At 35.9% G+C, this 106167-nt stretch overlaps 1 protein-coding gene across 1 annotated transcript; it reads left to right on the top strand.

Annotated features, from left to right (window-relative positions):
- Positions 1–2698: 2698 nt before the first annotated feature.
- Positions 2699–83981, top strand: Spase25 (Signal peptidase complex subunit Spase25). The gene is made up of 5 exons (XM_090411220.1): positions 2699–2833; positions 32907–32990; positions 38586–38746; positions 60351–60485; positions 83673–83981. Exons 1-5 carry the CDS (start codon positions 2789–2791, stop codon positions 83857–83859), a joined length of 612 nt encoding a protein of 203 aa, XP_090267346.1. The 5' UTR covers positions 2699–2788; the 3' UTR covers positions 83860–83981.
- The last annotated feature ends 22186 nt before the right edge of the window (positions 83982–106167 follow it).

Here is a 106167-nt window from a genome sequence, read left to right as displayed (position 1 = left end):
CCGAACATAGAAAATGCACGCTTCTCTGGCAGTTCCTGCATGTTATGTGGTTTTCTTCCCCCGTTAGGTCTTCATGGCATTTGTTGCAATTCATATTTCTTGTTTGACGATCTTGCTGTAATTTCTAATATGGCGATTTCCTTTGTTCTCTTCTCACGTAGTTGACCAACGTATACTTCGAACTTTGAATACTTATAATTTACTTATTACTTAACTAATACTTACAGTTATTACGTCAATATGTTAAGCTTGAAAAATATAATTCATTGATACATTGATTTTCTGGTGAATTTTAATTCACCAGAAAAAAATCTACTTTGCAACTTAAAATATGGGAGCATGGAAATAGTGTGCCTGCTACCGCTTGCTGCTAAAGCGCCCTAATAATAATAATAATAATAATAATAATAATAATAATAATAATAATAATAATAATAATAATAATAATAATAATAATAATAATAATAATAATAATAATAATAATAATAATAATAATTATTATTATTATTATTATTATTATATATTATATTATATTATATTATATATTATATAATAATAAGGGAGCCTGTGTAGCTCAGTGGATGTGGCGTTTGCACACCACCGCGCTAGGCCGCACGAAGGAAGTCTTGGTTTCGAGTCTAGTCGGCGACTAGAGGAAATTTTTCTAAGCCTTTTTTCGACCGGTTCCCGAGTTAGTCGATCTCTGGCACGGGCAAGCAGGTTTTTCCTCCCGGAAACTCGGGTTTTTCGTCCTGTAAACTGAAGAAAATCGACCGTAGAACCCACATTATTTCAGACATTAAATATATTGTGTTAGGTTAGAGACCACGAGATGGCGGCACATTTGAGCCGTCTCTCTTCACTGCGTACCGCTTAATTAGTGATAGCCTTGGGCCATCTGTCTCTGATTGGTACCAGTGGAGATTGAACTGCCCACTCAGTCTCCAAAAAGTTAGATAGGGCTAAATGGCCTCGCCTACTCCCGTATATACGGGAATAAAAAGGCGTTAGCTGATTTTTTTTTTTTTTTTTAATAATAATAATAATAATAATAATAAATCAGCTAACGCCTTTTTATTCCCGTATGCGGGAATAATAATAATAATAATAATAATAATAATAATAATAATAATAATACTTATTATTATTATGATTATTTATTTTTCTCTTGAATGAGATGTAATTTCTCAGCTTTCATCCTCGAAACTTATTTAATTTAATTTCCATTTAATGCTAAATATCCTGGTATCCTTCATTTTCCTTTAATTGTTAAGATCTTTCTATTGTCCTTCTTACAGGACATGATGTATGACAAACCTCTGTCATAAAGGATATTCTCGCCTGCAATGAGTTTGTTCAATTTCATTGTAAATGATATTGAACAAAAATTCAGTATCATTGTATACTTTTCTACCATCATATTTCTGTATCTCAACTACCATTCCAGCAGGACAAGTCACCCGGTATTCCATTATCTGATTCTTGACCAGCTCACATCATCTCCTTCAATCCCTTGAACTATCCTCTGTCCTGAGAGTAACCTCTTATGTCCTTGATATTCCAATCCATTCTCATATTAAAATTCTCCATAATATCATTTAAAATATTGAAAATAAATCGTATTAAGTTCTGGAAGAATGTATAAATGATTTTGAAGGCAATTTACGGAATGATATTCAGATATTTACTGATTATGCTAATTTGGGAATAGCTGTTGTAAATAAAGCTGATGTATCTATCCTGCTGGGTGATTTGAATGGGCTATCAATCTGATCAATGGATAGTGTTTTTATCTTTTAATGTGGAAAAATATAAAGTTATTCACTTTATTGAAAAGGTTTCAGTGTATACTTTGTATTGATGGGGTTACATGCTAAAAATTGATGAATCCAGAGATCTCGGTGTTGTTGTTAATAGGGAACTGAAGCATAGAGATAATATTGCAAAAATTGGCAAAAAAGTTCAGAAGATTACCTGGATGCTTAAAAAAAAAAGACTTCAATATGTCTCTGATACGGCTCTATCTTGACTATTGTTCTGATTTGGTCGGCTGATTTCTTGATGATAATGTGGAGGTGATTGAGAGAATTCAGAGCAGGGTAATTAAGATATTTTCTGGCCTGTGGAATGTACTGTATGAAAAGGGATTACACATATTTGGAAAATTGGAAGATAGAAGGAAGAGAGGCGACATCATAATAACATTCAAGTTATAAAAAGGTTTTATGGAAGAGAAATGGAAAAAAGTATTCATTATATGACAGGCGGGAAGGAATAGAATAAGAGGTCAGCATTGGAAGTTGAATAAACATTTAGTTAGAAACAATGTGAGGTCTAGATTTTTTTTTTTTTTTTTTTTGCAAGGATAGTGAATGAGTTGTATGAGGTGGTTGTCAGTGAATCAGTTGAATGAGAGGTATGCCAGAAACTGTGTTAATAATAGTTAGTTTATTACTTCCATGGTAAAAATTTTGGTATATATTCCTCCTTTTAATATAGTATTGAACGACTGGCGTTCATATTAAACTCGTTGCTTATATATGATAAATGAACTTCGATAGCGCACCATGGAATACTATCTGAGCTTTATTGAAACATAATAATCGTAATAATATAATAAACCCTTTATATTCAGACCTTTCATAAGGTCTGAATATAAAGGAAAGTTAGGCACCTCTGCAAAACTAAAGTGATTTAATTGGCTTGCGGAGATGCATGCATTGTGCGAGAGTATAGGTGACGTGTCTAGGGTAGAATTGAGCCAAGTTTTATTTTGTATGGTACCAATATGTCTGCGAAACGTGTTGATACCGGTGATGGTTCCTCTTCCAAGGTAATTTATTTCATTATTTTTTAAAATCTTTTCAAGAAAATTAAATGGAAATGTAAATTTTTTGAGGGGCGAGGAGAGCCTTCTCCGTAATAAATTGCTTGTGGTTCGCAGAATCGTGAGATATGTTATGAACTGAAACACTTCAAGACCATGACAGGTGAAGTCCGCTTAGATGCATAATGGTACAAACAATCTTTTAACAATTTACATTTTGTACTCTTTATTGTACTTAGTGTCTGAAAATTGTTTCTGAAAACTAATAAATGATTCTGCGCTAATAGCTTGAATAAAATTCAAATACCCCATATAGAAGCAACTTGCTACATCCAGTGCTTTAATGACAATGTCAATGACTATGTTTATAACATGATTACTTACATTTTAGTTTTTAATCAGAAACTAATGCTCTGAGTATCTTAGAATGTGATTTTCATCAAGACGTCACTGTAAGTAACGTTCCCCTTCCACTGTTGTGTAAGCGAATTATCTTAGAATGTGATTTTCATCAAGACGTCACTGTAAGTAACGTTCCCCTTCCACTGTTGTGTAAGCGAATTATCTTAGAATGTGATTTTCATCAAGACGTCACTGTAAGTAACGTTCCCCTTCCACTGTTGTGTAAGCGAATTATCTTAGAATGTGATTTTCATCAAGACGTCACTGTAAGTAACGTTCCCCTTCCACTGTTGTGTAAGCGAAACCTGTGAATAAGTACCAATACTATAGCAATTGGTACTGCTTCACACTCATTCTTTCCATTTCTTTTTAGTACATGTATTACAAATGATTATATTATGTTCTATGCAGTAATCTGTTCAGAATTTTTTTTTAAGTTATGTATCATGGGATTCCTGCACACATTTGCTGTAATAATGAATGCCATTACAGAAGGTGTACCATCTTGCATTTTGGATTAATGAGCTCATGGATTTATTAATCAGTTCATAGGATAAATGTGCTATATCAATTTGGAACAGTTGTAACAGGTTATGAGAAGACAGATCTGTATTTCATTTGTTTCCTTTGAAATCTGTGATACAAGGTAAAATGTTTTCCCATTGATTTATACTCATGTGAATAACATATAATGTGTGTATTGACCATCAGTCATATGTATTAAAAAAAAAGCCATTGTGAAATTTCAGCTCTTTATGAAGTAAAAAGTAATCCCTAGAATAACTTCTAGGAAGATAGTATATAGTAAAAGTAGACTTGCTATGAGATCGTGCTGTCAAAGGGGTGTCCATGTTATTGTTTTCAGTCATGACTACAGCAACTAAGGCTGAAAGGGCAGTGTACTATGTCCCTTAATTACATGTCTCTTCTGTCTGGTTTGCCTGTTTTAGAGCGTGAAAGAGATTATAAACATAAATGATTGGGCAAATTACACTTTAAAAAATATTTGAGATAATTTTTATACTTAAATGATATATGCCTTTCAGTTTATCCTTCGATAAATTCTCATGATCATGACTGAAGAGATGTTTTTAATAACAATATTACTATTATTTTACATCATATCCATGGAGTCTGGAGACTCATCTCAGGAGACCTAAATTAACCATTATATACACAAATCCTATTATATCATCTCCTTGAATCCATTCACCGTCAGAGAACTTGCAGCCAAATCTGCCAATCCATTCCACTCGCTCACCACTCTCCATGCAAAAAATCAGATCCGCATGCTCCTACTAATTACACTCTTAGACAACTTCCATGGATGGTCCCGTGTTCTCTATTTGTCATATATTGAAACATTTGACTTGCATAAATTTTATAAACCCCCTATCATGGCCCCTCTTTTCTGCCTATCATCCAAACTTTGTAACCCACTTTCAACCTATCCTCATGGGGAGTATTCCACAGACCTGTCACCATCTTGGTCACTTGTCTCTGAATCCTCTCTATCACCTCCTGGTTCCCAGGTAACCTGTCCCCAAGAACAAATCATAGCCTTATAAAGAGGGGTAATAACTTCCTTATCTTTACTTGTTAGTGTTTTTCCACATCCGTGTAATCCCTTGAGCTATTTTACCAACTTTTGTAATATGTCCTCTGTACTTCAACTTTATATCCACCATTATCTCCAAATCCCTAGCCTTATGAATTTCTTGTAATCCAACACCATATGCATGCAGACTTTTCAACTCAAAGTGCATAACCTTATATTTTGCAACATTAAATTGACAATTGTTATCCTTTTCTCATAATGTCAATTTATTTAAATCATCTTGGGATATCTACATCACCTTTATCAACTGCTCTCCTCCCCAGTTTTGCATCATCAGCAAACAACTGAGTATTCCCTCTCAAATCTTTCTCTATGCCATTGATATATAAATTAAAGAGTGGTGGTCATAGTATTGATCCTTGAGGTATTCCATTAGTCACCATCATTCTCCCAAATTCCACTCTATATATTCTGGTGTCTGTCAGCCACTCTTATTCATGCTGCTAGCCTCATACCCATTCCCATTTGTTCCAGCTTTTGTAATAGTTTTCTGTGTGGTAATCTGCCAAATGCCTTGGCAAAGTTGAGCAGTATCATGGTGTAGCCATTGCTTTTATCTAATTCTGTTCGCACATTATAAAATGTGAATAAGTTACTAAGACAAGACTGACCCTTTAAACATTCTGCCAGCTATAGGGTATTGCATACCTGTCAATCCACTGTTGTATTTTATTTTTCACCAACTTTTCCAATATTTTAAAAACTACTCCTGATATATTAATTGGTCTGCAGTTTGCTACCTCTGTCCTGGAGCCACCTCTAGAGCTGAGACTTAGATCGAACAACTTTGTCAGAAGCAATGCCAACTCTCTTGCACATTCATGTAGTACATGGATGATATGCCATCCAGTCCCACTCCTGTGTTCACATTCATATTTTTTTATATGCTGAACCCCTCTTGTTTATCTACCTCAATTTTGTATGTGTGTCTGTAACATTAGCAACTGTAAAATCTCCACCTGGATGATACACCTTTGCAAAATGATCACTCAGCAACTCAACTATTTCTTTTAACTCAGTCACCTTCCTACCGTGAGCATTGTTTAAGGCAGCATTTCTCAAACTTTTCCTACGATGGAACACTTCACAAATCCTGAAATTTTAACGGAACACCTTGCTTAGAGTCGAGTATCATCAGTCTCATATTCATTGTAAAGCTAAGCGCACGCTATCGCTGCAGCAGACTGTATCACATCACAAAAATGTGACAGCGCACACTACAGGCCTGCCCAACCGCATCGCATTGACCTTGCTTGTGACTGCTCGTTTCCTAGAATAGATACCTCCCTACTTCACTTGCGCATGGAGGTGTGAACAACTGCAGGCGGCTGTCAGCCAACGGCTGAGTCAAGGCCAGCTGCTCAATCCACACACAAATTGAGGAGTGCCTGATTTTCAAACATGTTTGAACTTGTCGCAGCATTTAAAACCATTGCAGGCTCGTATTAATTTTGATAATTTTTCACGGAACACTTATTCACTTTCTGCAGAACATAGTTTGGGAAACTCTGGTTAAAGGTAATCCTACCATTGTCATTTTCCCTACATAATGAAAAAACACTTTTGGGTTTACTTTATCCTGTTTAGCTAATTCTCTTCTGATTTGGCCATTCTTACCATATTAGTCACCCTTCTTGCTTGAACTTTGACTGCTCATGAGTATGGTTATCATTTTTTTCTTTATATTCTTTCCACAATGTTTTTTTTTTTTTTGTAGCTCTTGCTTTATATCCCCACTCATCGATTTAATTCCAACTTGGTTTGGCCTTCTGACCTTGGGTATGCAGTCTGTTACTCTCAATCAATCTCTGACCACTTGCCATGCATTACTGATATTCTTTCCTTGTAATTTCTCAAGCTATGGTACTGTTCTAAGATGACTCCTGAGTCTCATAATCACCAGCCTTATAGTTGAACATAAACACCCTTCTTGACAGAGAATTCTATGTTTGACACCCAGAAGAAGACTGCATGGTCACTCTCCCCAATTAGAGGCAGAGTGTCTACCTTGGTAATGGATATGTCTTCTGATGCTATTATCAGATCCAGAATTCTCAAATTCCTTGTTCTCTCTATAACATTGTTTCATGTAATTATCCCTTAACTGTATAAATCCCACTTCCATCTTGCCATGTCCCTTTTCTTCCCTCTAATCAATAATTCCAATCATAATTTTCTTGGTCGGAGTATACCAATTAGTCCTGTAGCTGATACATAAAATAAATTATTGAAATTCTAGTAGCAAGGCTTATACGTTGGTCATACATAACTGGTAATTAGTTTACGGAATTAACAACTCATATAAAGTATATTAATTAAAGATAACTTTAATAAATAACTTCTATATTTCGACAACGTCATGTTGCCATCTTCAAAGATGGCAACATGACGTTGTCGAAATATAGAAGTTATTTATTAAAGTTATCTTTAATTAATATACTTTATATGCGTTGTTAATTCCGTAAACTAATTACCAGTTATAAATTATTGAAAAAATATGAGAATTTAATTTAGACTCATATGGCCTTCACTGATTACGAGAAAGCTTTTATAAAATACACAGAAAAACTATGGAATACAGGTATCCCTTGCTTAACGTGGATTTGATTATCGCAGCGAAATTAATTGCAGCAATCCCTTGATACACACGGCAAGAGTTTTGATTAACGTGCCTTTAAATTTACCACACAAAATCATGCTCATGCCACGAGGCTGCTAGCCTCGTGGTCATCCAAATTTTCTTAATGATCTGTGTGAGAATGTGAAAGTTTTATTTTTCCCACCAAATACAACATCATTGCTACAACCCATGGACATGTGTGTCATTGCAACTTTTTTCTTAAAAAGACATTCTCAAAGGCAGTAGAAACAACAGGAGAAAATGCGATTATGCTCCACGAATTTTGGAAAAAATTTAACATTAAACATACAATTGAGAACATTCGTGACTCGTGGGAGAAAGTCTTCTAGTTGCATGAAAGCTGTTTGGAAAAACCTTCTTCCAGAATGCACTAATGACTTAGGTTGTTTTCAAAATCCCATGAACAACGTGGTCAAAGAAATCGTTGCAATTGGCGAAAACCTTGGTTTGATGGTGTTGATGCAGAAGATGTTAAAGAATTATTGGATTCAAATTCAAAAGAGTTCAGTGACAAGAATCTTCTTGAAATTGAACAACTCGCATATGAAGACAACGAACAAATGGAATGTGAAGATGAGGTTCCGTAGGAAATAACAGTCAAAGAACTGGATGGAATATTTTGCAGTTTAGAATCGCTTAAGCAGAAAGTGATGGATATGGATCCAGATGTTAATCAAAGAATGCTTGTTTGCCGAGGTCTGGAGAGTCATTTTGCTTGTCATCGTAGAATTTATGCTGATAAGAAAAAAATCTAAAATTGTTCAAACGACTCTTTATAACTTCTTTTGATTAAAAAAAATTGCAATAACTAATGTAGCTACAAGTATTTATTAAACATTGCATTCATTTTTTATCTCTCCTGAAAGAGTACCATATTAATCGAACTATTAGTATAGTAATTGATCAGGGACGAATTGTACTTTTTACCATTGATTATTAGATTTGATTAACGCGATTTTGATATATGCCGTGACATCGAGGGATTACTTAACCCTCGTACATTTGGTTCAAGCTATATAAAGTTTATATAAAGATACAGTTACACTAAAGCAGTAAATTAACAGAATAAATTGAAATAAATCAAGATAAATCAAGACAGGGATGTACCTTTTCTCCATCTCTATTCAATATATATATATACACACAGTCGGGTCACTTTTTATGCAGTAGATATGCTTTACAGAAAACAGCATATAAAAAAATCACACAAAAAAAAAAACCTAACTTACGTTGAAAAATTAGGGATACGTTCCATACTTTTCTAAAACCGCATAAAACCAAAGCAATGAATTAAAACAAACCTAAAATCGCATAAAAAAGTTTATAAAAATTCAGGGAAATAAGAATGCCTAAGTTTGTTTTAAAGCTTTATTCATTTAATTTTATTGAAAAGTAACAATTTTTTTTTTTTTTTTTTACATTTGTCATCAGAATTATCGTTGCTATTAGACTATATTCGGCAACGTTTACGAACTGGTGCGAAATCACTTTCATCACCAGAAGAGATAGTCAGTGCATCAGATCTGTATGGTAAAGGCAATGGTTCTTCACAAACAGAATTAGCTTCATTCTGTGCTGATTTTTTTTTCTTCTGACAATGCAATCAGTGATTAAACTTTGTGATGATGATTTTATTAATTTTTTATACAGCTCGCGATATCCAGACACAGTTCTTCAGCTCACAGTTCAAGACCTTCTCAAATTATATTTGCAGTAAGGGAGGCCAGGTTTTTCTTCCGCTTCACTATCTTTTTATGGATCTTCGATATCTAAAATTAATTGATATCCAATAATATTGTCACTTAAGGCATTATCCACCAGCAATTCGTGTACATCATTCCAACTAAATGTATCAAAATCTTCTCCACCAATTTCCTGTGCTAAAGTAATGATTTCAGCTGATAACGTCGATGTTTGCATGGTTGCACTATTTGCAACACATCCAGGCCAAGCTGCTTTCCAGCAGGCATTTAAAGTTTGTGGTCTTATTTCAGCGATAGCAGATGCAACTTGATTTAAGCAGTCCAAAATAGAAAATTTTTTCCAAATGTCAGTTACTGTTAATGATTCATTTTCTAGTTTATCCAATATAAATTGAAAAGTGTGCTTAAAGTAATATTTTTTAAAAGTAGCAATTATGCCCTGATCTTTGGGTGGAAAAAACACTATGTGCACATTTGGATGTTCTAAATGTGGATGACTTGGTGCATTGTCAACAATTAAAACTTTAAAATCGAGAGCTTTTTGCTTCATATATGTTTCCACTTCTGGTACAAAGCAATTATTGAACCATTCAGTAAATACAGCAAGAGCTGTTTTAGATCTTTACCTTTTAGAGCATGTGGTCTTAGAGATCGATTTACTAAGTGGGCTTTCAACATTTGATTTCCTGATGCATTTCTACAAAGTAACAACGTTACTCGATCTTTGCTTGCTTTAAACCCACTTGCTTTTTTGATTCTCAGACTTTTCGACGTAAGTTCGACTAGGCATTTTCTTTCAAAACAATCTTGTTTTGAAAGAAATTCAAAATTTTGTCAGCATTAAAACACTAGATCGGGACAATATCCACCATCTTCAATAATTTTGGCTAACTTCTCTTGAAAATTTTTGGCTGCTTCATCTGCTGCTGCAACCTCACCTGTAATCTTCACGTTATGAAGTGCATTCCTTTTTAAAAACCTGGTTAACCATCCTTTGCTAGGCGAAAATTCTTTATCAGCTTGGGAAGCGGAAGTAGATGGCTCCAATTGCTTCATCTGTTCATAAAATCGTAGAGCTTTTTGTTTAATTAAATAACCACTTATAGGAATTCTTCTTTGAGTTAATTCTTCAATCCAAATTATGAGCGCTCGTTCTGTTTTTTTCAAATAAAGCATCTCTTGAGTATGATGATAATTTGGCACTTAGTTTTCTGCCAAAAATGACAGATTTTCTTATTGCGACTTCATTCTTTTTAATTGCTCTTATAGTAGATTAGCCTAAATTAAAATATTTACCAATCACTGTAGATTAATTGTAAAAATTGCAATTTTCATTTCCAACAAAATTGCTTTTCTTTGGTGCTTTTTTCCTCCATTGGGCCAAATTAAATCTTTAAAATAAAATTAGCAAAATTGAGACTTTTGATAATGAAAAGACAAACAATTACTCGCATGCAAAATTAAACTTCACAGACACTGGCTGCTTACACGTTACTCACGTCACACCAGAATGTGTTGCAATACTCTGTTCATTATGTACAATGATACATAAGTTTTTAAGTTATGCACCGCATAACTTCAAATCCTTATAAAAAGAGACCCGAGTGTATATATATATTTATCAGATTATTAAAATATGGAAAACAACAATAAAACAAGTATCCAGTTAACTAGAACTGTTATCAATACAATGCCGTATGCAGATGATCAGATTATATTACAAGACAATGAAGATGACCTTCAAAAATCAGTTTACGAATTAAACAAAATAAGCCAACATTTCAACTTAAAAATATCACAAAAGAAAACAAAGTCAAAAGTCATGGCATTTAAAGGTCAGAATCATGTTAGATCAAAAACAGTTATAGAAAATAAAATAATAGAACAGATGACACAATTTAATTATTTAGGCTGCATAATAACATATCTAAAAGATATAGATATAGATAGAAAAAAACAAGGAAATTTCAGAAAATCTGTAACAATTAAAAGGACACTGAATAAAAAAATACGTGAAACTCGACTAAAATTTTATAAAGTAATGGCCACTCCCACACAGTTAAAAAGAAAGATGAAAGTAAAATACAAGTTAGAGAGATGAGATTTTTAAGAAAAATTAAAGGTTGCACAAAATTGGACCATGTAAGAAATGAAGACATCAGAAAAGAACTAGATATTTATAACATTAATGAGAAGATCAAGAAATATAGAGAGAAATGGAAAGAATATCTAGTTAGGATGGAAAGATATCAGCTACCAAAAGAGGTGGATAGATATAGACCAGAGGGAAGGAAGGGGAGAGGAGAGAGAGGGAGATCAGTAAAGGCAAAACAGGCAAAAGCCTATTCCTTAAAGAGAAGGTGATAGATGATTTTAACAAAGTGAAATACTACTCCTTGCTTACTGAAGGCTTGAAGTATCTGTTTCCATGTTTGGTCTTCAGAGCAAGCTGCACAGTTCTGTCTTGCATGCAGTGTGGTTGATGCTCTTCAGATACATGCCAGATAAACTATAGTGATCCCAAACCCTCGATCACACATGAGGGTATAGCATTAATTTGGTTCTGCAGGCTGGTTAGTAGATTTTACATGTGATTGGATCTGATATTTTCCAACCAGCTAGTGAATGATCTTGCTGCCACCTACTCGTCCAGATCATGTATAGAAGAAGGCAAAGTATGGTGATGTGAAGGGTCACTGTCTGGGTCATGAATGAACAGGACACTGTGTTCAACAACCATGTGTGGGCAGTATGTTTGTGATTCTTTTCCTTTCCTTTATTCTATTCTGCATTTAACTCCACTTTTATCAGCAGTGAAGAACAAATTACTAAAATATACTTCATCATCAAATTCCTGCCATGTACCCTCAAGGGGTGTACAGAATATGATAGTACTATATGAAAAATTTACATCATTACTAACTTCCTATCAGCAATTTTCCTCCAAATCAGTCTGTTACTTGTCAAGACCCCAACATTATCAGATCTTATATTTCTATCGTCTAAGGAACTAAGTACCGTATCAATCCAACTATATCTTGGTCTTCCTCTGGGTTGTATTCCTTCCAACCTGGCAGAGAACACTTGTTTTGCTAATCTTTCCTCGCCCATTCTGTTTAAGTGACCATATCACCTGGGATTAGCTCTGCTAATGCATTCCTGGATGCTGACAATATCAAGTTCTTTCCTAATATCCTCGTTTTTAATATGATATTGCCATTGATGCCATCTGTTCATACCTCTAATCTTTCTCAGGACTCTCATAACTGCGGTCTCTAGGCTTTGGTCAAGTGTTTTACTTCTGACCCAGCTCTCAGATCCATAAGTTAAAATTGGTTTGAACATTGTCTTCTATACAGCTGATTTAGTGTTCCGACTAATTTCTCTCTTATTCCATATGAATTTATTCAGTTGATTTCCTATCATACCAGCTTTATTGTTTCTGTTGTCTGTTACCATATTTAATTTATTGTCTTCACTAAAAATTGTGCCTAAGTAGCTGAAATGTTTTACTTGTTGCACAGGTTCTCCGTTCACAATTCAGTTGACATTTTCAACGATTCTGCCTATTTTCATTGTCTTTATCTTTTTATTGCTGACCTTCATACCATATCTATTACAACAATTATTCAATTTAGTCAGGGAATCTTGTAGCAGATTTATTTAGAAGTATAACATCGTCCACATAAAGCAAAAAAAAGAACAAAAAACTTTAGTTCCTGTTCTCAAACTCTTTCATATTTTCTTCAATAATCTTTGTGTATTTTAGTCTACAGTTCACATCTGAGAGCTGTTCAACTTTTATTTGCTTTAAAACTTTCTTACATGTTATTCTTTTCAGTATGAAATTCAATTTCATCCTGCTCATTACTAAATGGCGATCACTTCCAATTTCAAATCCTCTGTACACTTTGTTGTCCCTCACCAGGGAGAAAACATCACTTCAACAATAACATAGTCAACGAGACTTTTCTTAAGAGATCCTCTTCTCTCCATGTGAATTTGTGCACATTTTTATGTTGGAACATGGTGTTAGTAATAACCATTCCATGTATTGAGCAGAAATCCAACAGATATTTGCCATTATTATTAGCTTTGCTCTTTTCTCCAAATTTTTCCAAAATATTTTTGTATGTCTGACAATCATTTTCTACTCTGCTATTTAGATACCCAAGAAGGACCAACTTTTTCTCTTTCATTTTGTCAGTTGCTTTTTCTAAAGCCTCAGAAAATTTCTCCACTTGTACCTTAATAAAACCTTCTGTGGGACCATAGGCACAAATAAGTCTCATTGTCCAGTTCCTCATTCTCATATTTGCCCACATTACTCTGCTTGAGACTGCCTGCCATTCAAGAAGATTAGGCTCATATTTTGTTTTGAATACTATGACTACTCCTTCTTTTCCTTGTTTGTCATTGCCTGAATATAACATTTTGTATTTATTGCTCAGAAAAATCTCACTAGTTTTTGTCTTTTTTTGTTTCAGTCACCCCTATTATGTCGATATAGTACTTATCTAATTCCTCAGCTATCTTCATTTCTTTGCAATTTAGGCTTCTTATGTTGATAGTACCGATCTGTAACTCTGGTGATGTTGAGTTGGGGTGTGTTTTCAGATTTGTTCCAGTAGCTGACTTTTCAAGGATGGGCTGGCAATTTGGGATTTAGCCGAACACATTGTATTCTTAATGGCTTAAACCTAAATACAAAATGATATATAAAAAATACAACATGACAAAATTTCATGCTGGCTGAAGCATCGCTCGGTTAAACAAGGCTCCCATTGTTTTCTCCAGGGCGAACAGCGAAAAGTCAAGTTTTCAGATAAAACAAATCTGAAAACACACCCCAATTCAACATCACCAGAGTTAAAGAACGGTACTATCAACATAAGAAGCCTGAATAGCAAAGAAATGGAGCTAGCCGAGGAATTAGATAAGTACCAGATCGACATAATAGGGGTGACTGAAACAAAACAGACAAAAACTGGTGATATCTTTTTGAGCAATAAATACAAAATGTTATCTTCAGGCAATGACAATTGAGGAAAAGGAATAGCCATAGTATTCAACACTACATAAGAAGCTAATCTTCTTGAATGGCAGGCAGTCTCGAGTAGAGTGATGTGGACAATTATGAGAATGGGGAACTGGACAATGAGACTTATTTGTGCCTATGGTCCCACATGAGGTTTCTACTAAGGTAGAAGTGGAGGAATTTTTTGAGTCTTTAGAGAAAGCAACTGACACAACGAAAAAGGAAACGTTGGTCCTTGTTGGGGATCTAAATAGCATAGTAGAAAATTATTTTCAGACATACAAAAATATTTTGGGAAAATTTGGAGAAAAGAGCAAAGCTAATAATAATGGCAAATACCTGTTGGATTTCTGCTCAGGACATGGACTGGTTATTACTAACGCCATATTCCAGCATAAAAACGTGCACAAATTCACATGGAGAGAAGAAGCAAGGAATAAGAAAATTCTCATTGATTATGTTATTGTTGATAGTGATGTTTTTTCCATGGTGCAGGACAGCAGAGTGTACAGAGGATTTGAAATCGGAAGTGATCACTATTTAGTCTTGAGCAGGATAAAATTGAATTTCATATTCAAAAGAATAACACGTAAGAAAGGTTTAAAGCAAACATAAGTTGAGCAGCTCTCAGATCTGAACTGTAGACTAAAATACACAAAAATTATCGAAGAAAAAATGAAAGAGTTTGAGAACAGGAACCAACCCTTGGAGATTCAGTGGCAATCTTGAAGAGAACCCTGATGGATTCAGCTAGAGAGGCATGTGGTGAAATTGTCTGCAAGGATAGAAAAATTAGAACTCCATGGTGGACACAGGAAGTTAGAGGCAGTGAAGGAGAAGAAAAAAGCATATCAAAAGTTTCTGGCAAATAAGTCATCTTGTGCTCTTAGAGAATACAGAGACAAATGTAAGAAATCTAAACACTGTAAAACTAGCTAAACAAAAGTCATGGGAGAACTTTGGCAAGAACATGGAAAATAAATATCAAGAAGGTGGCAAAATATTCTGGAGTTTGAAGAAGCTTAGGAATGGAGGAATGAGTGCTGTAAAAGGAATTAGAGATGATAAAGGTGACATGAAAACTGGAGAGAAAGAGATATCCTTGCAGTATGGAGTAATTACTTTGAAAAACTGCTAAATGAATCAAGCAGTGAGGACAGCACAGTGGTAAAAAACACTGACCAGGCATGCAGTCAGGAATACATATCCGTACTTGAAGTAGAAAAGCCATTAAATTCTTGAAATGTGGAAAGGCAGCAGGAGTAGATGATATTCGACCAGAAATGCTGAAGTACAGCAGTATAAAAGTCTTACAGTGGCTGCACTGCATAGTTCAGAATGCTGGAGAAAGGGACAAATTCCCGATGATTGGAGGTAGAGCTCTCATAGTACCCATGTATAAAAAATGAAATAAAACTGAATGTTAGAATTACAGAGGTATTTCCCTACTGAGTGTTCCTGGTAAGATATATGCAAGTATACATGAGAATCGGTTGAGAAGAATTGTGGAAGAAAAGCTTGGTGAAGAACAAGCTGGATTCAGGTCAAATAAAGGCTGTCAGGATCAGATCTTCACTTTACAACAAATAGAGGAGAAATCATGGGAATATAACAAAGATCTGTATTTAAGTTTTGTCGATTTGCAAAAGACTAATGACAAGATGCCAGAGAGAAGCTATTCAATACGCTACAGTTATATAGTGTCATTGGGGCATTATATCAAGCAATACTTAGTCTTTATTTATGTTGTAAGTCAGCAGTTAGAATTGAAGGAAGTGCAAGAAGATGGTTTAATGTTAAATCTAGTGTCAGACAAGGATGTACATTATACCCTCTGTTATTCATTATCTATATGGATGACATTATGAAGGAAAGTGCTATTCAACCTGATATCAAAATTGGAGATGTTAATGTCAACTCTTTGCTTTATGTGGATGATGTTATACTTCTAAATAAATCTGCTACTAGTCTTCAAGATTCACTGATTAAATTGAATTACTGTTGTAATAGATATGGTATGAGGGTCAGCAATAAAAAGACAAAGACTATGAAAATAGGCAGAATCATTGAAAGTGTCAACTGTGTTGTGAATGGAGAACCTGTGGAACAAGTAAAACATTTCAGCTTAGGCACGGTTTTTAGTGAAGATGGTAAATTAAATATAGAAATAGATAAACAGAATCAACAAAGCTGGTATGGTAGGAAGTCAATTGAATAAATTTGTATGGAATAAGAGAAAAATTAGTCGGAACAATAAATTAGCTGTATAGAAGACAGTGTTCAAATCAGTTTTAACTTATGGATCTGAGAGCTGGGTCAGAAGTAAAACACCTGACCAAAGCCTAGAGACCGCAGATATGAGAGTCCTGAGAAAGATCAGAGGCGTGAACAGATGGCATCAATGGCAATATCATATTAAAAACGAGGATATTAAGAAAGAACTTGATATTGTCAGCATCCAGCAATGCGTTAGGAGAGCTAATCTCAGTTGGTATGATCACTTAAACAGAATGGGCGAGGAAAGTTTAGTAAAGCAAGTGTTCTCTTCCAGGTTGGCAGGAAAACGACCCAGAGGAAGACTAAGAAACAGGTGGATTGATACTGTAGAAAGTGCCTTAGACGATAGAAATGTAAGATCTAATAATGTTGGAGTCTTGACAAGTAACAGACTGATTTGGCGGAAAATTGCAGATAGGAAGTTAGTAATGATGTAAATTTTTCATGTAGTACTATCATATCCACCCCTTGAGGGTACTTGGCAGGAATTTGATGATGTTTCTTCAGTTTGTCAAATGAAGAAAAGTTTAGTATGCAGTCATCATTGAAGCTAGAAATTGGATTTCATGTTAATGAGAGATGATCAATATGTCATTATGTACAGATAGATAATAGGTAGATGAAAGTACAAAACACTGGGCTATTCAACATCAGTGGAAATCTGAAGTGAGAAAGCCATCTACCAGGAGAAATAGTTAATGACTATACAGGAAGCTGGAGTTTAAACTGTAAAAACTAAAAGGAAATTAAGATGGTAGTCTACCGAGCATGCCCCCTGAGCTGGACCTGATTAAATATCCTGGAAATGTCATGAATGGAAGTTTCAACAAATTTTTTCATGGCTTGTGTCAAAGGTGGGCAGTGAGGGCTAGGAGATTGACTGTGAATCAAAAATGGTCAAATCCTCATCACCGTCGCCAATTAGTTGGTGAGCTTTCACGTTATGAAGTTAACCGTTGACCTTCTTCTTAGTTTTTGAGAATACTGAAATTATAGAGGATTCTCCATGAGAAATACTATAGGCACTGTAAATCTTACATGTAACACATTTCTTCAAGGGAGGATTGGGTTGGTGCAGGTGAAAGTAAGGCTGTAGAAACTTTGTTTAGCTTAGGGCAGTGTTTCTCAACCTGTGGTCTGCGACGATGGGACAGTTGGTCCGCAGGCAGACTTAAATTAATTAAATAAATATATATTTTTGAATTATTCCAAAAAAAAAATAATTAAAATTTAATAAGTAAAAATTATTGATATCAAATGGAGACCTTAAAAAACCAACAAATAGCGTCAGAATGTTCACAGGCAGAAGCAATAAATCTATGTTGTTGTTCACTTCATTCTTTTATTATTCATCATTCTGCCACTAAATTTGTAGCAGCAGAATGACGAATTATAAAAGAGGAGTGAAGTGAACAACAATATAGTTTTATTGCTTCCACCTTCCCTTGCTGTTTTCTCAGATTTGAAGTGAACATGTGTTATTCTCATTTCAACCAATTGTTGTTTATTGATTTTTATTATTGAAAGTTTCCCTCCTTCAACCAAGACTCAGTATATCTTTAGAAGTGCTAAGTGATACTTGAACAAATTGTATCGTGAGTTAACCCCAGTATTTATGTATTTTTCGGAAACGTTTTTTAATTATGGAAAAGTGGCTTAGAACTAAGACTTTGAAAAGAAGAACAAACGAAACAGGTGAAGCTAACCCTAATTGTGATATACGTGTTGTAACGGCGAGTAAATCTGATACTATTAAAGTAGAAGAAACAAGCAGTTCAAAGAAAAAATACAGTAGGAAATATAACAGTTCATATTTGGAATTCTTGTTTACTTGTGTGGAGATGAAAGTGAACAGAAACCTCAATGTGTTTTGTGCTATGAAGTGTTGTCGAACGAGTGCACGAAGCCTGCAAAACTCCGACATTTAGAAACTAAATATTGTGATGTGAAAAATAAGCGAATTGAATTTTTTTCAGCGACGCTTAGGGACATTAAATCATGGGAAAGATATAGTTTCGGCCATGGGTTCCATTAATAGCAATGCACTGGAAGCATCCTATCTCTTAAGTTTGCGCGTACTGAAAACAGGGAAACCTCATTCTATTGCCGAAAATTTGCTACTTCCAGCTATAAAACATGGGGTAACAACTATGTTTGGCAACAAGTTATTAAAAGATGTTGATTTGATTCCTCTTTCAAATGACACTGTTAGTTATAGAATTAATGATATGGCAGGTGATGTAGAATCTCAGTTAATCGAAAGAGTTAAGAAGAGCCCTTATTATGCGTTACAAATAGACGAGACTACTGATGTTACAAATGATGCACAGTTAATATGTTACGTAAGATATGCACATGATAACAACATTCATGATGATATTCTGTTTTTTGAACTTTGCCATCCTGAACAACTGGAGAAGAAATATTTCACACTCACAATATAGTAATTACATAATATACAAAAGGATCCAGTGGGGAAAAATGTATAGGCTCCTGTTCGGATGGAGCTCGCACCCTTACAGGGCAAGCATAGTTGGATTGTTTGTATGGTCAAGGAAGTAGCTCCATATATGAATTGGATACATTGTTTAATACATAGGAAGCATTAGCCTCCAAAGGAATGCCACCATCATTTTAAACTGTGCTATACAACGCTATAAAGCTAGTTAATTTTATTAAAGCTTGACTGTTAAATAACAGGTTATTTTCAGTACTCTGCGATGAAACGGACATTGAATATATATGTACAACTTTTGCTTCATTCTGAAATTCGCTGGCTTCCAGGGGTAAAGTATAGTAGTAATAAGATTATTTCAATTAAGGCACAAAGTTTTATTATTTGTAAATGAACGTAATTCATTCTGATTTTGCATCACTCCTTGTTGAAGAAATATGGTTATCAACACTATCCAATCTTTCAGACATTTTTTTGAAATTAAATGAACTAAATCTCTCCTTTCAGGGAAATTCTTTAACTGTTCTTGATGTCCACAACAAAATAAAGGCATTTGAGGAAAAAACTGGTTTTATGGATTAATTATGTAAAAGACAGACAATTTGCACCTTTTTCAACATTAGAATCCTTTTTAGTGGAAAATGATCTTTTTGTTGATTCTAAGTTTCCAGAAACTTAGAATCAACAAAAAGATCTGAAATGAAATTTTGAAATATTTTCCGAATAACTCTTATAAGAAATTTCTGTGGGCTTGCGATTCATTTCAGGCTTGCAGTCATGGGAATGACCTTTCGTTATCGAAAAAAGAACAGTTGATTGAGCTTTCAAGTAACAGTGGACTTAAAATGCAATTCTTAGATCTTGGTTTGGCTCGATTTTGGATCTCGCCTTCAGTGAGAAGTGAATTTGCTGAATTATCTGAAGAAGCATTGAAAATCGTCATGCAGTTTTCTACAACCTATCTTTGTGAGAAAGGATTTTTATCGCTTCTTCAAATAAAAACAAAATTCAGAAATTGTCTTAGTGTGTGTGCTGATCTATGACTGAAGTTGACCAATATTGAACCAGATATCCAGCAACTCTGCATGGTTGAGCCAAGCTCAACCATCCCATTAAAAGTAAGTAGTAACATAATTATATCATATTATTTATTTGTTTAATAAAATTAAAACTTTGTTCAATGATGATAAACTTTTAATCGTTTACTTCCAATTTAATTATGTTTCAATATGTATTCGAAAGATGCTTTTAGATTTAATGTTATAAATGGCACAATTTTTTTCCAAAATGTTGGTAATTCCTACATAGGTTTTTAAAAAATTACAAAAAGTCAAAACGCTGTATTGGGAAATAAATTAAAAACACTGTTTATTTTTGAAGTAAAACTTTAATTTCAACATTTTAAAATATTATTTTTCTTGCTTTTCTGTTCGCAAAATTGTCGATGATATTGTCAGTCTCTTTCATGACTCAGTTGCTGTTTTATAGACAGTATGGCAAGATTTCTTCAACCCCAAAAAAATGGTGCCAGGGCCGGATCCCCCCCAGCTACGTCTCTGTAACTTAGTGGTCCGTAGAATTGTTTTAGGCATTTTACTGGTCCTTGGGCTTAGAAAGGTTGAGAAACACTGGCTTATGGAGATTAAGGACACTTTCAAGAATGTGTGGCTGTTCTGTTTGTCATGTTCATGCGATGTAAATAAGATTATTCCATAAAAAATAAAAATAAAAAAAAGGAGGAAAACATTGCTATTTCAAATGAAATAAATTTACTATTAGTATAGATATGTGGAATTTTTGAAGCGGCACCTCTTGTGTTATTTTATTTTCAAAAAATTATATAGGTGTGTGCTTGCAAAGTGAAAGACATTTTTATTTCGTGTAAAATAAAATATAATTTTATTTCTTAAAATAAAATATAATCTGAAATATATGTAGACAGCTTGAATGTTTGGTTTCCTTCCATCGAAAATTCTATTCATCAGTAACTATGGTTTGGCTTAATTGTAACACATAATTGTTTTTTGGAATTTTCTTTTTTAAGACAGTTTTTACATTACAAAATTTCTTTAATGAAATGTTTTTGTTATGATGCTGCAGATGAGTTGCAAATCAATTTCCTGGTATATATATCTTCAAGGGGTGTAGAGCTGTACTTTCCTGACAGTACCACATGATTAACTTTACATCTCCAGATTAGTCTGTTACTTATTTCTAACATTTTGGTCTTCTAAGGCACTTCTGAATGAATCAGTCTACCTAGATCTTGGTCTTATGTGGTTCTTTTTTTTTCCTGACATCTTAGCATCAAACACTTGCTTTGCATTAACATCCAACTGGCCATGACGTCTATAGATGTCGAGCTAAATCTGGATACGAAACTCTAAAACCCATGAATAACATGGATCAGAAGTGCAATTTGACAGATATGATAACAAAAGCATAATAGTTTGTGGACTTTCACTGTTAACCTCCCTACCGGCCAATGTGGATAGTGACCGGTAGGGAGGTTAACAGTGAAAGTCCACAAACTATTATGCTTTTGTTACAAATTTGTCTGGTTGATTCCATGATGGTTATTTGTTTAATATGCTACAAAGAATTATAATGCTCTCAATTCTTTTTTTTTTTTGCATGTTCAAGCTGAGTTAAATTTTACATTTTTAACACATTTTGTAATGATTGTAACGATGTATTAAATAGTTTCTCTCTCTCTCTCACTACCAATAATTGTCTTGAAAGTTTATTTTCCACTTGGTTAGAGTATAATAAATTTAGTTTAATCCTTTATCCAAGTGTGAACAAACAAAGTTTGCACCTGAAAGTATCTTCAGGACTGGGTTAAGGTGATACAACACCTGGGCAACTCGTTGCAAAGGTGGAGCAAGCTACCAACACTCCTATCTTAGTATCTCCTATAATGCAAAACACATCTCCTTGCGGATATGTCTAATGTTATGCATTAAGGGAAGGGCCATGTTTTCATATGCTCCACCTTTCCATATGTTCCACATTTCATATGCTCCACCTTTGCAACGAGTTGCCCAGGTGTTGTATCACCTTAACCCAGTCCTGAAGATACTTTCAGGCGCAAACTTTGTTTGCTCACACTTGGATAAAGGATTAAACTAAATTTATTATACAATAATTGTCTGGACAGCCCTGTTATTTGAAGTTATGGAACATTCCAGGTTTGTTAATAACATACAAACCAGTGTACAGATAATAGGAATCAGTATTTTATCGTAGCATTTGAATATGTGGTATGGCAATGCAACGTGAACTTAGTGACTTCAAGAGAGAGGTGTCATCAGATGTCACCATGGGCTGTCACATCAATGTGACAGCCCATGATGACACCTCACACGCATGTCCATATGTGTTATTCTCACTCAACTGGAGCATCCAAAATCAACAGTTGGTGATGTGATTGATAAATGGAGACATTCTGGCATCACTAATGCATAAAAACGCCCAGGGCAGCTGCCGAAAATGACTGACAGGGACAGGAGAGTGTTAAAGCAGGTAACATGCAAAAACCGGTTACAGTCGGCACAGACCATCTGTGATGAGTTCCAGAGCACCAGTAACACCATGGCGAGCACTAATCAATCTTTCATACTTACCCTTTCTTCTGCTAGTCATACTATTATATAATTAATTCTTTTCTGTCTCTCCCAATCTTTTTTTTTTCATATGCCAATTTGTTCCCATTCATTACACAATCAGTTTCCTTTCCTGTACATCATGCATCTAATGAGTACACCTTGTTTTATGCCTTCTCCATAACATCTTCAACAACTGCTGCATAATTTCATGGTTATTCATTTCACTTCCAATCTGTTTGTCTCTGACTTCAGGGACACTGTCATTGCCTTCTGCAGCTTCATGCTACAGAAGATTGCCAGTCTTGTTTCCTGAATTTGTTCATTGTGTCCTACTCTGTAGTTCCACACATCTGTTTTTCAGCAAAATCTGCACCTGCCTGGCCACTTTCCATGTTTAAAATCATATCACTTTTTGGCATGTGACTTCTCTTATCACTGTATGAGCTGTTATATTCAACAGATGCACTGCTTGTGCAGCCTCTTCCACATGCTCTGTAAAAGTAGTTATCATTAAGCAACTCAAGAAACTTATTCTCCTTACTCACACATTATTTCTCTTTCCAGTCAATTCTTCTGTAGTTAAAGGTGTTTATTATGATTACTTATCATTGTTGGGAAGTTAGCTGACTGTTTATTATTCTTACTTGATTATAATCGTGATTTCACTGAAAATGGATTAAGTATGGGTCGGTGATGCACGACATATAGCCTCTCCTAGTCAAGTCAACTCTGCCTTCTTGTGCTGTGGCCTGCTTCTGTTAAGGGGCTCTGGCAACAGGGAGTATTCCTGCTGCTGCATTTATTTCTTCCTGTTTGGAAGAAGTGCCAACCAGACCTACTAGGTAGTTATTAGGCACCTGAAGTGGCTGTTGCCATGATGGTTTCTAGAGCAAGGGTTCTGGTTTCTGTACCCTCTCCAATCTTTCAATATGCAGAGTTCCAGATCTCTTCCTCCCATCTTCTGGTATAAAGCAGTTCTGTAAGCCAGCCATCAGTTATGGGACCAAACCAGATGGTAATGCATTTTAGGAGGCTTCCTGATCACCTGGTGCATAATCTTGCTACCAGGTCATGTCTGGGTGACAGTACATGTCCATGCTTGACAGTGTTCCCTGGAGACTTTTCTTGGTTCTTGGAGACTGGATACTACTTGTATGGGCAACATGTCAAGGGTCTATTTTCTCTCACTGCATGTTCTTCTCTTTTTCTCATCAGCTCCAAAAAAACTAGAATGGGAGTAAATCTAAAAAAGTAACAGTATCACTGCAGTTAAATTAACACGTTTGCTGCCACGCTACTTTGGCATAGTTCAATTTCACTTCAAGGTCAGTACGGGTAATCTCGTTGCTGGCGGTAATTGACATATGAGTATACTCGTAGTTGGCTTGTGAGGAGCATATACCATCTACGAGTATACTCAGTTTTGCTGCTAGCTCCACACGCCAAGCATTTTCACTTCTTCAAGGTCAGTACGGGTAATCTCGTTGCTGGCAGTAAGCATCATACGAGTATACTCGTAGCTGGCTTGTGGGGATCATATACCAACTAAGAGTATACTCGTAGTTGGCAGCGAACATGTTAAAAAAAAACCTCTCTCTAAAATGCAAAAAAACTAAAAATCTTACAAAAAAAAAAAAAACCTTACCTATCCACTTCACTAACATTTGTGTCATCAGTATACTAACTTAAATGATATGCATCAGTACCTTCAGACATCCAAACCTGATATTCTATTTCTGAACTAAACTCCAAATCTATGCCACAGCAACCACAGTCTGTATTAACTGTCCAAATTCTACCCTGTATGATTCCTTCTACCACATGGCAGGTTCTTATGCCTTTGTGAGGCATCCTTGCCAAAGGTATTCTTTCTTCAAATTCTCTGTTAATGCAGATGTTCTTCAGGGCTGTCATTTCATTCATCTTCTTGGTTGATATAGATGACCTGCTCTCATTGACTGCAAACACTTCATAGTTTTGCTGCAGATAGTATTCACTACTCATCTCACTCACATGACAAGCTTTGGAGTGCTTAAATATCTTAAGGTCATCTGTAATAAGTGCCCTTAACAGTAAAAAAACCCTTAAATCTTCTCCGGATACCTTTGCTAATGCTCTGCTTAACAGTCGAGACCAGATCTCTCTTCTTGGACCCAACTATTTCCTACCTTTTCTGGCATAATCATGTCACTTCTGTAGCATACTCAGCTTCCAAAAGCCTTGGCATCCATTTTCACTTGAAGAGAAGAACTGTTCTGAGCAGTTACTTACTCAGTCTTCTTCTTTAGTATTCTGCAATTGAGCAGGTTCTTCTTTTAGTAGCAGAAACTTTCCTTCCACTCTCTTCTGTTCTGAGCCTTCTCTTTCAAGGTTGTGTACCTGTCTCCATCGAGCATGTCATCTAGCATTGTTTTCTTTACTCTTCCTCTAGGTCTTTTTCTGTCTATTTTTACTTCGATGGCATCTCTGATGATTCCATTCCCTCTCAGAATATGTGCGATTCAGTTTCCCTTGCTTCTTTTTATCCTCCTTAACAGACTTCTTTCTTCTACTACTCTTTTTAAGACCTCTTCATTAGTTATTTTATCTGTCCATTTGATTTTTCTATCCTTCTCCAAATCCACATCTCAAAGCTTTCCAAAATCTTAATTTCTTCAATGTCCAAGTTTCAGCTGCATAGAGGGCAACACTCCACACATAACATTTTATTTGTCTTTTCTTTAGGTTTCTATCCATTTTACTTTTGAATAAATTCCATCTTCTATTAAAGGCATCTCTTCCCATCGCTATTCTTGCTTTTATGTCACTTTTACATCTTCCATCACTGCTAATAACGCTTCCTAGATATTTAAATGTCTTTACTTGATTCAGTTTTCCCCCATTTATTCTGATATCTATATTTGCCTCTTTCCTTGCTATTTTCATCACCTTTGTTTTTCTGATGTTAATTTTCATTCCATAATTGATACAGGATTCCAGTAATCTGTTCAACAGATGTTGTAGTCCTGTTTCAGTGTTTGATAGTAATGCTTTGCCATCTGCGTATCTTATTGCAAATATCTGTCTACCTCCAGTCTTTATTTCTTCTTCTGAATTCTCCAGTGCTTCTTTTAGCATTGTTTCGGAATACATGTTGAATAAAATTGGTGACAGAGAACAGCCTTGTCTTACTCCTCGTCCAATGATACCTGGTTCTGTTGTACCATATATGACTCACCATGGCAGTTTGTCTCATATATAGTGAGATAATTAGCCTTCTGTCTTTCCAATCTATACCAATCTTTTCCATTACTTCCACGATCTTATCCCTTACATCACATAGTCAAAAGCTTTCTCAAAATCTATATAACAGATGTTAACTTTTTTATTCACTTCTAGACTTCTTTCACTTGCTATTCTTAACAGTCCAATCACATCTCTTGTTCCCCTATCCTTCCTGAAACCAAACTGATCTTCTCCAAGAAATTCTTCCACTTTAGATGCAATTCTTCGTGTTAAGATTCTCATAAGTATTTTTGATGTATGGGAAATGAAAATGAAACTATAAAAATCACCTATTCCTTCCCATCTGACTTCACAGAGCCCTATGATATCAATTTTTCCTTTGTCCATTTCTTGTATGCGATTTTCTAATTTTCCATATCTGTTCATTGTTCTCACATTCCATGTTGCAATTTTGATTCTCTGATGATTTTTTCAGTTTCAGTTTGTTTATAGCTTGTTTTAAGTCGCTTTTAGAGGTTTCATAGGAAAGAAAATCAGCCCTTGAAGTTTATACTTACTCAGTATAAATCTCAAATTTGCCCATCTTTGGAATATTGCTTTCATGTTTGAGATGTTACATTTAAGATCACCTTAAAAATTCGTGATGCTCTTCAGAAAAAAACATCAGTTGATTAATGATGCCTCTCGCATAGACTCCCCTCAGCCACTGCCTGATAGAAGATTAGATTTCACATTGTGTCTCTTCCACAGATATTGCCATAGCTGTTGTACAATAGAACTAGCATCCATTATTATTATTACATTACACCTCCAGGGAGTCTAAAGACTCATCGAAGGAGGACACCTACTCTACAACTCCGTCTCCACCACTCAGTCCACCATCTACAACTAACCGCAACTACACCAATGCAATCTACTGCCTGGCACTACTGCTAGTATTTCCACATCCATGCCCATGGTGGGATTCAAACCCACAACCTTTTGGCTGGAGAGCAGATATGCTAACCGCTTGGCCAACCAGGCCGGCCAGCATTGTGCCTCCCATTTCTGCCAGGTCTACAGCAACTCGAGCAACAGCACTACACTACCCTCTATAATTGAACTGCATACTCACCGAACCTACTAATCTCAGTCATCTTTCATTTCATTTGCCTCAGTTCTGTGGAAGTATTTCCAAAGGACTACAATCTCCAGCTGTTTTAGAAAAATATCTACAGGTTACTCTGCTCTTGTGTGTGGGAGGAGGGATCTATTTGATGCAAAGGATTTACTTGGGTATATGACGTAATAGAAAAAACTTAGACTAAAAGATGAGGAATTACAATAACAAATGTGCCCACAGAAGAGATATTAATTCTTTTAAAAGATAATATAACTAAAAAAAAGTTATCACTCCTGACCATTGCATAAATTCTGGTTACTTCCTTTTTAAAAATGCTATTTATAAATTTGAACTTCACCTTAGCTATGACCTGTTATCTCCTATATTGGCAAATTTATATTTAGATGCCTTTGAGGAAAAAGTAATCAATTCCTGACCATCGAAGCCAAGATTATGGAAAAAGGTATATTGATGTTTTCTTGGAGTCATGGACTGTATTTCTTAAAACAGTTCCTGAACCATTGGAAGTTAATGGTTCTTTCTTGTTCCTAGTGTTCTTTTGGTGATTTCTTCTAAGTGAAGAAGATCACCAAAGAAAAGAAGTTTCTTCTTCTTACAACCTTTCAGAAGAATGGTTGTTGTAAATAGACTATTAATAAGCTGCTATTTAATCCACCTGCTTCCTGTATTGAAGATAATAGAAATGGTTTTGTATATCAGCTCAGTTTTACCGAAGTTACTGAAATTCTCCAAAAATATAAAATCCGTACTTCTTGTGCTTGAACCAAACTCTTTTCCTTACTTGGTACAGCTGAACTTGACAGCTTATAATATCCAGTTTATTTACCATCTTTGATGTAACTGCACTATGCCCTATTTTAGTCAGATGGAAAAATCCATTGAACTATGCATAGAGGAGCATGTGGGAAACATCACGTGTGGCAGAAGTAGAGCCACTGATCACATTCTTAATTCTGCTAACCCTGATGAAGATTCTATCACTCACCCAGTGATCTGGAACAAATTCTAAAACATTTTTAGATGCTATGAAGCTTGAGAGAAGAATTATTGAATCAACAGAAATTGCTTCAGTCAGGTCCACCTTAATACTAACCTAAGCTATAACCTCTCTGATTGTTACTCCTCATCTATCCAGCTTTGCCTTATTCAAGATCATGCCTTTGTGAACATGCTCATCAACACTGTGGTATCCAGAATTGCTTTCAAATGTCGGCAATCAATTTGCAACTTATTTATAGCTGTTCTCTTGTTATGTTATGCACCCAAATGAAGTAAAAAAGTTTTTTTCACTTTGATGTAACTTGGGTTACATCGAAGTGAAAAATTAAAGATGCCACGAAATTATATTTTTGCTTTGCTCTTGGATAAAGGATGAAACTAAGAATATAATTTCTTGGCATCTTTAATTTAATGGTTTTATTGTCATTCCCCTGGGGCAGAGCTGACTACTACCGGGTGCGTCCCCAGGTGGCGGATCGGGGAACAGCCTTCAGATATGGAGGCTAGCTGCGATATAAGCAGAGCAGTCTGGCAAATAAGCAGCCGTGGACCAACAGCGACTGAGCTATCAGGGCGTGGGGGAGCAGAAGTGGCAACTCTGTTTCACTTAAAACCTTACAAAGCCCAATGACAACTCGGTGACATGGCGAGTAGTGCCACCATTAAATAAGCACCTGCTGGGGTCACTGCCCCTGACATTGGGAAGCAGCATTGTCAGTACTGACACAAGGTTGAAGCCAAATGATGACGGAAAAGCTTGTGATCAGAGATTTGCAGATGTCAATATGATTATATTGTGTACGTCTAATACTGCAGAGCAGAAAGCAAACGGAGAAACTACTGCTCTACCTTATCTCCAGAACAACCACCATGGCGAGCAAACCCTTACAATTGGCCCCAAGTTCCCGGCGTCCCTTAAATGGGATGGGTGCGAAGAATCTCTGGGCTCAAAATGGTGTCCACTTTTAAAATTGCAACTTGGAATGTCAGAACTCTGTATGAAGCTGGCAAATTAAGAAATGCTACAAGAGAAATGAAGAGGCTGGGCATCCGGATTTTGGGAATTTGCGAGACAAGAGGGCCAGGATCTGGAAAGTGTCAACAAGATAATACGACAATGTATTACTCTGGGAATGATGAGAACAAACATCGACATGGTGTAGCTGTAATAGTAGATGAAGAAATCAATAAATCAGTAATAAATTGGATTCCATTTTCTGAAAGGATAATGCTGTTACAACTTAAGGGAAACCCCATTAACATAAATTTCATCCAAGCATATGCACCCACAGCTGACAAAAGTGAAGAAGATGTTGAAGAGTTTTATGAACACCTAAAAGAGATTAAAAACCTAACAAAGAAACATGATATAAACATAGTGATGGGTGACTTCAATGCAAAAGTGGGAAGAGGGGGTGATGGAGAAATTGTTGGCGAACATGGCTTAGGCACCAGAAACGACAGAGGAGATCGCCTAGTCCAGTTCTGTCAGGAAGAAGATCTAACAATAGCAAATACCTGGTTTAAACTTCCACCTAGAAGACTGTACACTTGGAAATCGCCTCAAAATAACCAACATAACATTGTCAGAAATCAAATTGATTATATACTGATAAATAAAAGATTCCACAGTAGTATAAAGAGTGCAAAGACTTATCCTGGAGCAGATATCTCATCAGAAGAAAAAGAGCAGATATCTCAAAAGAAGAAAAAGAAAATTGATGTAGAAAAACTGAAAGACCTGAACATAAATAAAAGTGCCAAGACACAGCTTAACCTGCGATTACAACAGATTAACATAGAAGAAAATAAAAGTGTGGAATCTCTTTGGAATAGCTTAAAGAATGCCATCGTAACAACAAGTATTGAAGAAGTAGGTTATGTGAATAATATAAAACAACAGGAATGGATGACAGATGAGATTCTTTCTCTTATTGATACAAGAAGAATGTACAAAAACAAAGACCTTGCCAGGTATACAGAAACGCATAACATCATCAAGAAAAAAATAAAAGAAGCTAAGGAAAATTGGATGAAAAATTTATGTACTGAAATTGAACTGCTTCAAAAGAAACATGATAATTTCAATCTGTATAAGAAAATCAACGAAATTTCTGGAAAACTGAGGAAAAAGCAAATAGTGTCTCTAAGAGACGAAAATGGAAAAATAGTTCTAGAAGAAGAGAATAAAGCACAGATTTGGATAAAATATGTAACAGAACTTTTCAATGATACTAGACAGAAGCCTATAAATATAAAAGATAACATTCAAGGACCAGCAATCATGAAATGCGAAATAGAGAATGCTATACGAACAAATAAAACAGGAAAAGCCAGTGGACCAGATGGTGTGCAAACAGAATTTTTAAAATTAATAGAACCAGATAACATCAAACTTCTTGAAAAACTATTTAATAAAATATATGAAAGTGATGAATTTCCATCAGATTGCCTCAAATCTACATTTATCACTGTCCCAAAGAAACCCAAAGCAAATTCCTGTGGTCACTTCTGACTTATTAGTCTAATGAGCCAAACATTAAAAATATTTTTGAAAGTAATTCAGAATCGTATTTATAGAAAAAGTGAAGAAACTCTAAGTGAAACACAATTCGGCTTTCGGAATGGTTTTGGTACTAGAGAGGCCCTTTTCTGTACCCAAATATTGATACAAAAATGCATAGTAAAACAGAAATCTGTCTTTATGTGTTTCATAGATTTTGAAAAAGCATTCGACAAAGTCAGACACACTAACTTAATAGAAGTCCTTCAACAAATAAGACTAGATGAACAAGACATAAGACTAATAACAAATCTGTATTGGAATCAGTCAGCTACCGTTCAATTAGACAACATTACCACCAGTGATATTAACATCAAAAGAGGAGTGAGACAAGGATGTGTGCTCTCACCACTCCTGTTCAACATATATTCAGAGGTAATTTTTAAAAAAGCATTGGAAGAATGTTCAGAGGGAATCGCAATAAATGGAAAGATTGTTAACAACCTTCGATATGCAGATGACACCGTGCTAATTGCAGATAATATTATGGATCTCCAAAAACTTATTGACAGAGTATACATAGAAAGCCAAAGAATGGGAATAAATATAAACATCAACAAGACAGAATACATGATCATCAGCAAACATCCAGCCTCATCAATGAAACTGACACTCAATGGGAAAAATATTGATCAAGTGTCAAGATATAAATATCTTGGTTACTGGCTTAATGAACAGTGGGATCCAGAAATAGATATAAAGACAAGGATTGAAGTTGCACGGCAGTCCTTCATGAAAATGAGAACACTATTCTGCAATAAAGACCTAAACATGGAAGTCAGATGCTGAATGCTGAAATGCTATGTGTGGTCTATTCTGCTCTATGGAGTTGAAACATGGACATTGAAGGCGACAACCATCAAGAAAATCGAAGCCTTTGAGATGTGGCTATACAGAAGAATGCTAAAGATATCATGGACAGAAAAAATTACTAATGAAGATGTCTTAAAATCCATTGGCAAAGCTAAACATCTTTTACAAATAATCAAGAAACGAAAAACATCATATCTTGGCTACATCATGAGAAACAGCAAATACCAACTTCTACAAACTATTTTGATAGGAAGAATTATAAAGGAACTAGAGGAAGAAAAAGAATATCATGGTTTGACAACATCAAGACGTGGACAGGAAAGAGCAGTGCACAACTGCTCAGATTAGCACAGGAGCGCAATTTATTCGCCAAGATGGTCGCTGACCTTCGATAGAAGATGGCACAATAAGAAGAAGAATTGTCATTCCTTGACTTATCATTTAAGTTTCTTCTACACATGCACACATAAGTGATTGTCTGAATTATTTGATTTTTAATTACAGTATCCTTTTATTATGCTATATGTTTTTATAACAGTATGATTCTGTCTGTTATTTTCCAAGATGCGTAAATTTATTATTGGTGCCATAATCTGCCAAGGAATTGACAATGTGACCAAAGCAGTATTGCCTTTCAGTGAAGTTCTGTCATATCCACTGATATTCGTCATTCATGCTATCATAGCCAATCTCAGCAAAGTTCTAACTCAGAAGTCACAAGTGTGTCTAACCTTGTTGATTTAGTGGATAGTCTCTTTTTTTTTTAATTTCTGTTGTTTCTGGAAAAGAGAATAGTGTCGTGTGGTAATATTAGAGCTGACAGTGTTGATTATATTATTATTATTTATTATTTTTGCTACACAGGTGCCTCCATGGAGTCTATAGCCTGTGGGAATATGGTAAACTTGTTAGGTAGCGAAGGAGATGGTTGCTGGAGAAACAGAGAAATAGAAATCTGTAGTCACGTTATCATCCCATTGCTCTTGTTTGATCCTCTCAACAGTAATGGAACAATAGTTTGACTGCAGATTTTTGTATTTCCTTTTTTTGAATTGATTGGATATGGACTTACTTCCAATAAGGCTGAATTTGTTGGATTCATTGAACATAAGATGATATAAAGGAAACATGAATTAATTCTGGAGTATAGAATTTGAGTAGTTATGGGTATCAGACTGTTGATATAGGCTCAGCAAGGGCTTGGAATGTTATTTTACTGAAGGAAGAGATGAAGGGAATTGCTTTTGTTATAGTAAGAAGTAATTTCTTTTCTTGTCGTGTAACAGAGATGAAAACTTCACATGCTTTGGTAACTTGCATCTTTCACTCTCAAGTGTACAGACTCAATGAACCAACATTGATTCACTCAAGTATGAGACACATGTAGTATTCCATTTCAGATATGCTAAAAAGAAAACTTGCTCAGAACATTCATAACAAAACAGTCACATTCTTTCATATGAGCACTGCCTTATATTAAACTAAATTTTGTTAAATAAACTGAAAGTATTTGTAATTAAGTAATGTATATAAATAAAAAATATATAAAACATCAGTGATATTAGTAATAAGTGATCCTAACCATTCTGATAGTTTGTTATTATTCTTCCTCAGTGGAATTCTAATGAAAAGCCTGTAAAAGTAGATAAATGGGATGGATCTGCAGTAAAGAATTCTTTAGATGATGGAGTTAAAAAGGTTGGTTTTTATTAATGCATATTCTGGGATTAATTGATCCCTAACATTTATTCTGTCTATAAAAAGTTAAATGTTACAAACAAAATTAAAAAAAAAAAAAATTCTTTAGGGAAAGATAATTTGCATATTGGTATGATCATACATAAGTCGATGGGAAATTATTAGTGTGATGTCTGATATTCATTCGTGGTGAAACTTTTTTATGTTCATTTTTGAAGAACAAAATAGTATATAGGTTGTTATTAAAACACTTGAGGAATTGAACGTAGTTAAGGATATAAATTAAACTTTAATAAATATTTTCCGATATTTCGGCAACGTCACGTTGCCATCTTCTAAAGGAACTTGCAAAAAAAGTTACGTGCACGTAGGCACTACAACACCGAAACTGGGAATGAAGGGATGAAGCTATTGTTCTCCTAACAGTCCTGATGGTGCCCTCTAGGAGTAGTGAAAACACTACACAACAGGGCTAAACTAATCTGTTCAAACGACTTGGCCCTAAACACTGAACTAAATCACATCCTCAACACTTTCTCAGCCAATGGCTACCCCCCCCCCCCCAAAAAAAATCCAAAAAATATTAGAACCTACAAACCACAGCCCCCCCCCCCTCCACAACAAGGATTACTCTAAATCCATCACCATTCCCTACATCCGAGGCACCTCGGAAAAGATTACCAAAATCTTAAAAAAACATGACCTGACCTCCTGTTACAAACCTTACAGAAAATTGGCATCCCTTATCCCATCCACTAAAGACCAACTACTTCCCCTAGACCTACCTGGTGTTTACCAGGTCCCTTGCAGTTGTAAACTGTCTTACTTTGGCCAAACAGGCAGGACAGCGAATATCAATTTCGGAACACAAGGACTACATCCGTTTTTACAAATACAGTCATTCTGGGCTTGTGGACCATGCTCTGGATACACGCCACAGAATACGGTGGAAGAAAGCTACAGTGATACACCGTAGCAAATACAAATTTGAAAGACTCTTTATGGGATCAGCCTCAGCCCTAAGAAATTCTCCAAACCTCAACAAATTTGGTTGTATGCGACTGCCCCAAATTTGGGAGGCCTACATCAGCAAACCTTCAGTCCAACGGCCAAGAACACCTACTTAGCCTGCTAGAGGGCACCATCAGGACTGTTAGGAGAACAATAGCTTCATCTTTTCATTCCCAGTTTCTGTGTTGTAGTGCCTACGTGCACGTAACTTTTTTTGTAAGTTCCTTTAGAAGATGGCAACATGACGTTGCCGAAATATCGGAAAATATTTATTAAAGTTTAATTTAATTTATATCCTTAACTACGTTGTTCAATTCCTTAAGTGTTTTAATAATGCATAACCTTGTCTACGAGAAGTATATAGGTTGAAATGTTGAAAAAATAAATTTTGTTGATTCACATGAGGATCAAAGCTGGAGAAGATTACAAATAGCCTACAAGAAATGTGGAGAACTAAGTTGAGTGAAAACTTGTCATCTTCTTTTGATATATCCTCCTACTAGGTATCTTTGTGGATGCTGAATGAATGAATGAAGATTAAAAAAAAGAAAGGAAGAAAATTTCTTTAAATGGTGGCTTATCTTAAGCAGGACTGAAAAAAAAGAAAGAAGCAGGTGATCCAAAAGGACAATAAAGACCGATTGAACAAACAAAAAAAACAAGTATGGAGAAAATTATGTATGGAAACTCAGTTATGAGTGAAGTACTTAATGAAAGTATGACAAAATTATGTTTCCTGGGTGCAAAAATTCACAATATTAGCCTTGCCATCTGTTTGCAAAAAGGTAAATTGAAGGAAATGAATGTCTTGGTTGGTACTAATGATTTGAGAGGTGAGAAGTATTCTATGAGGGAGGATGCAAAGGAGCTGTTAGAAGAGACAAAACTGAAGAGCAAGAAGGTGAAGATTGTAAGTCTCCTACCACGCTATGATAGAGGCGAACTGAGGAGGAGGGCATTGATAGCCAATGAGTCTATAAGTAGATTGTGCAAAAGAAATGATGTAGAATTTGTGGATCTGTTTGACAGAAGAATTTGTATAATGTGGATGGACTGCATCTGAATGGTTTTGGTGTTAGGTATCTAGAGAGAGCTTTGTTCACTGAGCATGCTTACATGCTAATTCAGGGAAACTAGCAATTAGAATGGAAGCAAGTGAGTTTGTGAAGGCACCCAGTAAGCTAGTGAGTGAGAATGACCAAGTGAGGAATCTAGTCTCTCAAGCAAAAATATTGAATAGGGTAGTCAATTCAGAAAGTAAAGGTGGGTGGGGGAATAAAGGGATGTTGCTGTTTCTATATACTAATGCCAATAGTATCAGGAACGAGAGGGAGGAGATTGATTAGTGCAACCTTGCCAAGAGTTATAGGCATTACTGAGACTTGGCTAACAGTACAGGGAAGGGTTTAGCATTTTCAAGGAAGATAGAGAAGGATGGGGAGGGTACTGCTGATGATAGCAGATGAATTGCAACCAAAAAGAATAGGAGGCAAGTAGGAGAGGTGGCTGTTCATTTGAAGCAATCTGGTGTGAGATTGAGACCAGTAAGACAAAATATATACAATTGGTTGTTGCTATATCTATGCTTTAGAGAATTTTTTTATCCAAAAATTAAAATCATTCATTCTCTGACTCATTCTATTGTTGGATTGTTTGACATACAAGGGTTGTTTGAACAGTTTCTTAAAAAAATAAGTTCAACACATTTTTTTTTGGAAAAAATCACCTTTATTTCTCAACATAGTCTCCATTGAGGTCTACACATTTGGTCCAGCGAGTTTCCAATTTTTTCATCCCATCTAAAAAGTAGGATTTGTCAAATTGTGCAAAATAGTCATTGACAGCTTCGATGACATCCTTGTTCGAAGAAAATTTTTTCCCACCAAGCCAAATTTTTAAGTTTGGGAACAAGAAGTCATACGGGGCCAAGTTCGGAGAATACGGTGTATGTGGAACCATTTCGAACCTCAATTCACGTGATTTTGCCAATGTGGGAGACAGTGCATTGTCTTGATGAAAGAGCACTTTTTTGTGTGCCAAACTTGGGCTTTTTTTCCTTCAGTTCTTTTAAAGGTTCAACAATGATGCATAATAGACTCCTGTTATTGTCTTACCCTTTTCCAAATAGTCTATCATGATAATTCCTTGGGAATCCGAAAAAGCACTGACCATCACATTTTCAGTTGACAAAATGATCTTTGCTTTTTTCGGTGCTCTTTCACCGGGCATTGTCCACTGTTTTGCCTACTGCTTGGACTCAGGTGTGTAGTGGTGGATCCAAGTTTCATCTACAGTCATGAATCAAGGAAAAAAAAATTCTGCGAATTTCTATTAAGCATTGCCAAACATTGCGTTGAAATGTCTTTTCGCATGCGTTTTTGATCGACAGTCAACAATCGCAGCACCTATCACACACAGCTTTTTCATGTGCAATTTTTCATGCAGAATATTATACACCCATTTTGTTGAAATGCCTACAATCTCGGCTATCTCACGCACTTTTACTCGGTGGTCTTCCATAAGGATACCATGGATTTTATCTATCATTTTCTTCGTAGTGACCTCAGTCGGGCGTCCGGAGTGCACTTCATCTTCGATGAACTTACGACCATGTTTAAACTCATTTATCCAAAAAATAAAAGTGTTTTATCACTGCACAAAACTCGCTTTTTTGTCCATTTTTATGAAAAATGTGAAGACTGTCATTTTAAATGTTTGGCAAATGAGAACTACGCTTCATATATGACTAAAATTTTGCCAGGGGTCATGAAAAAGATGATACTTGCCGACACTAGTATGAATGAAGGAATTGTGTCGCTGTCTATTGGAAATATACCAAACTTTTCAAACAACTCTCATATACTTAATCACATCCACTAGACAGTTTCTTTGTTAGACCTTTATTTTCAAAATATAAAACTTATTAACTTCCTGCATAAATTGTCACATTCATTATCACTGTTTCACTGCAGTATAAATATTCTTACCTCAGGCAGTTTTATTATAAGATGCACAAATCATAAATTCATTACCAGAGAAAAAAGTTTCCTTTACTACTTTATAAACACTGTATCAAAGTAGAACTCTTCATTAACACTTTCATTGCCAAGCTGAAAATTGGAATTTCGTGTGGTGGCCAAATTTTTTTAAAAATTATTTTATTTAGTTAGCGACGTCCACGCGATAACGCGTGATCAGCCGCCCGGTGAGAACTCGCATCGCGCGATATTGTTCATTGCCAAGCTGAAAATTGGAATTTCGTGTGGTAGCCAAAATTTTTTTTTAGTATTTTATTTAGTTAGCGACGTCCACACGATAACGTGTGATCGGGCACAAGGAGAGAACTCGCACCACGCGATATCGCATGATTGACAATGAACATGTTTAAGCCACTTTACAGTTTCATATTCCTCTAATTGCATCACTTGTTCCGATAAATCAACATCACCGCCGTCCTTCAGAATGCAAATTTTTTCATTTAGTTTCTTTGAAGGTTGAAATAAAGTGTCTACTTAATTTCCTTTTATATTCTTCACTTGTTGACAGTGTCACCAATCCAATCAAAGGATTCACCTTATTACGATTCCTTTTTCGGAATCCACAATTAATATATATTCTGACTGTCAAGTTTACTTAATTTCCTTAAACATTACAAACTATCAGAATCTAGTAAGTACATTAATTTCAAATGCTTTACATTTCATTTTTTCAATAATATATCAATAATGGGCACATTGCAAGTGCTGATATACGTGTTATGAAACCAAAACTAATGATATGTTAGAATAGAGAAACAATTATAAAAAGATTCATAATTATAAATTATGATTTTTTTTACAGTATCCCATGTCTAATAATGCTTTTGCAAATTTAATGAAAACATGTCCTTGACTTCAGCCATAGAAATAGAGGACCGAAGCATGAAATGTGGATGTGATAAATTGTTCATTTATCCTGTGTATTCTATGATTATTGCCTCTTGATGCAATTCAAGAGGAAGGCATTGGTGAGGACCAGGAATGAAAATTGATTTGCTCCTTTGATTCTAGTGGGTATTCTAATGTTGTCCAGTTCATTGTTTAACAGACAGTTATGTGAACTCCTACTGCACAGTATTCCACTGTTGAATACATTAAAAGATAAACAGTTGTTTCCAAAAAAGTTACATTACAACCCTGTGATTATAATTTGCTAATAATGCCAGAGCAGCTTGCATCATAGCAAACTGTTGTTATTGTAATTTTATGAATTCATTGCAGTTTATTAATATGTAATATTATATAGAATGGTATACATTTTCATATAATTTTTGTTTAGTATTTCATTAATAATGAAAATTTCTTTTGCAATTTGTCAGATATTTTACTACCTAAAATATCTGAAATAATATTTAAATGCTATGAATGCATGACTATTATATTAAACTAGTCACTGTAGTAATGCTATGGAAGGAAATGCAGCATATGCATCTCACTGCTGATATTTTTATTGAGAGGGAGGGGAGAATATATTGATGATTTTCAATGTATAGTTGCTGGATTATTATGTCATATTTCCACCTATCATCATAACTAATATTTTTAGATATTTACTGAAAAGTTGAAGTACATTGAAAGCCACCATCTGATGGATGGAAGACTAGCAATATCAGGTATTGCTGTAGGAGCAGCCATGTTTGCCTTGCTGTGGGACTACCTTCATCCATTCCCTGAATCCAGACCAGTACTTATTATTTGTGTTGTTTCGTATCCTTTTTAAAGTTTGGTTTATTTTTATGCTTCTTAACTTAACATTGAAGGTTCCCCCTCCCCTCACCTAAATAATATAGGATGATAAATGATGCATATTTTGTTATCCACAATTTTTTTTTTGTAATTATTGTGCAATGCAGACTTCTTACCAGAACATCAGTCCTATGTTTTTATGATTGTTGTTTGCTATACATTTTACAACAATGTAATTTTTTTAGAATTTTTTTTGTAAAAAAAAAAAAAAAAAAAAAAAAAAAAACACCAAACTGCACTGTGTTAATAACATATCAATATACATATTCATATTGTTAATTAAAATTATTTAGAACGACTGACATACTCTGATAATTTAAAGTACAAAGCAAATGTTTCATTAAACATGCTTGTGTATTTAGAACATAATGTAGACAGAATACCATAGTAGAACTGAACAGATATTAAGAAAAACTTGTAATGGTGAAAGTAAATTTTGAGTGGCTTTCTTTTATTTTTTTTTATTTATAAAAAAATTTCTCTTTTATACTTTTCTAGATATATTGTAAACGAATGGAGCAGTGGTGAATTCTCCATGCTTGCTGCGCAAGCTCATTAATTGAGAAAGAAGTAGCATTTATTTGTTAATAAATGCTTGCATTTATAAGCATTCCATTTAGGCTTTTATTTTTGTAGACAGAAGATGTCTTCTTAAGCTTGCACGGCAATAATTGAGCTTTGTGCTGTGTGTCGAAGCCGATGCTTGCTCGTCTAGTTAAAGCTACCTTGGCTTGCTCAGTTGTAGGAGCTTACAGGTCCTGGATATAAAAATTCAAATTTTAGATTGTCTTCAAACTGGGAAGGTGCGACGGCCGTGGGTAAGCATTTTGGACTCCGTGAATCAACTGTCAGATCTATAAAGAAAAATGAAGAGGCTATTGGAAAAGTGGTATGTTCTGGTACAAAATCGAGTGCGAAATTATCATCATACACGAGATGTTCTAGAAAAGGCTGAAAAAGCTGAAAAAGCTCTAGTGATGTGGATAGAAGATAATGTACAAAAATGAATGCCAGTTGACAGAAATTCCATCAAGCAATCTGCATTCAGATTTTATGAAAAGATTAGAAAACTGCAGCCAGATAATTCATCTCAATCAAGGAAAAAATATGAATTTCATGCAAGCAATGGTTGGCTGGTTAAGTTTATTAAAAGACATGTTCTTCATAATATAAAAATTAAAGGTGAAACAGCTTCTGCTGATGAAACAGCTGCTAAAGCATTTCCACAAAAACTTGCTAAAATAATTGAAGATGGAGGTTACACTCATGAACAAGTTTGGAATATGGATGAAACTGGCCTTTTCTGGAAAAAAAATGCCAAAGAGAACTTGCATATCAAAAATGCAAAAAACTGTTGGTGGGTTCAAAGCAGCAAAGGATCGTATAACACTCCTATTTTGTTCGAACGCTTTATTAGATTGGATGTTAAAACTACTGCTCATAAATCGATCATTAAGACCACAGCCAATGAAAGGCGTAGATTTTCAAAAATTTGCCAGTTCATTGGATAGCTAACAAAAAAGCTTGGGTGACCATTGATATTTTCACTGAGTGGTTCCACAAACATTTTGTGTCAGAAGTTAGATGCTATTTGAATGACAAGGGTCTCGAATTTAAAGTGCTTTTGATTCTTGATAATGCACCCAGTCATCTTGCCATAGAACATCCAAATGTGAATTTTTTTTTTCTACCACCCAATACCACATCATTGCTACAACCTTCATTGGATAGCCAACAAAAAAGCTTGGGTGACCATTGATATTTTCACTGAGTGGTTCCACAAACATTTTGTGTCAGAAGTTAGATGCTATTTGAATGACAAGGGTCTCGAATTTAAAGTGCTTTTGATTCTTGATAATGCACCCAGTCATCTTGCCATAGAACACCCAAATGTGCATTTTTTTTTCCTACCACCCAATACCACATCATTGCTACAACCTCTAGATCAGTGTATAATTGCTACTTTTAAAACATATTATGTCAGATGAACATTTCAGTATGTTTTGAACAAGCTAAATGATGATGAAACACTGTCAGTTATGGATGTGTGGAAAAAATTTTCAATTGAGGATTGTATTAATCAGATTCGATTATCATTATCTGAATTGAGACCAGAAACTAGGAATGCATGCTGGAAAGCTATTTGGCCTGCATGTGTTAAAGAGAATGATCCTGTTCCCTTCAATCATACTTCAGAATTCCCCAATATAATAAGTTTGTCATGTGAAATTGGCGGAGAAGGATTCGATGATCTTATGTTGGCAGATATCGAAGAATTGTTAATTGATAAACCTCTTAGTGAAGACGAAATAGTGGAGATTGTTTCTGAGACTCCTGAAAGCGAAGAAGATAATGATCAAGATAATCCTACTTTTACTGCTGATATAATTAAAGGTCTTAAACTGGCCAGTAATTTAGGCAATTATTATGCCGGACATGATCCAAATAAAGAACGTGCTGGGAAGTTTTCACATGAGCTTAAGTTGTTAATGTCTTCATACAGAGAATTATATCGCGACTTTTCTAAAGCATCAACCCAGTGATTAATAACTGAGTTCATTCCTAAAACTACTGAAACAACCAGTGGTACTTTTGTTCAAGACATGACAAGAAGAATTCCACAAGTTGAGGCGGAAGTCGATGATGATAATACCATATCTAGTAGTTCTAGTGATATTACAGTCTCACGAAAACAAAAGCTTTTGCGTTTATTGTCAGAAACTGATAGCGAATAACATAATTTTTTTTATAGAATCCTTAGCAAGCAACTGAAATGAATATGTTGTTTTTTTTTTAAGTTATTAAAATTCATTATATGTATGTGTGTTCTCCATGAAATGTAAATAAAAATCTTATGATCCTAACAAATTTAATGTTTGTTTGTTTTTTCATTATTTTGCTTATATTTCAGGTTTGGAACCAATCTTCACTTTTTCTATGGAGTCAGTAGTTCTTTTTATGTGAATTCTATTTACACATAATTTTTAGGAATGTATCTATCGTGTAAAAAAGAGGTTTAGGTGTACATATGTGTACATTCATAATATACATATTATTATAATATAATTACATAATAAAATTGCAGGAGATATGCTGATATGTATAGAGAAAGTTGCATAACAATTAATTAGGAACAAAATAAAGCAGTTAAATAGCATTAAAATTTTCATGATCTTTGAATACAAATATGCTAAAAAGCAATAATTTATACCATTATTTTGAACACAGATTCCTTATTTCTGTGGGAAAATAAATACTCTTAGATTAGAGTTTTGTATTTGTTTGGGTTAGTTTCATTTCTTATTGTTAAAGGTAGTGTGTTGAATACTTTTGGCACTAAATAAGTATAATGTTTGTGTATTGCTTCTTTATTTGCTTTTGGAACTATATATTTTAGGCCCTTATGTCTATTAAGGAAAGCATCTTGTTTGATATTTACGTATTCATTGTCGTTTTTTATGACTAATATCTAAGGGATAGTAAGTTTAGTATGGTGTATTTATTACACATTGCAGTATCCTTATATTTGTTTCTAGTTAAGATTTTAATTACTTTGTGCTGAGTCGAGACTAAAGGTTTCAGCATAGTGCGATAGATTTCTCCACAACTTAATATACCATATTGTAGTGCACTTTGAATCCAGGCAGAATATAATATTTTTAGCATATTAAATTTAAGAATCTGTTTAGGTAGTAAAGTCTGTTTAACATAATCCTTACTTTATTTACGACATTGGTAATATGCGGTTTCGTTTCCAGCTTAAACTACTATCAATTTTTAATCCCACGTAAGTTATTACACTGACTTTCTATTTTCTCGCAGTTGCAATTTGAATTTGTCCTGCAATTCCAATCATGCAAAATTAATTGTGCAATGAAGTTCATTTTGCAAATTAAAATCTACGTATTTAGTTTTTGAGACATTCAGACTGAGTTTGTTTGACTGGAACCAATTTGTTACTTTCAAAAGATCAGCATTCACGATGGTTTTCATTTGTTCGGCTGTGTCTGTAGAGAAAATTAGTACTGTATCATCTGTAAAAGTATTTATTTTACTGTTTAGTTTAAGATTGCAGAAGTCATTGATATAAATATTAAATAAATTGGTCCCAAGACAGATCCTTGTGGTACACTGCAGTCTACTGTTTTGGAGCTGCTATAGTGTTGCTTATTTTTACAATTTGTGATCTGGCATTTAAGTAATTTTTGAACCAGTTTAGGGCAGTACCTTGTATTCTTATGACTTCTAATTTTTTTATTAAAGTTTCATGTGATACAGAGTCAAAAGCTTTGTGTATATCTAGAAATAGTAAATTTGTATTTAAGTAGCTAAATTGAAAAATATAGAATATCATTTGTAAAATAAATGTTGTATTTGTATGATTAAATGTACATAAATTTCTAAATATATATAGTTTTAAATGGTCAGTACAGGTAACCCTCGTATAACGCGGTCTACAAATTGTAGTAACCCTTGTTCAACGTGGTTTTGACAAAAACACAGTCTAGAAATTGTAGTAACCCTTTATCTTTTCATATATTTTTCACTGCACGACTTAATAATCAAATTTTATCTTCGTTAAATTTGTTTATATAATAAACAAAAAAAAAATATAATAAATAATAAACAATGCCTTTAGCATCCCAAAACACTGATGCCATGACCTTTCCTGCTGATGGAACTGACTTTGTCTTTGGTGCTGAACAACCGACTTCTGTCCACTATTTTGACTGCTGTTTGGATTCTGGTGTGTAATGGTAAATCCAAGTCTCATCCATAGTAATAAGTCGATGCATAAAACAGTTTTATTCTGGTTAAAATGCTCCAAGCACTGTTCAGAGACTTTCATGCAAGTGCGTTTTTGATCTGCTGTGAGCAAGCATGGCATCTTGCTCAAAACCTTTTCATATGCAATTCTTCATGCAAAATATATCCTACACGTTCTTTTGAAATGCCCATAGTCTCAGCAATTTCACGTACTTTGACTCACCAGTCATCCAATACCGTATCGTGCATTGATCAATGATTTCTGGTGGTGTTACACTTTTTTGGAGGTCCTTTATGTGGATCATCTTCAAGGCTGGTATGGCCATGTTTAAACTCGGCAGCCCATTTCATAATTGTTGAAAATGGAGAAGAGTGCCCATAAACTTTTATGAACTTCAAATGAATTTCTTTTGCCGTTAAACCTTCTTTTACAAGGAATTTTATAACTGCACGATACTTAATTTTATCCATTTCAAGGGATACAGACAGAACTTTAGCTTCAGACAGCTGTATAAAACAAACTACTTGATAGAATGACTTGCAATTTCACATGGACGCTTATGACAGATGTACCAACTTAGAAAAAAAAAATCTTGCCACTGGTGTTGCCATCTATGGGTCAAGGCCGAGAATTTTTCAGACACCCTCATATATAAATTTATTCAGCTGGCTCCCCACGATATCAGCTTTGCTTATTCTGTTGTCTATTTCCAAATTTAATTTGCGATCTGCAGTAAAAAAATGGCTACATCGCTGCAATGATTCATCATTGAAAATGTAGCTGAAGCCTTTTATGTTCCAGCATATTTTCATAGTTTTGATGCTTTTATTGCTGATTTCATGGCAAATTTATTACAACTATTATTCAATTTAGTTAAAGAATCCTGGGGTCTTGTACTGGATGTGTTTAGGAGTACATCATCGTCTGCATAAAGCAAAACAGCTAAATTTGATATGATTTTAATATTAGGTTGAATGCTGCTTTCTTTCATAATACAGTTCAGATAGATGATGAATAAGAGTGGAGATAGTGTGTGCCTGCATCTTCAGTATGGTGCCCTCCTGAACTGATATTTCTATATTTCTTCAGATAGTGTTTCTTAATTTTTGTATTTAATGAATGAATGAGTAATAAGTTGCTTTTTTTTTATAGTAAATCCACATGTGAGAAAATGTTCAGCCTAAGGTGTTAATAATTCTGAATGTGAAGAAAATTTAAGAACAGAATTATAATTGCTAATTTGGATGAACATGAAGAAGGAAAAAGATGATCAAATCCTTTGTTATTCCATCATTAGTTGCAAAGTTTGAAAATATAGATTCATCAGCCATTACACATAATGATCAAACAAAGAGAGCCAGTGACGTTGCACAAGTCAGAACCAGCAGTTACAAGCTTACTTTAGTAGAGTAGAGTAGACGTTTGTGCCAAATTCAGTCAAATGTCCTAGAGTTATCAATAGAAAATACTTGAGTACTTCTCTAAACTCTTCCATGGCATTTATCCCAAGATTTGTTTTATAAGGGTGCTAGCATAGTGCAGAGTAGTAGTAGCAGTGTTACATGTGTCCTTCAAGTCTTATTTTAGTGAATATTAGTGTTTTAGAAATTATTTTTTTCTATATCCTATTTACTTTAGACTGTAAAATTGAGTGTGTGTGTGTGCAATTGAATATGGGATATCATTTAAGTGTTTTTTCATGGTACTCAAGTGTACAAGTAAAATGGCAGCCAAGGTTTCCTTGTTTGCTGAGTTTAGCATGAGGGATTTTGTACATTGTAGTATAGTGTATGTTCTATGTATTCGTTGCCAAGAGTTAATTGGGTATGGTACAAAAGTGAGAGTGCCGTAAATGTTTTGTGTGTGAGTACAAGAAATATGAGTCATGAAAAGTGAGAAAATCAAGTAACAAATATTAACAATGTAAAGAAAGATAGCGAAGGTGTTCTGGAGAATGTGGAAGTAGTGAATGCTAGTGTGTGAAATATAAATTAAAGCTGTAAAATGGCCGAAAGTAATATGGGTGATGTGTAAGGAGTGAAATAGGTTGCTTATGTAGTGTCCTTCACACGACAGAGTGGAAGCCAGAGCTACTTGAGAAATGATTGTTGTATGATACATCTAGTGGGAATATGAAAGAACAAGTGAATGAGAAAAGTATGAAAGTGCAAGAAACTGAAAACAAGGATAAGATTCAATGATAAGAGGTATACTAAATGATAAAGTGACGAAAGCATGTTTCCCAGGTGTGAAGATCAAGGATGTTGAGAAGCCGTTAGTTTGCAGAAGGGAACTGTGAAAGTGTTGATTGTTTTGCCAGGAACAAATTATTTGAAAGGGAAGAAATATGCAGTGAGAAATATGAAAGAGTTGTTGAAAGAAGCAAAAAAAAAAAGGGCAAGGAAGTAAAGATTGGGAGTCTTCTGCCTTAGTGTTATAGGACGGAGTTGAGAAGAAGGGCTATGATTACTAATGAGTTAATGATAGATTGTGCTGGAGAAAATCATGTGCAGTTTATGGATGTATGGAGTGAATTTGATGAACCGTAGGACTTATATATGCCTAATGGACTATATACAAATTGTTTTGGAGTTATGTTTGGAGAAAGTGTTGTTTAGTGAGAGTTTGAAAGTACAAAACTAGGGAAACTAGGGAGGATGTGATCAAGCATGCATCTAGCTACCCCTGCAATAAATGAGCATGTGTATAGAAATTATTATTTTTTTATTATTATTATGTGATACCTCCAAGTCCGAAGACTCATCAAGGGAGGGCACCTACTCTACAACTGTCTCCACCAACCATAACAAACCCCAACTACACCAACACCATCTACCACCACTAGTATTTTCACAGACAATCACAAACATCCATTCCCATGTGGGATTCGAACTCAGTCTTTTAACTGGAGAGCGGATATGCTAACTACTCGACCAACCCGGCCAGCAGCATTATGCAATGCTGAATACAATTTCACAGGTTTGCAATTCGAATGGGTTTGGGTACTGTCATTACACAAGGGTAACTATAGATATAAAGGGATGTTGAAATGCATGTACATGAATGCAAGAAATATCGGGAAATAAGGGAGAGAAGTTTTTTGGCTTGGTCAGCTTGACTTGACCAAAAATTATGGGCATCAATGAGACTGGGTTGACAGAAAATGATATAGTTACAAGGATAGAATATAAAGTGTATTGTGTTTTCATGGTGAATAGAGGAAATAGGCGATATAGTGATGATAGCTGAACTACACCAAGAAAATTAGAAGTTTCAGAGGATTTTAGGTATGCAGAGATGGGTCATTTGAGGCTGTCTAATGTGAGTTAGAGACCAGTCAGGCAATATATATTGTTGGTTGCTGCTATAGACCAGGGATTTACAGGATGATGTAGATGCCATGTATCAGCAGATTAGTGCAGTGAGTGCTATTATGGGACACTTCAACTATGGGGACATAGATTGGCAGGAGGAAAGGGAGGGGGGAATGGCAAGATGAAGTGGAATATATACAGTTGCTAAGGGATAATTATCTGAAACAACATGTTATAGATTGGACCAAGGAATGGAGAGTGCTGGATCTGGTAATATTACCTGATACCTCCAGGGAGTCCAAAGACTCATCGAGGAAGTGCACCTATTCTACAACTCTGTCTCCAACTACACCAACACCAGTATTTTCACAGACAATGACAAACATCCATGCCTATGGCAGGATTCAAACTCAACCTTTTGGCTGGAGAGCGGATACGTTAACCACTTGGCCGACCAGGCCGGCAATAGCACCAGAAGATATCCATAACCAAGGTGGACACTCCCTTCAGTTGGGGAGAGTGATTATGCAGTCTTGTGATCATCATTGAGTTTTGAATGGCGATTTACATATTTCTGAAATGAATCTGAAAGGTTTTTTGAAGGTTTCCTTTTTTTATGTGGATAATCTCTTTGAGTTTTCATGGTTGTGGTTTTTAAGGTAAGATGTAAGATTGATAGAAGTTCTGTAAGCTTTTTTGAGAAACCCTGAATGAATCCAGTGAGGGTACTAGGACAGAACAGTCAACTATTTCACGTAAAAAAAAAATTTTGCTGAGCAGGGTTCAGAAATACGCTAGTATTCTTGAAGGTATTTATTCCTGTTTATGGGATACTTCTCTAAAAATCACAGTAGTGAGTGAACCTTGTGCCATAACAAAGTGTTTATAGTTATTGAATACTTATCCTGTATTCAGTTAGGATGGTGATTAAGCTGAGTACATCACTGGAGGTGTAGTACTATCTTCATTTGGAAACTGTTGAAAGTTTCTTCCGTAAGAAACAGAAGCACATGCTCCTATCCTCCTTATTTTTGCAAGTTATTAGGTTGGAGTTCTGCCGACATAAGATTATATTTTTAAAAGTTTTGTTGTTATAACCTGTGTGTTAATTGTTTTTCTTAAAAATAATGAATTTGGATACTTTACATGCTGTTACAAGTATATCACCATGTTTATAATCTGTTACCCCCCCCTTCCATTTTCTCAATTTTCAATTTCCCTTTATATTATGAATCTTATGCAGTTCATATTTGTTATATATTCTACTAATGCAAATCTTCCTCACATGAGCATACATGGCTATCAGTATTAACATTACATATTTCCATATTTCAAAGCCAGGTATTTCCCCAGTTGGAAATACCTGGCTTTGAATGCCATCTAATTTTTCATAACTTCCATAAAAGCTTTTCAAATGAAGGTAAATTATCCAGTCTCATGCAGAAGTAGAAAGAATTACCTCTAGGAAACATGACATTTTTTATGCTGCAAAACAGGCAAATTGGCCTGAACACAAACAGTTAACAGACATAACACATTGGCCTCATTTCTTAGTTGCTTTGGCTCTCATTCTGGAACAGCAAGAACTATCTTGCTTTTTGATAAGTAAGATGAATATCTACATGTTGTCCAGATAAATATTTCATGTGTAACATCATTAGGTTGTTACATTGAAACATCTTTTTTCATTTCATTGTCAATAATACCTTCAAAAAATCATTAATAAATGTTCTTAAATAAATTATGCTGTCAAGAAGAATAGACAGCCAATGTTGAAGGTTATGAAACTTATTGTGAATATTGCTGTATCATAGTATTAAGAATAAAAACTTTAATTCTTAAATAATTTTGTACTTAACCATATTTATGTAATGTTCATATCAGTTTGCTTAAATTTAAGATACTGTTCTCAGAAGTATTCTGATAACAGCATCTTTACTGTTCTACAGATCTACTGTTCTTTACAGATACTGTTCTCAGAATACTTCTGAGAGCAGTATCTTATTTTGCAAGACTATTTGTTTTGAAGAACATTTTTAAATAAATTAACATATAGATCCACTTTTGGTCTGCATAACAGCAGCGATCCTTTGTTATGTTGGTGTTTAGTAGAATAACCTCATGTCTATTAGATAAATATTAACCAAATTTATTTAGTTAATAAATTATTACACCAGTATTTTGTCTTGGTTACCGAGGCATCTTCATGGGCAGGATGAAAAGGTACAGGTGCCTGACAAGAAAGCAAACTCAGACTAAGTGAATGGCAAGATCCTACATTCCTCATGGCACCCTCTATGGGTGGGTGCAATGATGAGAACTTGAAGGTCTCACAATAGCAGTCTCTCAAATTTTTGGTAAAGCAAAGGAGCACAATTGATTAAGATTTGGTGAATGTTTAATGCTGAGGCAGATTCTAGGAATAGCATCTTGGATTTATATCTGCTCTTGTATAAGATGGAGGGTTTTTCCCACTGAAATCCAGTGATCTGTATCCATGGCATGGTTTTTAATTTAGAATAAGTGTAGGTAATGAACATAGTTTCTTTGTTCTTCCATCCAGATATTAGCTGTTCTTCCTGTTTGCCCGAAGTAAAATAGTTTGCAGCAGCAAGGGATGCAGTAGACTAAACAGAATGATTTAGATCAGTTTTTCCCAAAGTGTGGTATGAATGCCCCCCCCCCCGGGACACTAGTGTATGTGTATTGGATTCGTATAACTGTAAATGTATTTAATAGTAAAAAAAAAACAATTTTTACATGTTTGTAATTTATCTCATCTGATTTTCCTTTCCCTCTTTTACCTTGCGGTGTCAAGGATTCATTAATCATCAGACTTCAAACTGTTTACAGGATAAGGTGGTCAGCCCTACGCCTCGGTGTATCCTATGTCCCGTAGTGTTGAGTTCTCAAGGCTGGTTTGCCTGCTTTGTGAGATGAAAAACCCCAGGATAAACTGGGGAAAAAACCTTACTGTCCATGCCCAACACTGACTAACAGGCTGGGGAAGATCCTTCAGCTCCTCACGTCACCGACGAGGAATCGAACCTGGGACACCCCTTCCCCAGGCATATGGTTGCGAAGCGCACAGCCACTAGGCTAATTGCATGGACACCGCACAGTTTGTAATTTATGATAATACCAATGTTATTCGTGTTTGAATGAAATATTACAACTGCTCCCAAATTACCTTTGTTTGAGAGGGAGTCTGCTGATGTTACTAAAATTTCAAAAGGGTACACAGGTACTGAAAGTTTGGGAAACACTAGTCTAGATGATGGAGAGGATGTTTTGGTGAGCAGATAAGTGTAACTAGTTTTTGGTATAGGATGTTTAAAAAAAAAAAAAATCGCATCCAGACCTTCAATCCATACCAAAAAACTAGCTACCCTTATTCACTCAGCAAACACATTCTCTCCATTATCCAGCCCATCCTGGGATATACTGCATCTCTTGCTCCTGCAAACAGGGAGAACAACTAATATCCACATGGAAGAAGGGGGTGCAATTCTAGCTCGCCTCCTCCTCGTGGTGCACCCTGGATAACACTAAAGAGCTAGAGCAACTTGGCAACCAGACTATCTTCTCAATCTCCTGGTTACAGCACACAAATTAGTTCTCTTAAGAGCAAGATGACTAGAAATATTGGACCTGTTGTTTGAATTTGCCAAATTAACATTGCAGATATATGTAGAGCAAATGTGAACACCTCTCAAAGATTTTGTGACTACAATGTCGACGTTGTTCTTGTTCAAGAGACTTACTGTCAGAATGAGGATCAGCTCCACCGAATTCCTGGTTACATTATCATTGGAGCCACTTACCATCATGACATGGTCTTGCCATCTATGTACATAGTACCATACATACATAGGTGGCAAGATTCCCTCCTCATTACAGCCAGCATTGTCGGTGACATGCATCTGATAACAACTATGATAGGGAACATAACCATTACCAACGTGTGTAAATCCCCCTGCCCTCTTGTGGCCTCTACAAGTTCTACAGGGTGTACAACCACCCTGCGATGAATATAGGTGACTTTAACAGTCACCACATGCTATGGAAATATGCTTCCAACAATGAATGCGGAGAGACTTTGACTGAATGGGCAGAAATTCACCACATGCACCTAATTTTCGATGCAAAAGATAGATCTTCCTTCAGGTCAGCAGCTTGGAACAGGGAGTACAACCCCGATCTCTGCTTCATCACTGACAACAATGGACGACCATTGCCTGCATCAAGAAGAGTTCTCTCCAACTTTCTGCAAAGACAACATAGACCAATTATATTAAAGGTAGGTCTGCAGGTACCCCTTGTCAGATCCGTCCAACATCCCCACTGGAACTTCCAGAAAGCTGACTGGGATACATTTACTACCTGTCTTGACAAATATGTCCATTGGATCCCTCCAACATGCAATACTTACAAGAGATTTGTGGGAGATGTTATAGCTGTAGGTAAGAAGACCATACCAAGAGGCTTCCGGAAGGAGTATATCCCTTGATGGGATGATGACAGTAATAACCTGTACGAAGAATACCTAGAGTGTGGCGATCCTGACATTCCAAATGAACTCATTCACAGCCTTGACACCAACTGACAGAAGAAATGGACCGAGACATTAGAAAGACTATTTTCGGCACTCCAGTAGAAAAGCATGGCACCTTCTAAGAAAACTAGGTAGTGACACCTTGACTGTCTAGGAACAATTAGCTATTTCTCCTAACCAATATGCATCACATATTGTCAACACATCAAGATATACTGCCAAGGACAAATAACACACTCTTCAAATAAAAAGAGAACTTGCATATTTGAAAAATAACAGACCATCAGACCTTTTATACTTGCAACCTTTCACTCTTGAAGATATTAACTATAAGATATAAGGCTCATCCTCAATAGAATTGCTCCAAGATAATAGAACAAGTTCCAGTGGAACAGGCTGGATTCAGACATAAACGAAGCTGTTGTGATCAGGTTCTGTCACTGACCACACTCACACACATATAGAGGCAGGCTATCAACAATGCCTGAAAACAGCTGTAGCTTTTGTAGATCTTACTGCAGCTTATGATACAGTCTGGAGCCATGGTGCAATCTGCAAGTTGCTCCATGCAGAACAATAGCAAAACTAATTGATGACATGCTAAGCAACCGCCTGTTCCAAGTGTGTATGGACGAAAACAAAAGTAAACAAAGAACACTGAATAATGGATTACCACAAGGGTCAGTTCTGGCTCCCCTCCTTTTTTAACTTATACATCACTGATTTGCCTAATACAGCCTCCAAGAAGTTTTGCCACACTGATGACATTGCTCTAGTTACTGGACAAACCCAGTTTTTACAGTGGAAGATACACTAACAAATGACCTTCCAGTCCTAGATGAATATTTCAGCAAATGGAGATTACACCCAAATCCTAGCAAAACAGAAGTTTCATGCTTCCACCTGAACAATAACCAGGCTAACAAAGAACTCATGGTCCACTTCAACCACAAACTGCTAAGCTACAACAGATTCCTGAAATATCTGGGCATCACTTTGGATGGAAATCTATCTTTTAAACCACATCTCATTAACACAGCATCCAAGCTATAAACACGAAACAATATACTGCAAAAACTATGCGGAACAACTTGGGGTGCCTCGGCAACAACGCTTTGCTGCACTGATCTTGGTCTCGTTTATTCTGCAGCTGAATACTGTTCACCCATATGGCTGAACAGCGCCCATGAGTATTTGGTTGATGCTCAGCTTAACACCACTATGTGCATTATTTCTGGAACAGTGAAATCAACTCCAACTTACTGGCTCCCAGCCCTTAGCAACATCCCACCTCCACACATCTGCTTTTTCGTCTATCCTTAACAGAATCTGCACCAATCATGGCAGATGTGCAGACCACCTTTACAAATGGAGCATGATTGCCTCAGCCAGGTGCGATTGTGGATCACCCCACCAGACAATTAATCATATTACAGTAGAATGTACCCAATGTGCATACAATGGAAACCTGTTGGACCTCATCCATGTTACACCAAGTGCAGTTGACTGGATTATCAACCTAGACATACAGTTGTAGCCTATTCTTGAGTGTCTCTTTTTTGACTGTATTATGTCTTATTATTGTACACACGTCTATTATTATGTTTATATATATTAAAGATTAATGGGATGTAACTTTTCACGTGTGAGCCATATGCTAAATAAATAAATACTACAGCTTTTGGAGTAGCAGATTGCCACGACATGGGTACGGATTATCTGATTCAGTGGAAAATAATCACTTTTATACAGGAGCAGTTATGAATCCAAGAGACAATTCCTAGAATTTTCTTCACTTTACCAGTAATCTGGGTGACTGTCATCCTGATACCTTCAACTAATTCTATCGTTTCACTCATAGAGGGTGACAGTCAGGACTGTAGGATTCTACCATTTGCACTTGGTCCATGTTTGCTTTCTTGCCAGTGTGCCTACATGCATGTGCTTAGTATATTTTTTGTGTCCATGAAGATGCCTTGCTGACCAAGATGAAATATTGATGTGATAATTTGACTATGGACATGTCTTTATTCCACTAAATGTCACTATGAGTAATAACCAACATCTAAGCATCCATACCAGATTAGTGATTCTTTGTGGAACATTACCAGTTTACAGTAGACAGCTGGCATTGATACTATTCCTAGTTCCACATAATCACCATTACTACAAATGAATTCACTTTTGCTCTGTTTTAACACCTGTAGAATTCAGATCAACATACCAAGACTGCCATGTGATGCTAATACTTTGTTTTCCTTTAAACCAGTTAAAAGCTTGTCTTTGCAAAATGAAATATTGTGTTTGAATATACATGGGGATTTTTGATTTTTTTGACCACAAAACTGTTGGTCAAAACTGATTATGGAAAATACACATACTGGCCACAGAATTAGAAACTTTTATGCAGATGTATGTAAACATCACTTACGCAGTGTATATTTAAAATATTTGGTGATGTGCATCACCACATGTTCTAGGCAACTATTTAAGAATGCTGCTGGTCAGTAATCATCAATAGTCTCGATCACAGTGGGAAAAACAAAGAATCTTTCAGAGTTCGATATTGTGATTGCCTATATGTCTGGAACCATGATTTTGAAAAGCAGAGCTGACTGGTTTCAAACAAAGATGAGATATCTCAGCTGTTTAATCAGTAGGAAAAGTAGAGGTATACTTTGGTCCTGAGACAGTCTGTCTTGTGAAGTGTTTAATGAAGGCTGTTCCCAACCGATGTCTCACTGAACTATCCACAGGGAATTGAGGAGGTCTTTTGGAGGAATTGTAAATTGGAGGAATATGGTGCTCCCAAATCAGTGCAATTGTGTCTGAGTGAAATAGCTGCGATCCACCACACTCACCAAATGTGACAAGGGTACTATGAAGGATAATATGGTAAAACCATCATTCATCAGCCGACGCTCTGAAGAATTTGGAGTTCTGAGCATTGACTGGAATATGAATTGCACAAAAACATTCAGAACTGAAGTTCACAACACCCCCCCCCCCCCACATTACCTGAGCCAACATGCACCATTATCTTTAGTGGTGCGAAGAACACATACAGCAGGATGTGGAAGCTTAGTAAGCTGTGTTATGGAGTGAAGAATTTCACTGTACTCTTTACCGAGCAGATGGATGGGTGTTGGTGTGGTGGATGTCTGTGAAGTCTCTTACCACAGTGCATAATCCCATCTATGAAATTCAGAGGTGATGGTATGATCTTGTTTTTCCTAGTTTGGCCTCTGTGATGCCACGAACATTGAACTCTGAGGTATCTGAGCATTCTGAACAATGCAATGCTTCCTACTTGGTTATGTTTCTATGGAACTCGCCATTCTCTTTCAGCAGACAATATGGCTGCTGCTTCGGTGGCTGCATGGTTTGTGGACATAAATGTCACCACACTTGACTGGTCTCCACAGAGCCCAGATTTCAACTCTATTGAACATCTGTGGGATGAACTGCAGCATCGGAGTGAAGTCAAGAAACACCCAGGACCTCATTACATACCTACAGGAAGAATGGTCCAAAATTCTCATTGATTGCTATCATATAATTTTGGAAAGAATGTTCCGTTGGATTGCTGCAGTCATCTCAACGAAAGGAGGGTTCTACATTCAAGTGGGCACTGTGGCTGTTTGTTTCTCATTATGGTGTCCATTGACTTCTTTCCAAGTAGTGTAAAAGTTTCTACTTTAGTGACCAGTATGTGCAGTACATCACACTACTTTCTACCAAACTTGCATGTTGTTTGATATATTATGTTAAGTTATTTTGCTGGGCATACCTAAACTCAGCCGTAATGCTTGAGCATTGTGCCCATAGGATGCTGTATATTGCTTCTATAGTATTGCTGTTGTTAGGCAATGCAATATTTGTGTTTCATTTGGAAAGACCTAGGTTCGTATCCTGTGGACAACATGAGAAACCCTGATAAACATTTTAACTGAAGGGGAAGCAATCCAGTTTTCTATGGTGGGGTGGGATTTCCATCCCTAACAAAAGGCAAATAGATTGGGAAAATGCAGTTAAGATGTGATGTGTTGGTCACAAAGCTGTTGTCACTTGTAATCTTACTCAAAATTAATTATTTTTCAGCACCTGGTTTCCTTGTTTCTTCATAAGTTTTTGCTCTACTCTAAATTATATTTGGAGTGGTACAGGTATGTTCTAAGCTGTGTAGCAAGTTCTTTAGTCATTTTTCTTTTAAAATCTGGAGTTGTGGATTTCTTCTAGATCAATTTCTACAAGACATCTACCAAAAGATCATTATCACATTCCTGACATGTACTCTCAAGGGATGTACAGGATATGATAGTACTACATGAAAAGCTTACATCATTACTAACTACAGTTTTCCTCCAAATCAATCTGTTACCTGTCAAGACTCCAACATTATCAGAGCTTATATTTCTGTCTTCTAAGGCACATTTTACTGTATCAATCCACCTATATCTTGGTCTTCCTCTGGGTCTTTTTCCTGCCAACTTGGTAGAGAACACTTGTTTTGCTAATCTTTCCTCTTCCATTCTGTTTAAGTAGAGCTAAGATGCTGACAATATCAAGTTCTTTCCTAATATCCTCGTTTTTAATATATTGCCATTGATGCCATCTGTTCATGCTCCTAATCTTTCTCAGGACTCTCATATCTGCAGTCTCTAGTCGTTGGTAAAGTGTTGTATTTCTAACCCAACTCAGACCCATAAGTTAAAATTGACTTGAATACCGTCTTGTATACAGCTAATTTAGTGTTTTGACTAATTTCTCTCTTATTCCATATAAATTTATTCAGTTGACTTCCTACCATACCAGCTTTGTTGATTCTGTTGTCTATTTCCATATTTAATTGACCATTTTTACTAAAAATCGTGCCTAAGTAGCTAAAATGTTTTACTTATTCTATAGGTTTTCCATTCACTATGTAGTTCATATTTTCAATATTTCTGCCTATTTTCATTCTCTTTGTCTTGTTATTGCTGATATCATTTCTATTACAACAGTTATTAAATTTAGTCAGGAAATCTTGCAGACTTGTAGCAGATTTATTTAGAAGTATAACATCATTGGCATAAAGCAAAGAGCTGACATTAACATCTCCAATTCTGATATCATGTTTAATACCACTTTCCTTCATAATGTGATCCATATATAAAATGTGCATCCTTGTCTCACACCAGATTTGACATTAAACCATCTTCTTGTACTTCAATTCTAACTGCCGACTTACAACTCAAATAAAGACTAAGTATTGCTTGATATAATGCCGCGTTGACACTTGTTCTTCACCATATAACTGTAGTGTATTGAATGGCTTCTCTCTTGGCACCTTGTCATATGTCTTTTCCAGATTGCCAAAACTTAAATACAGATCTTTGTTATATTCCCATGCTTTCTCAACTATTTGTCCTAAAGTAAAGATCTGATCCTGACAGCCTCTATTTGGCCTGAATCCAGCTTGTTCTTCACCAAGCTTTTCTTCCACAATTCTTCTCAACCATTTCTCAAGTATACTTGCATAGATTTTGCCAGGAACACTCAGTAGGGAAATACCTCTGTAATTCTCACATTGTTTTATTTCCCTTTTTATATATGGGTACTATTAGAGCTCAACTCCAATAATCGGGAATTCGTCCTTCTGTCCAGGCTTTCTGAACTATGCAGTGAAGCCACTGTAAGACTTTTATACCACCATACTTCAGCATTTCTGGTCAGACATCATCTACTCTTGCTGCCTTTCAACATTTCAAGCCTTTGATGGCTTTTTCTACTTCTAGTATGGATATGTATTCCTGACTATATGCCTGTTGAGTGTTTTTTACCACTGTGCTGTCATCACTGCTTGTTTCATTTAGCAATTTTTCAAAGTAATTACTCCATACTTCAAGGATATCTTTTTCTCCCGTTTTCATGTCACCATTATCACCTCTAACTCCTTTTACAGCACTCTTTCCTCTATTTCTGAGCTTCATCAACAACCTCCAGAATATCTTACCTCCTTCTTGATATTTATTTTCTATCTTCTTGCCAAAGTCCTCGCGTGACTTTTGTTTAGCTAGTTTTACACAGTGTTTTGCTTACATTTGTCTCTGTATTCCTTAAGAGCAAAAGCAGAGTTATTTGCCAGGAACTTTTGATATGCTTTCTTCTTTTCCTTCACTGTATCTTTAACTTCCTGTGTCCACCACGGAGTTCTGATTTTTCTATCCTTGCAGACTACTTCACCACATGCCTCTCTGCCTGAATCAATCAGGGTTTTCTTCAAGGTTTGGTTCCTCTTCTCAAACTCTTTCATTTTTTCTTCAATAATCTTTGTGTATTTTAGTCTACAGTTCACATTTGAGAGCTGCTCAACTTTTATTCGCTTCAAAACTTTCTTGCATGTTATTGTTTTCAATATGAAATTCAATTTTATCCTGCTCAAGACTAAACAGTGATCACTTCCGATTTCAAATCCTCTGTACACTCTGGTGTCCTGCACCAGGGAGAAAACATCACTATCAACAATAACATACTCAATGAAAATTTTCTTATTCCTTGCTTCTTCTCTCCGTATGAATTTGTGCACATTTTTATGTTGGAACATGGTGTTAGTAATAACCAGTCCATGTCCTGAGCAGAAATCCAACAGGTATTTGCCATTATTATTAGCTTTGCTCTTTTCTCCAAATTTTCCCAAAATATTTTTGTATGTCTGACATACATTTCCTACTCTGCTATTTAGATCTCCAAGAAGTACCACCTTTTCCTTTTTCATTGTGTCAGTTGCTTTCTCTAAAGACTCAAAACAAATTCCTCCACTTCTACCTTAGTAGATCCTTCTGTCGGACCATAGGCACAAATAAGTCTCATTGTCCAATTTCCCATTCTGATATTAGATTGATATTAGATTATTCTGATTGCCATTCAAGAAGATTAGCCTTGTATTTAGTGTTGAATACTATGGCTACTCCTTCTTTTCCTTGATTGTCATTTCCTGAATATAACATTTTGTATTTATTGCTCAGAAAAATCTCACGTTTTTGTCTTTTTTGTTTGTCATCCCTATTATGTCGATCTGGTACTTATCTAATTCCTCAGCTAGCTCCATTTCTTTGCCATTCAGTCTTCTTATGTTGATAGTACCGATCTTTAACTCTGATCTTGAGTTGGGGTGTGTTTTCAGATTTGTTCCAGTAGCTGACTTTCCGCTGTTTGCCCTGGTTCCTTGGCGAAAACAACGGGGGCCTTGTTTAACTGGACGACGCCCCAGCTGGCATGAAATTTTGTCATGTTTTACTCTCATTTTATATATTGGTTTAAGCCAATAAAAATACAATTTGGTCGGCTTCATCCCAAATTGCAAGCCCATCCTCGTTCGTTCAGTATCCAGGTAGATACCCAACAGGGTGCATCACGAGAAGGTGAGGATTGGACATTAGATCAGAAGCCCTCGTCGGTTTTCCGCATTCCTTTAAAGGCTGTGTGGAGATCTGTCAGTTATACAGCTTTGACTCTTAAGCACCGCGTGTATTTTAGTCTACAGTTCATATCAGAGCTGCTCAACTTTTATTTACTTTAAAACTTTCATGTTCTTATTTTCAATACGAAATTGAATTTTATTCTGCTCAAGACTATACTGTGATCACTTCCAATTTTAAATCTTCTGTACACTAATATTTTGCACCAGAGAGAAAACATCACAACAACATAGTCGATGAGACTTCTTATTCCTTGCCTCTTCTCTCCATGTGAATTTGTGCACATTTTTATGTTGGAACATTGTGTTAGTAATACATTGGTCTAACATTGTATTACTAACTTTGTAATTGCTTATTAACATTGCTTTTTTTTTTCCAAATTTTCCCAATATATTTTTGTAAGTCTGACAATCATTTCCTACTCTACTATTTAGATCCCCAACTTTTCATTGTGTCAGTTGTTTTCTGTAAAGCCTCAAAAAAATTTCTCCACTTCTGCCTTAGTGGAATCTTCTGTGGGACCATACGCACAAATAGGTCTCATTATCCAGTTCCCCATTTTGATATTTGCCCACATCACTCTACTTGATATTGCTTGCCATTCCAGAAGATTAGCCTCATATTTTGTGTTGGGGTGTAGTAATAGTATTAAAACACTTTCTTTTCACTGATTGGTCATTGCCTTAATATAACATTTTGTATTTATTGCTCAGAAAATTCTCACCAGTTTGTCTTTTTTGTTTGTCACCCCTATTATGTCGATCTGGTACTTATTCAATTCCTCATCTTGCTCCATTTCTTTGCCATTCAGGCTTCTTATGTTGACAGTACTGATCTTGAACTCTGGAGATGTTGAGTTATAATGTGTTTCAGGATTTGTTCCAGTGGCTGACTTTTCACTCTTCACCCTGGTTCCCTGGCAAAAGCAATGTGGTCCTTGTTTAACTGGGTGATTCTCCAGCCAGCATGAAATTTTGAGATGTTGTACCATTATTTTGTATTGTGGTTTAAACCAATAAGAAAACGATATGGTTACTAAATCCCAAATTGCCAGCCCATCCTCGTTCATTCAGTATCCATGCAGATACCTTACAGAGTGCACCATGAGAAGGTGAAGATTGTACATTAGGTCGGTTCTTCACAATCTTTAAAAAGCTATCTGGAGGTCTCCTCTAGTTGTACAGCTTTGACTCTTAAGCACACCATGAAAAGATTATAGACTGGAAAATTATGTTGTAATAATTTGATGAGAATGTATCTCATACTCCACTCATCTCTGAAACACTTTAACCCCCTTCCTTTGAACTGAACTTATCTGATGCTGACACTAATATCTAGTATTTTCTATACTTCTCTACATGTCATGCTACATAATTCACTGTTTTCAGTAAGATGGACCAGAATGATTTTTGAGAATATAATTTCTGTTGTCACTTTTTAAAATGATTACCTTAACTGCAATGTTTAGATATTTCATTCTAATGGGTCTTCTAACTCTTTATACAACATTCATTGAAAAAGGAATATTTATGGTTGCTATTCATAAAGACTCTACTGGTATGGATCCTGATAATGTTTGGACAGTAAGCTCATCTTTGAAAAGGTATGTAGTGTGTTAATAGTTTGTGTTATATCTATTATCTTTTGTTAATATGCAGTGTTTCATCCAATATCTGTAGTATTCAAAACTTGGCAATTATGTGCAAATGCGGTATATTTTAGCACGATAATGTGTGCATAAATCATGTAACATTTATCACATGTTCTGATGTGTGTTATATACATTTCCATTAGGGCATAGTTATTTATAAATTAATTCATGAAACCTGGAGGAAGTCTAATTTCAAATTTTTTACATCAGTAATTTTCAAAAAAAACGAATGCTGCATTTATTTTATACAGTTGACACTTAATTTCTTAGTTATTAAGACCTCCAGCTGAGTCTACAGACTCCATAGAGGTGACTATATGTAATAATAATAGTTTTTTTTCCTTGCTCGATTGTTATGAACAGAACAAAAAGTTATCTAAGAGAAAAAAGAAGTTTGAAAGACTTTATCATGCAGTATAATTAATGAAAAAAATTCATATTTTCCAGTCAAGCTCACACATACACACGCAAAAAAAAATAATAAAACGTTTCTACAAGTGAACTTCATGTAAGCCAGCACATTTTGGTTTCTGAGTATGATCATTAGCCATAATAATAATAAACCTGTTTTATTTTTCTGCAGTCAAGCTTGAGCTGCCGTTTCAAAAGAAACTTGTATATGTTACTCTTTATCATAGAATTTCCTGTAACAGTTTGAATTTATGTAAATCCAATGGAAAATAACAAACTTTACATTTTATTTAAATGTACTTATGTAGAAATGTGAAAATCTGTTATCAGCACATGCTTTAAATACAGCAATCTCTCGATTAATGCGCCTCTCAGATTAGTGCATTTTTGATTAGCGTCTTTTTTTCTATACCCAAATTTGATTAGTGTGCCTATATACACCTTAAAAATAAATCTTAGATTTTAAAAATTTTATATCTATACATTCTTTATGGCTAACTATTTTAAAAAATCACTCACCAGGATGAAATAATTTAGTTACTGATTGAAAACATATTTCAAGGTTATTTTTTAATGGCATACTACACTATTTCCATGTACACTACGTTCCAAATTTACTGCCAAAATTTATGTCATTGCTAATTACATAGCATTTTGGTGATCATATCTGATGCATACTTTTTGTTTTCCTTAAGTTTTTTTTTATTTTAAAGTATTTTCCCAACCTTTAATTGCGAGTAAAAGAATTAGTGAGCAAAAAAGTGGAAGTGTGAAATTGATTCGAAAAGTAATCTCATTGGAAGAAAAACTTGAAATAATTAAGAAAAATAAACAAGACAAGTCCAGAGCAAAGATAGGATAAGAACTCAAAAATGGGTGAATAAGAGCAATTTTAAGCAAAGCTGCTGAATACAGAAAGAAAGGTAAGGCTGCTTCAAGTTCATCATGCATGCACGCACTCAAAATCAAAGTAGTATAATGATTGAATTAGAGAGACTTCTTTCTACATGCTTTGAAGATTGTAACCAAAAATGGATCTTGCTGAGCACTCACCTTATTAAATCAAAAGCATTAAGTCTTTTTGCAACCTTGAAAGAAAGGGCTATCAATGGTGGAAAAGAAGAATTCTACGCTAGCGCTGGGTGTTTTGAGCGTTTCAAAAAGAGAAATAGCCTACATAATGTTTGAATCACTGTCAAAGCTGCAAGTGCAGATAAGGAGGTGGCTGCAAATTATCCAGAGATTTGAAGAAAATTGTGGAAGAAGGGGGCTAAATTTATCACTGAAAAACCCAAAGAGATTTCACAGAAACAATTCGAAAATATTTTTCATACAATCGAAGTTTTTAAGCAGCAATGCTTAGAGGCAGACCCTGATTAAGAAAGAAGCAGTAAAATTTACAGTAGTAGTAGAAGAGGCAATAGGGCCACACCCAGGAGGGTGCCAGTAGTGTCCGGCACCTGTGTGCAAAACTTTAGTTGGTGCCCCTATCTCCCCCCCCCCCTTCCAATAAAAAAATAACTTTAAAAAAACTTTTTTTTAAAAGTATTTCCTCCTCTTTGGTGCCTGTGTGCATCGCACACATTCCACATATGGCCGGCACGCCCCTGGCCATACCGTTAGTTATATGAAAAAAGAAACAGAATGACTGCCAAGCTATGTTAGCTCAATTCTTTGTTAAGAAGTAGAATAATAAATTTATATTCTGAATGTTTTATTGTCTTTCAGCTTCATGGTTTTCCTTTAACTAGGCCCTGAGACATACCTTAATTCTTTTATAAAAAAAAAAGAAAATTAAGGGCCAGAAAAGAAATTTGAAGAATGAATTATACTTTTTCTCATAGGTTATTATATTCGATTAGTGCGTTTTCGATTAATGTGCCTTTTTTAAAGAGCGCGTTAATTGAGGGATTGCTGTATTACATTATTACTGTTGACAACCAAACTTAAATCTAAATGCCAAAAGAAACTTGGACATAAAATAATTTGAAATAAGGAACAGAAATGGAATGGAAAGGATTAATAAGAAAATTAGTTTAAAACATGATAGTTGCTAGGGTGAGGAAGCTACCATTTAAGGTGACCTATACCTAGAAATATACAGTCAGTTCTCAACTTAACTTTAAATAAAAACTAAGAAATTATATTCTTGTTTAATTGGTTATCCAAGAGTAAGCAAACAAGCTTGCACATGAAGTTTCTTTACGATTAGGCTACTTGTATATAGAAACTAATGACTACATTAATTACCTTAGTATCCCATAATGCAAACACATATCCTTTTGGGCATGGATAATTCTATGCGTTAAAGAAAGGGCCACAACCTAGGCCCTTCCCATAATGTGGAAGCCAGACCCAATAAAGATCACAACTTGTCTGGATAGTGGCCCTTCCCATAATGCACAGCATTATACACACCTCAAAGGATGTGCTTTGCCTTATGAGATATTAAGGCAATTTGGACTGCCCACAAAGCTGGGCCATCCAAAAACTGGACTGAGCGAAGTTAACATCCAAAAAATGCGTAATTTCATCAAAGAAAACCCGAAATTGTCCATGAGATTGATTTAAGAAGAATTGGGGATTCTAAAATCAACTGTGCACAACATTTTGACTGAGAGTTTGGGCCTTCGCAAATTGAATTCACAATTTGTTCCTCACGAGTTGGCCGATGACCAAAAAATGTATCGAATTGAACACTGCAAGGACCTCATTAAAACCTCTTGTAAGGACTCGATCTTCCTTGAAACGATCGTTACTGGTGACGAAATATGGAGTTTTGAGTATGAGTCCGAAACAAAGTGCTGAGTGGAGACCACCAGAAGAGGGGCTTCCGAAAAAAAGTCGCTTGGAGAAGTCAAAAGTAAAGACAATGCTGATTTGTTTCTACGTTTCCAAGGGTATTATCCACAAAAAATTTATTCCAAACGGTCGATGGCAAGTTTTATCTCGAAGTTTTGAAGCGATTGATAGCGAGAAATCGTCGCATACAGCATGAATATTGTAATGCAGGCAGCCGGTCATTTTTGCACGATAATGCACCATCTCATCGTTCGAACATTGTGAGACAGTTTTTGAGCAAAAACCAAATTCTATTAAAAGTTCGGTTTCTTTTTGAAAATGGCAGTAACCATGACAAATGAATTGACCATGCCAAATGCTGTATGGAAGCTGAGGGACAGTATATTGATTGAAATAAATGATTTGAATAATTATAATTGGCCTGTGTTTTATTTTCTATTAAAAGTTAGGTTTCTTTTTGAACAGAGGGTATAAGTATGAGTAGTTATGAGGATTTGATCAAAAATGCATTTGTAGATTAGTTATTCGAAGCATGAAGAATATTATTAGTTTTTTGTTAATTATTCATAGCTGCTTAAAAAAATGCACATTTAATTTCTTTGATGCTGTCACTCTTAACAAAAGCATATTGCCCACTATCAAAATTCACTGCACTGAACAAGTGCACAGTGTTCATGGATTACTTAACTCATTAGTTTGTGATCATTCCTAAAAAAAAAAAAAAAAATTCAAAATTCTTTTAGAAATAACATACAAATACTTGAAGTGGAAAGCCCTCCGAAACCTGAAAGATGGAAAGATAGCTGGAGTACATTATTAGATCTGAAAATATTGTGGCATAAACATTTTGCACTGGCTACAGTGCATAATTCAGAAGGTTTGGTCAAAAGATTGAAGCCAGGAGATTGAATTCAGTCATCAGATTGAACTGAAATGAAAGCCCTACTTCAGATGATTGGAGTAGCGTGTATTACATGAATTTATGTAAGAGAATTTTTTAACTAAATAATTTAAGGAAATTACATCAACTAGGATATACTAAAATAAATTTTAATATACTTCAATATTTCGACAACGTCACGTTGCCATTTTCAAGAAACTTAAGAACAAGACGTGCATGCAGGCACAACAAACAGTAAGTGAGGAAGAAGCAGGAAGCTATTATTTCTCCTCAAGTCGTGATGGTGCCCCCTAGCAGGCAATGTTGGTATTCTTGGGTGATTGGGCTGAAGGTCTTCTGATGTAGGTTTCCCAAATTTGAGGCAGTCTCATGCAGCCAAATTTGTTGAGGTTTGGATTGTTTCTTAGGGCTGAAGCTGATTCCATGAAAAGCCTTTCATATTTGTATTTACTACAGTGTATTATAGTGGCTTTCTTCCACCGTATTCTATGGCAGGTATCCAGCGCATGGTCGGCAAGACCAGAGTGGCTGTATTGGTGAAACCGGATGTAATCCTTATGTTCTGAAATTCTGATATTTGCTGTCTTGCCTGTTTGGCCAAAGTAGGACAGCTTACAGCTGCAAGGACCTTGTATGTCTGGGGGGGGGGGGGGTCTTTAGTAGAGCGGATGAGGGATGCCAATTTTTTATATGGTCTGTAACAAGAAGTTGTCATGTTTTTTAGGATTTTTGTAATTTTTTCCAAGGTGCCTCAGATATAGGGTATGGTGATGGATTTAGAGTAATCCTTGTTGTGTGTGTGTGGGGGGGTTACTGGTTTCAATATTTTTTGGATTTTTTTTGGGGGGGGGGGTTGCCATTGGCTGAGAAAGTGTTGAGAATGTGGTTTAGTTCTGTGGTTAGGGCATTGTCATTTAAACAGATAGGTTTAGCCCTGTTGTGTAGTGTCTTAATGACTCCATATTGTTGCGAGGAGGGGTGGTGGGATTGTTGGTGAATGTATCTGCCTGTATGGGTGAGTTTTCTATAGACCAAGGTTCCATCAGGCTGGGGGGTTGACTAGTGTGTCTAAGAAAGGAAGGCAGTTGTTTTTTTTCTTCTTCCAGGGTGAATTTGATTCTGGGGTGTTGGTTGTTTAAGTGTGTTAGGAAGAAGAGGAGCGCATCAGAGCCAATGTAGCCAAATAGCAAACATGTCATCAACATAGCGAAGCCAAATGGTTGGTTTTTGTGGGGCAGAGTTTAAGGCTTTCTCTTCAAAAGTCTCCATATAGAAGTTGGCCAAGGGTGCAGAGAGTGGAGACCCCATGGCTGTCCCCTCAATTTGTTTGTAGAATTTTCCTTGCCAAACAAAATAGCCTGAGTTCATTGTGAACTGAAATACGGCTGTGATATCGGGAGAAAATTTAGCTTGGATTAGCTCTAAGGATTCTTTGAGTGGGACATTTGTGAATAAGGAGGAGACATCAAAACTGACTATGTCAGTTTGTTTGAGTGTAAGGTTTTCTATGCTGGTTTTGAAGTGGGCTGAGTTTTTTTTGTGTGTGAAGGTGTGTTGCCAATATAGTGTGAAAGAGCTTGGGCCAAATGTTTAGCTAGTTTGTATGTGGGGGAATCAATGCCATCCACTATGGGACGTAATGGCACATTTTCTTTATGTATTTTTGGGAGTTCATAAATAATCCATATAGATAACGAATAACAGAGGGGATAATGTGCATCCTTGTGTCACACCAGATTTAACATTAAACCATCTTCCCATACTTCATTTCTAACTGCTGACTTACAACTCAAATAAAGACTAAGTATTGCTTGATATAATGCCACATTGACACCATATAACTCTGGCATTTTGAATAGCTTCTTTCTTGGCACCTTGTCATATGCCTTTTCCAGATCGACAAAACTTAAATATAGATCTTATATTTCCATGCTTTCTCAACTATTTGTCGTAAAGTGAAGATCTGATACTGACAGCCTCTATTTGGGCTGAATCCAGCTTTTCTTCCACAATTCTTCTCAACTGTTTCTCAAGTATACTTGCATAAATCTTGCCAGGAACACTCAGCAGAGAAATACCTCTGTAATTCTCACATTAGTTTATTTCCCTTTTTATATATGGGTACTATTAGAGCTCTACTCTAATCATTGGGAATTCGTCCCTCTGTCCAGGCTTTCTGAACTACGCAGTGCAGCCACTGTAAGACTTTTATACCACCATACTTCAGCCTTTCTGGTCAAATATCATCTACTCTTGCTGCCTTTCCACATTTCAAGACTTTTGATGGCTTTTTCTACTTCAAATATGGATATGTATTCCTGACTGTATGCCTGTTGAGTGTTTTTTACCACTGTGCTGTCATCACTGCTTGTTTCATTTAGCAATTTTTCGAAGTTATTACTCCATACTTTAAGGATATCTTTTTCTCCTGTTTTCATGTCACCTTTATCATCTCTAACTCCTTTTACAGCATTCTTTTCTGCATTTCTAAGCTTCTTCAACAACCTCCTGAATATCTTACTACTTCTTGATATTTATTTTCTATGTTCATGCCAAAGTCCTCCCATGACTTGTTTAGCTAGTTTTACACAGTGTTTCGCTTTCTTATTCTTTAAGAGCAAAAGCAGAGTTATTTGCCTGGAACTTTTGATATGCTTTCTTCTTTTCCTTCACTGCCTCTTTAACTTCCTGTGTCTGCCATGGACATCTGATTTTTCTATCCCTGCAGACAACCTCACCACATGCCTTTCTGGCTGAATCAATCAGTGTTTTCTTCAATGCTTGCCACTGAATCTCCAAGGTTTGGTTGCTGTTCTCAAACTCATTTTTTCTTCAATAATCTTTGTGTATTGCAGTCTACAGTTCACATCTGAGAGCTGCTCAACTTTTGTTCTCTTTAAAACTTTCTTACATGTTATTCTTTTCAATATGAAATTCAATTTTATCCTGCTCAAGACTAAATAGTGATCACTTCCAATTTCAAATCCTCTGTACACTCTGGTGTCCTGCACCAGAGAGAAAACATAACTATCAACAATAACATAGTCAATCAGACTTTCTTATTCCTTTCCTTTTTCCTCCATGTGAATTCTTGCACATTTTTATGTTGGAACATGGTGTTAGTAATAACCAGTCCTTATGAGCAGAAATCCAACAGGTATTTGCCATTATTTGCTTTGCTCTTTTCTCCAAATTTTCCCAAAATATTTTGTATGTCTGACAATCATTTCCTACTCTGCTATTTAGATCCCCAAGAAGGACCAACTTTTCCTTTTTCATTGTGTCAATTGCTTTTTCTAAAGCATCAAAAAATTCCTCCACTTCTACCATAATAGAACCAACCTTCTATGGGACCATAGGCACAAATAAGTCTCATTGTCCAGTTCCCCATTCTGATATTTGCCCACATCACTCTACTTAGACTGCCTGCCATTCAATTAGATTAGCCTCGTATTTAGTGTTGAATACTATGGCTACTCCTTCTTTTCCTTGATTGTCATTGCCTGAATATAACATTTTTTATTTATTGCTCAGAAAAATCTCGCCAGTTTTTGTCTTTTTTGTTTCAGTCACCCCTATTATGTCGATCTGGTACTTATCTAATTCCTCAGCTATCCCCATTTCTTTGCCATTCAGGCTTCTTATGTTGATAGTACTGATCTTGAACTCTGGTGATTATGAGTTGGGGGTGTTTTTTCAGATTTGTTCCAGTAGCTGACTTTTTGCTGTTCATGCTGGTTCCCTGGTGAAAACTACAGGGGCTTGTTTAACTGGGCGACGCCCCAGCTGGCATGAAATTTTGTCATGTTGTACCATCATTTTGTATTTTGGTTTAACTCAATAAGAATACAATTTGGTCGGCTGAATCCCAAATTGCCAGCCCATCCTCGTTCATTCAGTTTCCAGGTAGATACCCAACAGGGTGCACCACGAGAAGGTGAGGATTGGACATTAGATCAGAAGCCCTGGTAGGTTCTCCACATTCCTTTAAAGGCTATGTGGAGGTCTCCTCTTAGTTATATAGCTTTGTCTCCACTTGTAATTTTTTTAACTTGGTCAATTTGAAGCCTGTTGTTACAGACTGGTAAACTTACTCATTGCATTAATAAAAGGTGAATATACTGGTTGTTGGCAAGTTTGTGTTTGAATTCTGCAGCCAAGGCAACTCTGATTCTGGTCTTATTCTCATAAGCTCTGGTAAATTTTAGAACTTCACTTTCTTTCTACATTTGCCTATAAAATATAGATGGATCCATAATATCCTCCATTTCAATATAATAAAACTATCATTTAATTTCATAGAGAAGAACATTATACTTAAATAAATAAATAAAAAAAGTGTAAAAATCAAAACAAAATTGCGCTTATTTCTTCAAATAACAGAAATATTAATGGAACTTATTTTAAATTGTGAAATATAGAAAATAATTATAGATTTAATAATCAAAATTAATTTGATAAATTATGATGTAAGAAAACGAATTTTTCAGAATTTTTGGAGTAGCATAGTAGCTGGTTTCTTAACGACTTTTTCCAACCTGTGGAAAAAACTTGCAAGAAATAAACCGGAAGCTAGAGCTGAAGAAAAGTTTCTGAGAAATTGTACTGTGGAATAAGTTTACCCGTTAGCCTTGGAAACACATCTCTTTGAATGGTTGCACAAGATAAGGGGAAGCATTTCTCAATTGGTTGCATTTGTTATGATGCATGTAACAAGAAGTCTTCTGCTTCGGCTGGCTGAATTCTAAATTGACTGAATACCACAGCAAATCCAAATATTCAGCCCAACCCTAATAATAGTTACATTCAGCATCCTTGAAACCATTGGGATAAGTTTTTTGTGTGTGGATGTTTTTGTTATAAGCATTATTATATTTGCATACTTACAGTTAGAAGATTTTGGATTTGTTTTTAGGATAAATTTTTGGAAAAACTTCCATAAAACTTAAAAATGCCAACCAGTAAGAATAGCATCTACTTTTGAAATGTATGAAATATTTTTCACACGTTTCAACACACATCATTATAATTTATGAGCTACACCATACACAGAAATCAAACAATATCATTTAAGAAAATTAAGTGTACACTATACACTCTGCTTGGAAAGAAGTCAGTGGATACCCCATGGGCAAGGTGCATCATGCCATGTAACAATTGGCATGTTTGTAGCTGGTATAAATTTGAGGAATATGATTCTCCCAAGTCAGCAGAACTGTCTGGTGAAATGGCTGCAAGAAGGGAACTGACAGAGTTTGAAAGCAGCTTTGTGATATGAGACTGGGCCATCTCTGGTCAATAATCAGTGATACCATACCATACTGAGATGGAAGTACAGGAGTTAAATGCAAGTTCTACCCGCAGTGGAGAATCCACCACTCACCACACATGACCATAGGGTGCTACAAAGGGTAATATGTAAGAACTGCTGAATGTGGAGTTCTGGGCATCGACTGGAACATGAATCTGCACAAAACATTCAGAACTGAGGCTCACAAAATGGGTTTCATGCAATATGCATGCTCCACATTACCTGAACCAACATGCAGCGTTATCTTCAGTAATGCAAAGAGCGTGATCAGTGGGATGTGGAAGCTTGAAAAAGTGTTATGTAGCGAAAAATCATGCTACATCCTCTACCAAGCAGTTGGATGCCCAGTGATCATCTCTTACCAGAGTGTGTAACACTCGGACTTCTATTTGTGGCATTTCTATGGAACTCACTGTTGTCTCTTTCAGCAAGACAGTGCACGATGTTATAAAGGCTGGTGCTATAACTGTATGGTTTGCAGTGATACCATACCATACTGAGATGGAAGTACAGGAGTTAAATGCAAGTTCTACCCGCAGTGGAGAATCCACCACTCACCACACATGACCATAGGGTGCTACAAAGGGTAATATGTAAGAACTGCTGAATGTGGAGTTCTGGGCATCGACTGGAACATGAATCTGCACAAAACATTCAGAACTGAGGCTCACAAAATGGGTTTCATGCAATATGCATGCTCCACATTACCTGAACCAACATGCAGCGTTATCTTCAGTAATGCAAAGAGCGTGATCAGTGGGATGTGGAAGCTTGAAAAAGTGTTATGTAGCGAAAAATCATGCTACATCCTCTACCAAGCAGTTGGATGCCCAGTGATCATCTCTTACCAGAGTGTGTAACACTCGGACTTCTATTTGTGGCATTTCTATGGAACTCACTGTTGTCTCTTTCAGCAAGACAGTGCACGATGTTATAAAGGCTGGTGCTATAACTGTATGGTTTGCAGACGTGAATGTCACCAAACTTGACCGGCCTCCACAGAGCCCAACCCTATTGAACATCTGTGGGACGAATGAAAGTTTTGGGTGAGGAAGTTTGCTCATCAACAGTCCAGGAACTCATTACACCAGGAACTACAGGAAGAATGGTCCAAAATTTTTACTGATCACTATTGTATGCTTGTGGAAAGGATTGTTACAGTGTGCAGTGAAAGGAGGTCCTAGATCTTATTAGGATGTGTGTGTCATGACTGTTTTTCCTCACACTATGGTGTCTGTTAACTTCTTTCCAAGCAGTATATTAATTAAAAACTTTATTTCCAATATTTTGTGAGTCAAATTGCCATTGTCAGGGAACAAAAGCAACTTGAAATATTAAATTTTTTAATTAATATATAGTGCACATTGTAATTTTCTTAAATAATATCAGTATGAATTTTACCAATATAAAAGTTTTACTGCCAGAAATTAAATGTTTCATTTCATTTTTGCTACAAGCCCATTAATACTGCCTCCTATCCTTGCAGCTTCATCTGCTCTGTCTCTCTCCTGTAGAGTTCAGATTTTTATATGCTTTTTCAAATTGCATCAAAGCAATGTTTAACTAGCCTCTTTACAATATTTCATATACAGTAGCACTCGGTTATAACGAATTCCACGGGACCACATATATTTGTTCGTAATAACCGTTATTCGTTATATCCAAGAAGGTCATAATTTGAGTGAATTAAAAATGTTTTCAGATTTTTCTCAGCATAGGTATATTGGGTAACATATATATGTGCATACACATACATACATATAAAGAACAAAAATTTATTTTTAAAACTTCACATTTTTACATAAAAAATCATCAGGCATGCTTTGCTTTGCACAAGACGTATATTTCATATGTTTGAAATTGTTCCTTATACCACTAAGATGCTTGAATGCATCTTCTGAACTTACAGATCGCGATTCCATAAATCTTGTTAAAATATGTAAAGCACTTTCTGCTTCACACCAGGTAACGATTTTCTCATCATTGCTATTTTCTTCCTCAGAGCCACTACTGCTATTATCTTCTTCTGGTGTATGAGAGATTTGTTTTAAGATGTCAGCGTCTGTCAGTATAGCCGAAGTTGTGACGCCATTATCAATATAAAATTATCAATCTCTGGGCACTTTTCAAAATTGTTCAAGTTTCGTGCCTTTTAACCACGCTTATAACGGGGTTATCAGCGTGGTTAAGTTATCCTCTTCATCTTCTTCAGATTCGCACTCGTATTCCGCAAGACTGGCTTCCTTAAAACAGTTTTGTATCGTAGACGATGATACCAAATTCCAAGCATCACTCATTAAACGTATTGCGTGAAGTACGCTGATCTTCGAGTTGTAAGCATTAGCATTTTCCACAGATTTTTCTCTGCGTTCTATCAGTTTCAAGACTAACAGACGACGAAAATGGGATTTAAAACATCTAATTACGCCTTGATCAAGTGGCTGCAAGACAGATGTCACATTCAGTGGCCAAAAAACAAGTTTTATATTTGTTAAATTAGCCACTACAGGATGGGCAGGACAGTTGTCTATCAACAACAAAATTTTACGGTTTTCACTGCGAAGATTTTTATCCCACTTGCGAATTTCATTTTCGAAAATTGAAGATGTCATTCAGGCCTTCATATTCGCTGTATAATCAACGGGAAGTTTCTTTATGTTTTTAAAGCATCTAGGCTTTGCCAATTTTCCAATTACAAGAAGCTTTCTTTTAGTTTGTGCGAACATGACCATTACTGGTCATGTTCGCACAAACTAAAACTGTGAGTCTATTTTTGATAAGTTTTCTGCCTTTTTAAATTACTGTTTAAGTTGAAAAGTTTTATCGGGCGTTAAATTATAAAAAACCACTGCTTCGTCTGCATTATAAATGTTGTTGTATTCATACCTTTGTTTGATGTCTGGCCATACTTTCTTGATCCAGTCAGAAACGTTTTTGTCAATCGACAACGCCTCGCCACTTACTTTTGTGTTGACAATATTGTTTCTGTTCTTAAAGCGATCAATCCACCCATTGTTGCATTTAAAATCACTATAACCAAGTTGAACAGCAAATTTTTCGGCTTGAACTTTCAAAATTGGTCCACTAATAGGTAAGCCAGCAGTTCTTTGCACTTTAAACCGTGAAAGAAGTGCCTCGTCAACGTCACTTTTATTACACTTCTTAAGTTTTTTACACTTCGATAAATTGTTTTCAAAAGCTTTCAGAGTCAACTCGCGATTCTTCCAAATTTTTGATATTGTAGATGAGGACAAACCGTACTTCTTTGCTACTGTCAGATTTGATTAGCCACTTTCCACCTCCCGTATAATTTCTACTTTTTTGGAAACCGATAAAATTTTCCATTTGACTCCCGACATTTTTCCACAACCAGAAAATGCGTACGTACGAAATGTCAGTAAAGGAACGACTAACGTGTATTATTCGTTCGTTATTCCCATGAAACGAATTCATAATAAACATGAAATACATGCATTAAATCAAATGTAATTCAAATATACCTTCAAAATTATTCGTGATAGACGTGAATTCGCTGTTACTGTGATCGTTATAACCGAGTTCTACTGTACTTTATTATTTGCTTGGTTGTATGTCAGTCAGTATGCTAAAGAATTGACTGCTTTTTACAGTGATATTTCTGATTGTTATAAGAATAAATTTATATAAATTCTGTGTATTTATCATTGCCAGTATTGCAGAAGAAAATCTAGTGCATAATTAATTAATGTTTCTTTCATATTGCTGAATAGTTTATCATTTTTAGCAATGTAATACGGTGTATTGGAAACGTTAGGCATTGCTGAAATGTTTTGCTTTCCATTTGGGCCACGCATCCAAACTTTCGACACATTTAATGTGTTTGAGCAGACATTTCCTGAATTTTAAAGATTTCAATTTAAAATGGAAATTTTAAAATTTTACAGGATAGTTTTAATTTCCATTTTAAATGGTGTAGTAAAGCTTTAATTTTTTTACATTCACTTTCACTTTCAGCTGAATGGTAACTCGACAAATATTGAAAAGCCATGTCAAAATCATAATCATGTTTTAACCATGTAAATTCTTCCAAAAATTTTTTCTTTTATGAATTAATTTCACTTCTATCGGATGACAATCGAGAAGATTATTTAAATTCTCTGTGTGGCTTATCTTTTACTTAGTTTCACTCTGTGTTTGACTTCTTTCTTGTTACTCATCTTTAATGGTTAAAATAAAGAATATAAAATTTTTTATTTGGTCAATTCAAACTTAATCATCAATTTGATTATCATCAAATTCCTGATATTACCCTCAAGGCATGTACAGGATATGATAGTACTACATGAAAAACTACATCATTACTAACTTCCTATCTACAATTTTCCTCCAAATTAGTCTGTTACCTCTCAAGACTCCAACATTATCAGATCTTATATTTCGATCTTCTAAGGCACTTTTTACTGTATCAATTCACCTATATCTTGGTCTTCCTCTGGATCTTTTTTCTGCCAACCTAGCATGGAACACTTGATACCACCTGAGGTTAACTCTGCTAACGCATTCCTGGATGCTGACAATGTAGAATTCTTTCCTATTATCCTCGTTTTTAATATGATATTGCCATTGATACTATCTGTTCATGCCCCTAATCTTTCTCAGGACTCATATCTGCAGTCTCTAGTCTTTGGTCAAGTGTTTTACTTCTAACCCAGCTCTAAGATCCATAATTTAAAATCAGTTTGAATACTGTCTTGTATACAGCTAATTTAGTGTTTTGGCCAATTTCTCTCTTATTCGATATAAATTTATTCAATTGACTTCTTACTATACCAGCTTTGTTGATTCAGTGGTCTATTTCCATATTTAATTTACCATATTCACTAAAAAATCGTGCCTAAGTAGCAGAAATGTTTTACTTGTTCTATAGGTTCTCCATTCACAATGCAGTTCATATTTTTAATGTTTCTGCCTATTTTCATTGTGTTTGTCTTTTTAATGCTAACCTTCATACCATATCTATTACAACAGTTATTCACTTTAGTCAGGGAATCTTGCAGACTTGTAATGGATTTATTTAGAAGTATAACATCATCCACATAAAGCAAAGAGCTGAGATGAACATATACAATTTTGATATCAGGTTTAATACCACTTCCATTCATAATGTGATCCATATAGATAATGAATAACCGAGAGGGATAACGTACATCCTTGTCTGATACCAGATTTAACATTAAACCACCTTACTGTACTTCCTTCAATGTACTGGAGCTGACTTACAACTCAAATAATGACTAAGTATTGGCTGATATAATGCCCCATTGACACCATACAACTGCAGCATTTTGAATAGCTTCTCTTTACACCTTATCATATGCCTTTTCCAGATCTACAAAACTTAAATACAGATCTTTGTTATATTCCCCATGATTTCTTAACTATCTGTCGTAAAGTGAAAATCTGATCCTGGCAGCCTCTATTTGGCTTGAATCCAGCTTGTTATTCACCAAGCATTTCTGGTCGAATATCATCTACTCGTGCTGCATTTCAGGCTTTTGATGGCTTTTTCTACTTCAAGTATGAACGTGTATTCCTGACTGCATGTCTGGTCGGTGTTCTTTACCACTGTGCTGTCATCGCTGCTTGTTTCATTTAGCAATTTTTCGAAGATATTACTCCATACTTCAAGGATATCTTTTTTTCCTGTTTTCACCTTTACCATCCCTAATTCCTTTTACAGCACTCTCCTGTATTTCTGTGTTTCTTCAACAACCTCCAGAATATCTTGCCACCTTCTTGATATTTCTTTTCTATGTTCTTACCAAAGTCCTCCCATGACTTTTTAGCTAGTTTTACACAATGTTTAGCTTTCTTACATTCGTCTCTGTGTTCTTTAAGAGCACAAGCAGACTTATTTGCCAGGAACTTTTGATATGCTTTCTTCTTTTTTTTCACTGCCTGTTTAACTTCTTGTGTCCACCATGCAGTTCTGATTTTTCTATCCTTGCATACAACCTCACCACATGCTTCTTTGGATGAATCAGCATTTTCTTTAGGGCTGGCCATTGAATCTCCAAAGTTTGGTTCCTGTTCTCAAACTCTTTAATTTTTTTTTTCCAATCATGTTCGTGTATTTTAGTCTACAGTTCACATCTGAGAGCTGCTCAACTTTTATTCACTTTAAAACTTTCATACATGTTCTTGTTTTCAATATGAAATTCAATTTTATTCTGCTCAACTAAATGGTGATCAGTTCCAATTTCAAATTCTCTGTACACTCTGGTGTCTTGCACCAGGGAGAAAACATCACTATCAACAATAACATAGTCAATGAGACTTTTCTTATTCCTTGCCTCTTCCCTCTATGTGAATTTGTGCACATTTTTATGTTGGAACATTGTGTTAGTAATAACCAGTTCCATGTCCTGAGCAGAAATCCAACAGGTATTTGTCATTATTATTATCATTGCTCTTTTCTCAAATTTTCCCAATATATTTTTGTATGTCTGACAATCATTTCCTATTCTGCTATTTAGATCCCCCAACCAGGGACCAACTTTTCCTTTTTCATTGTGTCAGTTGCTTTCTCTAAAGCCTCAAAAAATTCTTCCACTTCTACCTTAGTGGAAGTGGAACCTTTTGTGGGTCCATAGGCACAAATAAGTCTCGTTGTCAGTTCATCATTCTCATATTTGCCTACATCACTCTACTTGAGACTGCCTGCCATTCAAGAAGATTAGCCTCATATTTAGTGTCAAATACTATGGCTACTCCTTCTTTTTCTTGATTGTCATTGCCTTAATATAACATTTTGTATTTATTGCTATGTATTTAAAAATTCTCTGAAAGAATCACCAGTTTAACTTAATCATTTAAAAATAATTAAGTTAAAAATATCAAATCCACAACATAATAGGCCAGAATGGCAAAAATTTGAGAAAAATGCCACTGCACACTGAATACACAACCAGCAAGCATCAGCCATGTGACCCCGACCATACAAGTGCACAAAATAATGCAACCACATCTATGATACCTACAATTGAAAAGTTGTACAGCATAACTATTCTTTTTAATTGTGGCAGACATGAACACTATCCACTGCTAGGTGATATGTTATATCCATTAGAGAAGTTATCAGGGTGCCATTCTTTCTCTTAAAAAAACACAAGTTGAAATGATTTTGTGTAGGAAGGTATTATTTTAATAAAATTCAATTTTGTCTGGTCTGAAGCTACTCACCACATGCAAGTGAGCGAGCATATTTGTCAAGTCCTGTAGATAGCCATAATAAACATTTATTATATATATTTGTACCTATACATATATTTATATACCTCTGTCTGTCTAGTAAAAGCCAATAAAAAGCATGTTATTGTCTGTAAAAGAATATTATTTGTAGTTTCATTCTGAATATTGTATTGAATCAGTAATCAGATTATACTTTTTTTAAAAAAAAATTAAAATAAATTTATGCTTCACCAAAAGCAGGAGCTATTAGTGAGCACTGCAAGCAATGGGAAAAGCAGACTGTTACACATAATGAGCATTCCGAGCAAAAAAACTTCTATTGAGATGTCAGTCACTTAAATGGTGATGTTGTTAATAATTGGTGGATTTTTATATAGATAGAGTATTCATAGATATTATATCTTAATATAATTCCTACCATAGAGAATGATCTCTGTTTCTAACAATTATTTTTTTAATTCCAAGTGCACCTATATGTTATTATATGCACAAGGGTTCACTCCAATTGGTTCAATGATCTTAACTCTTTCTTTCAGAATCCAAATAATCACTGACTCAAGACCAAAATACAAAATAAACACATTTAATATAACAAAAACAATATATATATATACACTTCAAACAAATATTACATAACTACAAATTAATTGGATCCAAGGCCTTTTAAAAATAAACTTACACTTAAGACTAGACTAAACACTTTGTTTGCACAATCACAAAATGTTCATAGCCAGTTTCTTTCTCTGTCAAGGCCCTTTTCAATAGATATGTCTCTATTCTTCATTTTTACAGGATCCTTTCTCATCACTTATGTAACACACATTAATTCTTCCTGATTTAATTCTTTCTCTTTTCTTCAGTAGAAATAATAGTCAGATCTGGCATCCTTAATACAGATGAAACTTCCTAATCAGAGTTTTCTCGAAAATTCCTTTAGAACGTAAATAGCAAATTCTTCTTTTATTCACTAAATGCTTTTTGACAGTCTTACTCTTCCAATTAAAAAAACTTAGTTCTACGATTCCCTTTTCGGAATCTACTATAAATCTTTCAATCAGTGTTTCCTCCAATATTCCTTTTAAAACACTTTATAGCAATATTTCCCTTTTATTTATCCACATACTTATTCCACATTAAAACTTAATAGTTCCACGATTCCTTTTTCGGAATATACTATTAATTTTCCTCCGACTGTCGCATAAAAAAACACAAGTTCCTCCGAACCTAAATATCTGCCGGCCTGTGTTCTAAAATCCTTCCGAATGCTATCTTGTTTACAGCCGTTACTCAGATACCGGATGCTTTCTTGTCAGCTGTCAATCACTCATCAAACTTCTCCGCGAGCATGCGCACTCCTTGGCATGCGAGAAACTAAGTACTGTATAATGGCTGACCCGTTGTCTCCGTTAGCGACAAGAGAATGTCCTCATAAAACACAAAACTTAATATTTCAAACCATAATAAATTTGTTTAAAGTAACACAACTATTCAAATCCGGTAAGTACATTAAATTTTTTGCTGCTTTACATATCACTTTTAACAAAACAGTTTCCATAACGGGCACATCGCAAGTGCCAACAATGCGTGTTATGAAAACAAAACTAATAAACATACTAACATTAACAATACGTAAAAATATTCAGACTTTTAATTATGATTATTTTTACAATGTTAATTAGTACATAATGCTTGACAGCAATAGTGCATTGAATATTATGAGTATAATTTGCATTGTGTAAAGGACACTCACTGGTTGAAATACGATTATAAAAAGATATTTCAGTGCTATAAGACAACAATATAGGAATTATTGGACAAGATCAGATTCTTGGGCTGACATTTAACTCTCATCTGCTGACACAAACACATCACATCTGTAGTATTTTTAGCTTTCAAAAAACACTCGTATACTGTTGCTAACAAATCCCAAATTTGTCCTGCATTAAAATTCTGTTCTCATGTTTTGGGTGGTGAAACCTCCCTAAAAATTCTGTATTCTCAAGGGTATACCTTACTAATATTATAAGAAGCATGATTATGCCCTTTTAGTTAGAATTCCATTCAGGATGTAAAGATCATAACAGCTTTACAACTAAAGGCGATTTTGCCAATCTCACTGTGGTAAAGTTTTTTCCCTTCCAAAACCTTATCTCCCTTGCAGAATACACAAACTAACTAGCTTTCCTCTAAATATATAAAAATGCAATAGAAACTGCATTATTAAACCAATTCAAATATAAACCTAAACTCTGAACTTATTATTTTTCATTCTTTGCACCTCTAACTGTTCAAGAAGAGCAACAGTAGGCTTCTTTCTTATTCTCCTGACCTATAGCTATGTATCAATACAACATGGTCCTGTGACCTTTCATTTGTGGGAGAAGTAGTTAGATGTAAAAACTGAATTTTTAATTAATTGAAATTATGTTTTACTTAATCCTTATGCTAAAACTCCAATTTATCATTTAAGTTTTTAAGTGTATTATAAGGATCTATTTCACAGTGGCCAGTGATAATAGTTTGAAAGTTTGTGATTGCACTCTTGTAACTTTTTATTTCTCTGATATGCTGTTTGTCATTGCAAAAGGCTATTTTTATTTTAGATGTTGTCAAGTCTATATTTACTTTTGGTGTATCTATTAATATGTATCTAAATAAGATATGTACAATAATTATTTACATGGTTTGTATAAGGTTGAATTTTTTACATTTATTTTTGGACATAATTTTTATAATTTGGTTTTAATAATTGGAACTGAACTATTTCCCTTCATATTTTAAATAAAGGAAGGATATTTACACAATGCAGATATTAGGGTTTGCGTTTTATTTATTATTTGCCCAGTGGATATATCTAGTGCATTGCTGGGTACCCATTGCTTGTAAATATACATTTAATTAATTACTTGATAAAGGAGGACTGTAGTAGTATATACTATGAGCATGAATGGATAATAGATGTAATAACAAACATATACCAAAATTTAAAAACTTATACATCAATAGTATCTTTGACCGCATATGATTTTATGTTGTTCTGAAGCTTGTCTTTCTGATTTCATCTGCAGACAATTTGTTTCTCTGTCTTATGTAGCATATATCATGCTTATTCAGCCTTTCATACTATGGACAGACAGGAAAATTAGTGGCAGTTCACCAGGATTATATTACCTTCTTAGACCCAAAACTAAACCTTGAAAACCACATTATCAGATGAAATCCAGTGAATAAAAATTAAGATAAATCACAAAAGAAGTTGTAAAAATAGGATGTTTTAGTCTTGTAAAGATCTAAAAGATTTTACGAAGAAAGTTGCATGGACTGCTTTCTTTGTCAGATTGTTTCAGGATTAGACCTGGTACACAGGACCTAACTTAAATAGGAATGACTTACAGTTTTTGGAGGATGACCATTCTCAATACTCCCTTGCTGAAAGCATTCCCCTACTCCCTTTTTCTTCAGTTTTTATCATCAATTCCTGACATGTTCCCTCAAGGGGTGTACAGGATATGATAGGACTACATGAAAAGTATACATCATTACTAACTTCCTATCTACAATTTTCCTCCAAATCAGTCTGTCACTTGTCAAGACTCCAATATTATCATTATCAGATCTTATATTTCTATCGTCTAAGGCACATTGTACCGTATCGATCCACCTATATCTTGGTCTTCCTCTGGGTCGTTTTCCTGTCATCCTGGCAGAGAACTTGTTTTGCCAATCTTTCCTCACCCATTCTATTTAAATGACCATACCAACTGAGATTGGCTCTGCTAATGCATTCCTGGATGCCGACAATGTCAAGTTTTTTCTTAATATCCTCGTTTTTAATACGATATTGCCATTGATGCCATCTGTTCACGCCTCTAATCTTTCTCAGGACTCATATCTGCGGTCTCTAGTCTTTGGTCAAGTGTTTTACTTCTGACTCAGCTCTCAGATCCATAAGTTAAAACTGGTTTGAACACTGTCTTGTATACAGCTAATTTAGTGTTCCGACTAATTTCTCTCTCATTCCATATGAATTTATTCATTTGACTTCCTACCATACCAGCTTTGTTGATTCTGTTGTCTATTTCCATATTTAATTTACCATCTTCACTAAAAATCGTGCTGCCTAAGTAGCTGAAATGTTTTACTTGTTCCATAGGTTCCCCGTTCACAAACATATACCATATAAATTCTTAACATTAAGTGATCCTTGAACATATTTGGTGCTTAGTATAATTAGAATTTGAGGGATGGCTGGAGTATAGGGTATAGTGAAGTATTGTAACCAGTGATGTGCTGGCCAAATTAACAGATGACATATGGATAAAATTAACAGTTGACATTTTCAACAATTCTACCTATTTTCATTGTCTTTGTCTTTTTAATGCTCACCTTTATACCATATCTATTACAACAGTTATTCAATTTAGTCAGGGACTCTTGCAAACTTGTAGTGCATTTATTTAGAAGTAAAACCGTCCGCATAAAGCAAAGAGCTGACATTAACATCTCCAATTCTGATATCATGTTTAATACACTTTCCTTCATGTGATCCATATAGATAATGAATAACAGAGGGGATAATGTACATCCTTGTATCACACCAGATTTAACATTAAACCAACTTCCTGTATTTCCTTCAATTCTAACCGCTGACTTAAAACTCAAATAAAGACTAAGTATTGCTTGATATAATGCCCCATTGACACCATATAACTGTAGCATATTGAATAGCTTCTCTCTTAGCACCTCGTCATATGCCTTTTCCAGATTGACAAAACTTAAATACAGATGTTTGTTATATTCCCATGCTTTCTCGACTATTTGTCGTAAAGTGAAGATCTGATCCTCACAGCATCTATTTGGCCTGAATCCAGCTTGTTCTTCACCAAGCTTTTCTTCCACAATTCTTCTCAACCGTTTCTCAAGTATGCTTGCATAGATCTTGCCACGAACACTCTGTAGGGAAATACCTCTGTAATTCTCACATTCAGTTTTTTAATTAATCATCACCGCCCATTCATATCATAAATTCTTAACATTAAGTGATCCTTGAACATATTTGGTGCTTAGTATAATATTTAGAATTTGAGGGATGGCTGGAGTATAGGGTATAGTGAAGTTTGTAACCAGTGATGTGCTGGCCAAATTAACAGATGAAATATGGATACAATTAAGCACTGAGTGAATACAAAGAGAAGGAAAGGTTGCTAAAGAACAAGATGGAAGGATGATCTACAATGGTTTGACATGAGATGGGGAAATTAAGTAAGGACAGAAACAGCTGGAAGGATTATATCCAGGAGTGAATTGAAAGAGGCTGAAATATAATATTTTTAATCATCTTACAGTGAGAATTAAAATGCACAGTTTGTTTTCCATTAACCTCAATCCAACCAAGAGATCTTCACTGCCAATAGTCTGGATAATTAATACAGTGACTATGATTGACATGTAAGTCCATAAAATTTTCCATTTAATTTTTCCTTGAAGAGAACCATTAAGCTCTGACCTTAAGAACTTTTCCTCCTGATCCTTTATGTTAGGTGTGATATTTCTTGAGGGGCACATTCTTCAAAAAATTAACATTTACTCTGTAGTCTAGAGCAAGCAGAACACTAGTTTTCCATGTGCAGGACTTCTCTATTTGGAACTATACAGCATTACTTGACATTTCAAGTCAACCCTTGTTTATAAAGTTTTTCAAATCCAAATAATTCTATCATCATTCCTATTTTTTCCCCTGTGAGTAGCTATTGTTTATGGGGTACTGCAGTACATTTCAAGAACTGTATGTGAGAAATCAATCGTGATTTTATTTATTGCTGTGTTAATAAATTATATAGTAAACAATACTTTTCTGCTGTTATATTAATAATATTTTAATGTTATATAATGTTTTTTATACTGAGTTTATTTTTTTACATCGTTGTGCATGAACTAGTGAAAAAAAGTTATGAAATAATTTTTTAAAAAGAATATCAGTAGAATGATATAATAGTTTATGCTTTCAAATCATTTCAACCAGACTCAGGAGTGAACATGAAAAAAAACTTCAAAATGGAGATTCAGGTCAGATGCCTTGGTCACACAGTTTGTGTGTTATCATATTTCATGGAAAGGCATGAATTGTAAGTCCTTTCTTCCTCTTCCTCTTCCCATACATTCTTGACATGAGCCTTCAAGTTTTTAAAAAAAAAAAAATTGGAAATGCTTCACTATCACCGACAAGATTTCTGCCAGAGTGATCTAATTTATCAAGGTAGAAATTATTATATTGAAGGCCAGAAATAAATGTCTGGTTTAAGGACAGGAGCACAGCCAGAATTTTGGATATGACCTTGTATATTATAAGTTATGACAGCATGAAGTATATATAGTATTTATATGTGTGAACTTAGGAAATGATTTTTTAATTTTAACTTTATTTGTGGGCAAGAGTATGTCAGAGCTTTTATCTACTTTTTTCAAGAAATAACTTTACTTTTAGGTTTGATGACATGTATCACTTAGTGATATCTTATACTGATGGCCATACAAAGCAGACCCGGGAAACTTCATTAACAAAGTCAATTAGTAGTTGGTTTGATGAAAATGGAACTCTTGTATTTGACTTATTTGAGCCAGAAGTGACGAAACTTCATTCGAGTTTGCTGCCAGAGAGAAAACACAAATAATGTTTTCACTTCAGAAATATGTATTTTGTCAAATACTTTTTTTTAATATAGACCTATTGATGTATGTTGTTGTTTGCTTATATCTTACTTGGAAAGGTACAAATAAAACCTTTTATTAATGATTTGCCTTGTTTTCTTTTAAATTTTTGGTACTTTAAAATGTGAACAAATTTGGAGAATACCTGCTACATTTAATATATTAAATTGTTTTTCTACTTGTGAGAAGAATAAAAATATTGATCCAATTAGAACAAAAAAAAAGAGGAAAATCGAGATGAACAAAATGCATTAGTTGTGCATTTAATCTATAAAGGATGTAAATCTAACATTTAATAGTGGGGTGTTTTTCAAGCCATTTCAGGCTTACATCAAGCCTTTATTCCCATATCTGCACTAGTGTATTTGTTCCTTGATGATATCAATTGGTCTTTGAGGAAATGTTATAAATAAACTATTTAGTTATATCCTTGTATGTTGGAAATTCTTTCTTAAAAATATCAACCTCATACCTCAAGAACACTGAGATTCTAAATGTAGATGACAATATAACTGACATAATCACAAGTTCAATAATAGAACAACCTCCTGTAAGCATAAATTTAAAACATCAGAATCTATATTTTATTTAAAAAATGAAATAATGAATGTAATAGGAAAAGTGAAAAGGCTTCAGGCAGTGATAATATACAATAGAAATGCTTAAAACAACTAAAGGAACTGCTGCTGATAAACTGCAACTGATCTTTAACAATGTGCTAGAGACTGAAACAGTGGAAAGAAGCAATGATAATTATAATTCCTAAGAAAGGAGATCTCACTAGATGTCAAATACTTTTTGGAGAAGAATTAGTGTACTGTCAGTATCTGCAAAAATTTTCTATAAAATATTGATAAATATTAAAAATGAGGTAGAGAAGATAAAGCATGAGCAAGCTGGTTATAGAACAGGTGCTGTGCATTACATTTTTACTTCAAAGAACATCATTTACAAAGCATAGAATTTAGAAGTTCATTATGCCTAAATTTTATACATTTTGCTAAAGCATTTGACAGTATTGACAGAAACATGGAATTCCCAACAAATATGTAAGAATAATCAAAGAAATGTATAAGAGAAGAGTTATGTTATTGCACAGCAAACAACATCCAAATGGTTTGAGATAAGATCTGGTGTAGGTAGGGTTGTGTAATGTCTGGGTTATTGTTTAATACAGTCATTGATTGGATTATGAGAAAAGTTACAGGGGTGAGAAGAGGAATTAAATGAAATATATCACAGAATGTCTAGATTATGCTGAGACATAGTTTGGATATCATCAAAACATAATGATATACAAACAAATTTGAAATACTTGTATAAAACAGCTGAAATGGTTGGTCTTAAAATAAATGACTAAAACAGCAAATGCTACAGAGATGAAAATCAATCAGCATGCTGTAGAAGTCAAGAATTTTACATATTTGGGAGCAAATGTAGATGAAGGTGGTGTAAACTGTTGTGCTATTATTTTCTATTTATATTTTATATATATATATATATATATATATATATATATTCCTTTCTTATTCTCACTATTCCTTCTTACTATTGCGTACTTAGTTTATCTACCTTTCGCACTACTAGTTTTATGCCTATGGATACTAGAAAATTTATTTGATAAGACTGCGCCACCAGTATCTTTTAATTGGCATGAAACTCGGTAATACATCCGGTTGATTTCTCTCTTTTTCTCACACAAATTCCTTCAATAAAACTTTACACAAACAGTCATGGTCTATATTTGCACTTAACTATACGTTTTGGCTATCTTACTTGGTTTCCTGGTCTTAAGTTCGCATTTATTTAGGAACAGTGCATTGTAAAATAAACAATCAGACGGCACTCTATTGACCTATAATTGAAACACATTTATTTAAAAAAAAAAAGTACATTAAATAAGCGATAGGGAGATTACTCTCTCTGTACCTATCCTTATATACTTTTGATATAAAGAAACAAACTTTCCCTTTTCAATATTAAATGACTATGCAGTGTAATTACTCTGTTACTTCTCTGCTTAAAAAAAATCAAATTGCCGAGACTAATTTACTCATAAAGCGATTAGCTAGCTATGGCAAGTTATCTTGCAATTTTTATTCCAGTTAACAAATCAGAGGACTCTCTTATAGATATTTCTTATCAGTCCATCTATGACATCTAGATTACAAAAAAGATGTAATACACTTACAGAGGCTCTTTGTCATGACACCTTCCAAAAGTCCTGCGTCAAAGTCACTTATGGTTTTTCTTTCATCTCAGGCCTTGGGCTTCCTCGAAATATTTGGCAGGTCTTTGACTGCAATCTTCCCGGTACTCAAAAGCTCAGGCAAGAAGTTTCAGCATACAGGCTTGAAGATCACTCTGCGGCTTTTGGCTTCAGTTGACTTCCTGCAGCACTAGGACATCTGACTGGCACTTGGCTTCGGCTGTTCTCCCAATTTTTCCTCTGGCGTGGGTTCGCTGTAAAGTCTGGTCCTCTGGGTCCGACTGGTTCTGATTCTAGTAGCAAGGCTTATACGTTGGTTAGACATAACTGGTAATTACTTTACGGAATTAACAACGCAAATGAAGTTATTAATTAAAGGTAACTTTAATGAATCGCTTCTATATTTCGGCAACGTCACATTGCCATCTTCAGGAACATAAAGATATGGTATGTGCACACAGGCACTAACACAAAGCAAATGGGGAAGAAAGCAAGAAACTAATATTGTTCCTAAAGTCCTAATGGTGCCCTCTTGCGGGCTAATTTGGTAGTCTTGGTTGTTGGGCTGAAGTTCTCATAATGTAAGTCTCCCAAATTTGGGGTAGTTTCATGCACCCAAATTTGTTGAGGTTAGGAACGTTTTTTAGAGCTGCTGAAGATTCTTTGAATAATCTTTCGTATTTAAACTTGCTGCGATGAATTATGTTTGTTTTTTTCCAACGAATTTTATGGTGGGTATCTAAGGCATGGTCTGCCAGCCCAGAGCTGCTGTACTGGTGAAACCGGATGTAGTCTTTGTGTTCTGAAATCCTGATATTAGTTGTTCTGTCTGTTTGGCCAAAATAGGACAATTTGCAGCTGCAAGGGACCTGGTATACACCAGGTAGGTCTAGGGGGAGTGGTTGGTCTTTGGTAGAGCGGATAAGGGATGCCAACTTTTTATATGATCTGTAACAGGAAGTAAGGTCATATTTTTTGAGGATATTGGTTATTTTCTCAGAGGTGCCCTGGATGTAGAGGATGGTGATAGACTTGGTGTAATCTTTATTGTGGAGGGGGGTTGTGGTTTACTGGTTTTAGTATTTTTTGGATTTTTTTGGGGTTATAGCCATTGGCTAAGAAAGTGTTGAGGATGTGGTTTAGTTCAGTAGTCAGGGCCTTGTCATCTGAGCAGATTAATTTTGCCCTGTTATATAGTGTTTTTATAACCCCATATTGTTGTGAGGGGTGGGATTGCTGGTGAATGTATCGGCCAGTATGGGTGGGTTTTCTGTAAACAGAAAACCAAAGATCCATTAAGCTGGCAGGTGATTAAAGTGTCTAGGAAGGGGAGGGTGTTGTTTTCCTCTTTTTCTAAGGTGAACTGGACTCTGGAGTGTTGGTTGTTTAAGTGTGTTAGGAAAGAGTGGAGTGTGTCTGAGCCATGTGGCCAAATAGAAAACACATCATCACGTGGTCACAATTTCGCCCTAGCTCCTAAAAGGATACCTGCTGAAGAAATCATGATCCAAATAGAGCGTGGGATTCGCAACCTGCCTAACCATATTGCCAACAACGTAAGACTGGATGTAGTCGGTGTTCTGACTAAAGCCAAACCTCCAAAAACCAACTTATCTAAAAACGAATATGCAGCCCTACAAGAATTGAAAAACAACAAAAAAATAGTAATCACCAAAGCTGATAAGGGAAGCGCCACTGTAGTGCTCAATCAAAAAAGACTACAAAGGTAAGCTAAATGCTTTAGTACTAGACCGTACTACTTACCTCCCCATTGAATACAATCCGACCAGCTCTCAGATTAGAACTCTCCACAGACTCCTTAAGAAAGTCACTTCTTGGCCTGTGGAAGTCACCAACAAACTTAAACCTTATAACTCTAGACCCCCTCCCGATTATATGGAACTCCCAAAAATACATAAAAAAAATGTGCCATTGCGTCCCATAGTGGATGGCATTGATTCCCCCACACATAAATTAGCCAAAACGCTCACACACTACACTGGCAACACACCATCATACATAAAAAAACTCAGCCCACTTTAAAGCCAGTATAGAAAACCTCGCACTCCAACACACTGACATAATGGTCAGTTTTGACGTCTCCTCCCTATTCACTAATGTCCCACTCAAAGAAACCCTTGAGCTCATCCAAGCCAAGTTTCCTCCCGATAAATCAGCCCTATTTCAGCTCACAATGAACTCAGGCTATTTCGTTTGGCAAGGAAAGTTCTACAAACAGATAGAGGGGACAACCATGGGTTCACCACTTTCCCCCATCCTTGGCCAATTTCTTTATGGAGACTTTTGAAGAGAAAGCCTTAAACTCCGCCCCACAAAAACCCACTATTTGGCTTCGTTATGTGGATGATGTGTTTGCTATTTGGCCACATGGCTCAGACACACTCCATTCCTTCCTAATACTCTTAAACAACCAACACCCCAGAGTCCAGTTCACCTTAGAAAAAGAGGAAAACAACACCCTCCCCTTCCTAGACACTTTAATCACTCGCCAGCTTAATGGATCTTTGGTTTTCTCTGTTTACAGAAAACCCACCCATACTGGCCGATACATTCACCAGCAATCCCCCCCCCCTCACAACAATATGGGGTTATAAAAACACTATATAACAGGTCAAAATTAATCTGCTCAGATGACAAGGCCCTGACTACTGAACTAAGCCACATCCTCAACACTTTCTTAGCCAATGGCTATAACCCCAAAAAAATCCAAAAAATACTAAAACCAGTAAACCACAACCCCCTCCCCCCCTCCACAATAAAGATTACACCAAGTCTATCACCATACCCTACATCCAGGGCACCTCTGAGAAAATAACCAATATCCTCAAAAAATATGACCTTACTTCCTGTTACAGACCATATAAAAAGTTGGCATCCCTTATCCGCTCTACCAAAGACCAACCACTCCCCCTAGACCTACCTGGTGTATACCAGGTCCCTTGCAGCTGCAAATTGACCTACTTTGGCCAAACAGGCAGAACAACTAATATCAGGATTTCAGAACACAAAGACTACATCCGGTTTCACCAGTACAGCAGCTCTGGGCTGGCAGACCATGCCTTAGATACCCACCATAAAATTCGTTGGAAAAAAACAAACATAATTCATCGCAGCAAGTTTAAATACGAAAGATTATTCAAAGAATCTTCAGCAGCTCTAAAAAACGTTCCTAACCTCAACAAATTTGGGTGCATGAAACTACCCCAAATTTGGGAGACTTACATTCAGCCCAACTTCAACTTCTTTAACTTCAGCCCAACAACCAAGACTACCAAATTAGCCCGCAAGAGGGCACCATTAGGACTTTAGGAACAATATTAGTTTCTTGCTTTCTTCCCCATTTGCTTTGTGTTAGTGCCTGTGTGCACATACCATATCTTTATGTTCCTGAAGATGGCAATGTGACGTTGCCGAAATATAGAAGTGATTCATTAAAGTTACCTTTAATTAATATACTTCATTTGCGTTGTTAATTCCGTAAACTAATTACCAGTTATGCTTCTGGTTCTCTGGCTCTCTTCAGTAACTGGACCTCGCCACTCCTCTCTTGGCAACTGGATCTGGACTCTCCTCAAGATGTTTGGCTCAGTCCTCTTTTATTTTTGCCTTCTCGGGACCTTGCACCAAGGGTTGTAAACCCTGAAGAAATCAGCAGTTCTCCTTGATCTTTTTGTTAAGGCTGACCCGTTCTTTTATCCCCTCCGTGCACTCTTTTTTTCCTTGTCTTGTTGGGCAGCGGAAACTTCTTTGAAACTAACGGATCTCTTGGATACTAGCTTTGAAGGTGTTCATGCGCAGAGCTTGCAAACAACTTAATCGTAAACAACTTTCTTGTGCTCTTATACATAGCTACTATACAAAGTTCCGATGGCAAAGCATTGTCTTTGTTTTTGACATTCTAGAAACTTTAAATAAAACAGTAAATACAATCAATTCCCATAGGGTTATTTACATTAATCTTTAACATAAAATACATAGAGACAAACAAGGTTATTTTTGTAACAGTTCTCATGAGACTTGACCTCTGTAAAAATCGTAAAGCGCTTTGATATTTTTAAGCTACATCGAGTTTTACAGTGGAACTGACAGGGATATAATGCAAAGACTGACAAAAGCTAATATTGCTTTCAGAAAATTAAATAATTGGAAATCTTCAAAATAAAGATCTTCATTAGCTGATGTTAATGTCTTACAAGAGGACTTGAATAGATTGCATGAATGGGCAGGTAAGTGGAACTGTCAGTTAAATGTTGCCAAGCATAAGGTTTTGAGATTTGGTAAGCAACGATGGAATGCCAAGTATACACTTGGTGGGGAAACTTTAATAGAAGTAGAGGAGATGAGAGATCTAAGTGTGATAGTGGGCAAGGACCTGAAAATCAGGGGCCACAATGCACAAATTGTGAAGACATCACATTGAATAATGGCAATGATGCGGAGAACCCTGACATGCAGAAATAGAGAGGTTATGATTCCATGGTATCAGGCCTCATATGGATTATTGTGCACAGATTTGGTCGCCAGGTTTTCATGGTAAAGAGGATATGTTGGAAAGGGTACAGAGAAAATTCACAAAAGTAGTCGGTGGTCTTTGGAATGTGGAGTACGAGGACAGATTGAGGGAATGTAAGTTGCAGAGCCTCGTGAATAGGAGGGGATACTATTGAGACATAAACTGGTCAGGGGTTGTTATCAGGTAGACATGGAAGAGATTTTTCGTAGAATTGGAGAGGGAAGTAGAACAAGAGGCCATTGCTGGAAACTATAAGGAGGGTGTGAGCAAAGGAGTGAGAAGCAGGTTCTTTGCATGGAGGGTGGTTGGTGAGTGGAATGCATTGCCTGAGTGTGTTGTGGGTGTGGACACGTTGAATCAGTTTAAGACGCGGCTGGATGAGCATTGTATGCAGTAGTGAGTACCTCCCGTGATGAGTCTCTGACTTCATGGAGGTCGGGTGTTGATGATAATAATAATAATTAGCAATGTTAAGGCTGTATTATTATATGCGTCAGAGACATAGAAACTGACCAAAAAACAGGAAGCTAAGTTGAATTGCTTTCATACAAAATGCCAGTGTAAAATATTAAAAATATTTTGGCCCCAACATATAAACTAATGACTTATATAAGTTTATTGCAAAAAAGCATCACCAATGAAATAAATGCAGATAGATATCAGTACACTAATAGTCAGCTATCTTTTCTTGGATGTATACCCCCTCCTCCCTCCACACTGCTCTTTGATGGCATTCTATCAACTACTCATCCAAATCATGTTTCATATCCATCTCCATTTTCTAATTTATACAAAAGAGTTAAATGTAAAATCTTTTGCAAAGTCTGGCAGTATCACTGAGTAGCTATTTCCTTTATTCAACTTAATTCTCAATTTATTATAAAAACTAAGCACATTACTAAGGCATGACCTTGCCTTTGGAGGTGGTGAGTGCTGGTAGTGGGAACTACTTCCACTCATTTCAGAATTTTGTTTTTTACCAACTTCTCCAATACCTATATATATATATATCGGCTATAATTTACTTCATTCTTAGAACTTCCTCTATGCACTGCAACTATATTGCCTTGCTCCTTTCCTACCTCCCAGAACTGAGGCTCAAATTATACAACTTGGTCAAACTCGCGTAATACATGGGCTGAAATGACATCTAATTCCATGGTACATTAAGGTTCTGCATCATAAACACCTCCAGTTCACATCTGTTCTTTCGTTAGTCACATCTAGCAGTGGAAACATTTGAACCTGGGTTGTACAGACTTGCAAAATGATCACTCAAGTAACCAACTATTTCCTTTGCTTCTGTTATCTTCCTGCCACCAACACTCGTTAAAATGATCCATGGTCATTCTTCCTTTTACCACATCAAAAGAACTCTGGGATTTTTGTCCTTATCAGCTGGCATTCTTACTGGTTATCCTTCTTGCCTTTGTCTTGTATTGGACTTGCTGATCACCTTTTTCTTCATATTCTTTCCACAACTTTCTGTTTTTTGCATTTCCATGCATGATAATACTATTTATCTAATTCATATCTGATTTATTCTCCTGACTGGGCGTGCAGTCTGATATTTCTTTTTTCAAACATTCCTTGACCATATTCCCATACATGAGAGATCTATAACTATATCAGTGCCATGTGTGGGGTGCAGATGAGGAATGAGAAGTTAGGTTGTAATTGTTTGGGAATACTTCGTGAGGAAGGCTGTTCCAGAGGACAGGTGGATGGAATAAAAGAGGTAGAGGAGAAGAAGGTTCAGTGTGTTTACAGTTGCACAGTAAAGAGATACTGGGCAACTACTGTTCTTGTGTTAACAGGTGCAACAAAGTGAAGGAATGAATGTTGCCAATTCACTGGAGCAGTGACACTTGAAGTACCTGTTAACACAAGAACAGTAGCAGCCCAATATCTCTTTACTGTGCAACTGCAAACACACTGAACCTTCTTCTTCTCCTCTTCGTCTGGAAAAATTGCAATTGTGAAATAGAAGCTGAAGTGAATCTGTAAGTGAGGGATCATCTATGATCCTAATTGCCTGCATCTAGACAGTGTCTAGGATTTTAAGGGAAATTTTAGGTACATCATCCCAAACATATGAACAGTATTCTATGCATAGTTAAGTTGATTGGGTGTAAAATAGCCTCTGGAATGAAAGAGAATGCCTAGTTTTTTGGATGCTGAGTTATTGATGTGAGTGTTAATGACAGCAGAGACTGCGGGTAAATGTTAGTCCAAGCAGAGAGAGATCTGATCTTGTCTGGTGATTTGTGTATGTGCTACTGAGCATAAGGGTAGGTGAGCTGAGAACTCTTGCAAGAGAAAATGCAAGACTTTTGGTGGCATTGGATACAAGATTATCCTTGTCCTATTGAAGATGTAGATCAGTGTTTAAAGCACTAGTAGTAGATGATCTTGTAGTCTGGGATGTCAGAGTACTGCATGATTTATCAAATGAGTAGGATGAGTGGAGAGCACTATTAATTTCAGACAAATTATGGAGACTACAACCTTGTTAAAAATAATTACTTTAATTTCCCGACATTTCGACCTTCATACAAGGTCATCATCTGGAGTATACACACAGACAAGCTATATTACATTTCAAACAGTATGCCAAAGAGACAATGATTTGATCAGCTTCTATTCTATTTGCCTGACATCTAATGGGGGGAAAAAAAAAAAAAAACTACATCAAAGCTATATTCTATTTATCACATCATCAGAGAACAAATTCATATAGATAGTTTTACTACTGTGTCCTAATTTAACATAAAAGTTCTTATATTAGATTTAAGATCCTCAGTTACTTTACACTCCTGATTATAATTAACTCTTAGACCAAAAGGTTATGCGAGTAGAATATGCGCCTTCCATATTTTTGAGATTTTTAGACCATTATTGTTAAGATTAGGGTGGTGGTTAAGAATTTCACAGGCTTACTTCAATTTATGTTCATGCCATGTTTTGGTGTGATCTCAACAACAGGTGCCTTTCCAGTCAATTCTATGTAATGTATAGGGCATGATCAGAAAGGCTGGATTTACCATAGTTATTAAATTTAATGTGCCATTTATGTTCCTTTTTTCGGATAGGAATTGTACGTCCTGTTTCACCTATATAAAGCAAATTACAGGTACAATGAATATGACACTTTCCTCAATCGCCTAAACAAAACACGAACTATTGACAGTTGATATTGAAAGTCAGAACACTTCCTTTTCTAGATACATTTGTTATCTTTTCTGTCAGTCTTTCCTTCACTGTTTAATAATGTGTATATAATTGCATTATATGTGTATATAAACAGTCATGGGCTCATTGTTATCCCCCCCCCCCTCCAATTGCTAACCTTTATGTGGAAACTTTTGAGCAACGTGCTGTAGGTTTGTTTAGTTTAAAACCCAAAGTCTGGCTTAGATATGTTGATGTTTTTGTTATCTGGTCTGATTGCAGCCAGACATCAGACACTTTCCTCTGCCACCTAAACAAAACACAATTCACAGTTGATATTGAAAGTCAGAACACTTCCTTTTCTAGATTCATTTGTCACACATCTTTTCTGGCAGTCTTTCCTTCACTGTTTACCGAAAACAGTGAACATTAACACACTAAGAAACATGGTTTTTGAAGATTTGCTCCAGTGAACAAGCACTTAAATATGAATTAAAAGTCATCAGCAATACCTTCCTGAAAACTGGCTACAGCCAAAATACTATGAACAAAATTCTTCACAAGATCCCACTTAAAAACAAAAATAAACTAGATTACAATACAATAAAACTGTAACCATTCCATACATTAAAGGGATATCAGATAAACAATACTACAGAAATACAACCTTAATGCTACCTTTAAACCTCCTCCAAAATTAAAGAATTTGTTTCAACTCATCCAAGGATCCACTGACCCACCCTGGAGTATATTCATTGCTGGAGGTTTAATGGATTTTTTACAACACTCAGAAAGGATTAAAAAGAATTTAATACTTCCTATATTTCGTCCTAGTCACTAGGACATCTACGGGGATTACAAAAATAACTAATGTAACATAACACAAGTATCATACAATACTAAGCCCAACCACGTGGGTGACACTAAAGTCCTATCTAGGTGGAGCGCCCTCTAAGGGCGGTTGTAGGTAGCCTGGAATATAAAGTAGGATCTCTGGTGATGAGTGTTTCCCAAATTTTCAGAAGCTTAATGCAACTGTATTTATTAAGATTTGGTTCGTTTCTAAGAGCTGCTGCTGCTTCTAAGAATAGTCTCTCTTTCTTGAATTTGTTGTGATGGAACATGGTGGTTTGCTTCCATGATACTCTGTGGGTGGTGTCCAAGACATGGTCAGCCAAGCCTGAATGACCGTAGTTGTGTTTACAGATGTAAGACTTGTGTTCCTCTAGGCAGATGGATGCTGATCTGCCTGTCTGTCCAAAGTACGCCAGCTTACAGGAACAGGGTACTTTGTAAACTCCAGGCAGAGAGAGAGAGGAGGGAGCTGATCTTTTGTAGAACGGATAAGGGTAGCAAGTTTGCGGTGGGGTTTATATGCTGTGTGTAGGTTGTACTTTTTTAGAATCTTGGCTATTTTTTCGGATGTGCCACGGATGCAGGGTATGGTGATGGCATTTTTAAATTCTTGTTGATGAGAAGGACCGGGAATGGGAGAGGAACTAATTATTTTTTTGATACTGTGATCGCTGTAGTCATTGGAGAGGAAAGTGTTGTGTATGTAGTTAAGCTCAGTAGTGAGGGCTGTTCCACTGGAACAAAGATTGTGGGCTCTCTTGGTAAGAGTTTTAATAATGCCATATTGTTGAGAGGGGTGGTGGTGTGAGAGTTTGTGAATGTCTCTGCCTGTGTGTGTGGGTTTTCTGTATACAGTGAAGGCAAGTGTATCATTAGGCAGGCACGTGACTAAGGTGTCTAGGAAGGGTAAACAATTGTTCTTTTCCTTTTCCATAGTAAACTGGATTCTTGGATGTAGGCTATTGAGATGACTGAGGAAGGAGTCTAATGTGTCTGGGCCATGAGGCCAAATAGAGAACACATCATCTACATATCTTAGCCAGATAGAAGGTTTGAGTGGGGCTGAGTCTGTGGCTCGTTTTTCAAAATCTTCCATATAGAAATTAGCAAGGGGGGAGAGAGGGGGGGGGAACCCATGGCAATTCCCTCTATCTGCTTGTAGATTTTGTTCTTCCAAGAAAAATACCCAGAGTTAATGGCAAAGGAAAAGAGATCTAAGATGTCAGAAGGGAAAACTTTTTTGTAAGAGAGATAAGGTATCAGTTAAGGGAATATTAGTAAACAAAGAGGAGATATCAAAGCTTACCAATATGTCTCCTCTTTGTTTACTAATCCCCTACTAGATGTCAGGAAAGTAGAATAACGGTTGATCAAATCATTGTCTCTTTGGCATACTGTGTGAAATGTAATATAGCTTGTGTATGTGTTTACCCCAGATGATGACCATAATATGAAGGTTGAAATGTCGGAAAATTAAAGTAATTATTTCTAACCTGGTTGTAGTTTCCATAATTTGTCTGAAATGAATGCTAGTCACCATGTAACGCTAAAGGAAAGGAGGATACTATTGTCTGCAAAGCTGTGGATAGGATTAGTGGTGCTTGTGAGTAGGTCATTTATGTATAGAAGGGTGGGTGATAGGGCAGAGTCTTGAGGCACTGCAGCATTGATGGTGAAGCTCAAAGAGAAGGGAGCTGTCTACAAATAACACAGAAAACGACTAGAGATAGCTGGCCACCCAATTACAGAGGGTTGCAGGGAGACCAAAGGATGGCAATTTGTTTAGTAGACCTCGATGCCACATATGGTTGAGAACTGGAAATGCCAAGGATGACAGCACAAGTTTCTCCGAATCTTTCCATGGCACGTGTCCAGTGGTGGTTGATGTAAGCTATGAGCATGGATCTTGAATGGCAGAATCTGAACTTTTGGGCCTCTAAGTAGTGATGGCTATTGATGACTTTCTCCATTATTTAGAAGAGGATAGAGGTGATGGCATTTAGTCAGTAGTTTGGATGTGAGATTGCTTCCATGCATTCAGATAAGTACCAGATATGTATAATAAATTGTAGAGATGATGCAGGATGGGTGGTAGCTCTGGAGCACAATGTTTGAGAACAATTGGAGAAATACCTTTAAAACTAGAAGACTTAAGTAGTTTTCTGATATATTTTTGTGAAAAAATCTCAGGAGGCATATGGTGCTTGGATTTTGGTATGCAGGTGGTGATTTCCCTTGGTCATCTTTGCATCAATTTGAGGATAAGATTGATGTGAGGAGATAAGCTTTATCTTTAGGTGAAGTAACAGTGGAACTATTAGGGTGAGAAAGAGAGAGAGGTGGAAGTGCGGAGGAAAAGAAATTGCATCCAACAGCCTTAGCAAGGGACCAGAAGGCACAGCTTCCATTTGGACAGGAAGCAAATTTTCTGCTTTTTGGCTTTATGAAATCAGATTTGCATCTGCTAATGACTGATTTGTATATGTTGTGTGCTTTGGTATAGGCAGAGTATAAAGCTGGGGATCTCAATGGAACCCACCTGCAGTAAGTTGAATTTTTTTTCGTTGACTGCTTTGATACACTTTTGGTTAAACCAGGGCTTGGAAAGCAGATGAATTATGGGTTGAATGGGAGATGAAGACCTTGCCATTGAGAATAATTTTTGTGAGTTGTTTGCAGCAGGTGTTAAGGTTATAAAGTAGAAGCAATAGTCTGACCAAGGAAAGGAGGAGTAGACATTTTAGAGGTCATCCCAATTGGCTCCTTTGTAGTGCCAGAGGATGTTAGATTGGAAGTGGTTGGAGGAGGGCATTCTATCAGAGATGACTTGTACAAGATTGTGATCTGAGTTGCTGAGAGAGGGTCATCAGGAATTCAGGGAATGCAGATGTATGATTTGTGTTCAGTTATTACTTATAGTAAAGACTTTGGCTTCTCTTCTAACTTGTCGGTAGTGTTGGAATAGGGGAGCCTGTTGGAATTGTGAGCATTGAGTTCAAAGAAGATGACCACTATTGGAATAGCTGGACTGAAACAGTTGACTCTCATGTAAAGAAATGTGAAGAATTTTAAGTAGTTACATGAATAGTAAATGCAACAAATGAATGTTACTAAATGGGGCAAAGAAACCTCAAGCCAGGGAACATCGAAAGCAAAGGATTCTAAATTAGCCATTTTCTGTCAGGCTGTGTCCGATTTCACAAAGGTACAAGTGCCAACCACCCTTGTGGCAAAAAAGAATTGTTAAGCATGTAGTTTGAGTACTGGAGGTAGATACTAGTGAATCTAGCTGTGATCTCTGTGAGGAATAAGATGTCTAGTCTTGGAAAACTGCAAGTGATGGTGTATGTCATTTATGCTTGTATTAATGCCATGGATGTTAGTAAAGTGGATATGAAAGTAAGGTTTTAGTGAAGAGATTCTGGCTTGGTTGGTATGTTTTGATTTTTTGATAGGATTAGTTTATGAGGGAGATTGACTTTTGTTGTATTGTCATTGTAAGAGTCTTCATAAGTTTAATTGTGATTAGATGGAAGGATGTAGTGGAGACATGCAGTGAGAGAAGATACCCTTGGATATCCACACAGAGAGAAACCAGTTTCTGTCATGATGTAGCCTCAACGGTGCCCCCCCCCCCCACACACACCACTCTTCGGGCTCCCTTTCCGGGCATGATTTGGCAGAGTATGTGGCATTGGGATTATGTGCCAGTTGATTGGGAGGCCTCCAGACTCGTTACTAACTGGCGGCTGATCTGTGGCACCACTGTTTTAACTGATGTACCTTCAAAATGGAAGACGTTATGGGTCTAAAGTATATCTCTCCCTTCTGAATTTGTATGCCATGGCACTGCTCTAAGCTGCCTCAGTTTTTCATAATCTTTGTAATTCCAGTTGTATTCCCTTCTCAACAAAAAAAAATTGTGCATGTCTAGCAATCCCTCTTGCAGTCAAGACTACATGATCTCTTTCCCTAGTCATAGGTGGGACTACATTGTTACTACTAAGTCCTCTGATGATCAGATCCAGCACTCTTGAACACGATGTCCTCTCCATTTCATGTTGTCTCAGATAACACATGAACCAGAAAAATCCATCAGAAACCTGAGATGTGGAAAGGCAGCTAGAATAGATGATATTCAACCAGATTGCTCAACTATACAGGTATAAGTTTTACAGCAGCTGCACAGTACTTATATTTGTAAAAAGGTAAATAAAATTGCATGTGAGAATTCCACAGGAATTTCTCTACTGATTGTTTGGATGAAATTTATACAAATATATTTGAGAAGAAGCCAAGAAAAGTGAAAGAGAAACAACTTGGGAAGAACTAGCTGGATTCAAGCCAAATATGAGTTGAAATCAAATTGTGAGAATGTAACAAAGGTATATACACATAAATTTTGTAGAACTGAAGTGGCATATGACAGGTCAAGAGAAAACTGTTCACTAAAATTATGTGGAGGTAATATTTAAGTTTTGACTCAGCAATTAGAAGTGAAGCCAGTACAAGAAGGTCTAAGATAAGGGTTCACACTATTTTCATTATTATTTTATCATCTGTATGGATCATAATATGAAGGATAGTGGCATTAAACTTGATATCAGAATTTAGAGATATTCAACTCAGCTGTTTACTTTATGCAGATGATGTTATACTTCTAAATAAATCCAGTACATAAATGGATTAAGGAACTACCATAACAAATATGGCATGAAAGTCGGCAATAAAAAAAAAAAAATTATGAAAATAAGCAGGAACACAAAAAATGGCTTTATTCATATAAGAAAAGCTGCAGAAAAGTAAAATGTCACAATTTTTAATGAAGGTGGCAAATTACATATAGAAATAGACAACAGAATAAGTAAAGCTGAGATGTTGGAGACTCAAATAAATTTATATGCAATATTCAAAATGCTAAGCTAGCTGTATAGAGATCATTGATCAATCCATTTTCAACTTATGATCCGAGAGTTAGGAATAAAGCAGTTGATCCTAATTTTTCTTACTCTCATATCAGATTAGAGATAACAGATATGAGAATGAGAAAAATTAGTAGAGTGAACAGATGGTATTATTGACACAATCATATAAAAAATGAGGATATTAGAAAGGAACTTGACATTGTTTGCATTCCAGAATGTGAGCAGAACTAATCTTAGGTGATATGTCATGTAAACAGAGGATAGATAAGCAAAACAGGTGTTTGATGCAGGGTGGTAGACAAAAAGACCAAAAAAGTACTAAATTCTAGGTAGATTGATTCAGTTTGAAGAAAATACTAAGCTGAAACTTCTGAAGAATTACATAAACTGTACTTCTTCTTCTGCTTGTTTTTCCTGCTTCCATTGCAGGTTCCGCTTGTTACATAGATATGACTTTGTTAGTACAACCAGCAGCCGGCCTACCGCTGAGGGGGGGAATGTATTTTTTGACTGTAGCAGCGTGTGTTCACGGGGACAGTTTGCCTGCTTGCGGGATGAAAAACCCCAGATAAACTGGGGGGAAAACCATCCTGTCCATGCCCAAGACATCTAACTTGGCTATGGCTGAGAAAGATCCTTAAGCTCCTCACATCATCAACGGGAATCGAACCTAGGACACTCCTTCCCCAGGCATATGGTTGCGAAGTGCATAGCCACTAGGCTAACCGCCCAGACATAATTACATAAACTGTACTGTCATCTAAAATTTGCCTTCTTGATATAATTATCTTTAAGCAAAAGAAACCTTATTCATATTGAAGAACTCTTTCTGCTTGATACAGTATGTTGTTCTGATCTGTTATTCTTTTCAGTAAGGATGGATATTTTTGCAGTTGTCCTATATAATTTTTGCCATATAGATTCATTCTGAAGATGTTGTCAAGAAAAAGGCAGAAACATGGGTTTTGAGATGTCAATTGAAGAAGGGTGCTCTGACTCTTGATCAGAGTATTCTATGTTAGTTCATGATCGATTAGTTATTTTTGCAAAAATATTTTCAGAACTATTGGAAAACTTGGTGTGGGAAAGATAGGGAAATAAAGTTTTTTGCCCTTTTTTCCAAAATAGTGATGAAAAATTTACAAGATGAATGTAGTCTGCACAGTATTAAGAAGTCTGCACCTGCTTAAAACAAATGAATTCTATTCAGTAAAAAATGTACTGGCCCTATTTTCCATGCAAAAAAGGTTAAAATTAGTCCTTCATAATAGCTAATTTATATATCAGTTTATTTTGCATCCAAGAACATATTACTAATATAAATGGCAGAGTTTTACTACTGTGTTATGACAAATGTTTATAATGCTATTTTGTTTGTTATTGGTAATATAAAGTTATCCTTTTAATTTAGCTTTACCTCTTTAATATTATGTGAAGCAATTTTATTACAAATTCAAATAATAGCAGTGTTTCTATAATTTCAGTGAATACTTGCAACAAAGATAAGTGATATTATTCTTGATGATGTAACTCCCCCTTAAGATATTTATATAAGAACAGCACAAATGTGCCAGTTTAGGTTCCTCCTACACAACAGGCAAATCAGCTACATAATACATGCAATTCAAACATAATGTAATGGCCTTGACTATGGTTTTTTAACCATAATTCTTGTTAATTCTAGTTTCAGGTTACTGGTATACTTGTGAGAACAATTTTAAACCTTAAAATAAAGCAAGTACATACATCCAGAAGGTATCATCATCATCAAATTATTGATATATATATATATATACCCTCAAGGGGCGTACAGGATATGATAGTACTACATGAAAAATTACATCATTACTAACTTCCTATCTACAGTTTTCCTCCAAATCAGTCTGTTACCTGTCAAGACTCCAACATTATCAGATCTTATATCTCTGTCTTCTAAGGCACTATTTACTGGATCAATCCACCTATATCCTGGTCTTCCTCTGGGACTTTTTCCTGCCAACCTGGCAGAGAACACTTGTTTTGCTAATCTTTCCTCTCCCATTCCATTTAAGTGAACATGCCACCTGAGATTAGCTCTGCTAACACATTCCTGGATGTTGACATTGTCAAGTTCTTTCCATATCCTCATTTTTAATATGATATTGCCATTGATGCCATCTGTTCATGCCATTAATCTTCCTCAGGACTCATATCTACAGTCTTTGGTCAAGTGTTTTACTTCTGACTCAGCTCTCAGATCCATAAGTTAAAATTGACTTGAATACTGTCTTGTATACAGCTAATTTAGTGTTTTGGCTAATTTTTCTCTTATTCCAGTCAACAATAAATTTATATCGTATGAATGTGAACATGAACAAAATGAAGGATAAAGTGCTGTATGGACTCGTTAGTACGAGGTGTGTTAGTAGAGGATTTGACAAAATCGTACCAACCTGGTGCGACCATAAAGGATGTAACTGAGTCTATTAGAGAGCAAAAGGAAAGGGTGAAAGAAATGATTGTTGTGGCAGGTATGAATGATTTGAAAGGAGATAAAATGGAAATGATAGAAGACCTGAATGAATTGTTTGAGGTAGCAAAAGAAAAGAGTGAGAGAGTTAGAATGATTAGTCTTTTGCCACGGAATGACAGTGAAATGTTTAAAAGGAGGGCCATAATTGCGAATGACTTTATGCATGGGTTATGTATGACGAGTGGTGTGGAATTTGTGGACGTGTGGAGTGAGTTTGATGGGCGAAAGGATCTATATAAGATGGATGGCTTGCATTTGAATGGTTACGGTGTAAGAAGACTTGAGAAAGTGTTGCTGAATGTAGTGGATGTGCAAATTCAGGGAAACTAGATTTGTTAAAGGGGGGGGGGGAGTGGCTTGCATTTGAATGGTTACAGTGTAAGAAGACTTGAGAAAGTGTTGCTGAATGTAGTGGATGTGCAAATTCAGGGAAACTAGATTTGTTAAAGGGGGGGGGGGAGTAGATATACAGTTCTTAGGGAGGCAGTTGAATGTAAGAATGAATATAATATGCCAGAGCAAATAAGGACAACAAATCAGAGTGGGATAGTTAATATAAGGCATCAAGGTAGGGTTGGGGCTAATGGGGGGGTCTTAAATTCATGTACACTAATACTAGGAGTATTAGGAACAAGAAGGAAGAGTTTTTGGCCATGGTTGGCACTTCCAGACCACAGGTTATTGGTATTAGTGAAACATGGCTGACTGTAGATGATATAGCTAGTGAGATTGAATGTGATGGGTATAGTGTGTTCGGGAATGACAGAGAGAATAAAATGGGGGAAGGAGTATTGTTGATGATAGCTGATGAGCTATAGCCAAGGAGAATAGAAGTTGAATTGCAGGATAGAGAAAAGAGCACATTTGAGGCCATTTGGTGTGAGATTGTGGCTAGCAGAACTAAATATACAATTGGGTGCTGGTATAGACCAGGTGATGGAAAAGATGGTGGTGACAGTATGGACAAGCAAATAGAAGAAATGAGTTGAAGGACGGTGATTATTATGGGAGATTTCAACTATGGTCGCACTGATTGGAGTGAGGAGAGGACACACGGGAGGAAGGAATTGGATTTTATGCAGTTATTAAGGGATAACTATCTGCGACAGCATGTAATGGAAAATATTAGGGGTCAGAGAGTGCTTAACCTAGTAATTACATCTGAGGATTTGGCTGTAACAAATATGACCACATTGCCACCAATCGGTGAGAGTGATCATAGGGTCTTGACTTGGGAGGTGGCTAAAGGTGTAGAATTTTCAATTAAGACAGGGTACATGTGGAATTATCGGGCTGGAAAGTATGACAAGCTTAGGAGTTTGATTGGTTCAGTGCCATGGCAACTGCAAGGACTAGAAGTTGATAGTGCATGGGAGGTAGTTAAGAAGTGCTTGCATGAAGCAATGGCTGACTGTATACCTAGAGTCCGAATAATAAATCAAGTAGGGGTTAAATGGATGAATAACACCATTAAGCTTGAGCTGCAAAAAAAGAAACAACTATGGAGGGAATTTAAGGAGAAAGGTGACCGGCAGGCACATAAACGGTATAAAGCGCAGGCCAGAAGGGTGACGAGTGTGGTAAGAAAAGCAAAAAAGGATTACGAAAGAACATTGGCCATGCAGGCTAAAGAGAATCTTAAACAGTTTTTTAGATATGTAGCAAGTAAAAGGAAAAATTTACATGGCAGAATGATTTTAAAGAATGCCGATGGTAGGGAGGTAACTGAATCAGTTGAGATAGTTGAGTTACTGAGTGAGCACTTTGCAAGAATATATCATCCAGGTGGTGACATTGCAGAAATGAATAAACCAGTAGATTATACGGGAATTGTGGTGAATGAAGTGGAGGTGAGTAGTCTATTGCATAACCTCAATGTCAATACATCTGTGGGATTGGATGGTATACCAGCTCGTGTTGTACGAGAAGCAGCTAAAGAATTGTCAGTACCCTTGACCATTTTGTTTAATTTGAGTCTCGGGTCTGGGTTAGTCCTGAGCAGGTGGAAAGAGGGGAAAATAGTTCCACTGCATAAAGGTGGTTCCACGACTGCTGTTGTAAATTACTGACCGATTAGCATATCAGGAATCATTGTCAAGGTCTTAGAGAAATTAGTCAAGAAAAGAATACCGGATTGGATAGATGAAAATGGGATATTGTATGGGGGACAACATGGTTTTGTGAAGGGTAGATCATGCCTCAGTAACTTGCTCATGTTTTATAACACAGTGATGGCTGAACTGGATAGGGGTAATGGGTTTACAGTGATACTACTGGACCTTGCCAAGGCCTTTGATAGGATACCACATGGAACCCTAATCAGTAAACTGGAGCAGATGGGGATAGATATAGGGTTGGTGAGATGGATAGGAGGGTGGTTGAAGGAGAGATACCAGAGAGCGGTTTATTCAGGAGTGGAGTCTGAAAGACGTCTTGTGACTAGTGGAGTGCCGCAGGGCTCTGTTCTTGGACCACTGCTTTTCAATTTGTTCATCAATGATATTGGAAAGGATTTGAGAGGAAGTGTTCACTTGTTTGCTGATGATGCAAAGTTGGGTAGAGCAATTGTGAGTGCACAGGATGTCAAAATTTTACAGGATGATTTGGATAGTTTGGAGGACTGGGCTAGGAAAAATGGATGTCAATTTAATGTGGCAAAGTGTAAGGTTATGCACTTTGGGGTGAAAAGAATAGCAGCAGTATATCGCATTGGTGGAACCGTACTCCAGGAGATTGATGAGGCCAGGGATTTGGGAGTGTTGGTGGATAGGGAGTTGAAGTTTAGGGGGGGCACATTGTAAAAGTGACTAATAAAGCTCACCAAATCACTTGGCTTCTGAAAAATACTTTAACATGCAGAGACAAACAAGTTGTTGTTCCTCTGTATCAAGCCTTGATAAGACCCCATCTTCGTGATGGAGAGGAAGTGGAGAGGGTCCAGAGACGAGTGACCAAGATGATAGCAGGTCTGTGGAATGAACCTTATGAGAATAGGTTGAAGATTTGTGGGTTGCAGAAATTGGACGATAGGCGAAGGAGGGGTGATATGATTGAGACATTCAAATTACTGAAGGGTTTTTATAAGATTGATCCAGAAGATATTTTTGAAAATATGACTGGTCGTGAGAGGACTAGGGGCCATGCATGGAAGCTGGGCAAGAGCGTGGTTGACAAGGGTGTTAGAGCTAGGTTTTTTACTTGGAGAGTGGTGAATGAGTGGAATAAGCTTTGAGTCTGTTGTGGGTGCTACGACCGTGAATGAGTTCAAGGCAAGGTATGATAGATACTGTGTGAATGTTGAATAGTTGTTCTTGACATGATGTTAGGGCCTCCCTCGATGAGTCTGTCAACTCCTTGGAGTTTCCCGGAACAATAATAATAATATCTACTCTTTAATATAAAATGATAAGCCTTTTTTTTGTCAAGTTTTCGTGTCACGTTTTTTGTCAAGTTATTTGAAACGTTTTGAAACTCAGGGGATAGCCTGAGTGTCGAGTCTTCAAAATTCGAGTCATCAGACTCGAATCCATTCACGTATGGATATGTATTCCTGACTGCATGTCTGGTAAATGTTTTTTACCACTGTGCTGTCAGCACTGCTTGTTTCATTTAGCAATTTTTAGGAGTAATTACTCCATACATCAAGGATATCTTTTTCTCCTGTTTTCATATCACCTTTATCATCTCTAATTCCTTTTACAGCACTCTTTCCTCATTGACAGAAGAAGCTCATTTCTGAGCTTCTTTAACAACCTCCAGAATATCTTGCCACCTTCTTGATATTTATTTTCTATGTTCTTACCAAAGTCCTCCCATGACTTTTATTTAGCTAGTTTTACACACTGTTTAGCTTTCTTACATTTGTCTCTGTATTCTTTAAGAGCACAAGCCGACTTATTTGCCAGAACTTTTGATATACTTTCTTCTTTTCGTTCACTGTCTCTTTAACTTCCTGTGTCCACAATGGACTTCTGATTTTTTCCATCTTTGCAGACAATCTCACCACATGCCTCTCTGGCTGAATCAATGTTTTCTTCAGGATTTGTCACTGAATCTCCACATAGT

The sequence above is a fragment of the Typopeltis vanoorti genome, chromosome 21 (assembly GCF_054136105.1).
Source record: "Typopeltis vanoorti isolate ZY-2024b chromosome 21, IOZ_Tvanoo_1.0, whole genome shotgun sequence".
NCBI classification, from domain to species: Eukaryota; Metazoa; Arthropoda; class Arachnida; order Uropygi; family Thelyphonidae; genus Typopeltis; species Typopeltis vanoorti.
Note: the sequence above shows the minus strand (reverse complement) of the source record. Positions and strands in the feature narration are given on the sequence as shown.

Excerpts from the sequence above, each read along its gene's own strand:
- Spase25 (XM_090411220.1), top strand. The coding sequence starts at position 2,789 with ATGTCTGCGAAACGTGTTGATACCGGTGATGGTTCCTCTTCCAAG. Across the intron at positions 2,834-32,906 it reads GTGATGGTTCCTCTTCCAAG|TGGAATTCTAATGAAAAGCC; the intron begins GTAATTTATTTC and ends ATTCTTCCTCAG. Across the intron at positions 38,747-60,350 it reads CTTATTATTTGTGTTGTTTC|ATATTTCATTCTAATGGGTC; the intron begins GTATCCTTTTTA and ends TGCAATGTTTAG.